The sequence below is a fragment of the Anolis sagrei genome, chromosome 1 (genome assembly GCF_037176765.1).
Source record: "Anolis sagrei isolate rAnoSag1 chromosome 1, rAnoSag1.mat, whole genome shotgun sequence".
Classification (NCBI taxonomy): Eukaryota; Metazoa; Chordata; class Lepidosauria; order Squamata; family Dactyloidae; genus Anolis; species Anolis sagrei.
Window position 1 is genome coordinate 233,655,332 of NC_090021.1, and position 113,378 is coordinate 233,768,709.

Below are 113,378 nucleotides of genomic sequence, written 5' to 3' on the forward strand. Positions count from 1 at the left end.
TACTCAACCTTAAGTGGCCACATTTGTCTACTTTAAAAACTGAAATTTTGTACATGGCACATTCTGTTTACAAGAACAGTCTGAAAGGGTTGTAACTGTCTCACAGAAATGGAGGAAGATATTTTAACCTCAAAGTTATTTTCAGAAAAACCTCAAAAACTAAAATTTGATTTCTATCAGCAACTATAATCATCTTTAAATGGAGAGTTCTTTTTAGATATTTCTAATTCTTGTGGCACAGTGGGTTAAACCACTGAACTACTGAGCTTGTTGTTCAAAAGGTTGCAGGTTCGATTCCGGGGAGCGGCGTGAACTTCCGCTGTCAACCCCAGCTTCTGTCAACCTAGCAGTTCAAAAACATGAAAATGTGATTAAATCAATAGGTACCACTCCGAGAGGAAGGTAACGGCACTCCATGTAGTCATGCCGGCCACATGGCCTTGGAGGTGTCTACAGACAATGCCGGCTCTTCAGCTTAGAAACGGAAATTAGCACCAACCCCCAGAGTCAGACATGACTGGACTTAATGTCAAAGGAAAACCAACCTATTGCAGCACCAGATCATTAACTGGACTGAACAGAAGTGCAACCCCTTTTCTTTGCATTGTAATGGAGACAGCACAGAGGACACACCACCCATGTCAGAATAGGGTTAGGGTTAAGGTGAGGGGAAAGCCTTTACCTTTACATTAATTCCTGTAACAAAACAGCTTAGCCAAATTGGTAACCCTCTTGATGTGTTGGGGTATAACTCTCACCCACAATCAGTGCGATAGAATTAATAGTCCACACATTTGGAGGGCATCGTGTTGGGAAGGCTGTAGCAGAGATTATCATTTCTCATTGTAAACAGTCAAGGCAAATGGGGTTCAGAATCTGTGCCCTCATTGGGAATGCCTTTGCTTCTTCCCTTGCTTAAATCAGGCTTGAGCTGGAGGGAAGGAACTCTCCAGTGAAAGCCAATGAAGGAATGTAATCTGTGCTCATAAAAATACAGACTTCATGTGTGAGGATTCCTTCATAGACTAATCTACATGATTGGCTAAACTGAGAGTGAATTGACTGCCAGTTTATTTTGAAATTCCTCTCCAGTTACAGTCTGGCTCCTGTGTTCTCTAAATTGTAGCATTTTGCAGAACATAAACAGGCTTTTTGAATATGGTGGTGGGTTTAATTCAAACATGATTGTGTTGTCTTTTGTAATTTCATGATGAACAGCAAGACATTTCAGCCTCAGGCTGTCTCTCTGAGCCATGGCTCTTGTGTAAGTGAAGTACATGTAGCTTACCGGGCTGTCATCCCATTTATTCTTAAGGGATCCACAGGCGACAGATCTGAATAAAGAAAAATGTATTCCTTTATTACTATATCTTTGAATATATAACTAGGCTTCACGTGGTTCGAATGTTTAGAACACTTGTTCCTGCTGTTAGCAATATATTCAGAATATTTGTTTGTATTTTCCCTGCATTTCCCCTGTTCCTTCCACTCTTGTCCTTGGGTCATGTTGAACCACAGCAACACCTCCAAACATCTAAGTCCTCCCAGATTACAGAAGGCTATTAAAACTGTGTCAAAAGCTAATTATCACCACATATATCTGCATTTGTTGCTTCCACAGCTCTCAGCCTATGTGTGAAAATGGAAGTCAGCTGGCAGAGGCATAAATGACTGTTAGAGGAGGTGTGAGTTCTTCCCTCAACAGAGTTTTGAGTAAAGGATTATTTGGGCAAGGAGGCAAATTGCCTAATCTGCCTAACTGGTGCAATGATGTGTCCCAATCTGTGCAATTTAAGAAACCCGGGAAGGGTTTTCCCCTTGAATTGCAAAACCTCCAAGTGTCCCAGTTTCTAAGGGACAATCCAGATTCATTCTCTTTAGTCCTGCTTTTCCCAGCTGTTTTTAAAATGCCCCAGTTTCTCTTTCCTCCTTCAATTTCTTCACTTCATTCTCATTTTACTCAATTGCTGCAAAATGAGTTCAAAGTACAAATGCAGTTTGACCTCAGTTATCTCATCAGGAGGTTCAGGCAAAAGTAAAGTGCTGCAGCCTCTTTTAGCTTGTATATTATTCCTCATTAGTACATTTCACCATCTTAACCGCACTCTGATGTTTTTTGGCCATTGTTTTCATCTGTGAAATGTTGGAATGTAGCAGAAGCAGAGATCAGTATGACAATGCCTTCAGATCTAAGAAAAGCCACACTGGCTTATCTATTCACTCACAGGGTTTAGGGGGTTTGTGTGTGTGTCAGGAGCTATTTGAGAAACTGCAAGTTGCTTCTGGTCTGAGAGAATTGGCTGTCTACAAGGACATTGCCCAGGAAACGCCTGGATTTTGTTTGATGTTTTACCATCCTTGTGGGAGGCTTCTCTTATGTCCCCGCATGGGGAACCAGAGCTCACCAGGTGATATTGGATGATAACCTACTGATATTCTAGCTTGTGAGAATAAAGGTCTTCCCTACCACATTCTATAACTTGAACTAATTGCAGTTAAGATGGAATGGAAATAGAGCAAATGAATATAAATTTTATATCTGTTAGCCAGGATGGGAGTTTTTCTCAGGGGGCATGTTTTTTAAAAATCCACTCCAATATGTTGGGGTGGTCTTCAAGACAATGAAGAGTTGGCACCGAGAGGTGAAAAGTCAAAGAAGAATTGACAAAAAATTCCTTTCCATTTCCACATTTCCATCAACTGGAGCATTCTGAGTGGAACCCTCTTTTGAGACATGTCGCATCTCACCCACTTGGTCGCCACCTGATTGGAAGCATTCAAAAATTGAAATTTGAAAACAAAGTATTGTCTTTTGCAATTGTGAAATACATTTGCATACTAGATGTCTTCTTATCTTGAATAAAAGCCAATAATTCAATATATTATATAGATAGCAATTATTCCTGACATTCCTGACATTATATAGATAACAATGATTCCTGACATTTTTCCAAACCAGAAAATCATTTAGCATTCCCAGATTTTTCACAAAAGGAAGAAATTGCTGACTAGCTCTGGTAATAGAAAAAATATTTTTTCTATTAAATAATAATAAAAATATATTTTAATTAGTTCTTTTCTATGCTTGCATGGCATAGAAAAAAAAAAACAGGTCCAGATCCAAATGAATGTCAAAACAGGCTCTGCCTCTCCCTGTATATCTCACAGGCATTTACAACACACGCACTCTCTCCTTGCCATGACAAGGATGTTGACATTTCTCTTATCTCCTTCTAACATTTGGCTCCATACTATTTCCTCTGTCCCTTCCCTTTCTTGAGGCAGTATACAGATTTAAAGTTATTTTGTTTTGTTTTGTTTCCGGTCATGTTTCTTAACTTCCCTCTCCTTGTGACTCCATTCAAGCCATTTCCCTCTTTGGGGGGAAATAAAAAATGAAGAACCTGGATGACAAATCGAATGGACTGAAAAGAACTCCTGTCACCTTCCCTGTCATTTCTGAAAGAAAAAAGCCAGGAAGCTTGGTTTTTGCACAATAAAACATTTTGTTCATTGGGTTGTTGTAGGTTTTTTCGGGCTATATGGCTATATTCTAGAAGCATTCTCTCCTCATTATTTGGCTCATTATTTAAAAACAGTTAGAAACCCTCCAGAAGTTTTCAGGGGTAGATAGGTTTATTTCTTTGGCACCATATTGGAGGAGGAAATATATCATTGCATAAGAATTCTTGTGTATAAAAATGTCTACTTATGAATATGCTTTTACACTTGTATTCTTTCAGCCTCTGTGCTGTACAAGTGACCCTTTTGCACAAATTGAATACAGTATCTGTCATTTGTCTTTAACCTGGTGAGATTCCTGGTTCCTGATTCCTGGTTCATGACCTCTGTGGATAGCGAAGCTTGCCAGACGTCTCTCGGCTATCCATGGAATTTAGAAAAATTCCGAATTTCCGACATCAGAATCAATTTGCACTTGACAGCTTTGTTTGTCATAGGCACAACAATGTTTGCACACAATAGTCTGTAGACATTGTTTGAATTAACATGCTCAAGAGTCCCCAAATTGGCAGAGCCATTGGAAATGTCATCTTAAAAAATAACATCTTTGAGCTCTGATTGAGTAAAAGTGGAAGGCATCTGGCATTACCAATCAAAACAAAGTGTGCAAGGCGCCCATGCTAGAAGCATTCCCAAATTTCTTTGCATTAATTATTGGGGGGGGGGGTGAGAAGAAAAAAGATGAAAAAGTGGGAAGGTTACAAGAGAAACACAGAATTTTTGACTATCCCTGATGAATTTCCCAAAAGTGGCCAACTGTGCCATAAAACCCTTATTGAGAAGCACTAGAAACTAAATACTATCTGTTGGATACATCTGTAGGTCTTAAAGTTCAGAAAAGTTACTTTTGGGGTTGCAACTGCCATAAAAGATAGGCCAATGGGAGATCATGAGAGCTAAAATAAAATAATAATAATTCCAATTTCTGGTCCTCGTATATTTACATATGTATGCTTACCTTTCTTTTGCATGTAATTGGGCTCACTGGGACACAAAAGGGGTGCGTGCATACAGGAACTGAGGCTTCTGAACAAAGTGTGAATCAGTTCTCAGATTGCTTCTGGCCTAAGTCCAAGTACAGTAACTTAAAATAAAACAACCTATTGTGTCCTTCCTTTAACTTTTTATTTTATTTTAATATGTGTTAGATCATAACTCAAATTAATCCCAGTGGAATTAAGAATCTGGCAAGGATGGCAGAAATCATTAGCTCACCATAATAAGAAAAGTTACACAAACAAGACTGAACAAAAGCAAGTTTTACAGGCGCTCAACAACCTGCATCCTTTCCAGATACGAAAAACAGTCAAACAACATAATTAGCAAATAGTCATGGAGATAAAAGATAGAATCGCACAGACACTCCCTGGCTTCTGGTTTGATCTGGAAATCTTGGTTTTATAGTGTTAAGAAGGCACAATGCTCAAAGAATATGGAATAAAGATAAAAGCTTTATTTGATGGAAGCCTGCTGGAACCTAAGGTTTTTTGTCTGATATGTTTTGGTATTCAAGACATTAATATGTACTTGTGTGTTTCCCCACAATAAGACATATGTATCAAAAAGCATGAATCTCTGTCTTGTTTTTTGCTTTTCTTTTTTTTTTGCTTTTCTCAAATAACAGCAAAAATTAACTGTGTGTGTGTGTGCGTGTACACGCACATGCACGCGCGCACACACACACACACTGTTCAGGAAGAAGAAAAAATGAAGTCAGATATAACCACTGCCCTCAACCTCTCATCACACTAGAGAATGAATCCACTTTAAATGCCGTTTCTGTCTCCTGCAGAATTCTAGGGCTTGTAGTTTAGGGAGAAGCTTTTAACAGCCTTGCTAAACTACAAACCCCAGCATTCTGCAAGAAGCAGAAATCAGATTTAAAGTGGATTCATTCTCTAGTATAATGAAGTAACAAGAATGCTATCTCCACTTTTTTGTCTTTCTGAGCTGAGTAGGAACTTCTGAAGGGCTCGTCTTTAGCGGTCCATCTTTAGCAGTTCATCTCCATTCAGGCCTTCCCTGGCATAGAACCAAAGAATCTTAAGAGTTCAAAGGGAACACAAGGCCACCTATTCCAACCCTGCTGTGCAGGAATTCACAATAAAATCATTCCTGATCCAATCTCTGTTTAAAGCAATCCATATTAGATGAATCTAACACCCTCTGAGACAATCTAATTTTAGAGTAAAGAAAGTTTTCATTATATTTAGCTAGAATTTTTTTTTCTTGCAATTGGGATCCATTGGCTCATGTTATAGTCTCGAGCAGCAGAAAACAAACTTGCTCCATCATCTGCATGCCATCCCTTCAGAAGGCTAGGAATAATCCAGGGTTGACCAGTCTACACTGTAATATTGTAAAAAGGTACAGCACATAAACAAAATTCTCTCTCTAAAATATATAATGTTATTTTTCTTGTGTCTTGACAAGATTCTAGATAGATCTTTAGTTAAGCAGGGGGTTGCTGTTGGCCATTTCAAGCTGAAATAATAAACAGGTTTCTCAAGCGCAACAGCTGTCAGCTCAGCAACCCTGTGGCTGTCGGGCACAATAACCTCCCTTGCCATTTTTGTAAGAAAGAATGAGTCTTAGTGGCAGATACTCAACCAAAAAATAACTACCCCGACACACACTTGTGGTAGCTTCCAACATGTCCCCTTATTCACAATGGTAAGGAGTGGGATTCCCCTCAAAGAGAAGCAAACTTGTAGCTACTGCACTGCTGAAACACTACCGTCCCTCCCACGAGTGCTGGTTGACTGACACGGGAGCATAGCAATGAGTCAGTGGGTGGCTCTCTAATAGCATCGGCTTATTCATTTCTGTCAGCAGAAACTCTAGACCCCCTGAGCATTGTCTGCCAACACCTAAATATATTTCACCTGAAAACAGTCTTTATTTTCTTCTCTCCATGCTGCTGGACTATTTAGATCAATTAGCCTGGCCTGAGAAATCAAGGCCTTTTTGCCTTATTTGGCTGCAGGAGGATGTGTTTTTGCTCTTTCCCAGATGCTATCTTTAGTACAATTTTCATAAGCAACTGTCGGTGTTTGCTCTTTTCCTTAATTCCTTCCCTCCTCCACTCGAAAAGGAGCAGTTTAATTAACCCAGCTGTAGTCTTCAAACGTTTCTTAAGATAAGTCACAAACAACACACAAACACTCCTACCAGCCCAGCTTTTATGTGCGTGGGCAGTAATTGCATGACTAGGTCTCACAGAGGCATGTTGAAGGTGTTTATATCAACATGAATTACAAGCAAGATTTGATGAGCCGCTTGGCTAAATTAAGACACACAGAGCCCCAACACTGTTTAGACCCCTGTAATATTAGCCCCACCATGCAAAGAATACTATTCTAACTGGATTTTGTGTTTTTATTTTATGTTGTCTTAATTATGTGCACTTTGCTTTTGATTTGTATAGATATTCCTATTAGGTTTGCCAGGTCAGGACTATTTTGGGCCCTGATATTTCATGTACAGGGTCCAGGACCTGGAACCTTTCGGCCCTCTGCATTGTGGGGTCCTAAACTAACTTAGCTTATGTATAAACCCACTATTGGCTGACATCTTTTCTTGGCCACTACAATGTCTCCTGTATGAACACTGCAGAATTAGAGCAGCTTGACACTGCATTAAGTCCCATGGCTCAGTGCTATAGAATTCCGGAATTTGTAGCTTTGTAAGATATTTATCCTCCTTTGTCAGAGAGCTCAGGTGCCATAACAAGCTACAAATAGCAGGATTCCAAAGAATGGAGCCATGGCAGCTAAAGTGATGTCAAACTGCTACAATTCTTCAATTTGGGTGATCTTTCAGACACTTGCTCCATGGCAAGAGGGGAAGATATCTAAGCACATGTCTAGAAGAGGGGACAACTCTCCACCTGTGGGTCCCCAGATATTTTGGCCTTCAACTCCAGAAATCCTAACCACTGGTGAACTGGCTGGGATTTCTGGGAGTTGTAGGCCAAAACACCTGGGGACCCACAGGATAAGAATCACTGCTCTACAAGTTTCTAGTAGGCCATAGAGCCAGTCTCTTCTGACAGATCACTTGGTCAAAGCTTTTTGTCACTTTTTCAGTTTTTTTTAAAGCCCCAGTTTTTCTATCACACTTTCCCTTTGCCCTCAGCTTACCTCAATTGTTGCAAAGTACATTCAAACTGCAAAAGTAATTCACAGGAGGGAGGGGGGAGGAGAAATCTTATCCAACCGCAGAGATTCAGGCAAAAGCAAGCAGTTACCTTTTCCTCACTTGTGTGTTCTTCTTCATTAGTAACTTTGCCATGATGCTTGCCTATAACTGTTCAGGTTTTCATCTATGAAATGTTGGAAGGTATGAGGCTAGGGTCAGGATATGGGGCAGGCATTAGATAAAATTAGGCAGCTGCTTCAGGTAGTAGTTTGGATATGCTCTGACTTGGACACCGGTTTTAGAGCAGCAGTACCAAAGGATGTAACTGAGGCACCTGTCTGTCCAGTTTTGATGGATTCGTTTCAGCTTGTTCAGCCTGATGACATGAAAAAAAATCCTTGGAGCAACGAGAGCGACCACATGTGTACTGTATCCTTGCCCTTCCTGGCATATCAAATTTTCCATTGGAGGATTAGTCAAGTGGTTTTTGAGGATTATAAATGCCTCATTGAAACAGGGACAAATACTGAGGCAATAGTGAGACCAGTTCTGAAGAAGGCATCCCTAGAGTCCTCGGTACTGAATCACTACCGGCCAATTTCTAATCTTCCTTTTTTGGGCAAGCTTCTAGAGTGAGTGGTGGCTTCTCTGATTCAGGGATTCTTGGATGAAACCAATTATCTTGATCCATCACAGTCTGGTTTTAGGCCTGGCCATGGTATGGAGATGGCTTTGGTCGCCTCGGTTTTCATCTATGGCTCGCTCACTCTTTTCACCATGCATGGGCCTCCCTCCCTCTTCTTGCCACAGTGAGATGAGGAGGGAGGGAGTTGTGCATGGTGAAAAGAGCAAGGGAGGCTCACACGCATGCTAGAAGGCAGAGGCAAAAGCAGCCTGGTGAGTGACACAGGGAGTGGGTGGGGGGCCAGTAGTTGCTGCGTTTCCCACCTTCAGCTTATACTTGAATCAATAAGTTTCCCAGTTTTTTGTTGTAGAATCAGGTACCTCAGCTTATATTCAGGTTGGCTTCTACTCAAGTATATATTAATGTGATGTATTTGGTACTTATATACCTAACTGTCAGTTTAGGTTTAGCCTTTTTTTTTCTCTGTCGTGTGTGAAGGCAAACGCTTTGGAAAGAACTTAGCCTTGATTTTGCAGTCTAAATTTGTTCCATGTTAAGGAGAAAATATTACACAACATTTTCTTGTGGTTCAGTCTCACTGCCAGTAACATTATTGTTTACAGAACTCCAAGAACAAACTGACATTTTGCAACACATGACATGACAACTAAAACAGAGCATAAGCAGAGATTTCTGAGCAACAGAGAGGTAAGTCTGCCATTATCTTTTAAAGTTGCCAATCCACTAATCAAAGTGCGAGAGTCAGCAGGTCTTGTTTAATAGACACTTTGTTGAAACTTGTACAATGAACAGGGCATCTCTCAGATCCTGTCTGCACTAAAACAGCAACAGCAGTGGCACCAATTTACCCCTAGGACTTAAAACTTTAAAGTAATCTTTTTCAGATTCAAAGCCATCCACTGGGTAGTTAGCTACTATTAGAGTTCAACTTTTAAAAAGTAGCTCTTTCCTTTCTCATTCAAAGGCAACCCAAAGAGTCATTTTTTCATTCCTGCTTTGAAGAAAGCAGCAAAATGTTTACTGGCCTCTGACTAGAATAGTAATCAGTGGTACAAAACACAACTGTCGGAACACAGACGCCTTAAAGGGCCAGACTCAGTTTTAGTTCCAAAACAAAGTTTATTAAGCAAGGCAAAAAGGACCCTGAGACACTTAACTCAGTGTCAAAACATAAAAGTAACAACCAGCCCTGGTTCAAAAATGGAACTGAAGCAATAATCCGGATTAACCGGAGAAAAGATCCAGATTAAAACAAAACGCTCTGAAAGTCACACAAAATAGCACAGCGGGTAAACGGTTAACAAACACAAGAGCCGCAGTGAAGAAAGCATAGTCAAACGAAGTCCGAGGTCATAGCAAGCCGAGTTCCAAAGTAGCAAAGTTTCAAAGTCCACGTAGGCAGCATCGTAGTCAAACCAGTCCGAAGTCAAAGTCACTCACGAGAATCCAAGCCGAGTCAAAGTACACATGAACGGAAGCAGTAACCTGTAGATCCAGGCCCAATGCCAACACGAGACAGGCAGCGGCAATAACCCAAAACACGGACGTAAACCAACACTTTGCCTTCTGCAAATATTCCCCATTTCAGAGCCTACTTTTATCTTACACATCATCATCAAAAGATGAGCTGACCTCCATCCCGTCATTATCTTTTACAGCTGATCTTGATTCCACACATGAACTCCTAGTCCCATCCCTTCAACTTTGCCATCTTCTGTCAAGACTTAGATCCCCCCAAGACTCAGATGTATTCCCCGGTTGCCAATCCTCATTACCAGAGAACCCCATAAATGCGTCACTAGACGTCAGCTCTGCACATACATCTTGTACCTCTTTTACTTTAGTCCAGTCCAATGTGTCCCCATCCCCATCCTCATCACTCCCAGACCCATCACTCCCAAAGAAACCCATAAATGATTCTTCATCTGTGGGAGCAGTAAGTATATCCCGGATCCTCTTTCTTTCTTCCTCCCGAATAACCCTCTTTGTTCCCCTATTCCAGTGGTTCTCAACCTGGGATCCCCAGATGTTTTTGGCCTACGACTCCCAGAAATCCCAGCCAGTTTACCAGCTGTTAGGATTTCTGGGAGTTGAAGGCCAAAAACATCTGGGGATCCCAGGTTGAGAACCACTGCCCTATTCCCTTCCATTGAATCTCCTTCCTCTCCCTCACTTATTGACCCTTCATCTCCAGAAAACCCTTCGAATGAGTCTTCATCGGTAAGTGCCATAAGTATATCCCAGATCCTTTTCCTTTGCTGTTCCTCATCTGACTCCTGCTCGCGAGTACCCCTTTTCCCCCTTCTGGCACCCATACTACTGCTTGCAACGTTACTTACAGGCTCTACTACAACAACAACTAAGTAATGAGATAACATACATTCTGTAACTATTATAGTAAATTTATTATTTATTTATTTACAATATTTATATTCCACCCTTCTCACTCCGCAGGCGATTCAGGGCAGACTACAATGTACATATACATGGCAAACATTCAATGCCATAGACACACAACATATATAGACAGACACACAGAGGCAATTTAACATTCCAGCTTCATGAGGGTATTCTGGCCACCAGGGGAGCTGTTGCTTCACCGTCCATTTGTGACACTGATGGAGTACTTCCTCATTCTTTGCACAATTGCTGGAGATTTTATGGCGTTGTAAATTAGTTAAAATAAAATAACTAATTACATCACAAAATGAGTTAAATTATTTTTCATCCTGAAATAATGTATGCCTTTGTTTTTTGCTGAAAAGAACTCAGTATTGTAATGATTCATCCAGGTTTCGCTTTATGTGTTCTCTTGATACCCTTGTTTGACCTTCCCTTTTCACTGTAGCAACGATGACTATAGGTCACCAATAACCTTTGCACCAGTACCCACTGAAACGTTTCTTTTCCCTTGGCCTCATTACTTTGTCTCTACATTTTCTCGTTTTAACACCAGCACTTTAGAACCTGCTCGTGTTCTGTGTTTATGCCTCTTTATCATGTTTGTCACCCCATTGAGAGAGAGTACTTTATTTTTTATGCAACTAGCTATCTATGTTTTAATCTGGAATCCTCTTTAACTTCAGCTAAACCTAAATAGAACTGGGGTATGCAGAGCCAAAACACGGATGGGAAAAGGCATTTTTAAAGTCAGTGTAGGGGTGATTCCCGGAGGTGCAACAATCTGAGTCCAGCAGTAGTAGACAACCTTGACCAGATTTGTTTGATTATATAGTCCATTTTTCTCAAAGTCTTTCACAGATGCCACACTCTGCTTTGCTTTGCTTTGCTTTGCTTTGCCTTGCCTTGAGAGCATGTGATGCTCCTGATGTTCTCTCCCTCCTCTTTATGTTGTCAGTGTCACACCTCTGACTTGAAAGTAAATATATGTGATTTGCACTTAAGTGTAATTGAAATTAAATGCAGTCAAGTAATTACCTAACAGTGAAAGGTGAAAAATGAATGGCCTCTGCTTAGATGCCTTATTGGTTCTTACTACAAGATCTGATGGTGGTCTTCCCCATTATGTGTTAAGTGTTTGAGTTCCCATGGGAACTTCAGAAGGAAGAAGCAGAAAAAGAAAAACCTCAGATTGAGAGATTGTTGGGCTATAAAACTAAGATTAGAAATATTTTCAGTGGCATCTTTGAATGCAATGAACTGACAGAGAAGAAGTGGGTTTTGTTTGACCAGCCCCACCTCAGGGAAATTAGAGATTTTCCACAATTATTGATTGGTTGGGGAGGTGTCACACCAGCAAATGTAAGAAAAATAAAGAGACAAGACATAGAATCATAGAATCAAAGAGTTGGAAGAGACCTCATGGGCCATCCAGTCCAACCCCCTGCCAAGAAGCAGGAATATTGCATTCAAATCATATAAGATCTACTACAATCTCCTACCTCTGGTCCTGTGAATTTACTTAAGCACAAAGCAGTCAGGAACTGATTTCACACATGTTCCTAGTTTAACATGGGGCCTGATTATAGTCTTCTTCCTACCTTCCTTTTTGTGCCTTCACCTGGTATCCTTTCACACAACACAGTTACAGGACTATGATTCAGCTTTAACTGCTATGACAACCTCCTATGGGATCCTAGGACTGGCAGCTGAAGAAGAGGCATTTTGGATGTTCAGCCAAGGACTCTCTGGCACCTCTGACCAAACTACAAAAGATAGGTTTCCATAGGATGAATCCATGGCAGTCATAGTGGAAGCATAGCTCTAGAATTGTGTAGTGTGAAAAAGCTCCTGTTCTGATTTTGAGTGAACACTTCCTGATGTGTGATCTCCAAACAGCCCGCAGTTCTGGGTGGATGAGCTGGGTTGGTTTGCAAATAATGACGTCATTATTATGTGGCACTACTAGGGTCCCACAGTGTCAAGTCCCCAAAACATCAGTCACCTTTAAAAATGTCTCCAGGTTGTTGTCTAGAGCTATGATTTCATTTCCTCACACATCCCTGCCACATTTAATTCCTGCCAGAACTACAACTTATCCAATATGTACAGTGGAAATAACACAAAAAGAAAAAGTGGCACATTTGACAGACAGAGGTGGGGAACCTTATTCTACTCAAATGTAACCAATCCAGTCTGCATTGTAAAGTGAGGGGGGGGGGGGCAGGCCCCTGAAAGTCTGGTGGAAAGGAAAGAAAGGGGGCTTATACAGTCCTCTTGACTACTTTATAGATGAATTCCATGTTCTCCTTTTCACTTGCTTAGCCACACACCTGCCCCACTATCAAGGTATCAGCCTAGCTCAGGGAAATTGGTGAATTTACAGAAGGAAAACAAACTGATGGAGCATCAAGGGAATTCTGAGGTCCATATGTGGTATTAGATGAGCAACAGCTAAATAGGCCAAGCTAACTGCTTCTGCAGAAAAGCTCCAGTTTCTCCAAGGGACTAAAACTTGTGCACCACCTGTGCCCGTGTATTGGGAAGTCAGACCTGACCATGGCAGGGTATAAATAGAGTAAATAATAATAATAATAATAATAATAACAACAACAACAACAACAACAACAACTTTGTTATCAGAACCTAAAAATCGAATTGCACAGGCTCTGGCATAAACCAAGTACAGATGATCCCAGTGGTCATCAGCACACTGAGTGCTGTGCCAAAAACAATAAACATTGACAAAATCAGGATCTGTCAACTGCAAAAGGCCACCTTACTTGGATCTGCACACATCATTCGAAAATCCATCACACAGTCCTAGACGCTTGGGATATGTTCTACTTGGGATTTTGTGATACAAAATCCAGTATATATATATCTCATTTGCTGTGACATACTGTGTTTTTGTGTCAGTAAAATAATAATAATAATAATAATAATAATAATAATAATAATAATAAACAACTTTATTTATATTCCACTCTGTTTCCCCAAAGGGACTCAGGGCGGATTCCAAACATAAAAGGCAAACATTCAATGCCCGAATATAACAACAATACATCAATACTAACAAAATTTATACAATCCAACATATAAATACGAATTATAACTTAACAAACCAAAATATCTGTTATAACAGATATAAGACAAAACATCAAGCATCAAATGGAAACAATAATTTCCCATTTCTTTGGGGCAAATCGATTAATCATTGCTCAAGATATCTATGGAGCTGGTGGGGTGAGCAGGGCATGGATAGCAACTATTAAACAGAAGTATAATGGTAGTATTACCAACTACTATTCCTCCTCCTAGTAAGCCAGTTAGCAAAGGTATGTCTTCAGCTATTTTTTGAAAGCAGGGAGGGAGGGGGGCATCTTTAATTACTTAGGAAGAGAGTTCCAGAGATGGGGGGCAGCCATGGGAAGGCACTTTCTCTCGTTCCCACCAGCCCAAGCCATGCTTGGGACAGCCGTGCTTGGGACAGGAGTGGAACTGAGAAGAGGACTTCCTCCGATGACTGCAGTGTCCAAGTTGGTCTGTAGAGGGAGATGCGGTTTGTCAAATAGTCTGGACCTAAGCCGTTTAGGGCTTTAAAGGTAAGAACCAGCACTTTGTATTTAGCTCGGAAGCAGACTGGCAGCCAGTGGAGCTGCCGCAACATGGGAGTGGTTCTCTTTCTGAACTGAGCTCCAGTTAGTAACCTGGCTGCTAATCTCTGGACCATTTGAAGCTTCCAAACTATCTTCAAAGGCAGCCCCACGTAGAGAGCATTGCAGTAGTCCAAACGGAATGTGACTAAGGCATGGACTACCATTGCCAAGTCAGGCATCTCAAGGTATGGGCGCAGCTGGCGCACAAGTTTTAACTGTGCAAGGGTGTTCCTGGCCACCACTGACACCTGGGGTTCAAGGGTCAGTGATGAGTCCAGGATCGCCCCCAGACTGGGGACCTGTGTCTTCAGAGGGAGTGCGACCCCATCCAACATAAATAAATAACATGGAAAAGTTTTGTCTTGGGTGATTGCCTTGCAATAGCTGTTTCATGGATGTAAGCCATCACCAATTGATGTTTCCATCAGGAATATTCTTGATTAAGTGTATACGCGCTGGGTGGAAATTTAAGTGCTGCATACTTTCTGTCCTGGACAGTAAGGGTGGGGATGCTTACACTCATCCTAAATTTCCACGCAGCTACTGCCATGGTCCATGTTTGCCACTGCACGGTAGCAGCATATGCAGCATCCATGGAAAATGTTTTGTTCTTTTCCACATGTAGATCTATGTGCTGAATATATTGTATATTCCCTGTGGATTTTTACACTTTCTTTGTCAACTATGAGGGGAGGGGAATCTGTTGTCACACTGAAACCCGCAAGGCACAGAGGATGTCAGGATAATATTCCGTGCATGACTGCAAAATATGATTGTGAAGAGCTGCTTCACAAAAGAAGGGAGCATTTCAGTGTACATGATGTTTTCTTATGTCAGTCATCTAGTCACCTCAATGCAGTAATGAGCTTGTCAAATGAAGAGGATTCTACTTCATGGGATCTACGGGTAGGCTGAGAAGTTCCAGTGAAATTATATATTTACCTCCAATTCAGAGAACATAAACTTTTTATATATATTTTTTGAAGTGACAAATACTATTTTAAATGAATTTGTTAATGACTGCATCCCTCACTCTCCAAATAAGTTAAAATATTCAATGCTTTTAGCAAAGATCTGAGAAATTGGTAAAGCTCTCCTTCTTCCCAGAAACTTTGCCATTTTCCAGAAACAGAGAACCCGCTGAATTAAACCACAAACTGAAATTTCTAGGGAGTTAGACGCAGACATGAAAATGCACATCTTTATTGCAAATATTGCCTTATAAAAGAGAAGTTCATTTGGTTGCATATTCTCCTGGGATTTTCCAAAAGGGAAGCAAACATCTTCGCACGAACTATATCTTCAGATTTATTTCTGGTGTTTATATATGCATTGCTTTGTACTCCTTGCCCATTTTTCCTTCCCAGTTTGCATCTCCCTTTCACTGAGATTTCAATCTTTTATGTAACTCCTTTAGCTTTGGCTCCTGCTCAGATGCATATGCATGTAAGGGTTGTCAGTACTACATTAACATTTTCCCAGGATAGTTTTTGAAAGTTTCCTCAAAATAATCTGGATGGCTGAGAGTGTGGTGAACAACTCTGCCATTCTATCATGTCAGCAGTATCAACAACAGAAAGTCCTGGGAACGTGAACCACTAAAAAAAATGGTATAAGCCTTTGTGAACCACAGCCCACTTCATCATCTAACAGAACATGATTAATGATGTTTTATCTGTTATGTACAAAAACAATCAATCACACCAACACAGCAGCCACTGTTCTATTCTAATGCATTGTGAGCCTGGCTTTCTGATCACCAACAGGCTGAGACTTCTGAGATTTGTTCAGATGTTGTGTTAATGACAATGTGTCAATGTCAGTTGGGCTCCTTCGCCTCTCTCATGCACACAAGAGGCTTTTTTTTTGTGCTCCCAATCACAGGCAAGCCTTGGGGCCCACAGCCTTTTCCAGCTGAAGCAAAAGTTATGTGTTCTATCTCTTAACAACCCCAGATAGTTCTAATTTCTCCATCTTCAGGGAAATGTTGGCTTGGCAAATCACATGTGTAAAAGATATCTCAAGTGGATTCAGGTCCAGGCAACTCCATTTAGGGTTTTAAAAGAACTCTGCTCCAGAAACTGGGAGAATTACTACTACTGGGATACTTAGTTCTATTTTCTCAGGTCACATCAGAGTTGATGCTATCAGAGTGGCAAAATGAGGTCATTGTCCTATCCCTGCAGAAAAATATTTCTGCCACCCCAATGAAGTTTTCCATCAGCCTCTACGTTTGTAGCACTGCAGGAAGTTGAAACATTCTAAGTGTGAATGAATTTCAGCATCTCATGGACTCATAAAAGAATAGGGTTGGAAGAGACCACATGGGCCATCTAGTCCAACCCCCTGCCTCTATGGGATGCTAGAGAGAAAAGAAAATTTCATGTTACTTTGATCTCTAAATTCATATTGGAAGAGCAATGCCTTATTCACACACCCACCCCATAGGTCCACTATAAACAATACAGTTTTACTTAAGCTGCACTTTTAAAAAATTGAATTACTGGACAATGGAAAGAGCCCTTCTTCTCTCACCGCAACTGAGCATTGGAGAAGCAGGCATTAAAATCTGTAGAGTACATTTGACTTTTTCAGCAGTGCCTCTCCTACTTTTTGTCTGACGTTAAGCACATTTGGATCTGGTCACACAATACAAGGGAAGGGCTTGCTGCTCTGCTGTGTGAGAAAATCTCTTTAAACTGCTTCCTCTCCGCCCAGTTCTTGGAACTAGTCTGACTGGAGATCAGTGTTTTCTATCTTAGATTACAGGACTGTTCCATTTCACCCACTTAGTTTATCTAGGCTGAGACCACACCCAATACTGAGTCCTATAAATTAAGTACTATTTATTTATCCTGTCAGAAACTGAGAATACAGTTATAATGTATAAAAAACTTCAAACAATGTTAAAAACCTGGCATTATACTAAATTTCCTTTGACCAGAAGCTGGCCACTTGGCGTGCCTGAAGTACTGAACAGTTAGATAATAATAGGCCCTGAATTCTCCCCCACTACAGTACGATGCCTTGAATGTTGTTCTTTAGTAAAAAGAGCAGTCCCTGCAGCATTATATGCATTCAACAGAGTCAGGTGAAAAAGCTTTTCCTCATTCATACTTGAATTGCACCTGAAAGCATATGCTACATGTATGAAACTAATCCATAGAGTACATTTGACCTTTTCAGCAGTGTCTCTCCAACTTTTTGGAGAGGCTACTGTGTGCAGGGCTGCTAGGAATTGTGAGAGTTGAAGTCCAAAACACCTGGAGGGCCAAAGTTTGCCCATGCCTGCTCTATAGGGCCACAGTAGCAAAATTGGATAAATGATGAATCCCAGGGCCTAGGTAAGTGATTCCCAACTGTTAGTTAGATGTTTTGGATTCCAGCTCCAGAATTCCAGTCAGTTGGCCAAGCTGGTTGGGGTTTCTGGAAGTGAAGTCCCCAACCTGAATGGGTCCCACTCTAGAAGTTTCCTGGACTGAAAAAAAAAATATTTTGATTGGAACAAGAGGAAAACTGAGTACTTGAGACAAAATGTTCATTCCAGCTGAAAATCAGAAAATATTGGCATTTTGCAGTCTGTTATTCTGATTAAATACAGAACATTTCATTTTTTAAATGATTTGCTCATTTGCACCATTTAAAATTTCAGCAACAGTTTTATTTAGAAGAGTTCCATTTACAATGCATTTTTAGACAAAAACTTGGTTATAAAAATATAAAAAGAAAGAAATACAGACATTTTATCAAATATTTTGCTAGGCATGTTAATAATAAGAACAAAGAATATGCAAAGAAGCATTTACATATATAATTCTTATTCCAGTAGTGAGAATCCAAAATATTACTGTCAGAAGAGCTCAGACTAATTAAGCTATCTGGCTTAATGCTTTAAATCAATGAATAGAGAAAAATAAAACATGGAAAAATAGCCATTTGAATCCTTCCAAGCCCATAAGAGGAATTTCTTATGGCCAATTAAAATGTGATAGTGTATTTCTGCTTCTTTTTCTGCTACCTGCAAAAAAGTAGGTGCTGTAGACATGCCATTACGTTCTGGGAGAAACCAGCTCCCAGCGACTTATGAGCAAAGAAACATTAAAAAGTAAGGCACATCTAAGAACAAACAAAAAGAAACAATTGTTGTGCCTTACAGTTAAGATCTCATGGTACTTAACCTAATAAAAGACAAACAGGAGGATATTTAATGAAAGGAAATGGTGATGAACTGTAGGGAAAAGAGTAAACAAGGGACAGGAGTTTTACATTGGTTCCTAATGTGTTCAGTGATGAGTCTAGTCTACAGAGAGAAATAAACTTCTACCAGGGTAAAGTCTTCTGTCCATGGTACCAGTTTGATATAGCTTTGGTATTATTTCTGCCCATAGAAATACAGGAAAATTGTTGGAGACTCCAGGTATCGACAGATAAACAAAAGATGAAGGCAAGTGTGTTGGTTGCTATATGTCATCTATTGACTTCGCACTGGGTCTGACTTGAAACACCACCAGTCATCTGTACAAAATGTTGTTGTTCATTCGTTCAGTCGTCTCCGACTCTTCGTGACCTCATGGACCAGCCCACGCCAGAGCTCCCTGTCGGCCGTTACCACCCCCAGCTCCCTCAAGGTCAGTCCAGTCACTTCAAGGATGCCATCCATCCATCTTGCCCTTGGTCGGCCCCTCTTCCTTTTGCCTTCCACTTTCCCCAGCATCATTCCCTTCTCTAGAGAAGGGAATGATGCTGTACAAAATAGTTGGAGATAAATCATTGTGGCTATACTGATGTAGAAGTTGTGCATGTGTAACTTTCTAGGTATTCAACTACACCTCCCAGAATCCATAGCCATTAGCCATTCTGGTCAAACTGATAAAACCTGTATATTTCTATAAGCACAGGTTCCTTAATCTTGACTTACAAATCTTCTATTTCAGAAGTGTCAAATGTGTAGCCCTCCAGATGTTTGGACCCCCAATTCCCAGAAGCCCTAGTCAGCTCATCCAGTAGCCAGGAAATCTGGGAGCTAAAGTTCAAAACACCTGAAGGACCACAAATTTGACGCCACTGTTCTATTTGACAGTCTGCAATACATGTCTGAATAAACATTTCAGGATTTGGCTTATAGTCTTAAACTTGAGTAAGCAAATTAATAAGTCAATGACAGTAAGCACAACAGACACTTTGTGATACAGAACACACTTGAGCTTTTCTCTACAAATCAAAAGGCATGACTCTAACTGGTTTTAAGAAGCTTATTTTATATCACAGTAGGATATTTGTTATTAAAAGAGGTCAAGTGACAAAATTAAAATTGACATCTCAGCAGAATATGCATGAGGTGCAGATACAGTGAGGGCGAAATGAGGACCTTGCCCTCATGTATGAATTTTGCCACCCCGTGGCTTTTCCCTTCAAATCTCACCTTTCCAGCACTGCAGTAACTTAAAACTTCAATTCAGAATTTAGAACATAAGAGGGTGGCCATCCAAAGGGAAGGAGAAGGCAGAGTTACCAAAGAATACAAACATAGGATATCTGGGATTTCTCAGTGTATATGGTTTCAAAGTCTCACGCTCTGCCTGTTAGAAATCTGGAGACTGGAGGTAAATGTCATTTCTGGGGCAGAATTGTCATTGGAGGATTCAATGCTCTCCTTCCCACCCTGCAGAACTACATCCCTGAAAGGTAAATAAAGGAAGAAAAGCATAATACAGTATAGGGTTTGTTTTTTTTTAAATGAAATAAATAGTGTTAGAAAACTAATGCTATAACAAATGCTATAAAAGAGTTTGAAGGTAGACAACAGGCATGTTTCTCTTTATGTCCAAAGTCCTTCATTGGTACTTGATGTTATTCAGTTTTTACCCACGAAGCAAAGTCTCCTGAGTTTTGGGGCCCGATTTCTCCCGCTGTGGTTCCAGTCCTTTCCCTGGGTGGTTCTGGCTATGTCCAGAGGAATAACTGGCTGACTTGTCCCCCGCAGTTCCTGCCAAATGCCCTGAGTTGCACCGGAGGACAGCAGCACAGGCCTGTCGAAAGCGGGGATCAAAGAAAGCGTAGAGGAAAGGGTTGAGGCAGCTGTTGACATAAGCCAAACAGCTGCAGTATGGGTGAAGGTTGCTAAGAAAGGCATGGACATCACAAGACAAAGGCATCACCTCCCAATCCATCAGCATGTAGATCGTTTTCACCAAATGGAAGGGCAGCCAACATAAAGCAAAAGTGGCCACCAGGACAATGATAATGGTCAGCAAACGCTTCCGTTTCCTCAACCCTTCACTGTGCTCTTTTCGGAAGTGACCAGCAATGGTCTGGGCGATGAAGAAGTAGCAGGTCAGCATGATGGCAAAGGGAACTACAAAGCCCATGAGGGTGGAGGACAATCCAAGCCCTGCTTCCCAGGTTGCCTCTGTCTCATTGGTTGCCACACTGGAGAAATCCATGAAACAGGTCACCTTGTCATGCTCCGCACTGAGCATGCCCACACTCCGGAAGATCATTGCTGGCAAAGCCAGAAAGGCTGCCAAGGCCCAGAGAATAGTAGTCACTAAAACTCCACTAGCTTTTGACCTCAGTTTGGCGTTTGCAATGGGGCGAACAATAGCCAAGTAGCGGTCAAAGCTAAGCCCCGTGAGGCAGAAGACACTGGCATACATGTTGACAAAGACCAGGTAGCTGCTGAGTTTGCAGGCAAAAGAGCCAAAGGACCAGTGATAATCCAGGATGGCATAGGTAGCCCAGAGTGGCAAGGTAACCACAAAAGTCAGATCAGCCATAGCCAAATTGGCAATGAATGTATCTGCAGATCGCCGTTTCTCATGGCTTCTCCAGAAAATGGTCCATAGCACCAGGCCATTGCCAGTGGTACCTAGAAAGAAAACGAGCAAGTAGATGGAAGGAATCAGGATCTTTGAAGAACTCCATTCGGTGTAGTCACATTCCTCCGTGACTGAGTGGTTGTCGGTTTCAATGCTGAACTCCATGCCTGCTCAAGGAGAAGGATGGGAAGAATGTATTTGGTATATGAAGATATTCTCTTCTGATCTGATGTAATCTGTCAGTGATCCGAAGCCACCTTATTTGAGTTCCTTCCTTGTTGTAGGGAGGAAAACTCTCCCAGTCTCTTAGCTCATTTGACTCTCTCTTGTAAGTGCTTTCTTCAAAGTTTTAGGCAGATCTGGCCAGTGGCTTCTTCCTTCTCTGTCATCTCTCTCCGTCTCTCATTCACACACGCCCCACATACAGTCTGGTGCAGCAGCTCCTTCCTTTTGAGTTGTCTTTCAAATGTGTATGTCCCAGCCCCCTTTACCATCCCTCCCCTTGCTTTCACTCAACACCCTTATGTGAATTGGATGAATTGTCCCCTGTAGTGCTGGGCAGCTCCATCTGTTAGTGGTATCCACCCACTTACAAACACACCATACATCTCTCACTCTCCATAAGCCCCTCAGAGCCAGGAAAGGAATGCTACTTCAGAGCCACCAGCCATTTGTGGTGGGGATGGGGAGATAATTGCAGTGCCACAGTCACTGGATGCCTTGCTAACCTGAGCAGTCTTATCTAGCTGGTCTGCTAGATTCATCATGAGCCCCACTTTGTTGCAAGATCACTGTGACCTGAGCAAAAAAATTCTCAAAGCACAAATGCTTCAGCCTTTAATCTGTCCTGCTGAGACAGTGTATTCATTCCTAGCAGTGTTTGCTCATGCAATCAGAGGGGGCCAATAATGACTTAAGTGTACTTAAGGGCAAGCGGTTTGCTAATATAAGGCTGAGTGGGATTTTCAATATCTTCTGCTCAGATTTTTGGGACAGGGTTCCCAAAAATGGGGAGAAGACTGGGGGCATGTTGAGCAGAACTGCACACACTGTTTGGTTTTCTTCTGGAAAGAAAAAGTCAGAAAAAAGGGGACCTATGTAATTTCTTGGTTGGTGATCAGAGTATAAGGAATTACCAGTTTCAATTACCTTCCTAAGGCTGCAACCCCTTAATGCAGTTCCTCATGCTATGGTGACCACCAACCATAAACCTATTTTCATTGCTACTTCATAGCTGTAATTTTGCTACTGTTGTGAATCATAATGTAATATCTGATATGCAGGATGTATTTTCATTCACTGGACCAAATTTGGCACAAATACCCAATATGCCCAAATCTGAAAACTGGTGGTGTTGTGGGGGGTTGATTTTGTCATTTGGGAATTGTAGTTGCTGGGATTTATAGTTCACCTACAATCAAATAGCATTCTGAACTTCACCAACGATGGAATTGAACCAATCTTGGCACACGGAACTACAATGACCAAAAGAAAATACTGGAAGGGTCTGATGGGCATTGACCTTGAGTTTTGGAGTTGTAGTTCACCTACATCCATAGAGCACTGTGGACTCAAACAATGATGGATCTGGACCAAACTTGGCACAAATACTCAATATGCCCAAATGTGAGCACTGGTGGAGTTTGGGGAAAACAGACCTTGACATTTGGTAGTTGTAGTTGCTGGGATTTATAGTTCACCTACAGTCAAAGAGCATTCTGAACCCTACTAACAATACAATTGATCCAAACTTTTCACACAGCCCTTCCATGACCAACAGAAAATACTGTGTTTTCTAATGGTCTTTGGCAACCCCTCTGACACCTCCCTCATGCTCCCCTTTTTCCAGGGGCCCTGACACCCAGGTTGAGAAACGCTGATCTACAGCTTTATTTTTAAATGGTAATCTTTGAATGAGATTTATACAAATACAGTACATATATTCTAGGAGAGCTTCAGTTGTAGGAAAACACAAAATTCTTAACACAGTGAAACATTAATATTCATTATTTGGATTGCTTCTTTTAATATGAAGAAAAATATACTCAGTATACATTTCTTCATATTAAAAGAAGCAATGCTATTCACAGATCCCTACATTTACTGGATAGGACCAGACTCTGATAGCTATCAGAACGGTTCCTTTGAAGTATATAGTATCAGCACTACTAGGCACCTATCTGTTGAAGCAGTTATCTTCTTTCCCAGGAATATCTGGCATATTGGGCTAGAAATTGGCTTCTTTGCTGCTGGCTGGCCATATAAACCTTTTGTGTTTGATCTGACTCTTTTGTTATCTCTTCTTTGTGTTTTGCTGTTCTAGCTGATAAATATGGATAGCTGTTCTGGCCATCGTCTGTGCTGGATTTGTTTTTAATCCAGGGCCTTGTATACTATGATACCATCAGTATCATAGATCAGCCACTAGTCATTCAAGTTACAGTTTACTCTCTGAAATGGGGAATTTCTCCATTAAGACATGCCTAGAACATCCTCATTGTCTTGAATGTGATATGCCTTACTCCAGAAGGGGCATACAGGCCCCATTTAACCTTATAACTACCCAGTAAGACTGGTTAGGATAACAGAATTGCTGGCCTCAGAGCCTGCAGTGAGTGTCCAAGCAGACATTCACTGCTTCTTGGCAGGGGGTTGGACGGGATGGCCCACGAGGTCTCTTCCAACTCTATGATTCTCTAACCATTAAAGCATATTGTTTTTTACGGTGTCTCTTTAGGAGAACGGAAAGTAAACCTCTAATTCAGTGGACATTGATACAGCCATATTCAGATGAGAATCATACAAAATATCACAGATTAGCGAGCAAGCTTTCAGGTTCTCCAGAACTCATAATCTAGTTAAATGTTCATTGAATCAGGAAATGGAAGTAAGGGGGACATGGTAGCTTAATGGCAATGCCATAGTCTGTCTTGTTTCTAGTCCTAAAATTGGTTATATGATTATTATAAGACGGATTTGATACTATGCAGACTTGAAGGGATATGTAGGGATGTTGGGAGGAAGACGTAGATTTCTAATGAGTTTATCAGTCTCTAACAAAACACTGTTGTTTTGTTGCTGTTGTTGTTCTTCTGCCTCAGATCAAGATAGTTAGCTCTCTGGAAGTTACTACTTCACAGAGGCTGTTCATAAAGCATATAATTCAAGCATAGTTCCCTGGTCTGTGCTGGAGCCCTGTTGCATCAGAGTATGCACTGAGCCATGCTGGAGCAAAACAATAGCTCATCCAGTGCCGAGGTGAGATAGCTTATGTTGTGGGACTGAATCTGGTCCTCCTGGGAATCAACTGTTGAAGTTTTCCCAGCTTACATCTCCTGATCTGCATTTCAAAAGGTTAGAATGCCTTCCCCACTCATCAAAGGTTTGTTACAGGAAGTAGGGGAATTCAGTGAAAATATACGGCCATTTTGGTGACCCATTTCTCTTTGGCCTTGCTATCCTAGCCTCCATTTGAAGGTGGTACCTGGGAACAGTTATGAAATGTAATTGGGCTGCTGGTCTGAATGTACCTCCCTGGCCTTTCATCTAGTCCATCATTCTCTTTTCCTTATTGGTCATCCAAGCTGCATCTTGAAAAGTCACATATAGAACATCAGGGCAGTAAGTACATTGTCGTGACAGCTCTCCTCTACCTTTTTATATCATCAAAACTAGACCCTTCCATCTGTGAATGCCATAATAGAATCATAGAATCATTAAGTTGGAAGAGACCTTGAGAGCCATCCAGTCCAACTCCCTGCCAAGAAGCAGGAAAATCGCACTTAAAGCATTCCCGACATATGGTCATCCAGCCTCTGCTTAAAAGCCTCCAAAGAAGGTGCCTCCACCACACTCCAGGGCAGAGAGTTCCACTGCTGAACAGCTCTCACAGTCAGGAAGTTCTTCCTAATGTTCAGATGGAATCTCCTTTCGAGTAGTTTGAAGCCATTGTTCCCTGTCCTAGTTTCCAGGGCAGCAGAAAACAAGCTTGCTCCCTCCTCCCCATGACTTCCCCTCACATATTTATCCACGGCTCTCATCATGTCTCCTCTTAGCCTTCTCTTCTTCAGGCTAAACATGCCCTGCTCTTTAAGCCACTCCTCATAGGGCTTGTCCTCCAGACCCTTGATCTCCTCTGGACACAATCCAGCTTGTCAACATCTCCCTTCAACTGTGGCGCCCAGAATTGGACACAGTATTCCAGATGTGGTCTGATCAAGGCCGAACAGAGGGGTAACGTGATTTTCCTGGATCTAGACAGTATACTTCTATTGATGCAGGCCAAAATCTCATTGGCTTCTTTTGCCACTGCATGACATTGTTGGCTCATGTTTAACTTGTTGTCCATTAGGACTCCATAATGTTCAAGGTGGACACTTTAACCTTGAGAATCCTGAATAGTTAGAGCTCTGCACAGAAATAACCTTCTCTCTCAAGCTCTGGTGCTCACAGTCTTGAAGCTTAACATTAAAAAGAAGCATAGAGAGATGTCATGTTTGAAACATTTTTCAGATTAACTTCATCCAGTCTACTATACGGCTCCGGTCCAGCGTACCTGTCCGAACGTATCTCCTTCTATGTCCCACCTCGGAGTTTAAGATCATCTGGGGAGGCCCTGCTCTTGGCCCCACGTTTGTCTCAAACACGCTTGGCGGGGATGAGGGACAGGGCCTTCTCGGTGGTGGCCCCCCGCCTGTGGAATTTGCTCCCCGGGGAAATTAGATCATCGTCATCCCTCTTCACCTTTAGAAAAAAGGTTAAAACGTGGCTGTGGGACCAGGCCTTCGGGCAATCAGGTTAAAGGACAATCGATGTTGATTATGGCATGGAAGAGGATTTGGATAAGTTAAGCGGAGTAATCATTAGTAGATGGCTAGCTAAACAGCCACCAGACAGGCAATAGCTAATCAGAGTGTAAGTATGCTGTTTTAATCTTTATTTATTAATGTTCATGTTTAATTGTTATATTTGTTATTCTGTATTTTATTATGCGGCATTGAATTATTGCCAATTGTAAGCCGCCCTGAGTCCCCCCAGGGGTTGAGAAGGGCGGGGTAAAAATGTTCTAAATAAATAAATAAATAAATAAATACTAGGCCATCATCTCCTCCAAACTGCAAAACCAAAGGCAGGTCTAGGCATGTCTTGGAAATTAAAGAGGCTGACAAGGAAGCTGAGCAAGTGCTAACAATCCCACCCTATTTTTAAAGAGTTTTAAAATGTGCCAGTGAATGTGTCTGACACTTGAGCAACTGATGGGACCTGACTACAATCTTTCCATCAGAAACAAATTATTTTAATGAGATTCCCACTGAGTGTCTTTCACCTCTAGGTTTTTGATGGACAAGTCCCTTGCCACAAGGTAGAACAGCAGTTTTATTAGCAAATAGCATTTTTACAAAGGTGTCAAAAATTATAGAAAATCAATTACTCACAACCATGCACAGTATGTTTCAACAGACCTTTCCTCATCCATTTATCTTTCAGTTCAACTTCCAAAACGCCAGCTTCTAGTTAATAATAAAATATTATTCAGAGGTGTTACCTTCCTCTGGATACAGCCAACTACCTGGTTTTCCCTGACAGTCTCCTTTCAAATTATTAACCAGGCCTTACTCTGCTTATCATCTAAGATTAGGCAAGATCTAAAGACTATTTTGCACTATTAACCAGAAAAGTAACTTAGTTCCACTCAATAAGCTCTCCTTCTCAACAGAATTGGAGAGAACTATTCTGTTATTGGGCAACAAATCCCATTGGAACAGAGCATTATTCACAATTCAAGTTGAATGAGGAGATGAAGCCCCTGGCTTCCTGTTGGTAAACGGTGACAGCTGGAGAATGTGCCACCAAGCAAAGAGAAGCAAGATGATTTCATGGCCACCGAGCATGGAATAAGGCAAAGTGGGGGAACCTTATTTATTTATTTATTATTTATTATTTACATTTGTTAACCGCCACTCTCAGCCCGAAGGCGACTCGTGGCGGTGTACAAAACACAGAACATTAAGACAACAGTTACAGTAAATCATGATAACACACATCTTACTAACACACACTAATTAAATTAAAAATCCGCTTCGTCTTGTTTGGGTCATAATCCATCTCATCGTCATAGTCCATTCCGGTAGTCATTCCAAACATAGCACTTAATTGAAGGCCTTTTCAAAGAGCCAGGTTTTTAGGCCCTTACGGAAGGCCATGAGAGAGGGCGCCTGTCTAATTTCAGCAGGGAGGGAGTTCCACAGCCGGGGGGCCACCACCGAGAAGGCCCGCTCTCTAGTCCCCGCCAAGCGTGCCTGTGAGGCAGGCGGGACCGAGAGAAGGGCCTCCCCGGATGATCTCAAGGTCCTCGTGGGCTGGTAGGCCGAGATGCGGTACTCAAGGTATTTTGGGCCGGAACCGTTTAGGGCTTTGTAGGTTAGCACCAGCACCTTGAATTGGGCCCGGTAGCTGATCGGCAGCCAGTGGAGCTGGGACAGCAAGGGCGTTGTGCGCTCCCTGCGTCCCGCTCCGGTTAACAACATGGCTGCCGCGCGCTGGACTAGCTGGAGCTTCCGGGCCGTTATATGACAGGCTTGCTGTTCACTTTGAAGTGTGTTGGGATCCTTCCCACTGAGGTACGCATAGAAAAGCTGTAGCATTCGTACTCTAGAGCTATGGCAGACACTTCTATATTTCTGTGACAGGAAGCAACTACAGTGCAACCCCCCACCCCCCCATCCACGTTACTGGTATCCATGGCTTTATTTCTCCACTTCTGACAAAATATATCCTCTCTAGACACTTTCTTGGTCCTCCAGCACAACTCTATAGTATTCTTGAGACAGGAGTCCCTCATTTCAATAGAGAGTCACTATTATCCATGGGTTTGTATACCCTCACAAAGTCCAGGAATGTATCTCCTGTGAATACAGGGGTTGTACTGTACAGTGGCATGAGTTACACAGAATTTGTTTCTCTCCCAATACCTAAGGCATAACATAGTTATTCCTTTTCTGGAGTATCCACAATGATAAAGTTACTTTAAACTCACAAAACTGTGATCTCACCCGGGGGAGGTAAATCATATGGTTCAAGTGCTGGCTCCTTTGCGCTTTACTGTTATGATGACGGAAAAATTGAGCTTTGTACCACAGTTCAGTAATTTATGGCAATCAGGATTTTTATAAATAAGTAAAAAGTAACTATGGTAATTATTGTTAGAAATAGAGAAGTTAAATTGATAGAGTTGCCATTAGTTGGAAGCAGCTTGAAAGTACACAACAATAACAAGCTAGCTGTATAATAGTTGGTTGTGATAATAATTAAAACAGGGAAGAAAAGTTACTAGAAATTATAAGTGTAGTAATAACTGTTTTGAAGACTTAGAATTATAACTGTAACTGATTCGTTACTTCTCCATCTCCAATTTCTGTCATTTTTCAGGGTCCTTCCACACAGCCACATAACCCAGAATATCAGGGCAGATAATCCACAATATCTGCTTTTAACTAGGTTATGTGAGTCCACACTGCCATATAATCAGGCTCAAATCAGGTAATGTGGGATTTTATACAGCTATGAGGAAGGGGCCTCAGGGCCTTTCAACACAGCCCTATATTCCAGAATTTCAAGGCAGGAAATCCCACATTATCTGAGTGTGGACTCAGATAACCCAGTTCAAAGCAGATATTGTGGGATTTTCAGCCTTGATATTCTGTGATATAGGGCAGTGTGGAAGGGGACTCAGTCAGTACTACAACTGCTTCACAGAGACTGAGGTTGAGGGAGAGGAAAGGGAATGGAGACAGGAAGGGAAGGCAGGAAAGGAAGGAATGGGTATCCAGCATACAGTAAAAGATATTTATAGCCTGTCTCCCTGTAACAATGAGGGGATGTGAATATCAGAGAATCCCTGCTTGGATATAAGATAACTCTGAGGAAAGAGAGTAAGGGAGGGGAGCTTGTATCTCCTTCCACCAGAGGTCAAGGATAGTACACAAAAGCATTTCAGTACAAGCTAGCAGATTGGGCCCCTTTAAGATATTTCCTACTAGTTATTGCAGCACCTTGAAGCCCCCGGTGGCGCAGTGAGTTAAACCGCTGAGCTGCTGAACTTGCTGATCAAAAGGTCGCAGGTTCGAATCTGGGGGTCAACATGAGCTCCCGCTGTTAGCCCCAGCTTCTGCCAACCTAGCAGTTCGAAAACATGCAAATGTGAGTAGATCAATAGGTAACATTTCAGTGGAAAGGTTTCAGCACACCATTAAATCATGCCAGCCAGATGACCTTGGAGATGTCTACAGACAACGCTGGCTCTTCAGCTTAGAAATGGAGATGAGCACCAACCCCCAGAGTTGGACACAATTGGACTTAATGTCAGGGAAAAACCAACCTATTGCAGCACCGGATCGTCTCATAGACTGAAGAAAAGTGAAACCCCTTATCTTTGCATTGTGATGGAGACAGCACACAGGACACACCGCCCATCTCAGAATAGGTGATGGTGTACGTCTTAAGCCAACAGGAAAGGGAAGACAATTGGATCTTTTTTAAAACACTCTTTCGTACTTCACAAATTTTAGCTCACCCCTCCTCCTCAGCTTCGTACCATGCAGCCTCTAAATCATATTAAAGGCTAAAAGAAAAAGGGCACAACTTAACACAGGGCAGGGGCGGACAAATATCCGCTGGCTGTCAGCACTATCTGGTGCATATAACCATTAATGCTTTGTGACATGTCACCAAAGCAGCATCATTCTACATAACAATTGTAGTAGAAATGAATGTGCTCACAGGAGTCACTGCCTTTTCATAGGACTTACATAAAATACAAAAGTATTACATGCCTGCAGCTGAAGTACAAGTTGAAGGAATAGCTCACTGCTACATTTCATTTGAACTGACCAGATCTAAAAATAACTAGTTGCCTTCTATATCAGCCCAGTTGATTTTAAAAATAGGGTTAAGAACATTAACTCTTTATACAGAGTCAAACCACTGGTCCGTTTAGTCAGTATTGTAAATTCTGACTGGCAGTCATGAATCCCCAGGGCCTCCTTCCTGCCCTACCTGGAGATCCCCATTATTCTCTGGTGGTCTCCCATGCAGGCACTGCTCGGGTCCAGTCCTGCTTACCCTTGGAAATGTGTTGTTGTTGTGTGACTTCAAATCATCTCCAACTTAAAGTAACCGTAAAGCAACCCTATTACAAGATTTGTTCAGAGGTGATTTACTATTGCCTTCTTTCAAGACTGAGAGAATGCAACTTGTCCAAGATCAGCCAGGATTTGAACCCAGTTCTTCTAGAATATTAGTTTAATACTCAGATGACTACATCACACTAGCTCTTTGACATATAGTGCGAATATGATGAAATGCATGGCTTCTCTAAGCAAAATACACTGGCTATTCACAAACCATGGTTATATAATTTCTGTAGCTTTAACTTCATTCACAGTAACAGTTTAAAAGTAGAATGTGTGTATATGTATTTCTTATGCTCTGAAGGAGCTATACATGCCCTGTGGGGAGCAGAAGAATGGGATATAAATAAAAAATGAATCTATGGCCATCTTTGTAGTAAAATTGTCAGTTCATATATATTTTCTAGTAATAAGACTTGCATTGCATATAACACCAAAGCCTAGTAGTTCTCCAGATGTTGATCAACCACAGCTCTTATCAGCCCTACTTACTTACTTAGGCGATCCCTCATTGGCCGAGTAGGATAGTCTTCCAGGATCAGAATTCTTGTGAGTCTGTAGGTGGCTGTGGAGCCCTATTCTTGGTCTGCATCTTCTTCCGCAGTGAGGGCATCGGTTTCTAGGTGGAAGGTGGTCCCGGTTTGAGTTGGCTTGACGCGCCTTCCTCTTGGCACGTTTCTCACTTTCACCCTCCATTCCTGCCTCTTCAAATTCTGCAGCACTGCTGGTCACAGCTAACCTCCAGCTGGAGCGCTCAAGGGCCAGGGCTTCCCAGTTCTCAGTGTCTATGGCAGAGTTTTTCAGGTTGGCTTTGAGCCCATCTTTAAATCTCTTTTTCTGCCCTCCAACATTCCATTTTACATTCTTGAGTTCGGAGTAGAGCAACTGCTTTGGGAGATGGTGGTTGGGCATCCGGACAACGTGGCCAGTCCAGCAGAATTGATGGCGAAGGACCATCGCTTCAATGCTAGTGGTCTTCAGCCCTAGCTGCTATAGCCAATGGTGAAGAAAACTGAGAGTTGCACTTCACCAACTTCTAGTGGCCTATTTTGCCCATCCCTGACCTCAGTATATCATGCTTTCATACAACAGGTATGAATTGTCTTGATTATCAAAACCCAGCGTATAATCAGTACTGCCTCAGAAATCATGAGTGAAATGTAGCTAAGTGGAATAAACCTGTGACACACTTTCACCCCACAACAGATAGCAGATAATTTTGTGCTGTTCAGGTGTTAATTGCTTATGAGTAATTCCAAGGAGTCTGCTCTTCTTTCTGATAGTTCTTTACCTTGAAGCCATATTAGAATTGCACAGCTGATTAAAGAGAAGGCACCTTTAAGTAGGTGTATATTCTCTAGTACAGTAGCGTCTCACTTATCTTCGCTCATCCAATGTTCTGTATTATCCAATGCAGCTTGCCACTTGCCCGGATCCACAGCTGTTTCTCTAGGAAGTCAATATTTTCAATACATTCTGGTGTTTTGGTGCTAAATTCGTAAATACAGTAATTACTACATAATTCGTAAATACAGTAATTACTACTTAATACTGTACCATGTATTGAACAACTTTTTCTGTTGATTTGTTGTAAAACATGACGTTTTGGTGCTTAAATTGTAAAATCATAACGTAATTTGACATTTCATAGTTTTTTCCTTAATCCCTCCTTATTATCCAACATTTTCGCTTATTCAACATTCTGCCGGCCCATTTATGTTGGATAAGTGAAACTCTACTGTATGGAATACATGTATTAAACCCATGAGGGTAGGAAATAGTAGCTGGAGATCCTTTAAAGCAGTTAAAAAATCTGCTACAACCGCAAAACCTTGTAGGGGTTTGAGAGCTTGCAACTACTGGGGACTTTCTAGGCTTTGGTTCAGTTGAAATTATTCCACAGCCTTTGTAGGAGGGTCAAATTCCTTTGCCAGCTCATACAATACATGCATTTCTTTGAGCTTTTTAGAATCCCTTGTGTTACTTTAGGAATCAAGAGAAAATTAATTAGCTCTTGGAAATTATACCACAGACCAGGACATCCATTGCTTGTTCAACTCTTTAAAAAATACTTCTCCCTCTTTCCTCATCTTTGATAAGTTGATTTTTGCATCCATTCAGGTATGCCACATTCACAGGACTGGTGCAATCTACAGCATTGTGAGCTTGCAGCAAACCCAAATAACAATAGGAAGTCTCAAAAGTGTGGCCGAAGGACAGAGGTAGTCCCCACACCTCTCTCTCTACCTTTACAGATCTATGCGGCTTTGTCTTGCTTAGCAGCATAATTAACTTGGGCCATCCTATTTCATGCTGCTGACCTGACTTTGGACGTGTCTGCCTAAATACTTAATCCCATTCAGCTTCATAGTCCAGCAGAACTTTTAAAAACATAGAGTTGGAGAATACTGTAAATGGCCATCTAGTCCAACCGCATGCCATCCAAGATTACACAACTAAAGCACTTCCAGAGATGGTCATCCAACCTGTTTAAAGACCTTCAAAGATGGGGAGCTCAAAACCTTCTGAGGCAAGCTATTCCACTGTAGAACTGCATGTATAATATCTTCCCGGTGTTTAGGTAGAATTGTAATTTGAATCCATTGGTTTTTGTTCTAGTCTCTGGAGAGCTAAAAAACACCCCAAGCTTTCGCCATCATTTGCATCAGATCTATCAGGTATTTAAATATGGCAATTATGTCACATCTCAGTCTCTCTAAGATGAGCATGCCCAGCTTAGTAAGCCGATCTATGTAAGGTGTGGTTTCCAGACTTAGTACTATTTAGGCCAACCCACCTCTGAACACACTCCAGCTTGTCAACATCCTTGAACTATGATGCCCAATGACAGAAGGTGAAGTCTGATCAAAGTAGAATAAAATGGTGCTTTTACTTTCATTCACCTTTCAACTGAGAAGGTGAAAACCCATCTTTCAATTACAAGATACCAATGGTTAAACATTATTTAAGGTGTTATAAGACCAGCTGTGCTTACTCCTACTCTAATAATCCTTCCCCAGTCTGGTCCCCTCCAAATCTGTTACAGTTCAACTCCCACCATAAATGATTTGATATGATGACTAGGCTGCATAAGACTTGGAGGCCAAAACATTCAAAGTGCAGATAAGAAAGGGATCTTACCTAGTTACCGTTCTTGAGAATGCATCCTCAAACTGTGGCCCTCCAGCTGTTTTTGCCTCCAACTCCCAGAATTCCAGAGCATTGTACAAGATGGAGAGGGCTTCTGGGAGTTGGAGGCCCAACAGCTGGAGGACCGCAGTTTGAGGATGCCTGGTTTTTGAGGCTGTGGCTGGAATTGCAGTTTACCAACCACACTTAGAGAATAGGACTTGGTGTTGTATATTCATCTCACAACTTTTGTGATAATGCACAGTTCCTCTGAACACAAAATTCTAAATTTTAAAGATATCTTTCCATAATTTTTTTCAGAGTTATAACCAATTTTATTACATAAAATTTAAACTCCTGCCACATTTATTTTTCTGCGGTTTGCTCTGGCATGCTTCTAATGATGTCAGAATCACCTGGATCAATGATGGCCAATGTACATACTCTGTAGTACTTTCCACAAGCTGTACCCAATTCAATATTGTTGCCAATGTAGTGGTGTACTCCGGTTTTGGCCAACATTGCATAATACTCAATTTCTGATTTCCTCAAAGCAGGACAATTGTTGGCCAAGATGACCAGCTTGGCTTTGCCCTGCCGGATCATTTTCAGAGTCTGCTTGTTATGAAAAGTGGTAAATATGTACTTGGATACAAGCAGACATTCCATAATTTTTGACCAACTCTTAAAAAGCCCTACTGTTTTATCATGCAAATATTTCAGTGAATGAACTATCACTTTCTGCTATAAATATCAAGAAACACATTTGCCTGTAACAGAGCTAAAATTATAATTGGATTTTTAAGTGATGTGCAAAAGCCAGTTCTATTTGGTTTACCCCAGATTTGTTGAAAAGATAATGGGGAAAAACCTGATATATGGTGATTTTGAAAACTAATATTTTCATTGATCCAAACATTATTTTGAGAACATTTCAAACAGCTGTGCCTAATTTAAATTTGTGTGCAATTGTGTGTGTGTGTGTGTGTGTGTGTGTGTGTGTGTGTGGAAAGGGGTCAGGAGGGCTCTTTCCTAATATTTTATTTACAATGATTTCAGACAAACCAAAGTATTAATGCTTTCAATTGCTAAATTTAAATTAAAGAGCTATTTGAAATGTTCGCCAAAATAATTTTGGACCATTTAAAAGATTGATTCTGAAATTACTTATATTCTCTTGAGCTCTCTCATTTGGTACAGAACAGTGTGGAACCTATCATCCTGCAGGTTGGATAATAACTCCCATCATCTCAGTAAACATGCTGGCTGAGATTGACAGTAATTGTTTGGAGGGTTATGAGTTTTCCACCCACTACATGATAAGCCCTTGCCAGAATTTAAACTAGAAATCATAGCAGTTTTTCATCTTGCAAAGATGGATACACAGTTGCTCAATGACAGAACACCTGCTTTGCCTGCAGAAGGTCCCATCTGTTCCTCCTATCTGAAAAAACTCCTTTTTGGAGAGTCACTGCCAGTCCTTGTCAATGACACTAGACTAGATGGATCAGTAAGAACAGTTAGAATGAGGCAAAGTTTATGGATCCTATGGCAGGACCATTAAACTTCATGTCCAGAAAAACATGGTTGGTGGAAATTCATTTTAAGACCAGAAGCATGTGGTGATAGAATTAGTCTTCCTTTGTCCTTCTTCTTCGTCTCCTTCTATGGTAGATTATGGTGTGTTTTTTTTTATTATTTGTATCCTGTTTCTTATTTTGATGTATAGTCCTTTTATGCAATTAGTTCGCTGTTGTCATTATTTGTATTTGCTGTATTGCTTTAATGTATTTACACTTCCCTGGGCATTGAATGTTTGCCTTCTTGTGTGTAAACTGCCCTGAGTCCCCTCTGGGAGATAGGGTGGTCTATAAATAATAATAATAATAATAATAATAATAATAATAATAATAATAATACTTATTATTATTATTCTCTCCATTTCCTACTAATTTTGCTTTTCCTGGTTTTTTTGCAGTCTAAATGCAGACAAGATTTATGGGATACTGTTTAGCAAGTGCCACAGTGGCCTCTGGTGGCTGCAAGGCAATGCTTCGGGCAAGCCCTCAGTCAAAGGCATGTGAAATGGCAGCCTTTGAAAACAGTAACAAGTGAGGAACACTCAGTTAAATGCAAGGATACACAAATTCTGCATCCCTGCATTGGAGAATGACTAAATCCTATGCCTAGTAATACTCATGTAAGGTGCTAGCCAGTGATTTTGTGGCCGCGGAAAACTGCTTACATCTACAATGTTCTATCCATCTAAGTTTTTGCAGAACCCACCAAAGAATCATGAAGCACAGCAACTTTGAGAAGGAAGTGCTGATGTAGAGCTCAAGGGTAGTTATATGTGGCCATGGCAGTAATACGGGAATAGGAACACTTTGAAAACATGCAGTTACATTTGAAGGTCAGTTGCTCTGTATTTCCACCCTAGGGATGTGTTTCCTTATGGTGCATTAAATCTTCAACTGTGGGGTGACTTGTACTTGCAATATACACATCCAGAAGGTGCTTGAGAAAGCTAGTCAAATAGGGGAGGAAGGATTATGCAAAGATACATTTTGAAAGAAAGAAAAAAATGGTTAACCCTCAGTCACCCAACCTGTAACTTCCTGGTGTACTTCATTCTGAACATTAGGAGAACTTCCTGACTATGAGAGCTGTTCAGCAGTGGAACTCTCTGCCCCGGAGTGTGGTGGAGGCACCTTCTTTGGAGGCTTTTAAACACAGGTTGGATGGCCATCTGTCAGGAGTGCTTTGAATGCAATTTTCCTGCTTCTTGGCAGGGGGTTGGGCTGGATGGCTCATGAGGTCTCTATACAGATCAGTGATCATAACTGGAATCAGAGGAGGGGGTTAATCTCATTGCTATCCTAGAAATCTCTTCAACCATAATTAGTCTTTCTCTTTCACGAATAGCAGTGGAAAAAACAGCTGTCTAAATGTGGATTACCTGGGGGAAAATTTCAAATTTGCCCTCCTCTTTAAGAATCCCATTTACTAATCTGAATAGTCAGAGCCTATTTGAATGGAGTGGAATGCTGGAGTGGAGATCGAATGAAGTGTACACACACATGTGCAACCCTGATGTCCCTCCTGGCATTGCACATAGCCCTGGGATCAGGAAGAATTACCCGTCTCTGCCTTAAACTCTTCAGAATTCCTATGGCCATAGAGTGCCATAAAGCAGCAGGCAATTAGGACTAGCCATTTTAGCCAATACCACATACAGCCAGCTTCTGCTTCAAATTACCAGAATCTGTTTTCTCCACCTTCAGGCCTGGAGAGGATTAGATATGTACAAGTAGGGTGTGCTCCAGAATGTTATAGGGCTGTGGCTTTCAGTTCAAGGTTTCAGCCAGCCATTCTGTTCCAGTTCTGAACATTCGGTCAGCAGTCCATCATCATCTCCCATTTGGATTCCTCCATTATCCTTTGTAAACCATTTTGATTTCATAAATCTTTGAACTTCTGTAAACCTCCTCCAAAGTCTACTGACACCTCAGCCTTGCATGGACAACATGCAATTTTGTCTACACCAGGATCTATTTCCTGAGAATGCCTTCATTAACATGATATTGAATAGATGAGAAGAAAAACAAATTGAAACTGAATCTATATAAGACAGAAATGCTTGCTTTTCAGGGTCCTCAGCTGGGAATGGAGGTGTATCAACCAGTTCTGGATGAGGTTTCAGTTCCCCTGAAAGACTGTGTTTACAGCTAGGGAGTGCTCCTGGATCCATCTCTTCCAATGTTAGTTCAAGCAGATGCAATGATTGGGAGTGCTGGCTACCAGTTCAGCTGATAGGCCAGATATGCCCCTTCCTAGAATCAGAAGACCTAAAGATGGTGGTACATGCACTGCTAATTACTTCTGTAATGTGCTATACATTGAGCTACCTCTGTACCAAGTCTGAAAACTCCAACATGGCAGCCAGACTCAACATGGGGACATCTAGGAGTGAGCATATCACACCCATATTGAAGTCTCTCCACTGCTTGCCAAACACTTTTTAGGCAAAGTGTTGGTTTGGGCCTAGCTTACCTATAGGATTGTCTTCTCCCGTACAATCCACCCCAACACTTAGTTTCCCTGGGGACACTTATCCCAACCAGCCGGAACCCAACTGACAACTGTCATCCAGAGGACATTTCCATCAGCTGCCTAGGACTCTGCTGTCAAAATTTAAGACACAATTTTAAAAAATATCTTTTCTGGTCAACTTTACATTTTGTCAACTTTTGTTAGAATGGGTGCTTTAATGTTTATTCCATTTTTAATATATGTATTTCATGAAACTTTGTTTTATTTATATATTTTAACGATGATAACCCTCACTTAAAGTTGTGGGGAGAGATTGAGTACAAGTGATGATAATGATAATATGATGAATATATGTTCTTGCACAGCAGAGCAGCTACACATCCACTTTAACATATTTACCAAGGGGCATGGTTTTCCCACCCCCAAGAATTTCTCTGTTGACTCTTGAGAGCAACTAATATTCCAATAGAAGCATTCATTCTAAAACCAGAAAGTGGAAAGAACAGGAAATCTGTCTGAAAGACAATGCTGCTTTTTCCACTTAAAAGCAAAACATGATCTTCTTTCACCAGCATTTCATTATAACCCCTACTGCCGTCTGCCCATCTCAGGAGCCTGTTGCCAAGTAACAAGGCCTGGCTCTGGATATAGATCAGAGTATCACACACAAGCATGCTACAACCACAGTGCTTCCATAACCATAAAACCTTTATTTGTTTCAAGTGACTGAGGGGGAAAATCCACTCCTCTTTTGTCTGAAATGCATTATATGGCAGCAGAGAGAAGCAGAAGCCTCACCTCTTTGTCTTCCCTCCCTACCTTGGGGTGAAAGAAAAGGGGCCAGCATAAAGCTCCTTGACTGATTACAAAAAATAGAGACTTTATAAAATTGTATGTGGTATAAGAAGGAAAAACAAAGGAGGAGGAAACAGCCAAGATAGCAGCAGAGAGAATCTGTCCGCCATATGCATGAGTGAGTGAATGTGATACAAAGTGCATAAATGTGCCTCATTCTCCCTCTCCCTCCCAATCCCTCCTGGCACCATCCCTCAAAGTTGTTGGATGAGGATTCTGGCTCCAAACCCACCAGGGTGCCTCCCACCCATGAACAGCTCACTGGAACATCTGCTGTCAAGGCCCCAGGAGCAGGAGAGCAATATCTGAAACAAAAAGAATATGAAAGGAATTACAAAGGTCAGCAAGCTTGTTGTTTGTTTTTGTCTGTTTTTTGTATTGTCAAGGAGGGGGCAGGAGTTCTGCCTATACATTTGAGGATTATAGTCCAACTTTGGCACAACATTTTGAGGATGTAGTTCCACAAACATGCCTTTTAGTCTTTAATTCTACCTGCATACCTTAAGGAGAAGCATGTTGAAATGGATATAATTCATTCAAATGCAAAACTGGACACAATGACAACTCCCCATCACATCTTCTTCATTTTAATCAGGATTCCCAAAGAGAAAAATCTCTCTCTCCATCTCCTACTTCACAATTTAATTAGATGTTTTACAAAACCAGCACCAAATTGAAGCTACCTATGAACCAAATGTATGCACTTCTTTCAAATAAATTGCAAACCATACAAAGACCAAACAACAGGAGACCGAAGGTCATTTCATTCCACATGTTTTTTCCAGTCCACAAGTGAATTGTTTCCTGCTTTCTGTAATGGGCATTCCTTTCTGACCTTGCACCTCACGTGAGAGATTACAGTTCCCTTGCCTAACTATTCACAAAAGAATCCAGATACTGGAATTGCCTTTTGGTCTTGTGTCCGTAATCACAGGTCATGTAAATTATCCCCTGGCTGTTGGCAAAAGCTGTAGAACCTCTTTATTGTGTGCTATTATGGAGATTTAAATTGTCAGACAAGAGCATTCCTCATGAACCTGAAGGATACTTCACTTTGGTAGGATGCCCAACCTGTGCATGATTTTGCAATGTAAATATAAAAGAATGTACCAGTGGAGCCTCTGCACACGGTTCTTCCTTCCATAGCAGGGTGCAACCTGTAGCCTTCATAATGTTGGGACTCCAAGCATCTCACAAAAGCCTCTAAAGAGGGGTTATAGAAGCTGAAGCCCAGCAGCACAGTGAGAGCCACAAGACCTCCCTTCTATCCTTCAAACAAGATCAGACCCTCCTGTGGTAAACTAGGTTGATACTGAGAGACCCGGAGCCTTACTAGGAGATAGTGGTGGAAAGGTTGATTCCACAAGCCTACATCCAGTTGCTGTATTTTAGCCAGTGCCCAGATTCAACAAGGAGATGTGATTAAGCAGTTGAACTTGAAGCACACTTCTGGCATACAGTGGTGACAGCGCAGAAACTAACCCTGTATACATTTCAATTAGTACTGACAAATGATCAGAGGAGATAGATTCCACAAATGTACAAAGGTCTTATTGCTTAACAGGGAAGATTTTTTTTCTTGTAGAAATACTGGTCACAATTTGCTGTACTTGAAAAATCAAAGGCCATGTTTACGGTATGCAGTGTGTACTTAGCAAGCAACAGTGATTCCAAATGTGTAAGTATCGGAACCAGCGACCTGTTGGGAAAGCTAGCCTCAAGCCCCACAGAGGAGTCACTTGCCTGAATGTTTGTATTATTATTTCTTCTTTTTCAGCTTCAGGACTTGCAGCCAATTGGGTGAGGATGTTTCAGACCTAAGGAGTAAGGAAATGGTTAAAAAGTAGTAAAAAAGAGAATTACCAATTTTCCAGCAGCAAATGTGAACCCAGAACCAAATGTGTGATTATAGTAATATCCCTTGTCCAATATATATGCATGCATATGAATATGTATGTGCACACACACATGTGGCCTTAAGCTTAGCATTTCTTTCAGAAAAGGTTTTTTTTACAAATACTGACCCAGGCAGACAAGAAGTGGTTCTAATAAAAACAGTTTATATGCTAATCACATTTAGATGCCATCATATGCCAACCTCTTCTCCCATTTTTTTGCTAGAGAGACAAAAAGACGATGCGCAAGAAAAAATATTTTAAGAGTGCTATATACGGCTAATACCATTTTCTAAGTCTGGTGCCTCTCCTAGATGGCAGGCTGGGAATCAACCCAGATCAGTAGCCTGTGGGAAACCTACAAGTCATTACACATGAGTAGCAAGCATTGCATTTGCTATTATTGTTTTATTTGTTTCAGTTAATATTGCCCCTCCTTTGGTCACCTAAACATATTAAGATGGTTCTCAGCAAAACCACAGTCACAAATATAATCCCAGTAATAAAACAGGTGAAAGCAACAAACATTGTGAAAGGCTGGTTTAAGTGAATGCTTTCCAGATTTCAGCAGTCTTCATCATACACCAAAAAGCACCCAGGTGAAGAAGCTAAGAGCATCCCCATTCTCCAGGTTGGCTCTTCCATAATCTGGGCACCACAACAGAGAAGCCAATTGGTTTATTACTAACACTACTGAAAGCCATTTGTTGTTTTAATATGAGATTTTTTTAAAGAGGGGACAGTCTTTTTCTTTTTGCATGGTCTGTTGACCCTCGGGAAGCCAAATCTGAAAATCAACAGAGTTTATAACACTGCAGAGTACTCACTCTCTCCACACAGCACCTACACAAAATTTAGACTGAGTGCTGCAAGCTCTCTATCCCAGCTTTAATAGCCTGGATATTGTCCACTCACTCATGTATTGTAACTATGTGCCATATCCAAGTTTCAGTCAGTATCCATATTAAAAAGATAAGTCACTTCACCAACTAAGAATGAGTTATGCACAGCCTGTGGTCTTCCAGAAGTTGTTGGATTTCAACTCTCATCATTCCTCAACTTTGATTATGCTTTCTAGAGCTCATAGAATCTGCAGTCCAAAAAACATTTGGAGGGCCATGGGCTATCCTTCTCTGGTTAAACTGGACAAAAGATGCCCAAGATGATCTGACAACTGTGCTGCAATGCCTTCACAATTAGATCAGAGGAATGGGCAACAGAAGGTTCCAGACTCCAGCTACTCTATTCCACTCCTCCTTCCCACATTTTTCATCTGCCTCACCCCAACCAACCACTTCACAATCTGTAGTCACTGGACACCATTAGGCTTTATGAAAGATTATCCACCTGAAGATTTCTACCATAACATTGTGTGTGTGTGTGTTCCTCAGAAATAATGTTCTCTTTTTAACAGGTGATTTATACTGGCTGCAAAAGCAATGACACCAAGAGAATACAGATGGCTATAGGTATAAATGATTTTTCTCTCATTTATCTATTTATTTTTCTCTTTATTTATCTATTAATGTTGAATCCTCCCTTTCTCTTGCAACAGTTGCTACATCACACCCCTTTTCTGTATCAATTCTGGCAATCAATTCTGTATCAATTCTGGGAACTACAAATGTATCACAACAAATAGTTTTACAATCTCTCCTCCATCACAACCACCACACACCTACCCTGAGGATTTCTCTGGCTTGGGTGGCAGCACCAGAGGCTTCCCACTGACATTGGCAATCTTGCATGATTTAGAGCGCTGTACAGGGGCCTCCTTGGCCTCAATTTGCGGATCAACTTCCTCCGCAGATCGATTTCGCCCCCGCAACTTCGCCTAGGGTCAAACATGGCATTATTAGAAGCAGTTTCCTAGCAAAACACTTCAAAAGAATAAAACTATAATCCTCACTCTTTCAGTTACTGCTTTGATTTCAGCCTAGAAATATCACCTTGGATATTCTGATTTCCAATAAATATTCTTGACACCCACCCTAATAATACTTCTCATCCCACACAATATTTCTTCACATCCCATGCAAGATTCTACCTTCAATGCTGAAGGGCTGAGGCCTGGGAAGAGGGGCACTTTTACCCCTTTGGTCAGTGGAGAATTACGTGACTTCCTGCTCCTTGGCTCCTCATGGATTTCTTCATCTGAAGCTGCAGAAGCTGTTTGAGGCTCTAAAAGAAGAGGGTGGTGATATCAACAACACAAGATACACCAACACTATGTGACTAATTCCAGTACATGCTATATTTGAGGGACAAAATTAAAACCAAATTCTAAAGCATAATGCCTAGAACACAGTAAAGACAAACAATTTGGGAAAATCCTGCCAGCTATCTTCATCATAGTCAGCCACAGACTATGTATCTGGTCCATCTGCTGAAACTTGGAGCTAAGCCTAAACACATGAACAGAAACAAACTGCATCTCTCTTTTACTCCTGACACCATTTCCTTTCCCTTCTTCTATTTTTGTTCACCATCTAGTTTCAAACTATAGGCTTGTTCAGACAGGAATCTGTCTTGTTTTACTCTGCAAAAACATAATAAACATATGTAGAACAGCAAAAATAGAAATATTACTTTATTAAAGTACATATTACTAGAAGCTGGCTAGCTGAGAATAACTAACACATAAGGTTCACAGAAAAATGCCACATACAACTGATATAACCTATAGCATATAGAAAAAAACAACCCCATGCAATACAAGAGATGTCAGTAATATAATGGAAAAAGTCACATGCAAATTATGGCCAGGCCAGCTCTCAGCAGTTCATCATACCTGTGGAATCTTTGAACATCCAGCTATTTCTGTCACTCTCTGAAAGAGCACCGCCAGACCGGGTGGCAGGTGCCCGATGACCCCGCTTACGGCCCAAATTAGCACGGTCACGGTAGGCAGTGCTGTCGAGAACCTCTGTATCCTGAAGAAGGGAAGGAAGAAATCAGAGTGACATATTTTCCCTGTCTGGGATGAAGAGCAATGCCACATACCTACAACACTTCTAATGCCCCCAGTGGTCCTCCTGCAATCAGTGGCCAAAACCCAGCATCCCGGGACAAATAAGCAATGCAAAGACATCACTGTACATGGAAAAGGATGTTGTCAAACAAATGTGCACTACAACTCTTTATCCCAAAAAGAGACAGCTAAAGGTTTAAAAGTAGCAGAAATCTTTCAACATGGCTGTACAGGGGCAAGGGCATAGCCAGAGCTTAGTTGTGAGGGTCCCAGAGTTGGAGTGCAAACTTTTCCAAGCTCTGTGACCATGCCTGGGAGAAAGAAGCAGAAGTACCACAAAAGTCAAAAGGGCATCTCAAAAATATTCAGCATAGTTTTTACCTCCAAGAAGATGAAGTCTTCTCTTGCCACTGCTACAATCTCTTCAAAAGCCTGAGCTTCCTGAGACACAGGTTCCACAGCCTGGCTTCCATTTTGCTCTAGGTGACTTTGTGACCTTGATTCCAGATGTGGAAGATTCTCATTTCTGCTCTGAAATTTGTCATCCCCGCCATCCACAATAGACAAAATGTTTTCATCTTCCACTGCTGGAAGAGGTGATACTTTCAACCTGATTTCTTCAGTTACAGGCACCTTTTCATCAGGCAAGCTGCCCAGTTTCATTCCTTCTTCTAAATGGCAGCTGGGGAAAGAAATGGGTCTCTTCTGCTGGGCTACCTCTTTGTTGGAAATCATCTCTTCCAGCAGGCAGCTGGGACTGGACTGTCGTTGAGTATAACATCTTCTGCTCAAATTTGAGATAAAAAATGTCAATGTGACTGCTTCCTGAAACTTTTTCCTCAAAGGGGTTCCCACTATCTTGCTACAATTCCTTTTCCTGCATGATTCCCCCATATACATTCATTTCCTCTTCAGATACATCTAGCATCTTACTAACAGTTCTTTTTGTCAGTGTTTCCCCATACTAGCTATTCTTCTTCCAAAATACTTTTTCTCAGTTGCACAAGAATGATAAAAGAGTGGGGAATCAAGTGAGCTATCAAAGGGGAAATTAATGCCTTCTAAATACAATGAAAAGCAAATGCACAATGCTAGATGCAACCTTATATTATTATACAAGCAGGAAAAATGCCTCCAGCTGGACTCATCATACAAACCATGAGATGTAAGAATCACATGCACTGAACTAACATAGGATGCAGTGGGTTCACATGTGCCAAAACAGCATTATGTTTACTTGTATTTACTTATAAAATAATACAATTTTATATCTTCAAACAATACTTTAATTAATAAGTATAGTAACAGAATGATTATATATTATTATATTTCTGTTTAGAAAAAAGAGGTTACTATCTGTTCTTTTGTAGAGTGACTGATGAGTGTTAAGATACAAAGGAGTGTTAACTGCTACAGCAGCAACTGACTGCATCAGAACAAACAGAAAAGGGAGGAATATTCTTAGCACCGTGAGAAATGTGAGTAAAGCTATATAATGTTCTCAAAGAGCTGGAAGATGATACTGAACAGTGTTGTATGCAGCTGTAATTGTACTAGCTGCCTCTATGGAAGGTCTGTACATCTTGTGACTCATTCGCCTGCAAGGAAAGAGCTTGACAAACTCCCCACTTTTTTATTCCCAGCAGGGTACGAAACCAGGAATATGATCCTAGGCATGTTTACTGAGAAGGAAATCCCCACTTTGTTCAATGTGACTCCCCCTTTTAACAATTCATAGCCTTAAACAACCTTGCATAACCTTAAGGATTGGGCTGCAAAACCACACTGTATCAATTTCTGTGGTTTACAAGATACACAGACCCAGCCCACATCATGATTAAGAAGCTAAGCTCAGACCCATTCTTAATGGGGAGAAGATAAAAGGACAGGAACAATAGTCAAAGATTCTAGAACAATGCACTGAACCAAAGGCAGAAATTAGTAAATCTTGATTTTGTAAAAGGAATGAAGTCTGTACTTGAGATACACTGCCACACTTAACTTTGAATGAATATGTCAATGCCAAGTTTTTGTCGGTACTGTTCCATTATCTGAGGGGAAGGGGGTTGGTTGAAGGAGTTAAACCATCTCCCTGTTTTCCTGTTATTTTCCCCAGCCATGTTACCATCTTCGAAACAACCCTTGTTTTTGATATGGGAAGAGGGAGGAATAACCAATGAAAATGGTTTCCCTCCTTCAACTCCCCCCTCCCACATAAAATGGACTATCTTTCTCTGTCTAGGCTCACTTTTGAGATGTTTGACAAGATCTCAAACATGACAACAATGACAGCCAAATGATCAGGATTCCATAATACAACCTGGGAAATTACCGGTTCAAACTCTTACTTAGCCAAAACTAACTAGATGATCCTGTACCAGATGGCATTTTTTACCTACACAACATCACAAGGCTGTTCCAAGCATAACACGGAACGACACCAAAGTGTGCACTATACTGCGCAACCTATTATTTTCTATGGCTGTTACACAAACTGAGACATTCTTTATATAGCAATAAGGCAAAATGAATAATTGGAAGATTCTTACAATGTGGGTAAGCCAAAGTAAATACATTGATCTGTCTGATTGTAGGCCTGATCGATAGCTTTAAGTTCAAAGAAATCAAGGGTACTTCATGCTTTATACACAAGTTTCCATTTTTCATTATATGTTTCTTCAACTCTAATATACAGGAGGAATACACACATGTATACATCTGCACCACCATTGAACACACCCAGCTTTTCTTCTGTATAGCATTTGATGTAGCCTTGAGGTAACTCTCAAATCTATAAACAAATGTCAACTTTCCTCCTTATACAAATAACATAAGAACCCTAATGCAGTGATTCTTTGCCTTTTATATCTTAACATACACTCATCTCCCTGCCAAAGAACCTGATTCATGGGGGGAAAGCCTCACTTTTTCTTAAAGGGAAATATATATGTTCATAAATATTCTGTCATTACATTTATCAATTAAAAGTCAAATTTAAATGCAATTGCAATAGTATTTTAGAAGCAAACACAAATAAACACTGCAATTTCATTAGTAATGGAAAGATATAATACAATTTATGACTTAAATATTACTGCAGATATTTAATGTTTCTCTATTATGATAGCTGTAAAATACAAAAAATACACATTGCAGCAGTATTCATGAGAATGTTATCGCTATGATTAATGCACTTACATCCCACTAAGATTACCAGTCTCTTAATCTATTGTTTGAGAACCACTGACCAAGACGAACATGTATCTATATTCCAAGTAGAATAAGATACTTTTAAACAAAAAGAGCTCAACTATCACTGGGGGGGGGGGGGATACTATTGCCAACAAAAAAAATGCAGATTCCCATCTTCAATGGCAATTATATCATTTGTATGCTGAAGAAAAATGCTTTAGGTATGTTGGCTGAAAAAGTCGATTGCCTCTCTTCTCCTTGTTATCCTCCCTAAGGTTGCTTTTTGAGATTGTGGTCTGTGGGGTCTATAACATATAATTAGACCCCAAGATGGTTAGACAGGTTCATGGGGGCTTGATATATCAACAGTGAGAACAGTGGAACATAAACTCTGTTCTCAGAGTAGTCTAAAATGTTCAGAAGTATCCCTTCAAAGTATTGCTCTCAGTATCAGTTGGTAGAGTTGGGAAGAATAGCTGCCTTTTTGCCCTCAAAGCTTTCCAGAGGCACCTCATCAACTCAGTGCCCAGTCCATGGAGAAAGCTTGAGCCTCAGATAGGTCATATCTACTGCCTACCTTGCTTGCCTTCCATAGCAGCAAAACCAATTTTTGTGGCTATACATACTGGTATTAAGGGGGAAGCAAGGACCACATGTCAATAACATAAAATCCTTCAAAGCCACAATATATCTAAGTTACATCTCACATTTCACCATGCGCTCCACTCTATAATGGCACCATTTCTCAGTTTCAATGTGCTCTTGTTATGGGGTCAAGGGCTTCTGGAAGAAAATCCAGCAGGACCTATCAAATTCTTCATGTCCCACCTCTCTGTAAGACAGTGCCTCTTCCACATGAGCACAGCTTTTAGCCCGCCTGCCTACTCATTTTACAAGCACCTAGATAGCAGATGGAGATTTGGATAATGCAACGCCACTAAACCTTTGGTCCTACAGTGTTTTGAACTTCAGCTGAAATACATTTTGGCAAAGGACCCATTCTCCAATCACAGAGTCCCAAGTAGTATGCCCATGCATAAACCACAATGTTCAAGAGAGCCACAGATAAAGTAGATTAAAGATAATGTTAGGTAGCATTAGTCATGTCCTGCCTTACTTTGTGCTGGCCGTTTTATGTTTCTCGCGATATGGTAACCAGTGCTTGGTGATCACAGAATGAGAGGAGAGGTTCAAGCTACTGGAGGGGAAGTGGGGAGAAATCAAGAAATGTACGAGTGAAACAAAGCTGGGATTGGCATCCTATACTGAAATTGGCCAGTTAGCGTTCTCCAAGCATCATGGGGGGCTTTCTAGCTATTTTACTATCCACTCCATATGCACATCTTTTTTAAAACCTTGTAGAAACTTTCCTTCTGTCTGTAGAGGCCTTTCCTCAGAAAAAGTAGTCTGAACACTTCCTGGTTTGACCACAAGGCCTCTGTAGCCCTAAAAAATGCAAGTGAAGCCACAAATGTCTGAAAATGTGGCTCAGGAGTATGTGTGTTGGGGAAGTGGCTAGATGTAACTGTCCCCATGAGAAGTTAGGTGAAGTCAAGGGGAAAACAACCGGGGCAGTGAAGTCATGGGGGGGTCATACAGACCCTAGTAGTTTTCCATCCCTAACATGAAGCTTAATTGACTACCAATTTATTTCAATTGCCATTATAAATGCTGTGGAAGGCTTTAGGTAATTGCTGGTAAAATAAAGAGGGAAATTGGAACTACAACAATAACAGTGATTTGCTGGACTTTTTTCAGTTTCTGACCAGGTTTTGAATTTTGAATCTCAAATGTAAAGAACCAAACAAGCTAAAAAGCTATGCCAGCCAGCAAAACAAAGATTAAACAAGAGCACCAAAATATATTCAATAATAGTGTTTGTGGAGTAAGAATGATGAAGAAAACCCTACAGAATATAATGAATTAAATGAGATAGCACTATTCATCCTGCATTCATCACAAAAAGGGACAAGAGCATGACAGGAGGCAACAGCTTCAGAGCATACTGAATAAGTTTGCTGATGATATATATAAAGAACATGGGGTCTGCTGGTACAGGATGTTGCAAACCAAGACAGCTAATTGAAAGCCCAACACTAAATGCAATTCAGAAAGAATCAGTCTCCTTGTCTTCCATCCAACTGAACTTGGCAGATATCCAAGATAAAACACTGGAATAGATGGATAACTGACCACACAAGAGCAAAATGGGTAACTCTGGCAGAACAAAGAATTGCTCTGTCATTGGGGCCTTCCAAGTTCACCTTGGGTGAACCAAAATATGCCTCTGGGTGACTACAACAGCAGGCAAGTTTATTCTAAAGCAGCTTAGTAGCCTTCTGCGTTTACATAGCCAGTAAAAAACAGTTCCAAAAAACAAACCTTCTATACTTTTAAAGCAAGAAGAAAGAAAAACTACTACTTCAATTCTGGGCTGTACTTTTACAGTGAAACATTGCAACTGCTTCTTGCTTATGCCCCATAAATGTTTTCCGACCATAAGAGGATATAGCAAGAATTCATCTGCTCTGCTCAACAGAAAAAGTACCATGCAGTGCTTCCTATAGCAACAACAGGTAACTAGCTAAAATGAAAGGGAGGGTAGCAAGCAGATTAGGGTGCAAGCTATTCAAAATGTGTGAAAATTAATTACTATTTCATTTTTTTAATGCAATTACACTTATTCAATCCCACTCTTCTCTCACCCCACCATTAGTAGAGGTCAAATACAAGTGTTTACCTCATTGCAGAGTCCTCGGTTTCTCCTTGGTGTTGAATTGTATCACACTCTAAACCAATAGCTCCATAGTGGTAACTGGTGTCTTTATGCTCCTGTTCATCTGTCCAATCCATCTGATTTGGCCCCACTTTCTCGGTCCCATCCAAAGTATTGGGCATTAAATCAGAAACGTCCATGTTTTCAGCACTAGATCTGTAGGGAATATCTGCTTGTCCCACACCCGGCTCTCTGGTATCCATTGCCTCTAATGAAACAGTCAAGGTTTCCAAGCCCAGGGAAGGAAACCAATGCAGCTCCTTCTCTGTGTTTTTTTTAAAGACGTCTGGCTTTTCAATTTTCAGGTCACTGGATAAATCCGTATCTGTGAGGCCAATTTCTTGTACCCACTTAGACTGCCCCTCTCCAATTCCTCTGAATTCAACTCCGGCCATAGTTCTCAGATTTCCACCCAAATCTATCCCATTATCCCCCATCTCCTCCACATCCACCATCACCCTTTCACCTGGTAAATCTAATTGTCCAAAGCTGCAAAGTTGGGCCTTCTCTATGGCACCAAACTCTTTTTTCTGTTCAGTTCCTGAAAGATCAGTATCTTTGTCCAAGATTCTTGTGTTGGTAGAAAAATCATCTTGTGCATCAGTTTCTTTCAACTTGTAATCATCAGCCCAGACTGAGTTCTGCACACAGAATTCCAGGTTGTCAGACTCAGATTTAGTGGTTCTATTTCCATTATCTACTTCTCTTTCCCAACCTGCTCTGCAATCAACATATTCACTAGCTCCATCTGGTTTTTCAGCATTGAAGTTACCAGTGTGGCCTTGGGAAACCCCTTTATCATATCGGTTAGGCCAGTCAGATACCTTTGCATTCAGTTCAGAGTCTTGACTACCCCTACCATCAAATCTATATGTACTGGGCCATGTGTGCTGGTGGGTGCTAACCTGAGAATCTGGTTGCTCGCTGGGTTGATCTAATTGGTGGGTACTGAAGTCTCTTTGCATTTGGTCAGCACTACCAGCAGTGGAGTCACTAAGCCAGACTGATTCACTGGCACTGAATGTGGCCCTGTGAGAGATAACATCCACATCTCTGTGATCATCAGTCCTCAGTCCAATATCCTGATGGCTATCAGCAGGTGATTTAGCGTTGATCTCCAGTTCTGGACAGCTGGTAGCTTCTATACTGCATTTCTTTGGCCAGGCTGTTTCTTCTGATTCACCAGAATCATACTCTCTGCTCCAGCCTGTCTTCTCGGTTCCAAACTCACTGCTCCCCTGATCATCCTCAGCACTGCAGAGTTTGGGCCAACCAGGCTTCCTCACATATGGCTCTCTGTCCTGACACTCTGCACTGCTCACGCTATACGAGCTGCTCCAATCCGATTCCTTAATCTGCTCCTCGGTGTGACTGCCACTATAAGTATTAAGCCAGTCTTCTTGCCTTGGATTGGAACTAACCATTAAAGGTGTCCCAGTGGTCCAGTCTTGCTGCATGGCACCAAATTCCATATCCTGCATTTTGGGATCACCAATGCTATATGAACTTGGCCAGTCCTGTACACCAGTGCCAAACTCTCGATCCTGTTCCGTCTCACTAGGCCAATCCACCTTGCTGACACCAGCAGCCCATCCCATGCCATAGGTGTCAGGCTGATTTGTTCCCACAATGCCAAATTCACTACAAAGGTCCTTCCGTGACCATCCAAGGAGATCCTGATAAAGAAAAACAAATAGGAAGGATACACTAATTTAGAAGGAATTTGATTTAGTAAAGACACTCCTTCTAGCAATATCCAATATGAAAAAACACCAAAAATTGAAAATGGAGATTTACCAGGGTTTTCCAATTAGTTTACATATATTCCCTTAATTTTTAATTTTGGTGTTGCTAGTTGTTTTGCATGCAAACAATGCCAGCCTAAATCCAACTGGTATGGACAATTAGAGCAGATTCAGTGAATCAGTAGTACTGACTGACTGACTGATAGATTATAGTATTTGTATATGAATCCCTCTAGAAGGGAGAGAGGGCGGGATACAAAACAAAGTAAATAAAATAAATTTCTAGTCTGCTTTCTCTCTTTCAAGGAAGCTCTTAAAAATTAAGAGTCTATCCCAAATACATATTTAAACTAAAAGTGTAACCCACTACATATTAAACAGTATTGAACTCAATGAACCAGGGTAATATAACTTCCTGTGTTCCAAACAAAAAATGCTACTTCTTACATTACTATTTTCCTATATGAAGAGCATTCCAGATATAAAAAAAATGAGTGTCAAACCCACTTGCAGACTACCATGCATGATGACCCTACTCATCTGTACTTAGATTACAAATGATCTTTCAAAGAAGAAAATTGTATCTACTTAAATTTCTAAATCTAGATTTGGTTCATTTTTCCTAAACAAATGCTTAAGATGATCATTGTATGAGACTGTCTGCAGAACTGTCTACTCCCATGATGGCGAACCTATGACACGTGTGTCAGAACTGACACGCGTAGCCATTTTCGATGACACACAGCCGCATGCGGCTGCATACAGAGAAGATGGGGCCGCATCCCAAAAAGGACATTTCATCCTCGGCTCCTACACCAGCATTTTTCTATAATGCCGAGATATATGGCATTATAGAAAAAGCAGGTAAGTTAAATGATTAGTTTTTGGTTTATTAAATACAGTTATATATTAAAATAATATATTTTTGTTATTAAACTATAAATATCATGAAATTATTATTTTTTCTCTCAAAGTGACACCCCACCCGAGTTATGCTCGATTTTTTTGGCGAGTATTGACACACCAAGCTCAAAAGGTTGCCCATCACTGGTCTACTCCGAGGAACTACACAGAAATTATGGAAAGGAAATTTTAGCAAGGAAAATGAAAAAGTTGTAAAACATTTATGCAATCCAACAAAGAAAGGAAAATGAAAATGAAGTTGCACATGGCATAAGAACCCCAAAACCAAGCCACCAGAACTCTAATTGGTCTATCTGATTTTCTGAACTTTCAGAAATACTACCTACTACAACCATGCTCATTATCGGTTCATTTGTGCACTCTACAGCAACCATGCCTTCCTAAATACACATCTCATTACTGTCTACAAGATGGTACAATTAACTGACATTCTTTAATAGAATGTAATGATGCTCAAGTCATAACTTCTTATGGTGAGGTGAAACCATCCAGTCAACAGCTCTGACAAATAAAGAAGGTGAAATTTGGAGAAGGAAGAGGAGTTACTCCTCCCAGGGTGACTAGAGGATTATCCCATTGGGGAGCACTTTTTGGCTCACTTTCTGTTCCTGCATGGTTTGCAGCCACCTAACCTGTTTAACCACTTTGCAGCTTACTCAAAAACCAAGACCTGCCCTTCACAAAGACTAGCTCTCTTTATCGTACTGGGCAGGAATGTGCATCCACCAAGCCATACTGAACCCCCAGCATGCCAGATTCTAGGAGGGCCAAAATTACCTAAAGGCACCATGTTCTGCCTGATTTCGGAAGTTAACTGGAGTCAAGCCCAGTTAGTCCTGGGGATATACCAGGTGTTGCAGGCTTTATTTCAGAGGAAGGCAATGACAAACCACCTCTTGAGAAAGTATTGCCTAAGAAAACCCTATGAAATTCATGGGCTTGTCATTAGATCAAAAGCAACTTGAAGGCCCATAGACAGTTAAATGTCAGGTTCTAAGGCACTAAAAAGAGAACGCCAACAAGACTTTTCACTCATGGCCTCAATTCCTTTGTCTCTGTCAACTTCCCACACTCACACAAAACAAAGCTCCTTTACCTCTGGTCCTGTGGGCTCCTCCGGCTTGGATTTGCCTCTCCTCTTTGTATCATCAGCACTGGGTGGAGGAGATGCCAGAAGTTCATCCAGCCAATGAGATCCAGGGTCAGGATCGGTCACCCTCAATACGTCAACATCCTCTACCTTGCCTCCTTGTGCTCGTGCCAGAGCACTATTGTCCTCCTGGCAGGAAGCAGCCATTTGCACCTGGGCATCTTCTGAGAAAAAGATGCAAGGCTCTGCAGATAGGGCAGCTTGCTCAACACTTGGCAATGACTCCATTACCCGTAAAGCCCCTTCCCCATGGGTAGGGGAAAGAGGCAGGAAGCCCTCATGCTTTTCTTCAGAGTCAATTTCTTCTGCTAGAATAGGGCTAATCAGTTTGTGGCTGCTACCTTCTTCCTGAGCAGAAGGACCTCCAGGTGCTGACACCCCAAGGACTGAAGGGAACTCCAGGTCATCCTTGGAGACACTGGGATAGGAAGAGGTCCTGTAAGCCTCAGCCTCTTTTCCACTCCTGCCCTGGCCTTCTAAACCTGGTTCCTCATGCATCCCTTCCAGCCTAGGGCTCTTTCTTCCCAATTCTGTCTCCAAGAGGCCAGTGTCATCAGCCTCCTGAATAGGAGACTGAGGAGGGGATCCCAGTCTCCTCCCACCCAATTCTGGAGGCCGACTAGGAAACGACCATTCAAAGGACTGAGACAGGCTCCAATTGGACTCTCCAGCGGCAGCCTGTTCTATAAGGGCCCCCCCTTTACTTGACAGGACTGATAAGGACCCTCCCAGCTCCTCCCTGACCAGCTTTTTACCCCGTGGATGCACCACTCCCTCTGAGGCACGGCGTAGGCCTAACTGAGAAATCTGTGGGCTTTCAAGGGTCTCTCTCTGTTCTTTATTATTAAGGGAATCCTGGTCCTGAGAGAGTAAGCAAGAGTCCTGCATGCGAGAGGGAGAACCAGGAGGCTGGTCAGAGCCAATGTGGAACTGAGAAGTGCTGGGGGAACCAGGGGACTCAGAGACTCCCAAGAGACAATGAGAAGTTTCCAGACTGTGAGCCACAGGAACACAGGTCAAGCTGGCAGATACCTTTGGGGGCCCTGGAGAGAGATCTGGGAGTCCCTGAAATGGGGAGCTTCCTGGGGAAGTTTTAATTATAACACTGGGGGATCCTGGGGACCAAAGATTTGGAAGAGTCACGGGGGAACCTGGAATCTGAGCAGGACCAAGGGAGACTTGAACAGGAGATCTGAAGGGTTCAGCTGCATCAGGAGAACCTGGTGGAAGCTGAGTTTGAGTGCTGGGAAGATCTGGTGGCAAGTATGGGGCACCTGGGGCAGGTTCAGCAGGGGCATCAGGAGACCCAGGTGTGACTCCAGCAGAAAGCACAGCAGTGGGTTGATAAGGCTGATGAAGAGAAAGAAGGGAAGGGCAGGTTAGAAAACAAATAACTTCTCAGTCTTTAAAACCATCTGAAGCATCCCAATTAAATCCTTAACTTTCACTCTCATTTCAAAGCTATTATTTAACATAAAAGGATTTCATTTTCATTCTGGCTCCTTCCCCATAAATGAGCCTGAAGAGAATATTTACTTGTTTATTTATTTATCCATGACATTTATATGCCGCCCTTTTCACCCCAAAGGGGACTCAGAAGGACTTACAAGATATATATATACAATATGTTATTAGCATAGTACAATGTCAGTATTAAATATTACTATATTGTACTATACCATTATATTATAATCTTATTAATAATATTACATGTAATATAAATATATAAATATATAATTATAATATATTATTAGTAGTATTATATTGGATTACATTATAATATTATATGTATATACAATATATTATATTACATTATATTATATTATATTACTAGCATAGCACAGGAGACAAGGTGGAACTGTCCCTTGGCCCCCTCTCTCTTCACTCTGGCCCAGAGCGGCAATTGGTGCTGGGGGGGGGGGTGCCCTGCTGATGACATAGTATGTACGTATTTCTGTACTGCAAAGCCTGCCCCCACCCCACACAAGCTGGAAGCTCTGATTCCACTAAAAATTCCTTGATTTCATCCTGTAAAAACCCCCTCAAACCCATAATCATTAAAGCCAGAAGGAAATGAAATGCAAAGAGTGGAGGAGGAAGGAAAAAAGAGAAGCTGAAGAAACCAATCGGCATGCTGCAGTAATACCAATGTTGTGTGCCCCACCCCAGGTCTTGCCTCCTCTCCACCTAGACCTATGAAAAAAGAGAAAGAACCAAGGTAGACAGATCACACCCCATGAGCTGCAAGCTTTTTCACCCCTCCTTCTCTGGGAGAGGCAAAGGGAGTTAATCATTACCCACCCAAACAAGCAAGAAGCGGAAGCTATGCTTTTTATGCTAGTAGATTTGGTCACAAGCCAAGCATTGGGAGCTACTTCATACATACCTGACAGGTCACTGAACTGTATGCACTGAGTCATGGCTGCTCCAATCCCTTCAGCTAAGGTGCCAAGACTCTGCATTAATTTTTCAAGTATAGGCAAATCCAGTTTATACAAGTTAGTTAGCCTAGGCCCGCTTTTATTCTTTAAAAGACTGAAGAGACAAGTGACCAATTTCTCTCACTCTCTTGCTTTGGTGGGTATAGGGGAGAAAGGAAAGAAGTAATGTGATGGGACTCTATATGCCATAGAAACTGGCTTAACTTTCCTAAGAATTCATGTCAAGTGCTAACTAACATACTCAAGAATATGGCTAAATATTTCAAATCTCAAAGGGGGTAAAGCAGTGCACAGGACATGTTTTGTTGACATATCCTGTAGCTAAAAAGAGGACACAGATTTGGACTGAGAAATCTAGAGGCGGTGCATGCGGGTGCTGGGTTTTGCTTGGGTTATCAATCTCTTCCTGAAGTGAAGCATTAGTAGAGAAAGGAGACACGCACCCTACAGAGAGGGAGCCCAGAAGGAGAGAGGTGGCAGATACCCCTGAGACAGAGGAGAGCCAGGAAGGAGAGAGCCCAGCGGAGGAATTGCCGTGCTGCAGATAACTCACACCAGGAGGAGATGGTGGACTGCTATGTCCAGCTCGGCCTCCATCGCAGCTCATGCTAGGTCGACTGGAGCTGCTGTGAGAAAAAAAAAACATCAGATCAGAAAAGAGGAACTGTTTTTTACATGTCTCAGAAAGGCTTTCTACCTGGCAAATGTATATCTACAAAATAGAGGGAAACGGTTGATCCCCAGACATATATTAATCGAAATGATTTCTCTCTCTCTTAAGTATGCAAAATGATGGTTTGGATGAGGGCGAGCAAATTGAAGTTGAATCAAGACAAAACAGAGGTCCTCCTGGTCAGTCGCAAGGCCAAGCAGGGTATAGGGTTACAGCCTGTGCTGGATGGGGTTACACTCCCCTTGAAGACACAGGTTTGCATCTTGGGAGTCCTCGTGGATTCACCATTGAGCCAGGAATCCCAGGCTGCGGTGGCGGCTATGGGGGCTTTTGCACAATTAAGACTTGTGCACCAGTTGCGCCTGTACCTTGGGAAGTCTGACTTGGCCATGGTGGTCCACGCTCTCGTTACCTCTAGGATAGACTACTGAAACGCACTCTTTGTGAGGTTGCCTTTGAAGACTGTTCAGAAGCTTCAAACAGTCCGACGAGAGACAGCCAGGTTAATAGCTGGAGTGGCATACAGGGAGCATACAACTCCCATGTTACGTCCGCTCCACTGGCTGCCAGTTTGCTACTGGGCACAATTCAAAGTGCTGGCTTTGGTCTATAAAGCCCTACATGGCCTTGGTCCAATTTACCTGTCCAAACGCATCTCCCTGTATGAAACATCGCGGAGATTAACATCCTCCGAGGAGGCCCTGCTCTCCATCCCATCACTGTCAGAGGCACAATTGGTGGGGATGAGAGAAAGGGCTTTCTCAGTTATTGCCCCTTGGTTATGGAACTCTCTTCCTGGTGAGATTATATCGGCCCCCTCCCTCCTGTCCTTCAGAAGGATGTTAAAACTTGGCTGTGGGACCAAGCTTTTGGAACAGTGCAATAAAGCAGCGATAGGAAACCTTACCATGCCAACTAGATTCGAAGTGGATGATTGAGACTGTTTTAAACAGTGTATTTTAATGTTGATACAAATGTTTTTAATGTTTATGTACGCATATTATTTATTCATGTCCCAGCATTGAATGTTTGCCATTTGTATGTTGTGCTCTGCCCTGAGTCCCCTTCGGGGTGAGAAGGGCAAAAATATAAATGTTTTAAATAAATAAATAAAATGTGCTAATTGAAAGCTCAAATAGCATCACTTTATATCTAGAGCTGTTTTAGTCCCTACCCAGTCAAATGCTCAAGTGCAAATATATATATATATTTATAAAATCTTAATTCCATATTAGGATGGAATGTAATTTGGCTTCTGCAAAGACAACTCTTGTAGGAAATGAACCCAATTCTTCCTACACTGAGTAAAGTCAGATTTGTTTGAATAAGATTTATACCCATGTATGCATGCCCAGGACTGTAGCCTTAAATTTTGATAACCCCATTCTCACCTCGCATAAATAACTTAGCTCTTCTAAAACCTAGTGTGAAAGAACAGTGAAATCATTCCAATAGATCACTCTGAAGTATATTTGGCACATTTTAACTTTCCCTAGCAGTTAAGGGGCTGCTGAGCCACATACCACCACAGTTTTTTTTATTTTGCTTTGCAAAGCCAACAATCCATAATAACCCAGAATTTCCCCTCAAAAATATCTGACTATTCAAATCATTTATTATCCCACCTGACTCTAGAGAAGACATCTGTGTTTCTCTCTACTGCTCCTGCTGGTTGCTCAGTTTCAGGCACATGCTGGCCATTTGAGCTTGTAGTTTCTTCCTTGTTCCTTGACAAACAGCTTTCCTCAACTTCATCAGAGACTCTGTAGGTAGGATCCTCTGGCTCAGTTCCTTCCCCTTCTCCACCGCTGGAGTATCTCCTGGATGCAGCATAACCTTTAGGTCCCAATTGAACAGCTGTGCTACCATCCTGGCTGAAAAATGAACGCACAAGTCGAGGCCTGTCGGGGTTATTTGGCCCCACTTTGATGGGTTTATCTAGCTTGGCTAAGATCTCCTCTACTGTGGTCCCAGGAAAACGCTCTGGTTTGGCCACTACTGGCACTGGCTTCACTTTGAAGGGGACAGCACCCTTGCATATAATAGAGGATTCTTCACATTCTTCCCCAGAAGTTCCATCTGCTGCACTGGATTTCTTTGCAGTCCCAGCTTCTTCTTCTCCAGATGTCTTGACTGGAGTAGGAAATAGATGTAGGGCCTCTTTCCCATTAGCAGCTTCTTTGGGAGGGCACTTGTTGAGACTAAAAGAAAGGCGTTTAACAGCATTGCCAGCACCACTGCTGTATGGCTTTGGCCCAGCCAGAAAATTTATCTTTTCTGCTGAGGGCACCTCAGGAAGAGACTGCCGCAGTCCAGGGGAAGGTTTTGTTGGCATGGCTGGCTTTGGCAGCACACAAGGCTTGGGTTTCACAGGTGGCTTTGGCCGGGCATCTCCTAAGGCTAGGGAAAGGTGGGTGGAGTTAAGGAACAGTTAAATCACCACACACAGTAACTAAAATACAAGATGGGAAATCACTTCCTTGTATACCCACATACATAAAACACCTGAACAATATCTATGCTCTGAATTTCAACAATATCTATGCTCTGAATTTCCAAACCATATTTCAAAGGACAGATTATAACCAATGACAAATGACAATGAAAAATGACAAAGCCATGCATCTTCTTTCCAAGTCCTTTACTCCAATTTCTTTTTACAGCTGTGGTTTCTTCTCAGGTTAGACCACCTTGTGTTAGGCACCACTAAGTATAAAAGCACCCATTGTTTCTCTCCATTAGATTATTACAACCAGCATTAAACAGAAATGGGGTAGAAGCTGATTAGAGCTGGGCATATTTTGCTATCATCCCTATTACAGCAAAATCTAAAACCTCATTTCTATTATGTTTCTCATAAAGCCACTGTGAAAGTTCTATACACTTGTTAATTCAGGGAAAGGTACAGCTATGGGGATGTTAATCACTATGATAAGGTAATGAACACTTCCTCAATGCATCAAAATTCAGATACATGGCTACCCAATGCATCAAAATTCAGATACATGGCTACCCATGATAGGCTTCAGTTATTTGTGTATAACTGGAGCATGACTAAGAATAAAATTTCACAGAGCTGGACTGGTGGGCAGTGAAACTAAGAGCACTCTTCGATAGTTCATTTGTAAGTAAAAAAAAAAACAATTAGACCTCAGAAACATTTAGTGTAGCACTGCTCCTCTGTAAATCTATAATCTCACAGTGCTATCAGCACAAAGAAAAATTAAAGATGATATGTAACGTTGGACACAAGCTAGACTGGATGAGCCTCTAAATTACTACTAATACCACCTGTGAAGTCCCTCAGGACTGCATATAAACTGTAATATCTTTAAGGTAAGAAGAATCATATGACACAGCTCTTGGAGGGGGGGGGAGCTCCACTGCAAACAGCAGTTGATGAATATACGTTTGAACCATATTAAAAAAGAAGACAAAGAAAAAAATCCTCCTCATGCATATAAAAGTAAGAGCCTACAGCACTCCAATTAAGCATGAACGATATCATGTAATCTAAAAACAAAAACAACTGGTTCTCAACTCTCAGATGACCCATCACCCCTAAACAGGAAAATCCAGAGCCTCTATAAATTTGATAAAACAATGCATGATTTAATGACAATTGACGCATCTACACTGTCAAATTAATGCAGCTTGACATCACTTTAAATTGCCATGGCTCAATGATATGGAATCTTAAGATGTGTAGTCTGGTGAGGCACCAGCCCTTTTGGGCAGAAAATGATAGATATTATTATTATTATTATTATTATTATTATTATTATTATTTCTTGAGGCTCGTGTGGGGCACAACACAGTTAAAAACACATAATTGTAAAACATTATGCAAAATATTGTCGAAGCCTTTCATGGCCAGAATCACTGGGTTGTTGTAGGGTTTTCTGGGCTATATGGCCATGTTCTAGAGGCATTCTCTCCTGACGTTTCACCTGCATCTATGGCAAGCATTCTCAGAGGTTATGAAGTCTGACCTCATAACCTCTGAGGATGCTTGCCATAGGTGCAGGCAAAACATCAGGAGAGAATGCCTCTAGAACATGGCCATATAGCCTGAAAAAACCTACAACAACCCATTATGCTAAATACATCTATTAAAATGTATTTCTATGAAATACATATATTAAAAATCACAGAACAACAATTAAAACAGCAAACACAAGACATGAGTAGAAAATTCAGTTTAGAATTGACTGGGTAGCTGTATAAGAAGAGATTGGTCTAATTTAGTTGTCGGATTTCTTCTCGCAGGTCATTCTAGAGACCTGGGGCAGCTGATGTAAAGGTCCTCTGAGTGACAGTCAAGTTCTGTCTGGTAGGAGTAGCAGCCCCCAGAGGACCTAAGTGTGCAGGGTGTATTGTATGGGAGAAGGTGATCCTGTATGTAACCTGGACCTAAGCCATGTAGGGTTTTAAAGTTCAAAACCAACAGTTTGTACTTTGCCTGGGGCAACCAGAAGCGTGACTATAGTATAGATGTAATACGTTCACTCCTGGGTGTTCCTGTAACTAGTCTGGCTGCTGTGTTTTGAACAAAGGGAAGTTTCCAAACTTGGTGCATAAGTAGCCCAATGTAAAATGCATTGCAGAAGTTCAAGCTTGAGATTACCACCTCGTACACTATCAATTTTAGGTATGACTACAACACCAATGATTCCATAGCATGGAGCCTTGGCAGTTCTAATGGTGTCAAAACTGCATTAATTCTACAGTGTAGGTGTACCCAATGATACTGCTCCTCAAGCTAAAGGCTAAAATCACAGGACATACCTGTCTCTGGGTTGCCTGATGGTTGCTTGGGCCCCCCACGTCCATTGGCAGCAGTACAGGGAAGGAGGGAGGACAGCGGCTGGGGCTTAGGATCCATCACATCACCAAGCTGGGATTCAGAACTCCACATAAATGTCAGTCCCTAAAGCAGAAAAAGATGAGTTTAGACAACCTGTGGAAAAATATAAATCTGTAAACAGGTTAACAAGGTTTCCTATCTCTTAGGACACCAAAGCCCCCCCCCCCCCCCCCCAAGTTTGGTATAACCTTTCCACCTGGTTCCTTTTCCAGCATAAGCCTCCCTTTTTCTTTTTCTTTTCTTTCTTTCTTTCTTTCTTTCTTTCTTTCTTTTGTTTTGGTTGTTCCTTCCTTTCTAATCCCAACACATTCAGGAGATATATGGATTAAAGATGTCCTTACTAACTTAACTATAGGGATCCATGGGCTCTTTTGCACAGACGCAGAGTCGGTTTCATGGCAGGCCGCTCCCAGGGCAGGCTGGAACATGGATGAAGGGAGCGAGTCTCTTGCAAGCACCCAGGCCGTGACTCATGTTGAAGGATGGGAATGTGACACTCATAAAGCTGTTAGCTTTCTCTTGCTCTGCTCCACGCAGCACTGCCCCTGCTCCACCTCTGTCACACCCTGCCAGAGACACTGCTCCTTCTCATGCCAAATCTGTGCCTTGAACTCTTGTGCTGCCTCCTTTCCCCCTTCCTTTGTCACTTTGCCACAACACTCCCCTTTGGCTGCCTTGCAAGCCCGAATCTCCCTTCTCTTTCCAAGCCCTTGCTTCTCCACCCCTTCGAGCAACAGGAAGCGTTGCTGCTCGGTCCTCCGTCTCAGCTGTGTCTGCTCCCAACCCGGATATGCAGAGCAGCGAGTAAACATCTGGAGTACTTCCCCCTCCTCCCGATTTCTCAATTGCTTGGCACCGGCCCTGGAATTCAGTGAGGTAAAGCTGGGGCCTGCTCCCGTCGCTACGGCAACAGCCTCCCACTAGATTTCTAGAGAGGGCCAAACCCTGGCCAGGAGGAGGAACAGGGTTATGGGGAGGGTGCGTGCCAGAAGCCGTTCCAACTGGCTATTGCTCTGCTAGTTCAGCACTCAAGAACAGAAGTGAACCCGAGGATGAAAAGGAAAACTCTCCCGCCGTGTGACAAAAACGGCCTGAGACTGAAACACAGCCCAGAGAGTGTAAACAGCCCTGCTCCGTAGCTTGCATCTGAACACCAGGCCGAAGGAGGTGGAACCACACAGTCTCTCCCTTTTAAGGGAAATTTGAAAGCAGGCAGAATGCCTCTGAAGGAGAGAGAGAAAAAGGCAGAACAGACATTGTTGTTCTTGCCGCTCAGATACTTCATTTTTCTACAAGCCACAATGGATCCCAATTATTTTCATACTCCTCCAGAGCTGTTTGCCAAGCCTCTACCAGGGTCGCATCTTGTGTCTATTTATACTAGTCTATATATATCAAAATACTAAGGGTTTCACAGGCAAAGACATGGTAAATTATCCAGACAAAAGAATATTATTATTATTATTGACACAAAAACACAATATGGCACAGCAAACGAGATATAAATGCTGGATTTTGTATCACATTATTATTATTATTATTATTATTATTATTATTATTATTATTATTATTTTACTGACACAAAAACACAGTATGTCACAGCAAATGAAATATATATGCTGGATTTTGTATCACATTATTATTATTATTATTATTATTTTACTGACACAAAAACACAGTATGTCACAGCAAATGAGATATATATGCTGGATTTTGTATCACATTATTATTATTATTATTTTACTGACACAAAAACACAATATGATACAGCAAATGTGATATATATGCTGGATTTCGTATCATTATTATTATTATTACTAGCTTGGGGACCCGGCGTTGCCCGGGTTATTAGAGAAAGTGGGTAATGGCGGTTCTGTATGCCAAGTTTGGTCTTTATTGGTCTTTGGATAACGGCTGCATTATTTTTAGGAAGTGAGTGAAGGTACTTGAAGTCCCATCATCCATGGCCCATCCTCCTACAAACAGCAGCAGGATATAGAATGGGTCATGGGGGCTCTGTGTGCCAAGTTTGGTCTTTATCAGTCATTAGATGAGGGTGGCAGTGGTGTCAGTAAGTGAGTGAAGGTACTGCAAGTCCCATCATCCAAAGTCCATCCCCTTTCAAACTGCAGCAGGATGTAAAGTGGATCATGGGGGCTCTGTGTGCCAAGTTTGGTCTTGATTGGTCATTAGAAGAGGGTTACAGCAATCCTTGGAAGGGAGTGGAGGTACTTGAAGTCCCATCATCCATGGTCTGTCCTCCTCCAAACTGCAGCAGGATGTAGAGTGGGTCATTGGCGCTCCATGTGGCAAGTTTAGTCTTGATGAGTCATTGGCGAGGGTCTCAATGGTCTCAGGAAGTGAGTAAAGGTACTGCAAGTCCCATCATCCATCTCCAAAGTTTTCCAAACAACACCAGGACGTAACGTGGGTCATGAGAGGTCTATGTGGCAAGTTTGGTCTTGATCCGTCATTGGATGAGGTTTGCAGAGGTCTCAGAATGTGAGTGAAGGTACTGGAAGTTCCATCATCCATGGTCCACCCTTCTCCAAAACTGCAGCAGGATGTAGAGTGGGTCATGGGGGCTCTGTGTGCCAACGTTGGTCTTGATTGGTCATTAGATGAGTTTTGCAGCAGTCTTGGGTAGTGTAGGTACTTGAAGTCCCATCATCCATGGTCTGTCGTCCTCCAGACTGCTCCAGGATGTAGAGTGGGTCATTGAAGCTCCATGTGCCAAGTTTAGTCTTGATGAGTCATTGGCGAGGGTCTCAGTGGTCTCAGGAAGTGAGTGAAGTGGCTGCAAGTCCCATCATCCATTGTCAAATTCTTCCAAACCGCACCAGGATGTAGAGTGAGTTATGCGGGCTCTCCGTGTAAATTGTGGTCCTGATCCATCATCGTTGGCAGTTGTAATGGTCTTAGGAAGGGAGTGCAGGTATTGCAAGTCCCATCGTCCATGGTGCATCCTCCTTCAAACTGCACCTGCATGTAGAGTGTGTCATGGAGACTCAGTGTGCCAAGTTTGGTATTTATCGGTAATTGGATGAGGGTTGCAGTGGTCTGAAGAATTGAGCAATGGTACTGCAAGTCCCATAATCCACGGTCCATCCCCGGCCAAACCACACCAGGACGTACAGTGGGTCATGAGAGGTCTGTGTGCGAAGTTTAGTCCTGATCAGTCATTGGATGAGGTTAACAGAGGTCTCAGAATGTGAGTGGTGGTACTGCAAGTCCCATCATCCATGGTTCATCCTCCTCCAAACTGCAGTAGGATGTAGAGTGGGTGATGGGGGCTCTGTGTGCCTATTTCGGTCTGTATTGGGAGTGTTCTGACCCAGCCCCCTTTGGCCTTTCCTTTCCTCTCTTTGTCATCTCGGAATGTTGGATTTGAGGCTGGCCAATCAGAGACCATATGCAAATTTCCTTCTGTCATGCCCCGTTTCTGCCATGAACCCTCTTCTCCACCAGGGGCTCCTATTGAAGCTGTCCAATCAGAGACCATATGCAAATAGCACCACAGTGGCAGCCAATCAGAACGCTGCCACATACACTTCCGCCCTCCACAATTCCTCTGTCCTATACAAACAAACACTCTTCTTTATTATATACTAGCTTGGGGACCCGGCGCTGCCCGGGTTATTAGAGAAAGTGGGTAATGGTGGTTCTGTATGCCAAGTTTGGTCTTTATTGGTCTTTGGATAATGGCTGCATTATTTTCAGGAAGTGAGTGAAGGTACTTGAAGTCCCATCATCCATGGGCCATCCTCCTACAAACAGCAGCAGGATATAGAGTGGGTCATGGGGCTCTGTGTGCCAAGTTTGGTCTTTATCAGTCATTAGATGAGGGTAGCAGTGGTGGCAGTAAGTGAGTGAAGGTACTGCAAGTCCCATCATCCAAAGTCCATCCCCTTTCAAACTGCAGCAGGATGTAGAGTGGATCATGGGGGCTCTGTGTGCCAAGTGTGGTCTTGATTGGTCATTAGAAGAGGGTTGCAGCAATCTTTGGAAGGAAGTGGAGGTACTTGAAGTCCCATCATCCATGGTCTGTCCTCCTCCAAACTGCACCAGGATGTAGAGTGGGTCATTGGAGCTCCATGTGCCAAGTTTAGTCTTGATGAGTCATTGGCGAGGGTCTCAGTGGTCTCAGGAAGTGAGCAAAGGTACTGCAAGTCCCATCATCCATCTCCAAATTTTTCCAAACAACACCAGGACGTAAAGTGGGTCATGAGAGGTCTATGTGCCAAGTTTGGTCTTGATCCGTCATTGGATGAGGTTTGCAGAGGTCTCAGAATGTGAGTGAAGGTACTGGAAGTTCCATCATCCATGGTCCACCCTTCTCCAAAACTGCAGCAGGATGTAGAGTGGGTCATGGGGGCTCTGTGTGCCTATTTCGGTCTGTATTGGTCATTATATGAGTTTTGCAGCAGTCTTGGGTAGTGGAGGTACTTGAAGTCCCATCATCCATGGTCTGTCGTCCTCCAAACTGCTCCAGGATGTAGAGTGGGTCATTGATGCTCCATGTGCCAAGTTTAGTCTTGATGAGTCATTGGCGAGGGTCTCAGTGGCCTCAGGAAGTGAGTGAAGTGACTGCAAGTCCCATCATCCATTGTCAAATTCTTCCAAACCGCACCAGGATGTAGAGTGAGTTATGCAGGCTCTCTGTGTAAATTGTGGTCCTGATCCATCATCGTTGGCAGTTGTAATGGTCTTAGGAAGGGAGTGCAGGTATTGCAAGTTCCATCGTCCATGGTGCATCCTCCCTCAAACTGCACCTGGATGTAGAGTGCGTCATGGAGACTCAGTGTGCCAAGTTTGGTATTTATCGGTAATTGGATGAGGGTTGCAGTGGTCTGAAGAATTGAGCAATGGTACTGCAAGTCCCATAATCCACGGTCCATCTCGGCCAAACCACACCAGGACGTAAAGTGGGTCATGAGAGGTCTCTGTGTGAAATTTGGTCCTGATCAGTCATTGGATAAGGTTAACAGCGGTCTCAGAATGTGAGTGGTGGTACTGCAAGTCCCATCATCCATGGTTCATAGTCCTCCAAACTGCAGTAGGATGTAGAGTGGGTGATGGGGGCTCTGTGTGCCTATTTCGGTCTGTATTGGTAGTGTTCTGACCCAGCCCCCGGCCTTTCCTTTCCTCTTTTTGTCATCTCGGAATGTTGGATTTGAGGCTGGCCAATCAGAGACCATATGCAAATTTCCTTCTCATGACTCCGTTTCTGTCATGAACTCTTTTCTCCACCAGGGGCTCCTCTTGAAGCTGGCCAATCAGAGACCATATGCAAATAGCACCGCTGCCCAGCCAATCGGAATCTTTGAACTTTCAGGCTGGCCAATCAGAGACCACAGTGGCAGCCAATCAGAAAGCGAGCACATACACCGCCACACTTTTGTCCTCCGCATACAAGTTTTGACTTTTATTATATATATAGACTAGCTTGGGGACCCGGCGCTGCCCGGGTTATTAGAGAAAGTGGGTAATGGTGGTTCTGTATGCCAAGTTTGGTCTTTATTGGTCTTTGGATAATGGCTGCATTATTTTCAGGAAGTGAGTGAAGGTACTTGAAGTCCCATCATCCATGGGCCATCCTCCTACAAACAGCAGCAGGATATAGAGTGGGTCATGGGGCTCTGTGTGCCAAGTTTGGTCTTTATCAGTCATTAGATGAGGGTAGCAGTGGTGGCAGTAAGTGAGTGAAGGTACTGCAAGTCCCATCATCCAAAGTCCATCCCCTTTCAAACTGCAGCAGGATGTAGAGTGGATCATGGGGGCTCTGTGTGCCAAGTGTGGTCTTGATTGGTCATTAGAAGAGGGTTGCAGCAATCTTTGGAAGGAAGTGGAGGTACTTGAAGTCCCATCATCCATGGTCTGTCCTCCTCCAAACTGCACCAGGATGTAGAGTGGGTCATTGGAGCTCCATGTGCCAAGTTTAGTCTTGATGAGTCATTGGCGAGGGTCTCAGTGGTCTCAGGAAGTGAGCAAAGGTACTGCAAGTCCCATCATCCATCTCCAAATTTTTCCAAACAACACCAGGACGTAAAGTGGGTCATGAGAGGTCTATGTGCCAAGTTTGGTCTTGATCCGTCATTGGATGAGGTTTGCAGAGGTCTCAGAATGTGAGTGAAGGTACTGGAAGTTCCATCATCCATGGTCCACCCTTCTCCAAAACTGCAGCAGGATGTAGAGTGGGTCATGGGGGCTCTGTGTGCCTATTTCGGTCTGTATTGGTCATTATATGAGTTTTGCAGCAGTCTTGGGTAGTGGAGGTACTTGAAGTCCCATCATCCATGGTCTGTCGTCCTCCAAACTGCTCCAGGATGTAGAGTGGGTCATTGATGCTCCATGTGCCAAGTTTAGTCTTGATGAGTCATTGGCGAGGGTCTCAGTGGCCTCAGGAAGTGAGTGAAGTGACTGCAAGTCCCATCATCCATTGTCAAATTCTTCCAAACCGCACCAGGATGTAGAGTGAGTTATGCAGGCTCTCTGTGTAAATTGTGGTCCTGATCCATCATCGTTGGCAGTTGTAATGGTCTTAGGAAGGGAGTGCAGGTATTGCAAGTTCCATCGTCCATGGTGCATCCTCCCTCAAACTGCACCTGGATGTAGAGTGCGTCATGGAGACTCAGTGTGCCAAGTTTGGTATTTATCGGTAATTGGATGAGGGTTGCAGTGGTCTGAAGAATTGAGCAATGGTACTGCAAGTCCCATAATCCACGGTCCATCTCGGCCAAACCACACCAGGACGTAAAGTGGGTCATGAGAGGTCTCTGTGTGAAATTTGGTCCTGATCAGTCATTGGATAAGGTTAACAGCGGTCTCAGAATGTGAGTGGTGGTACTGCAAGTCCCATCATCCATGGTTCATAGTCCTCCAAACTGCAGTAGGATGTAGAGTGGGTGATGGGGGCTCTGTGTGCCTATTTCGGTCTGTATTGGTAGTGTTCTGACCCAGCCCCCGGCCTTTCCTTTCCTCTTTTTGTCATCTCGGAATGTTGGATTTGAGGCTGGCCAATCAGAGACCATATGCAAATTTCCTTCTCATGACTCCGTTTCTGTCATGAACTCTTTTCTCCACCAGGGGCTCCTCTTGAAGCTGGCCAATCAGAGACCATATGCAAATAGCACCGCTGCCCAGCCAATCGGAATCTTTGAACTTTCAGGCTGGCCAATCAGAGACCACAGTGGCAGCCAATCAGAAAGCGAGCACATACACCGCCACACTTTTGTCCTCCGCATACAAGTTTTGACTTTTATTATATATATAGACTAGCTTGGGGACCCGGCGCTGCCCGGGTTATTTGAGAAAGGAATTGTGTATCAAGGTTGGTCTTTATCAGTTATTTATATGGCTCGCAGTGGTCTCAGGAAGTTAGTGAAGGTACTGTGAGTCCCATCGTCCTCCAAACTGCACCAGGATGGAGAAGTTTGGTCTTGATCAGTCATTGGATGAGGGTCACAGCAGTCTCAGAAAGTGAGTTAAGGTACTGCAAGTCCCATCATCCATAGTCTCCCTCAAACATCACCAGAATGTTGAGTTGGCCATGGGGGCTCTCTGTGCCAAGTTTGGTCTTTATTGGTATTTGGATGAATGTCACTGTGGTTTCAGGAAGTAAGTGAATGTACTTCAAGTCCCATCATCCATGGTCTGTCCTCCTCAAACGTGCACCAGGATGTAGAGTGGGTCATGGGGACTCTGTGTGCCAAGTTTGGTCTTGATCCGTCATTGGCAAGGGTCTCAGTGGTCTCAGGAAGTGAGTGAAGTGACTTCAAGTCCCATCATCCATTTCCATATTTTTCCAAACTGCACCAGGATGTAGAGTGGGTCATGTGGGCTCTCTGTGCGAATTGTGATCCTGATTCATCACTGTTGGCAGTTGTAATGGTCTCAGGAAGGGAGTGCAGGTATTGCAAGTCCTATCGTCCATGGTGCATCCTCCCCCAAACCGCACCAGGATGTAGAGTGTGTCATGGAGACTCAGTGTGCAAAGTTTGGTCTTTATCGGTAATTGGATGAGGGTTGCAGTGGTCTCAAGAATTGAGCAAAGGTACTGCAAGTCCCATAATCCAAGGTCTATCCCCGACCAAACCACACCAGGATGTAAAGTGGGGCATGAGAGGTCTATGTGCCAAGTTTGGTCCTGATCAGTCATTGGATGAGGTTAACAGTGGTCTCAGAATGTGAGTAATGGTACCGCAAGTCCCATCATCCATGGTTCATCCTCCTCCAAACTGCAGTAGGATGTAGAGTGGGTCATGGGGGCTCTGTGTGCCTATTTCGGTCTGTATTGGGAGTGTTCTGACCCAGCCCCCGGCCTTTCCTTTCCTCTCTTTGTCATCTCGGAATGTTGGATTTGAGGCTGGCCAATCAGAGACCATATGCAAATTTCCTTCTCATGTCCCCGTTTCTTCCATGAACTCTTTTCTCCACCAGGGGCTCCTCTTGAAGCTGGCCAATCAGAGACCATATGCAAATAGCAGCACTGCAGCAGCCAATCAAAACGCTTGCACATACTCCTCCCGCCACACTTTTGTCCTCCGCATACAAGTTTTGACTTTTATTATATACATAGATTATTATTTTACTGACACAAAAACACAGTATGTCACAGCAAACGAGATATATATGCTGGATTTTGTATCATATTATTATTATTATTATTATTATTATTATTATTATTATTATTATTTTACTGACACAAAAACACAGTATGTCACAGCAAATGAGATATATATGCTGTATTTTGTATCACAAAATCACAAGTCGGACACTTGTGTGATGTATTTTCGAATGATGCATGCAGATCCAAGTAAGGTGGCCTTTATTATTATTATTATTATTATTATTATTATTATTATTATTATTATTATTACAACCACCACTATCTAACTTTTCTCTATGGATCAAAATATAAAGTGACTACACAACACTTGGGAGGCTTAACTACAGTAACAAGAAAGACATTTCACTTAGTAGAGAGAAGATGAAGGCAGGAAGAAAGACAATGTGGCGGGAATAATAGAAAAGGACACCGAAAACCAGCCTCTAGGGCAGAGCTTTCCAAGCATTTCATGTTTGTGTTGCACTTTTTAGACATGTATCGTTTTGCGACACGATAATTCAGTTTACTAGCAAAACCAACCCTTTATAAGAGACACAGACACATAAATAAATTGTAATAACGAAATGTATGGTGACACAATATATTTCATGAAAACCTTTCAACTACATGTTTAAAAATATATGATTTATTTTTTATTTCACATAGACTCAGAGGTTTCTTATTACATTTGCACTGGAATAGTGCCTCTCAATGAAGTAGGTCTGCAAATCTGTGCCAGTTTATGAGCCATCGGCTGCTGATCCACAGCCAGTTCCAAGGAAACCATGTGAATCCAACAATAATAATATGGCACAAATATGGCATTGGCCCTGGAACATTTGGGGGGGGGGGGGGTGCCCGTTTACTGCATCAGATTGCTTGAGAACCACTTAAGAAGGAATAAAGAATAGTTTTATTAAACCAGCCGATACTGAAACAACAATTAAAAATGAAACACCATAGGAAATGTCTTCCACATTAAGAAACAGGAGTAAAATGTGAAAGGCTGAACTTGAGAGACAAAAAAATATACCGCCCAGTCTCAACTTGGCATATTTCAGATTTTGGTGGACGAAAACTCCTGTCAAGCCCATCAGGAGGGCCAATAGTCAAGGATGATGGATTTTTTCCCCAAAATATTTGAAAACACTTGGTAGAAGACTATAGCTCAACTTTGGAGCTCCCTGCTATATATCCAGCAGCAGGCTAAAACCTTTTTATTCAGACAGGCTTTTCAAGAAGGAGGTTTTTAAGAACCAGTCAGGGTGTACTGCGGTTTTAGCTATTAAAAGATTTGTAATCAGTTCTAAGGGTTTTAACTGTTTATTTTTAATACTGTTAAAATTTAATTCTATTTTAATGTTTGTATATTTTTAGGTTTTAAATTGTATTGCATTGGTTTTACTGTAAACCACTTTGAGTATTTTTTGTTGAGAGAAAAAGTGGATTATTATTATTATTATTAATAGTAATAGTAATAGTAATAATAGCAGTGAGGGACAAATTTACCCTTTCTACTCCAATGTACCAAAGGTAAGGAAATATATCAAACTCTGCTTCATGCAGTGGTTAGGACTGCTGCCCACAATTTGACACCCTAAATAAATATTACTTCTGTTGGATAAAATACAAGTATTTCCATTTTGTTATTGTCAACTGCCTTCATGTGGACTTTGACTTATGGCACTCCTGTAAATGAATTCATTACACTGGATACTACATTCTTTTTCCTGTACTTAAAAAAGTAATATCTATGCAAAGCAATGGTCATTATGAAATATATTTCTTCCCTGAAGGATACGCCTAGAGAAACACATATGGGCAACCAAAGAATGAAGAATGGGGAAGGAACAATGCACACTATACTTCATTTCTGTAAAGCATGAGAAACAAACATTAGATCATATGATGATAAAAACTGTCCCACAGCTAGAAATTATCTTAAATTGAAAAGAAACTCTGTATTGCAAGAGAACTTCAATTATGGTAAGCTTGCCCTCACATTGTGAAAGATCCCTGAAGGGAACATTCTTTCACACTTGATCAAAAATTTAATTTGCAAGGCTTATACAGTGAATTTGCATTTCCTTTATGATTGTCTTCTACATTCAAGCTACACTCCTGCTAAATGTTATCGATGTTTTCTATAAAGCTTTATTGCCCCAACAGAAAATGGCATGTACCCTATAGAAAGTTGAACAATTATGTGCTGAAGATCTATTACAGTTGCATGGGGGGGAAAGCAAACTATAAACATAATTAGTAAAAGTGAAGTAATATTTTCCCCATGTAGGCCATGGGCTACAGAGATGAAACAGGTATACAGAAAAGCACTTCTGAAATATTCAGAATGAAGCAATGGAGCCCACGGAGAACAGGGAGGTTCACACCATGATGGACAGATAGGAGCATCCAAACAGACCATCATCTTAAGCATTCTATAGAAGTGTCCATCATTACCACAACCTGATAAAATAAGAGATTTTCATTCTGAACTAAGAAAGAACAGCTTAGCAATGACCACCAAGTGAGTCCATGACTCAGATGTCTGGACCAAGAGAGGATTCTCCAAAGGGAACCAACATGGTGTAGTGATTTGAGTATTCAAGTAGCACTGTTTGAATCCTCACTCTAGCATGGAAACCCACTCTATGAACATGGGCAAGTCAGACTCTCTCAGTCATAGAGGAGGGTAATTGCAAACCTCTGAACAAATCTTCCCAACAAAATCCTAGAACAGGGCATTTTAAGTCAGAATAAATCTGAAGGCACATAACAACAAAAGGTGCACTGATATAAATATTTTTCACATACAACAGTTGGTTGTAGTATATAACTTTGTCATGTGTGCAACATGATTCATAGGAGAATCTACACCAGACATTGAGATCTTCAGGGGAGGCCCTACTGTCAGTATTTTCATCCTCACAAGAACATTTGGTGGGAATACATGAGGGGCTTGTAAGAGGCTGGTCCCAGACTCCAGATCGCCCTTCCTATTTAGCTAGACTGCTTCCCCATGTTCACCTTCTATCACCAATGAAGACTTCTTTAAAAATTCCAATAGTTTAACTCTATATGATGAAAGGTTTTTTAACACTGTTGGGATTTTTACTTAACTAAATCATTTTAATTCTACAGTTCCTTTACACTATTAACAATAAAATGTTGTATGTTTTCACTAGGTAAGGGTAAAGGTAAAGGTTTCTCCCTGACATTAAGTCCAGTCATGTCCAACTCTGGGGATTGGTGCTCATCTCCATTTCTAAGCCAAAGAGCTGCCGTTGTTCAAGGTCATGTGGCCGGCATGACTGCATGGAGCACTGTTACCTTCCCGCCAGAACAGTACCTATTGATCTACTCACATTTGCATATTTTCGAACTGCTAGGTTGGCAGAAGCTGGGTCTAACAGCGGGAGCTCATGCCACTCCCAGGATTCAAACCTGCAACATTTCAGTCAACAAGTTCAGTAGCTCAGCGCTTTAACCCACTGCTCCACCAGGGGCTCCATGTTTACACTATGTACATTTTTTAAAAAATCTGTATCACAAACCTCCTTGGGTTTTTGTAAGCCTCCTTGAGTCCTGGTTTAGCGGAAAAGTTAGGATGATGATGACAGTGATAATGAATATAATTACAATGGAACACAGAGAGCTACACCTTAGAAAGTTAGAGGAAGCAAGCAGTTCAAAACTATAATAGAGATCTGATTGTGCAAATCAGAGAATAAGTCTGAAATATCAGTCTTAAAACATGCTACAAAGTATATGGAGAAGGCAGCAAATACAAAAACTCAGCCAAAAACATAGAGCTGGGAATGCTCCAAGAACATTACTGACTATCTAACAGAGGCTTCTTCTGTGATGAGTTTGTATCTCCAAGACATTCAGCAGTGTTTTATGCAGAAAAAACAACTATAGAAAACAATGCTGCAGATCACATAGGACATATCTACCCTGTGGCTGTGCATATTATTGTTGTTGACGTTAACTGGAGCCAAGTTCACTTCAATTTATGGCAACTCTATGAATGAGAGACTTTCAAGTCACCCTGTTCGCAACAGCATTGCTCAAGTCTTGTAAACTCTAGGCTGTGGCTTCCTTAACGAAGTCCAACCACCTGTAATACAGCCTTTCTATTTCCTTCTGCCTTCTAATTTGCCAAATGTGATTGTCTTTTATACAGAGTCACGTCTTCTCATGTATGTCCACAGTACAACAGATTCGATTCAATCATCTACATTTTCAGGGACAATTCAGTCTTAATTTGCTCTGGAACCACTTACTTCTTATTTCAGGTGAGACGATTCTCTTTTTATCATTTTTTCAATGGACAGTTTGCATTCTTCCAACATGTATTCATGTATTCATAGAATCATAAGAGTTGGAAGACACCTTGTGGGCCATCCAGTCCAACCCCCAGCCAAGAAGCAGGAAATCGCATTCAAAGCACCCCTGGCAGATGGCCATCTAGCCTCTGTTTAAAAACCTCCAAAGAAGGAGCCTCCACCACACTCCGGTGCAGAGTCCCACTGCTGAACAGCTCTCACTATCACGAATTTTTTCCTAATGTTCAGGTGAAACCTCCTTTTTTGTAGTTTGATATCCATTGTGCTATCTACAAATTTAAAACTAAATTAGGATATTTATTTATATTTATTTATTCACTAACTGCTTTCATAACTGCTATAACTGCTTTCTCCTCCAACTACTCTTCCTTCTACAGCAGTGGCAAAAATCCTGGCCTCCAAATGTTTTGGATGAAAAGGGATGACAGGAATAATAGTCCAGCATCATATGGATAGGTAAGATTCCCTATTCTTCAGATATACGCATTGAAGAGGCTACCAACACAATAAAGCAAGATGCTTTCACACAACTCTCTTTCCAAGCTGTTTATTCCTGATCCCCAAGAATAAGTCAAGAATTCTCCAAAATTGTTATAGTACTAGTCCCTTCACCACTACCACCATCTGGAGTCCTACTATGGTGTGTGCTGGTTGGGTTTTTCCAAAATATTTAGGTTTGGAATGATTCTGAAAGCTGTTGACAGTTTTAGCACAATCGTCCCATATTTGGGCCAAAGTAGCACTACAGCCCAATCCAGACTGTAACTGTAGCAATGACCCCTATATCTGCGGAAAGGATATATGTTTCATTTATCCGTGGTTGCACAGAGTCATTTAGGACCTCCTGTACAGGCTACACCCTTTTCTTGGTAGCTCCATGATTAGTCCCACTGGCAGTAATGGAGTTTGCTATTATCTGTGGTTTTACATATGCACGCAAACTCCAGGAATATATTCCCAGCAGATATTGGCATTGTACTGTAAAGTGTTTACCTTTTTTTTTTTCTACTGAAAGCCCCACTTCACTAGTATTGGTTCACAATGCATTTCCTATATGTGGTGCTGTTCCTGCATTTGAAACTATAGATGGGACAATAGTTGGGTTGGGGGCAGGTGAAATGAACCAACATCTTATCAGAGTTGACATTTTGCCCTGAAACTGTAGCAGGACTTGCAGATTGATGAGGCTAAAGTTTTCAAATTGTCCCCGCAAAAAATTTATTATGCATAGCCTCAAAGTATTCAGAAACAGAACCTTTGTAAGAAAAGAGTTAAATTAACAAGGCCCATCTTCTACTTCTGCACATACTAGCTTTCAAAGGCAAAAATATGGTAAAACTTGGAAATCCCTTAAACAAGTTAAGTGAAAATTATGTTTCCACCCAATGAACATCTGCAACAATTGCAGCAGAGGATCTAATGGGGCAAGGGCTGCTGGAATCAGAATTACCTAAGCCACAGGGCCTGGCATGCTAGTCGAGAGGGGAGGGGTGGGTGACATTTTCTGAAGCACAATATCTCTTCCTGAGAAGCTGTTCCAATGTGTGAATACTGCATTTTGTTCAACCAGTGCTAAATTGGTCTCTGTGGCCTTTCACCATCTAACACTAAAGAGACGTGTCACCAAGTCCACAGTTAACGTGAGAAGAACAAGGAATGTAGAAAGATAACAGAAACATTAAACAAGGATGCAACTCAATCAAGGAGTGCAACTATGAGGTTGTCTGAGGTTTACATAAATTGAGGCAGACACCTTGCTATCTTTGGGCTGTTGTTTGCCTAGATATCTCTTAAGGTCCAGGGATGGGCAAATAAAACCCAGTTTTTTCCTCCTGCAGAATTCTGGGGTTTGTAGTTTAGGGAGGATCATTTAACAGCCTCACTAAACTACAAACCCCAGAATTCTGCAGGGGGAAGAAACCGGATTTTAAGTGAATTTTTTCTCTAGTGTGATGAAGTGGATGAAGTAGCATCCAGGCTCCAAGGCTGTTTTTGCAGTGGAACCTCACTCTCTAGCAGACAATGTTTCCAGAAAAAAAGGGGAGATGGACGGGGGGGGGGGGGGGGGGGTGAAAATGCCACTCCTAGAAGTCTTGAGAAGTAGCATTTTTATTTCAAATCCTGGTTTTAAAAGGCTGCAATCACTCCTTGGCCCAATTTAAAACAAAGAAAGAAAATCTCATTCTTCAAAACCATAAATGGATTTTGGGCTATTGCCACTTTTGTTACTACAATGCTGGCAATCTATGCAAGCCCCAGAGGGCTCCCATGGGGAGACAACCGCCCCCTGGGCCTTCCAAAGTTATCCACTGCTAATAAATACGAGGTATAAAAAGGACCTTAATTGCAGCATAAGCAATCCATCACTTTACAGCATGTGTATGTGTGTGTGTCCTCTCTCTTTTCCCCAAGACTGGGACTCTAGGTGAATTGCAGAGTAAAAGGAAATACATGCAAAACAAGAGACATGCAAAAAGTTAAGATTAAACCAGTATTAAAATTTCTATAGAATTAAAACAATTCAAAACATAACTCAAAAGTTTCTCAAGAAAGGCAGATTCGGAATTTATGCGAAGACCCACTTGTGCTAAAACATTACTCAGTCCCCTTCCACAGCTGAATCCCACATTATCTCCTTTGAATTGGAATATATGCCAGTGTAGACTCAGATTACCCAGTTCAAAGCAGATATTGTGTGGTTTTCTGCCTTGATGTTCTGGGTTATGTGGCTGTGTAGAAGGGTTTGTAGACTGTGTAGTAGGCAGGGGGGTTGGGGAATATTTCTCCCTCAAAGAGTTCAAGAACTCTGACACAGGAAGGTAGAGTCCATCAGACAAAAGAAGGGTCTTCTTAGAGAAGTGGTTCTCAATCTGAGGTCCCCAGATTTTTTAGGCCTTCAACTCCCAGAAATCCTAACAGCTAGTAAACTGGCTGGGATTTCTGGGAGTTGTAGGTTAAAAACGTCTGGGGACCCCAGGTTGAGAACCACTGCCTTAGAGAAAAAGGAGCAGCAGAAAAGTACAGCAATATGGACTGATAAACACAGAAAAGTTTACAACAGACATTGGTTGAACCCCGAAGTTCTAAATAAAGACGAATCCTCCCCCCTTTGCTTCTGGTTCAAACAGATTTCAAAGTAGGCAGATAAGGAGTGGGAACAAACACAAGATAGGGAAGACATGTAAGAAATGCTGCCATATGAATGCACAAAGAGATCCCTTTTTCAATATCAGAAAGCAGTCATAAACAAAAGACCATCAGTAAAAAAGTAAAGGTTCCCCCGGACATTATATCTAGTCGTGTCTGACTCTGGGGGTTGGTGCTCATCTCCATTTCTAAGCCCAAGAGCCGGTGTTGTCCATAGACACCTCCAAGGTCATGTGACCTGCATGACTGCATGGAGCACAGTTACCTTCCCACCAGAGCTGTACCTATTGATCTACTCACATTTGCGTGTTTTCAAACTGCTAGGTTGACAGAAGCTGGGGCTAACAACAGAAGCTCACCCCGTTTGTGGATTTGAACTGCCAAGTTAGCAGTTTAACCCTCCGCACCACCATGGCCCCTGACCAATTAGTAACCCTTTACAAAAAGCAGATTGTTGAGGAAACTACCAAGGGTGCTGTTGAATGAATGCAGTCCTGTCCCACTTTCATGACCATGGCTCAATGCTATGGGATCCTGGGAAGGGTAGTTTCTCGAGCTCTTGGGCCTTCTCTGTCAAAGAGGAATGGCGCCTCCCCGAACTACAACTCCCAGCACTGAGCCTTGGAAGTTAAGGTGGTGTCAAAGTGCATTAATCCTACAGTGTAGGTGCACCCCTGGTCATGCTGGTTCAAGCAAGACAGGAAGAAGGTTGTGAAAGGAGGCGGGTGGCCATCACTGAAGAGGGTGGCCTCACGCCTAGGCCAGGGAGGGCATTTTGTGGCCACTCAGCCCGCCTCCAGAGAAACTGGGATTGAGTCAGGGAGGCAACTCCTGCTAATCGGGGCGTGGACGGGCTCACAAACCCGAAAGCGGGGGGCATGGCTGTCGAGGAGAAGTCCACCCAGGAGGAGGAAGAGGGGGGGGAGGGAGGAGAGCGGGTCCATCACGCAGGAGCAAGGGGGGGAAGTTACAAAGGAGGGGGGAGAGGAAAGTAGGGAGGACAAACCAGAGCAAGGGGCAACCCATGGGGAGCCCAGATACCGATCTAGCCACCATCCATATGGTACTCATTGGCCTTCCAGCTCGAGCCACGCCAACGCCCCCTCCCCCTCTCCCTCCCCAACCCGTCCTCGCCGTAGCCCAGGCCCATTGCAATCCCGGAGGCAACCAGAGGGGGCTGCTGCCAAGCCCACGACTCCCCCCTCCTCCTCCTCCAACTCAAAGATTAACTCTCTCTCCCCCCCCCCCCCCCCCCAATTGCAAAGCACTGCTTTACAGAGATCAGGAAAGGGTTGCAGCCCCTCCCCTCGCCTGCCCCCTCCCCTCGGGGGTCCCTTCTTCTCCTCTTCCCCGCGCGACCCCCACTCGTCTCACCGTGGCTCCACCGCTCAGGGAGGGGGGAAAGGGGCGCAGCTCCACGCGCGGGGACTCCGGAGAAGGGGCGACCAAAGCGCGGCGGCGGCGGCGGCGACGTCAGGCCCGAGGGAGACGAGGCCGAGCCCGGGATCGTATGCATATTCATGACGTTCGATTCGAGGCCCCCGGCTCGCCACGCCCACTATTTTGCATATTCATAGGGCGCCAAATCCCCCCCCCCTCCTTTCCTATCGCCGCCCTTTTGGAAAAAGAGCTTGGCTGACCAACTCAAGTCCTCAAGGAATCTCTTGTTTCTGTATTCATAAGAGCTCCCCTCCCTTTCATGCCTGTGTCTATTGTTTTTGTAAATGTTTTGTTCTTGTTAATTACCTTCAAGCCAACTTCGAATGAGACACTTCCAAGGGTGCATCTATCTACACCAGGCATGGGCAAGCTTAGGCTCTCCAGGTGTTTGGGACTTCAACTCCCACAATTCCTAACAGTCTCAGGCCCTTTCCTTTCTGCTGAGACTGGTAAGAATTGTGGGAGTTGAAGTCCAAAACACCTGGAGAGCCTAAGTTTGCCCATTCCTGATCTATACTATAGTATACTGTAGAATGAATGAGGTTTGACACCATTTTAACTGTGGGAATCCTGGGAGGTGTAGTTTTACATGGTTTTTAGCTTTCTTCACTTCACTTCACTTTATTTCTTAATTAGTCGCTCTCCACCAAGGTGCTCCGAGCGACTTACAATTTAAAATAGCATTTCACAATATAGAATCATAGAATCAAAGAGTTGGAAGAGACCTCATGGGCCATCCAGTCCAACCCTCTGCCAAGAAGTAGGAATATTGCATTCAAATCACCCCTGACAGATGGCCATCCAGCCTCTGTTTAAAAGCTTCCAAAGAAGGAGCCTCCACCACACTCCGGAGCAGAGAGTTCCACTGCTGAACGGCTCTCACAGGAAGTTCTTCCTCGTGTTCAGATGGAATCTCCTCTCTTGTAGTTTGAAGCCACTGTTCTGCGTCCTAGTCTCCAAGGAAGCAGAAAACAAGCTTGCTCCCTTCTCCCTGTGGCTTCCTCTCACATATAAAAACATTCAACATAAAAACATTCAACAGTGAATATTTGGCATTCTGCAAGAGTGCTGGTGCTTCAGCAAACTACAGCTCCCAGGATGATGATGATGATGATGAGAAGAAAAACATGCCCTGGCAGAATATGTAAAGGAAAGCCAAGAACCTGTTTTAATTGAAGTCAATAATCGGAAACTTCTCAAAGCACAGCAGACAAAGAACCAGTACAAGAAAACTGCACTCCAAACCAGAGCTGACAGCTGGCACAACAAAGCCTTGCATGGGCAGTTCCTTGACAAAATTGAAGGAAGAGTTGACAGGGAGAAGACCTGGTTATGGCTCACAAATGGAACCCTGAAGAAGGAGACCGGAGGCCTGATTCGCGCAGCCCAGGAGCAAGCCATCAGAACAAATGCCATTAAGGCCAGGACTGAAAAATCAGCTGATGATCCCAAAATGCAGACTTCAAGGAAGCTGATGAAACCATGGACCATATCCTCAGCTGCTGCAAGAAAATCACACAGATGGACTACAAACAAAGACACAACTCTGTGGCCCAAATGATTCACTGGAACTTATGTCACAAGTACCACCCACCACCAGTAAAGAATTGGTGGGATCATAAACCTGCAAAGGTAGTGGAAAATGAACATGCAAAAATAATGTGGGACTTTCAAATCCAGACTGACAAAGTTTTGGAACACACTACACCAGACATCACGATTGTGGAAAAGAAAAAAGTTTGGATTATTGATGTCGCCATACCAGGTGACAGTCGCATTGAAGAAAAACAACAGGAAAAACTCAGCCGTTATCAGGACTTCAAAATCAAACTGCAAAGTATCTGGCATAAACCAGTACAGGTGGTCTCAGTGGTAATCGGTGCACTGGGTGCTGTGCCAAAAGATCTCAGCCGGCATTTGGAAACAACGAACATTAACAAAATCACGATCTGTCAACTGCAAAAGGCCAACTTACTTGGATCTGCATGCATCATTCGAAAATACATCACACAGTCCTGGATGCTTGTGAAGTGTTCGACTTGTGATTTTGTGATACGAAATCCAGCATAGAAATCTCGTTTCCTGTGACATACTGTGGTTTTTGTCAGTAAAATAATAATAATAATAATAATAATAATAATAATAATAATACTAGTGCTGGAGGAAAATTCTGAGAGTGCCTTGGACACCAAGAAGATCCAGCCAGTCCAGACTCCAGGAAATAATGCCTGGCTGGAGGTAAGGATATTAGAGGCCACATAATAAAAAAAAGGAAAGTTTGGAGAAGATAGTGATGCTGGGGGAAACGGAAGGAAAAGGGGAAGAGGGGCTAACCAAGGACAAGATGGATGGATGTTATCCTTGAAGTGACTGGCTTGACCTTGAAGGAGCTGAGGTGGCCACGGCCTATGGAGCTCTGGTGTAGGCTGGTCCATAAGGTTACGAAGAGTCAGAAACAACCGTTAATTACCTTCAAGTCAACTTCGAATGAGAAACGTCCAAGGGTGCATCAATACCAGGCAGAGGCAAACAGGCTTTCCAGGTGTTTTGGACTTTGACTCCCGCTTAAGCTGCTGAGGGGGAAAAGGAAGGGGCCTGAGGCTGTTAGGAATTGTGGGAGTTGAAGTCCAAAACACCTAGAGAGTTTAAGTTTGCCTATGCCTGATCTATACTAAACTGTAGAATGACCTAGAAGGGGATGGGGGTGGCCACGGCCGACAGGCAGCTCTGTTGTGGGCTAGTCCATAAGGTTACGAAGAGTCGGAAACAAATGAATGAATAAATAATAATAATAATCTCTATTTATAGCCTGCCCTATCTCCCCAGGGAGACTCAGGACGGCTTACAACTATATAAAACACAATGGCAAACATTCAATGCAAGTGGAACATATATATAACAAAAAAAACCCAAAAAAAGCCGAAATGAACATGGCATAATACATTTAACAAATTAGAGCCATTAAAAACTTAAAATCCGACTAAAATAATTGGGGTTAAGATGGTATACAGCAGATTAACAAAGACAGATATTCAGCAACAAGGATTCCATAGCTTTGTGCCATGGTAGTTAAAGTGGTGTCAAACTGCAGTAATTCCACAGTATAGATGCACCCCAATTTGCAGCATCGTCAACTGCCCTGCTCAGGACTTCTAGACTCAGGACTGTAGCTTTCTTCTTGATTGAAAACATTAATCTGTAATACTGTCTTCCTCTTTTCCTATTGGTACAATATTTATGTACACACAAACAGGCCCGTAGCCAGGATTTTGTTTCCGGGGGGGGGGGGGGGGGGCTGATTCTGAGTGAAAGAGGGTCTAGCCTAGCAAACCTTTTGTATCGTTACCCCAATACCCCCCATGCATATGGGATATATTGAGCATGGTGATCAGATCATGATATGAATAACATAACAGTTTAAATAATGTACCAGTAAGGCCTTCTCGCAGACCACCCTGAGAATTTCGGGGGGGGGGGGGGGCTACATGCCTGCACACAAATATATATGCAGTAGACTCTCAGTTAACCAGCACCCACAGGATTTGTAGATGCTGGATAAATTTAGTTTCTGGTATCTAGAGAGTTACTATTAAAAATAGGACAAACTAATGCTATACCCCATGCTATCTCATACTTAGTATAATCTGTGTATTAACATATTAATATTGAAATGCAGTAATTAAAAGCAAATTAAGGAAATAAAGACAAACTGAATGTAGCAGTTTTATTGTATTATTTAAAAACATTTTTGTGAATGCAGTATGCAATTTTAGTTTAAATTTTATGTTGGTTGCCTGAGAGTTCAGGTTAACTGAGCCCAGGAGGGAGTTTGTACTGCGAGTGCAGAGAAGAGCAAACCACAGACCACTTACTATAATGCGGCCTGAGCCCTGCCACATGTACAATGGAGGACCGTCTCACAGCGACACCAGAGGCACTCCAGGTGGCCAGCTACTGATGAAAGGTCATTTAGTACAATGCCAAGTTTTTAACTTTGTGGTTTTTTATACATTATAACTGTATTCTCAATTTGCTTCTGACATGATAAATAAATAAAGTTCCCTTCCATCATGGATTAATCTCCCCATTCCTTCATCTTTTCAGATCTGCAGTCCAAGTTGTGTTTCCCTTAGGACCAGAGGTAGATCACCATTCAAAGAAACAGTTACAGATAAACAACTTGTTCTTCCTCCAGATTTTGGAATACCAGCATAAATGTGCCTAATGAGATATCTTGGAGATGGGACTCAAGTCTAAACATGAAATCCACCTATACTTCATTATATACACTTTACATATAGCCTGAAGGCGATTTTATACAATATTTTAATTTTGTGAATGAAACAAAGTTAACGTACATTGAAACGTCAGAAAGCAAAGATGTCCCTATTTCATCTATCCATGTGGGCACTTTTGGATTTTGGACTATTTTGAATTTTGGAATTCTGGATAAAGGATGCTCAACTTATACCAGCCTATCCATCCCTTCACCCCCAACCCAACCAGCATTTTAAACCTTCTAGCTGCACAGTAGCATGTTTTCAGTTCCTACGTTGTCAGGTGCCTGCATTCAAAAGGGCCTTTTGCCACTCTACTCAGAGAGGTGAATGTTTTATTTTTCATATTTATATTTATATATATATATATATATATATATATATATATATATATATATATATATATCTAGCTGTACCCGCAATGCATTGCTGTGGCCAACCTTCCCTCCCTCTTTCCTTCCTTCCTCCCTCCCTCCCTTCCCTTTTTTCTTTCTTTCTCTCCTTCCTTCCTCCTCTTCTTTCCTTCCATCCCCTGCCCACCTTTTCTTTCCCTTCCTGTTTCTCCCCTTTCTTCCTTCTCTACCCATTCTTGTACTGCAACTCCCAGCAGTCCTCCTGATCCATCTGTCTACCTACCTACCTACCTACTTCTTTCTAATCTATCTATCTGGAGGATTGCTGGGAGTTGCAGTCCAGGAATAGAAAATTGTAAATATGCAGGGATTGGGATGCTCTCAAAGAAATCCAAGAAGAAGAAAGCTTGCAGCTTGGAAGCAGTGCATTTGGATCATCCTCCTTTCCTAAAAGACCTGGTCTAGGGGATGCTGGGAGCTGTAGTCTGGAAGAGAGTGTGGATATACTATTGTGTGTTTTGTTTGCCAAGGGGAGTTTTTTTGTGCATGTGCTGTAGTGTCTTCTTGCTTTTTTGGCTTTTTAAGTTCCTTCCACTGTGTTTTTCAGTGTTTATGAGTGATGGTCACTCATTGGCCTGATGGGTGTATTGTGTCCAAATTTGGTGTCAATTCGTCTAGTGGTTTTTGAGTTATCTTAATCCCACAAACAAACATTACATTTTTATTTATATAGCTGGTATAATATTATGGGGAATTTGTGGGTGTTCAGATGTTGTTGAACACTTCTTAACTAGAGCTTGCAAAAATTACTTGTTGGGCTAAAGGTCCAAGAATCCCCTAATGTACATGAACTACATTCCCAATGTACATTCGGCAACATCTAAAGAGCCATGCATCCCTCAGCCCTGTTCCAGATGGATCCTTGATCTGGATCAACAATGATCTTCTTTGGTGTTACGTATATGCACAGAAGCATTTCCTTCATTACTGCTGTCTGTAGAGAATGGTTTTGTCTTGGCTCAAGAAGAAGAAATAGTCGTGCAACTCGTGATGTTTATTTTTTTCCCACTTTAGCCATTTTAGACCTTTTTTTCTCAACAAAGCTACTGCTTTCTTAGACCTATACAACATTCCTGTCCAGACTTGTATTTGTAGAAATGGGTTACATGAGCAAATTTGGTGAGGAAATTTGGAACCTGATTTGGTAAAGGTTGAAAGTGGCTGTTAGGTTTATTCTCTTTTCTGGACAGTCACGAACGGCATGAATGGACATCCAGTGAAGGCTCAAGGTTCAGGGGTCCTCATACTTTTTAAGCAGAGGGCTGATTGACGGTCCCTCAAACTATTGGGGGGGGGCTATACTTTGAAAAAAGCATGAACAAATTCCTGTGCACACTGCACATATTTGTAGTGCAAAAAAAGAAGAAGAATTATAACCAACATAAACTTACCAATATTTCAATAGGAAGTGTGGGCCTGTTTTTGGCTGATGAGATAGTTAAGCTAATTAGGATTGCTGTTGTGTGCTTTCGAGTCATTTCAGACTTAGGGCAAGCCTAAGTCTAAAGTTTAGGGCAGGGGCCAAGTAAATGATGTTGATGGGCTACATCCAACCCACATGCCTTAGTTTGGGGACTCGTGCTCTAGATCATACTGGAGCAAGGCTGATTAAGAAGGCAACTGGAATAAAACAGCAACTAAATCACACTATTGGAAAGGTTCTCCCAAGCATATGAAGAACACTGGTGCTATTACCATCTGTTCAATACAGTAGCAACCTTCAGGATCCTAGTGCTAATTGGGGGGGGGGGGGGGGGGTTGATTACTTTATTCAAAGCATTGACTCACAAGGAGTTGTAAATTAGCTTGAAAATAGTACAAGGAAATGAGTGTCAAATCATATTCTCCCCAGACCCCCCCCCCCCCCCCCTCAATTATATTGCATCAGAAACACATTCTGGACTCCATAGCAGGTCATTTAACTGAACATGTTTTAAAGCTTCATTGTAGCCACTAGATGGGGACTTAGACACAGATAATAAGTATGTTTACCCATTATAATATTCAATAACCCCCATTATTCATTTCAATTTTCCACCACCATCACCCCACAACAGACAGACAGATAGATAAAGATATAGCACCTGCACAACAGTTCATGAATAGAAGAACTTCTTTGGAGCCATATGTTGTGTCAAGAGTTTAGACCATTGCTGCCATTAGTAGAAAGTGGAGAGCATACAATACAGTGTAAAAAAGAAAGAACGAAAAAGAATCTTCAGTCATATAAGTTAGTGCTTTCTAAACTTTCAGCCCCCCCCCCCCCCCCCCCCGCCGAAATTCTCATGGTGGTTCGCAAAAAGGCCTTACTGGTGCATTATTTAAACTGTTATGTTTATTCATATCATGATCTGATTACCATACTCAATATATCCCATATGCATGGGGGTATTGGGGTAATGATACAAAAGGTTTGCTAGGCTAGACCCTCTTTCACTCAGACTCAGCCCCCCCGAACCCCCCCCCCCCGAAAAAAAATTACCCCCCCCCCCCCCCGAAACGAAATCTTGGCTACGGGCCTGAATACGACCAATACCATTTACAAATAGAAAGTAACCAGTTTAAACCTCTTCAACAACAAATTTCATTCCACCAATTGCGCTTATCTGTTCCTTCTAAGCCAGTGGTTCCCAACCTGTGGTACGTGGATCACCAGTGGTCCACAAGAAATATGGTCCGTGGCCCCACCCGTTGCTACACATTGTAACAAGGGTGGCTGGTCTCGCAAAACCCTCTTATAGTGCCGAGGCTTATTAAATATGGTTTTCTGAGGGCGAGCAGATGGCAACTACTGGATGGCATATGTTCTGTATCAGAAACTAGAGCTGATGTGGTCTGTCAAATGCAATTTTCTGAATCAGCACCCCAATAACCAAACCAAACCTAAAGCTGACCAAAAACTGATTTGTAACCCTTTTGGTACTAATGTTGGAGAGTGGTCCCTGATCAAAGTGGTCCCTGATCAAAAAAGTTTGGGAACCACTGCTCTAAGCTTAACTACAGTGCCATTTATGTAACAGGCAACTTTTACAAAAGACCTGCTCATGGTGGGAGGAAACAAGTAGAATTGGCTTAATGATATCTATCATCACAGCTATTTATATTTTTGAGATCTTGGCTAGGGGGACTGTCAAGATGACTGCCTTCACTTTAAAATTTACCACATAACTGACAAACAACACCATCCCTATAAATGCAATCTCTCCCCAATCATTAACTGTTGCCCATCCAGCAAGTATTAAAAATACAGGTGCCCTGTTCTTTGTCACATTATTAGTCTTTCACATTGCACAGTTATAACACTAGGTTATATTTTAACTGCTATGACTAGATTACATCTTACGAGATACTGGAGTCTGCAGTTGGGGGAGAGGTATTTCGAATTCTCAGCCTGAGAGCAGCTCTGGCACCTCTGGCCAACAACAAAAAGGATGTTGTAGGATAAAGTCATGGCAGTGAAAGTGGCCTCATAGCACTATAACTGTGGAGTGTAAGGGCCCCTAGTCACTGTACCTTTAGTTGCGTTAAATTCGCCTCCTAAATACAAGCTTTCACAGGCTACCTTCCTGAAGTGACACCACTGCCCGTAAAAATGCAGGACAAAATATGTGAAATGGCTACCACAGTTAACAAATAAGATGCTAAACATTTTCCCTTTGCCAATCTTTGTTGTTTAGTCAAAAGAGCACCATGGATTAAGATGCTCGTAAACTCCCGTACAGGTAGATGAAGCACACACCCCTTGATTCTTGGCAAATGCTATGTACTTTTCCAGTAAATGACTTGTGTAAGCTTGGCTGAAGAAAACGCAAGAGCCTTGGGAATTTTACATTTTGTATGGCTCCTAGAGATGCAATGTGGAATTTGCTGCAGCCTTCAGTTGCAAATTTCTTCAGGTCCTCTGTGGAGCACTCTATTCCTTACCTTATCAAGCCCCATAGAAGGAAATTGACTTTTCCCTGCTAGGCCTCAGCAAAACAAATCCAGTGCTTATTAAATTATCTCAAAGCCGAAAATGCTGTCTGACTCACAGGTGATTGGAAGACAAGTCTCCAAAGATTCCCCACAGCCATTTTAATGGATGGGGAAGGAACCATAATCTGTACTAATTGGATCATGGCTGAGTCCCCTAGCTCAAATTAGCTGTCCTGGCAGGAAAAAGCTTCAAGCTGCTTTAACAGTAGTGAAGGTACAAAGAAAGCCTACCTTCATCCCAACTGCCACCCGACAGTTAAATCTAGAAAAAAAGTGATGAGCTGATAAAGACAAAGATAATGATCAGGAAGGGAAACTGAAATTTTCTGCAAGAACGGCTCAAGAACTATTCTACACAATTAAGATAAAGCAAGGGTGCATCTCCACTGTACAATGAATGCCATTTGAGACCATGTAAACTGCCATGGCTCAATGCTATGAAATCCTCTAGTTTTATGAGGTATTTCGCCTTCTCTGCCAAAAGATGCTCATGCCTTGCCAAACTACAACTCCCTGGATTCCATAGCATTGGGCCATGGAAGTTAACGTGGTGTCAAACTGCATTATTTCTACAGTGTAGATGCACTTTCTAGCAAACCTCTTTGCTGTTTCAGCTCTTCTTTAGTGCCTAACTTCTGAGTGATGTAACATCAGCAGTTAGTGAATTAAAAGTGTGTGTGACGTGTGTGGAGACAACCTACTCCATTCCCCTTGACTGATTTGATGGCTTGAAGAAAAAACAAGAATCATGTCTCAAGATGCTCAAAATCTCTTCAACTTTAAACCAAACTTTGGACATTTTTGAACTAAAAGTTCTTAAACCATTTGTTGGTTTTCTTTTGCCCAGGAAATGATTGAGGAGTTTTTGACACAGAAGTGTCCAAAGTTTGATTCTAAGTAGCTCTAGAAAAAAGACCTTGAGAGCGCACATAAGCAAAATGAGAGCATACACCTGCCTTTCTACCAGTAGACCATCTTTTCAGCATATCAAGATCTGTCTTGGTGTTTCAGTGCTGCAGATTCCATGGGATGTATCTCAACCTTTGCTTCTTTTAATGAACTGCAACTCATATTATTTTAACTCCCGGCAGTTCATGGTTTTTGCCCAACCAAAAGTGATTTCCAGTGTAACAGATGGGCTGCAACACACAGGACAGGTGACCCAGAAGAAGTTACTTTCAGGAGGGTTCTGTACATTCCAGGCCATTTCTGCTCCACAAAATCCCTTACATCCACAGAGTCCTACTTTCCTTTGCACATCACGGAATTATCTGCTTAAACAAACGGATTGCCTTACAAGGATTTAATAGCCCAACCTAATTGAAAACTGTCCCTTAAAAAAAAGAAACGACTGAAATGTACATTTTTTAAAAAACCACTTATTTTCTTACCCAGTTCCCGGGCCACTTGTTTGGAGCAGTCACCTGCCTCAGAGCAGTGGGAGGTTGCTGAATTATCATGCCAGGGATCCGATCATGATTGCTATGCTATCTATATGAGAACCACTTCTGAGCAACTATGCTTATGCTGAATTTGAAATCAGAGACATTTTCATATTCGCACAAGTAGAGCAAGTATGGACTCTCCAAATGGAATAAGCTAAGGGTAAAGAACCCATCTTCTTCGCCCTTAGCATATTCATAGAATCATAGAGTTGGAAGAGACCTTATGGGCCATCCAGTCCAACTTTCCTGCCAAGAAGCAGGAAAACTGCATTCAAAGCACTTCTGACAGATGGCTATCCAGCCTCTGTTTAAAAGCCTCCAAAGGATCCTCCACCACATTCTGGGGCAGAGAGTTCCACTGCTGAACAGCTCTTACAGTCAGGAAGTTCTTCCTAATGTTCAGGTGGAATCGCCTTTCCTGTAGTTTGAAACCATTGTTCCACACCCTAGTCTCCAGGGTATTGGAAAACAAGCTTGCTCCCTCCTCCCTATGATATTTTTATACATGGCTATCATGTCTCTTTTCAGCCTTTTCTTCAGGCTAAGCATGCCCAGCTCTTTAAGCCGCTCCTCATAGGGCTGCTAAGATTTGTAGTTCAGCATCTGGTGATCCACACAATTCCCACCGCTGAATTAGGATTTAGAACACTACTTCTTAAACTGTGGGTCCTGACCCCAAATGGGGTCCCCTTAGCACAATGCTGGGCTTCTGAAAAAATGGCAATAGTAAAAGATTTCTGAATGCCACCCATTTACACAAATCTGTTAACAAAGAGATGCAGTGTTTACAGTGGATGCTGGAGAAGACTCTTCCACTTTACTTTATAAAAAGGAAAATCAGACTGTTTAGCTAGCATTGCAAATGCTGATTTGTTATTAATAAATGTTTGGTTTTTATATCTGTCATATATGTCTGTATACCCAGGGTCATATAAAAATGTCTCAGGATGAAAGTAAACAGAAGTGGAAAAGTTTAAGAAGCTCCGAAATAGATGAGCAGTAGGGAAGTAGGGAGAAATCTGACAGAAGCCCATGATTGCTAACCTCTTCAAACCCTGCATTTTCCTTTCTGCCTTAAAGCAACAGCTTTCTAACCTACAGCTTTTGTAGCCACTGGAGAACAGCTCAAAGGCTGGGGGCAGTGGGAAGCACATGTATCAAAATGCTTTTAAGCTGTATTTCAAATCCTCAATTTTAAGGCTCTATTCTGGTTTGAGTAACAGCAGTTAATGGTCCAGGTTCCTTTCTAGCTGGGGGAAGGGGACCTATCTTATGGCTCCCTGAGTAGTGCTCTCATAAATAGTAATAGAATCAGTAAGGTCATTAGGACCTCAAAATGGTACTGCTAAAAAAGCTAATATGGATTCAACTGCTGTACATGGGATAAAGTGTCTGCCCAAGGAGAATATAAAGAGCAGGTTTTTAAACCCTGCAAGAAATATAAGGGAAAGACAACTACTGAAGGTTACTGTCAGGGAGGAAAACAGCAAACAGGAATGATCAATCATTTTAATAGGCTACCAAGAGAGAAACACAGATCATCCATCACTTGCAGCCCTTCAAAATGAGACTACACATCCTTTTTGAAGCTACTGTGCAACACACATTAAAAGGCATTCATTCAAATATTGATGATAGCAAAGTCTAGGATAGACTGGGAAAATCTCTAGGATGATCTTCAATACTGTGAGATTGGACAGGAGCATGGTAAGTGAGACTCAGTGTACTAAAGGCATGACTTAAAGATTTACAGGTTTTATTTAGGAAAAGGTTTTCAAGACTACAATATACTTTATCAAGGATAGTGACAGGCAGCAGCAGTGAATCCAGGTGCTAATTTGCTGTCCCTGGGACCCTCCAGAGGCTATTCAAACTACCTCTCCCCCTCCCCCAGCCCCAAAAACAGAAACAAATTCCTTTTTTTCAAAAAAGGAAATTTGTGGGACGAGACCAACACCTTATTTAAAGGCTGAACTTCTCTTAGATGTTTCCAGGAGAGACAATTTACTGCTTTGGAGACGGGAAAAAGGTGGTCCAGAGAATATGAATGGGTGAAAAACCAAAATTCAGGAACCAGATCCCACTCCAGGCCTGCATTTTATCCACCTATGCTGTAGAGGTTAGAAATACAAGTTATAAAGCCCTGATTCAAATCTCAGCTCAGCCACCAGGTAACTGGAAGCATGCCAATGTTTGCTTCGACACCCGTGCATACCAATTACAATATTCAAACAATGTCCTGTGTTGGAGACTGGTTCACTTTATTTGCATTTTGGGTGGTCCTGTCCTAAGATAGTACACTTTTATACTAAAATACTTGAACACATTGAACAGATGTTTGAATATGTAATCCATGAAGATCTAAATCTCTTTTCACGAGGTTGTTATGATATCCCAGCACTTCAGAAGGACTGAGTTTTATCTTTAACCCTACAGCAAATCTGTAAATAGGATTATAATCCAGATTATAAGTAATTTATTGCAAGAGACAGAATTTATAAACAAAGTGAAATATTAATGAATCGTTTTCAGGTATTTTTTAAACACAGGTAAGTAACCATGAAGTTTGTGGCATACACATAATGTAAGCAACCCTGCTTTCATATGCTAGTTTTACTGCAAACAAGTGCAGGGACCTTTTGCAGAATAATTTCTCTGAGTAGCTGATTAACATCTGGATTCATATATAATTCCTAAGCATAGTGACTTCATGTTTTAATGGTTTTTATATATGTTTTATATTGTTATGTTAACTGTTTTTTAATCGCACTTTTATGAAAGTATGGCACTGAACTGTACTAATCTGTAACCCGCCTTGAGTCGTCGTATGCTTGAGAAAGGTGGGCTATAAATGTCGTAAATAAATAAATGAATAATAGTTTAACATATCAATATGGAAGGAGGGATAAAGTATCTTCTGCTGCTGCTAGGACTGAAGGTAAAGTTTTGGATTCCTCTGCCTTTTAATGTATTTCTTTCCCCCTCTGCCATTGCGCCCAGTTTGGATAGAAAATTAACTAAACCAGCTCAAAAAGGCACCCTTTTACTTGTTTTCTGACAAAGTAGTAGCACAAACTGAAATTTTCATGCAGCTTCAAATTCATAAAAATGTTTTCAGGGAGATTGCTTACTGGGAAGACTTCTGTTCTATTCAATGGTGCAGAAGATATCCTTCCAGATACTGTAGGTTTGTGTCTTTCATTTATTTGAAATTGTGTTTGCATACCTTGAAATCCTATGACTATTACCTCTACACACAGAAACATTAAAAACTAAATCTTCCATTTGGAAATATTTTTCAAAGAATTATTGAAAAAAATATGAGCAGTAGTTCAAGCACTAGGAATGGAAGTGTTTTTTCAGGATGCACGAATACCTTTGTTACAAAATGGCTTTAAAACTGCAACAATTATTTATTTACCACTTTTTGATTCTACTCAGGAAGTTTGGGAAAGAGAAAGTTCCCTTTCAAAAGACAAAATCACCCCAAGCAACTTTGGATTGCATACATATTCAATACCTGTGCCCAGATTTGACTATTTCACAAAACATAGGAAAGCTGTAAAAAGAAGAAAAGATCATGGGAATAGAATATACAAGACGTTTTATTGTCTTCTTAAAAGGCTGAATCACTTGTGGAATTTAGATTAGGGGAGTGGGGAAAATGGGAGGCATCATGCCAAAATGGGGCAATATTGCTTCAGAGTTTGGAGTTGTAGGAGAAAGTGATTTAGAAAGCTGTCCACTACAAAAATACACACCCTCATCATCCTCCACTGGAAAATTTAGTTAGATTTATGACAAATAAAAAAGTATTTGATAAATTCAGAATTAGCACTGGGAGTCAATTGTCAGAGGTATTGTGATGGCCAAGATGAAAAAAGAATCACAAGAGCTAAGTAAAGTTATTAACTTCCATGACGAATGACAACCCAGGCGATGAATGTGATAGATTTCATTGCCACCCAGGTTCTGCATTTCCCCAACAGCTTTTCAGAACCTCAGGGGAAAAAACACAGAGGAAGTAATCTTTCCTGTTAGGCCAGTGTGCCAACCACATCCTTAATGGAAAGGCTGGCAAATCCCACAGGCACAGCCATGAGGCCCAGCTCAATTCTTATCCAACCCACTTTAGAACTATGCATAAATTTCCAGACAGCTACTTGAAGAGCGGTTCTATCCAGGAAAAGACATAAGCAGTTATCCACTCCGTCCACTATTCCTTCCTCTGTAGGCAGTCATCTACATGGTTACATGTCTGTATGGTGTCTGACACAGGGGGATCATACTGAAATGGTGTAAAGCAAGGGGTCCCCAAACTAAGGCCTGCGGGCTGGATGCAACCCTACAAGGCCATTTACTTGTCCCCACCCTAAACTTTAGACTTAAGGTCACTCTAAGTCTGAAACGATTTGAAGGCACACAATTAACTTGACTATCTCATCAAAAGCAGGCTTACACTTCCCATTGAAATACTGGTGAGTTTACGTTGGTTAAAATTGTTCATTCTAAATTTTATTACTAGCCGTTCCCTGCCACACATTGCTGTGGCCGTCTGTGTATATGTGCTTTATGTCTGAATAGGTGTGTATATGTGAGTGTACATATTTGTGTATATGTGTATATATGTATGTTTACGAATGTTTTGTGCATGCACTGTAATGTTTTTTTGGGGGGGGTTGCTTTTTAAGTCTCTTCTGCTGAGGTTTTCAGTGTTTTTATGAGTGATGGTCACTTGTTGGCCTGATATGTGGATTGTGTCTAAATTTGGTGTCAGTTCATCCAGTGGTTTTTGGGTTACTCTAATCTCACAAACAAACATTATATTTTTATTTATATAAATTTATTTATTTATTTACGATATTTCTATCCTGCCTTTCTCAAGCCCGAAGGTGACTCAAGGCGGCTTACAAATTGGCAGCAATTCGATGCCATAACAATCCACAATATACAATTAAAACATTTAAAACAGCATTATAAAATCAATATAAAACTGTCTCTTTTTTTGCACTACAAATAAGATATGTACAGTGTGCACAGGAATTCATTTGTGTTTTTTTTCAAACTATAGTCTGCCCTCAACAGTTTGAGAGACCGTGAGCCAGCCCTTGGCTTAAAACATTTGAGGACCCCTAGTATAAAGAACCATTATGTTATGTCCTGGACTTGAGACATAACAAGAGGAGGTGTCCACATTTTTTTAAGATGCCAGGAACAGATACAAGCAAACTCAGAAATCACACACACTCCTGAGTGTTACTGGTGGCGATGATCAAAGGCAGAGTTATTGCTGCTGGAGTCTTCTGCCCCACCAGACCTCATCACTATCGACCACTTGCCTGCATTAGCCAAGTCCCAGCAGCTCACAGTGGTCCTTCAAACCCAATTAGTGCAGCTGCTAATGGAAGGTAATACAGCTAAACCCCTTGGCCCAAAGCACAAGAAGAGACAGCCGCCACCCAAAGTCCAAATGAAAAAATATTGGTTCAGCTTGAGGGAATAGGGGAGAAGTACTGCATGATGGGTCTTCTCCTATTATTGCACTAGCCTTGCTTGCTTTTTCTACTTCACGTGCCCAGCACTGAAAAGATGCTTGATCATTTGTCCAGCCTTTGCTCTGGAGTACACAAAAACAAACCCCACTCAAATTCACTTGATTTTTATTAAATCAGTTAGCCACAATAAATCAGAAATACAAAGAGAATTAATAAAAGAAAAGAAAAACAGAAAAAAACACCATCTGAATCTGACTGGGGAAGCAGCACAGTGTCCTAGCTTCCAGCTGTGTGCCATGCGCCACTGAGACTGCCATCTAATAGGATACAGGGCATCTATAACAACATAGAGGCAGAAAGAAAGGGTGGTTGGCTTTCTCCTTCAGTAGCTTCCTCCCTCTCCGGATGTAATAACTCGCCCTGACTGCAACCTTCAGTACCAGGACAGGAAAAATGCCAGGTACTCTGAATGGCAGCAGCTTTCCAGCCTATTTGTCTGGGTGAAACAGCATCTAGTTGATTTCACCTCAGCAATATAGCAAGCACATTCCCTGTAAGAAGGATAGAGAAGCCAGGTGGCTTTGAAAGTGTATCTTGCTAATCTGAGCCAGAAGCAGACTCTGCTGAGCTTGGTGGAGTGCTGGCAATCTCCTCTTCATCTGAGTCCTAGAAAATAAAATGGAAATGGTTAAGAAAGAGGAAATATTCAAGGGTAAACCACAGGTGTTAAAGATCCGACGCTAATAGCATCTACTCCAGAAAGGGAGGCTGACCATCACTGGGACTAGATCTACTAGGCCTTAGTCCAGCAAGTGGCTACAAGAAAAAGAAGCAAGCTGGATGTTAAAGAGGCACGAAGAAGCAGGAGTACAGAGAAGGCTGCAAAGTGCTTAGGCACTCCAATATTTTAGTACTGTAATAGTACTGTGCATAGGTTCAGCAAGACAGTGAAGAACAGCTAAGAGATATTAAAACCAAAAGGGAATGAAAGTATCAGGTGTGTGTGTGCACACTGACAGTGTAAGATTTGATTTCCATTTCTAAAATACCTGACGACTAGCAAGGCAAATGTATGGGTACCAAGGGGACTTTAAGAAGGCATTTACAGTTTTCAGAGACAAAACCGCTATATACCTTGGAAAGTAGTGTTCCTCCCCATGGCTCACAGTATACATTCCTTGCTCCAAGATCTGTCCTGATGTATTGTCAACTCGCAATGTCCTGTAAAGCTACAACCCTTATGAAGTGTCTTCCTGTCCATGAAATTCAAAAATGTACTTTTCTTCCTCTCTCCTAATTTTACCACCAGCACAGATTACCCACCTCCTTCTTGTCGTCGCCTGAGGAACTTTCATCACTGGACACAAACTCCTTGCTCTTGAAGCTCTCGCTTAGCTGCTTAGAAGGGCTCTTGCTGGGAACTGATTTTGAAGACACCGCTGCCTTCTTCTCTGGTTTGCCTTTTCCAGGCTTCTCTGGCTTCTTTTTCTTCTTGGGCTTTTCCCTATACAAATTGGAAAGAGAACAAGACCATTCAGTGACAAAAATGCTCCGGGGCAGAAAAGACTCTTCAGCAAAGATGAGAAAAGAAGAACGTATCACTTGAGGAGAATACTACTACTTACTTCTTGGAGCTTTCAGACTTTCCTCCTTCATTGTAGTCCTTCATGGCTTTCTCATAGTCCTTCTTGGCATCTTCAGCTTTACGATCCCATTCCTATAGACAAAGATAGACAGGTTGTATTTGCCACTCAGATACGCTTTTTTGTTGCGTGGCCTGAAGTCACTTCTGATTATTCGCAACTGTAAGGTGACTCTATCATTGGGTTTTCTTGGAAAGATTTGTTCAGAGGGAGTTTGCTACTGCCTTCTTCTGCAGCTAAGAGAATGTAGCTTACCCAAGGTTACCGAGTACGTTTCTATAACTAAGCAAGGATTCAAACCCTGGTCTCTAGGGTCCTTGTTGAAACCACACCACACTGGCTCTCAAATAAGCTGAATAACTCAAAAAAAGGGAAACACATGCAACTAACAGAAATATTCAGGCCTGAATATGTCCTGTAAAGTACAAAGGTATGAGGAACTAAAATCTGGAGACAGACTGTCCTGGGATTCTGGTGAATAAAAACACACACAATTATTTTCTTTCTTATGGTCCTGTATCAAGGTTTTGAAACAGCTCACCATTAGGTAGATTTTGTGTTGCTATGGAAAAGCATAATAGGAAGCCTCATATTACTGAGACTTGAGAGCTGTTGCTCTTTAATCAGAGCTTTAATTCGAAGAGTTAGATTAAGCGCTAGATTAAACCACGGGACATCTGGCTGAGAAACCTATTTCTACTGTGATTAGTGAGAAAGAAACACGGGAAGCTCTCTAGTACCAAATGCAGCCACTGAGGCACCTATCTCAATTGTGTCTGCACTGAGTAGAATCAGCTTTTCAGGATTTTATGGAGACATCTCTCATCTTTACCTGTAATTACAGATTCCTAGAATCCTGGAATCTCAAGAGTTGGAAGGAACCATTAAACTGAAAAAATGCACATCCAATTTTGTTTAAAAACCTCCAAAAAAGAGTTCAGCACCCTCAAACGCACTCCATTCCTGTCAAATGATTCTTACAGTTAGAAGTTTTTCCTAATGCTTAGGTGAAATTTTATTTCTTGTAATTGGAATCCATTGATTCATATTCTATTTTCTGAAGCAGCAGAAAACAAGCTGTTATTACCTCTTTTCAGATCTTAAAAATGGCTATTATAGCACCTATAAGACTTTTTTCCTCCAGTATAAGCATAACCAGCTTCTCTAAGAGAAGCCAGAAAGTGAACCTTGAGATGTTGGAGGTTTTGGGAGACTATGCATGCAAAGCATATGTTCTATTTACTTTACTATGGCCCGCTCCCAAGGTATTCTAAGGGAACCATAGACAGGGCAAGAAGTCTCCACACTGTTTGACATATAGCAACTTGCACTGATGTAAAATGTCCATAAACCTTTATTGTAAACAACCTTCTTTGAATGTTTCCCTCTCTAAATCAGAAAACTCCAAAAGTCACAAACACAATGTATCACATAGATTACAAATAGTTTAAATTTAAGTGTTACACAATCTGAATCAACAATACAAGCTCCGTAGACTCAGATTAAAGCATTTTCCAGAGGGGAAAACTATAACGTTCACTCCCATCTTCATATAATAAGAGCACAACCATTGTCGCATCTTCACCCACCTCCTTCTTCTCTTTTGTCATGGCTTTCCAGAGTTCTCCAGCCTTCTTGGACACATCAGTAACACTCATGCCAGGACTCTCTGACCTGATCTTGTCACGATTAGCATTGAGCCAGAGCATGTAGGCAGATAACGGTCTCTTGGGGGCATTGGGATCTTTCATTTTCTTACCCTGTGGAGGTGGGAGGAGTACAAAACACAATAATGAACATGCAGGAAACAAATTCCTCTGATGGCACATCCTTCAGACTCTTCAGAAAATGAGCCCACTTATCCTTCCTCCTAATGTTATTTGTCCAATTTGATTTTGTGCTACAGCTAGGAAGGATAACAACACCTACCGCTAGTCGTGGTAGTTTTCACAGTAGATTTACAATGCACTACCATGAAAGTGAACCCAATTGGCTTCAATAGCAGCTCCTCCTATGGAATGTGAACTGATTCAGAGGGAAGAGTCTTTCACTTTTTCCCATCATCACTATATGAACAAAACAGACTCTTAACAGTTTTCCCTTTAAGAGAATCCAACAGTTCGGCAAACTCTGCTTAAGTTTGTTTGACTATAGTTTGCACAGTGATAGTTTGCACTTCTGACTCAATTCAAAATACAGCCATTGCCAAAAGACACGGCTATATGCTTATTAACATTGCAGTTGGATCAGGGAAGGGAAAACAGGGTTTGAGAGGATATATATGAATGTATGCACAAAATAGTCTTTCAAAGTAAAAAAAATGTGGCTAACAGATCTAAGGAGCACATTTAGCCATGTTCCAGAGTTTTCGCAAGTAGTGAATGCTCTCTTCTTCCTGCATCAGTTCTTTCCACTGTTTTGGAAGCTACCTTTATGTCTACTCCAGGTTTTGGTACAGTTTCTCTAAACACACAAAAATATGTTTCTATAAATGGTTAAGAAACAAGGCTCAGAATCCTCCTGGGTGGCATAGGGATTAAGCTGTGAACTGAGGACAATGTGAGCACCTATTTAACAATTTGTTTGCTTTACTTCAAACACTCCAATAACAGAACAAGGAAGCTCAGCAGTGGCTATGGATTCAAAAATATCTATATCCTGGTTGCTCTCACCTCAGTTTGCTTCTTTCGGGGTTTGCGTTCTTTGACAATTTTGGCTTTTTTGGCAGGTTTCTTCTTCTCATCACTGTCTCCCTCATTGCTAGATGAGCTGGCTGAGGCATTGCTGTCAAACCTGTCTCAAAGAAAAGTCCTTCAGGAGGAGGTAGATACATAGCCTTATGCCCCCCCTACAACTTTACTGGAACAGATTTACTACTCATTCCAAGTCTGAGCATTATATTATTACATTTTAAAGCCAACAAAGAGTTGTATACAACCAGGCTAGAAGAGATTAGATTGTATAAAATTACAAGCAACAGAAGTACTATCGCTACTGCTAAGCATTTCTTCCACATACTATAGAGGAATGGGACATTATTTCGGAAAGAGTGGGCAAAGCACTAGACATCAAATATCTTGAAATGATAAAGGCAGAAACTAACCGTTTTGCTTTCTGCGTCCCCACCCCTCTACTAAACAGCAGTACTATCACTAAGATATTACAAACTGAATGTGGGACAATGGCATTTTGTTTCAACAGTACATTTCTCTGGTGACAGTTTACTTACTCTTCTGCCACATCCTCTTCTTCCTCTACAGGATTGAATGATTCATCTAGAAAATAAAATATATATTCATTTCTAATCCAAAGAAAATGTAAGTGAGAGGGGGGAATAGGGAATGCCTATGGCTGCTATTGAGAGCAGCTCTCTTGCCTTAAGGGAAAGAGACCCGTCTTCATCTCCAGGCTGAAGAAATGGCTCACCTGTCTCTTCTCCAGAGTCCTCACTACTGTCATTTGCATGTTCCTCACGAATCTTTCCTTCTTCCTTCATGCGCTCCAAGTAGGCATCATGTGTGTCTTCATCCGAACCGGCATATTCATCATAGGGCATATTCTTCATGCCCTGGAAACACATACAAAAGACCCCATGGGAACTAATGCAAGATTTCTCATTCCATTCCCAGAGCAGACAAAATCTGTCAAGACTTCCCACAGCCAAAGCATGCAGAGGATCTAACGCTACAACTCCCACCATGCTCTTAGGCACACATACTGCAGAGGAGAGGTTTCGTACACACACATGATGGCTCCCCCAGCGGATTCCTCAGTTGAGAACATGCAGCCTCCCAAGTCTGCTGCAACACACCTTCCCTCCCCAGGGGAAGGAAGGAGCCATGCCAGTGACTTTACAGTGGATTAGGAAGAAGCCACTCCTGGAGCAATGCGGGCTGCTGCCCCTTCCCTGTGGTTCATGCACGGTTATACTATGGTGAGTAGGAATGTTCACCACAGCCATGCAGAGGAGACCTGACCCAAGAGGAGGAAGAGGAGGGGACAATCGCACAGACCTTTTTCTTCTACAAGGAGAGAACAGAAATTGAGAAGGGAGAAAGCTCTGGAGAGAGAGAGAAACCCCATCCCACCCCAAGCAGATCAGGAGCAGGACCAGACAGCAGCGGTCCTTCCCTGTCCTCTCGCCCACCCGCCTGTGGCAGATACCTCCTTCAGTCCTCGGTTCTTGATGTTCAGCTTCTTGGCATTCACAAAGTCAAACAGCTTGCCATATTCTTCTCTGCAAGGAAAAGAAACCATAGAAGGAACCATTTAGTACAGCTTCAGTATTTACTCAGCTGCAGAACTGGACATGAGAGTAAGAACTCTACTGCTCTCAGCTGTGGTGGGCAAGGGCATCAAAGAGGAAGGGGAGTGGGAGTGTTGTGACATCTGAACAAGAGCAAGGCAAAATGGAGACACTTAAGGGAAAGCCATCTAGAAAGTATGGGCCATGAGCAGCAAGCAGAGTTGTCTTTTGGAATGAAAAGGGCTCGAGAGCGCTTGCACGTCAGCTCTTTTCCTCCACAAAGACATTATACAGGGTGTTTCAAAAAGATGGACTCAAATTGAAATTGCTATCTTTTTGCAACCACAAACCGATCTTGAATGAAATTCTTGCCATTAGAAAGGATGGAACAGAGTTTCAAAGGATTATTGTTTGATGCCTTTCCCAATACACAAACAGCTCCTAGCCTAAGTTATTCACAAGATGGCCACCTTACATCATAAGGCCTAATGATATAATAAATAAACATAATAATATTCTCCATTTTCATAGTTAACTTTTGAAGTTGGTTTCTTGCTCAAAATGTTTACTAAAATTTGGTAAGTTAATAACTTGTTAGTGACTTTCGGTACAATTATAACATGTTGCTATTTTAAAATATTCTTCTTTGAAACTGGGTCCATCATTTTGAAACACTCTGTATATCCAGCAAAATGGTGGTTTAGATCGATGAACAGCACATGTGGAGGGATGTATATGTTCATATTGAGTTACCAACTCACCTCTCTATGCTGCTGAAAGTGTATTGTGTTCCCTGTTTCGTTTCTATCTCAAAGTCAAAGGAACGTGTGGTTGTGGTCCCACGAGCAAAGTTGACAAATGAAATCTCATCAAAGCGAATGTGAACTGGCGGCTTATGCACATAGATAAAGCCACGTTCCAAGGGATAGAGCAGCCCTGAGCTGGCCTTGTAGGAACAAGTGATACACTGTGCTCCAGAATGCCTGCAACAAGGAAAGAGACATTGTGTTAACACACATCTAGTTCAGCCACAAACATGCCCTCATACGACACAGATTACTAATCAAACATCCCACTACAACGAGACATTGTCACAACCAGCTCCAGCTCTTAGTAACTGAAATGAAAAGCTGCCTTCTGCAGATAAACTAAGAGTATTTATTATTTCAGAGCACTGTTCACAGGATGAGAATCAAAGCCTTCCAGATGATATTGGCAATGCTAGCTACAGCTGCTGAGTTCAACATCTAAAGGGTCGAATTCCCCCTTTCCATCTATGCCAACTGTAATTGGCTATGCTCTGCCACCATTTTCAAGCATAAATCCAGGAACAATTTTAATTCCACCCCATTGTTATTCATACCTCTCACAAACAAAAGCCAAAACTTAAATTTACTTGTTAGCAGATGGGAACTTGGTAAATCAATGTTTATTCCAGTAACTCAATGGTATATATAAATTTGGACAAGTTGAATAAGCCCATTAACTTATCTGTCATTGCTAAAGATCTGCTTTCAGTAAAATATAATACTAGAACATTATGGGGCAGATTAAAACAAAACTGGGCTCAGTTAATTTTTTAGAAATGGGATCAGACCAGCCTTATCCATTTCAAATGAAGGTCTACTTGGAATGTGCACTTTTAAAAATAGTTGTCCAAATTTGAGAATTGGAAAAAGGTATTAAAGCATTATTGAGCAAATTGGTTTTTTATTATTGTTAGATCAAGATTTAAATGAAGAAGATTTTAAAAATCCACCTGGAGGCAATTACAACTTTAGGAATTAATGAAAAATGGAAAGTAGTTTTGTAAAAGAGGGCTGGCCAATACCAACTGCATAAATTTAAAATAACAGTTTTAAGCTGATTACTGAAAGGACAACTGTGTTTATTAGAAAAGCAAAATGTAATCAGTTGACTACATACACATGTAGTTAATAAATTAAGACATTTGGAATTTTTTAGAGATAAGATAGGGTAAAATTTATCCTTCAGTCCAAGAACAATTTTATTAAAAATCTTTCAATCTCAGCTCCCCAAAATTCACAAATAAATGATCTTTTATTAATTCAAACAAATATTATTCTTATAAGGAACTGGAAAAAATACAGACTCATTCTTTAAAGTTTGGAAAATAACACAATTATTGTGAAACTTAAGCTTGAGAAATAGTGGACAGAGAACTTTAGTTTAAAAAGCATTGGCTGCCTTATATAAGCAATGTTTATTCCTGCATTACTTTGAAATTAAAGATGAAATGCAAAGTAGCATTTAATGCTTTGTGTATTTATCCTACTATTTTGTATTTTAATTTATTTTTTAATCTTTATAAGATTAAAAAAAACATTGAGTGACTTCTGACTCCATGTGAGTTACAGTGTATTGCAAGGGATAAAATACTTCACATTAAAAGCTGATGGTTCATGATTCCTCTGGCCTTAGACCCTTATCACTCCTTACCCTTGGAAGTTGCCGGGCACAGTGATCTTGCGGTTGACAAGGGCTTTCATGACACGACTGACCATCTCATATAGGGACCCAGACATATTCTTGGTAAGTCTTCCCTCAAAGCGCTTCTCTACCTCATCCCTAAATTACAAATAAATAAATAAAATTCAAGACAGAGGCAGGCTCAGGGGGCTGTTACGTAAAGGAATGTGAGAGGGAGGGAGGAAAAAAGCAACAGGCCACTAAGGAAATTCAAGAAATGTCAAACCAGTAAATGGTGCAAATCCTGTACTTGGACCCAGAAAACATCACTTTGTACATGCATTTTTATCTTTTCTTCTCTCTTGCTCACAAAAACTCTGAGCAAGTTTAACATAAAAACACTGCCTCAGTGAGAGTCTCCTTCTTTGGAGGTTTTTAAGCAGAGGCTGAATGACCATCTGCCAGGGGTGATTAGATTGTGTGTTCCTGAAGGGCAGAAATGGGGTTGGACTTGATGGCTCTTGTGGTCTCTTCCAATTCTATTATTCTATAATCAAACTTAGTAGTAGGGATTGGAAGTTGTCTGATATTTGTAGGTATATGCATCATAAAGGAACAGGTGACATTTATTTATATACCATATTTATACCCTGCCCTTCTCACCCCGTAGGGGATTCAGGGCAGATTACATATATAGGCAGTGATTCAATGCCATACGAACATGCATCAGTAAAATAAACATATATTCTAAAAAAAAATAATTATAAACATATCAAACATTTAAAAACCGATTATTTAAAATCATGCAATCCAATATCATAATCTGTGGCCTCACTCATTCATGTTGAGAGTCAAGGAGATGTCCTCATCCTTGGAGAAGAGTAGGATAAGAAAGTGGTAGCGAGTTTGGCCTTGCTTTATAGGGGGGTCTAAGCTGATCTGAAAAGAAGCACAACAAACAAACAATTATCTTTGTCATGAAGTTCCCTGGAGTCCAACCTTACCACACAAATAGATGCAACTTTTATTTACATGATCTTTCTCCATAGTTATCCATACATACAGAAAACTACTTTGACTATGTTTTCTCACAGCCTAATTGGAAAAGGGAACTTACATCTTTCTCCACCACTACATAGAAGTTATGGAGAGCCACAAAATTTGCTATCATGACACAGTTTAGCTTCCCTTGCAACACCAATACCAACAATGCAAACACAGGAGAAGAATAGGAGTGGCCAGGATTCAGGGCTCCCCTGAAGTATTATCTGGATGAATTACCAATTCCAAACACGAGCAGGATAGAGTAAAGGTTTTTGCCTGACGCTCATCCCACAACAACCAGACAGTCAATGCAACAGAGATAGTTTACTTTATTTCTAAAGTAGAAATTAGTAAGAGTCACTTTGGTTTCTCAGAAAGAACCAAAAGAAAACAATACTGCCCATGAATGAAGTATATTCCAAGAAGCATCCAGAATTAATACTCCCAATAGGAAACACGCTCTAAGTCTGTTCCTCCTCACCACAAAGAACATCTGGCGTTGGTCTTTATGGGGCAGCAAGAAAAGCCTGAGAACAGTAGTATAGGGGATCTTGTAGTCAAATGTCTTGCCGTGGAGGTGCAGGAAGGTGGGGTATATGCGGATATCATAGCGACCACGAGGCGTCAAGCACTGCAGTTCTCGGAATATGCAGATGGCATCGCCTGTAGCCTGGATGACATCTGCCTTGGAGAGCACATTTTGTGCAAATGCCTGCAAGAAAAGATGGAATGAGTTGGTTTTGTAAATGAATATTACTTCCCCCCACCCTCCATCAGATTTATGCATGATGCACTCACCTCCACGGGGTCCACGCCATCCTCCTGAGTAGGGGGTACGTAAAAACGCACTTCCATGAGTGACACCTCAGCATCATCATTTTGGTGGAACTCTAGTGTCACCTCATTCTTACCAGTTGTGCATTGGGACACATTACTGAGCGGGAGCTCAAAAACCGGCTGCTCTCCAATATCAAAAGAGAGGAGTTGTCCTGCAAAAAAGAATATTTGTCAAGGGAAACAGTACTTACAGCTCACTGTCATCCTCTCTCCAAGACAACCAGAAAACTCTTTCATTCCTTCCCAAAAGCTGTGACTCCTAGACTTTTTTCTATATGTTGTTTCCCATGGGACAGCATTGGCCCCATCAGAACTTACCTCCAAATTTTACTGTGCCCCAGTTCCATCCCTTCACACACAAATCTTTTTCAGCAAGCTCCAAATGAAAGTGGGTCTTGAAAAAATCTGCAAGTTTATCAAATTCCTAAAAGGGAGGAAATCGCTTAATTAGGAAGCATCCAGTTAATATTGTAGTAAGTAGATTTCATTGTAATGGAGGGCAAAAAAAATCAAGGTTACCAATGTGCCATTCGAGCAACATGAGTCTTTTGGTTCCTTCCTAATCCCTCAGGATAAAAACTAGCCCAGTAAACTGCCACCAGTCTTTGTATCTACCCATGGTACAATAAAAAATATATAGTAACAAATTATATTAACAAAGACATTTTTATACATAAGAATATGCTAGACAACATCACAGACCACATATACAAAATACAATGTTATCCACACCTATGCAGGTGCAAATTCAACCTGTCTTGTCCTTAATACTGGAAATTCCACCCCCTAATTAAGTCATGGAAACCTGTAGAGGTCTCTACTGTACAATAATTAGAAATAAACTTATATTAAACGGAAGCTTACCGTCTCCCTGAATCCATCATACTTGTAGACATGGCCACCCTTCGTAAGTAGTTTGAGACCATGGCCCAGTGCTACTCTGCGCCAGATGCCCTCTGCCAATTCTGAGGCCTGGATGTTGTCAACTTTTCCAGTTTTGCTGTTCTTAAAAATCACACCCTGGCGATTTAGCCGTAGGCGGCCATCATTCTAACACAGAAAGAGACAGAGAAGGCTAGAGACATAGAAACAGTGGCCACAGCAGCTGGGCAAAGAATATCATTCCTCCAAGTGCCTCTGAACCAGTGCTTGCAAAAACCAGTAATTACTTCCATACTGTCATATCCAATGATTGCTTTTTTGTCTTCTGATCTTTCTATTCTCTGCTACTTTAATCAACTTTTACCCTCTCCCACTAAACATCTTTCATAACTTCAGTCTCTATAGCTGTCATTAGAAAGTTCTTTCTAATCCAAGTATTCTTTACTGAATCATCAAGGTGCATGGCAACATTTTTTTTCTTCCTATGAGAGATGGAGCACTCAGATAAACACACACACAAGAATTTTGCAGCAAAATATTGGGACTAGCTTCCTTTTAAACATATAACTTCAAACAAACCCTTTGTGTTTAATGATTTTAAATATTAAACCCATAACACTCACCATAGATCCCTTCACCTCCTGGTATATTTCATTGAATTCCAATGTATCTGCCATGGTGGTTGTTCTCTCCCTACCCCGCCCCCACTACAAATGGGTTTAGAGTCACACCAAGATGTGTAGTTCTGGAAGGAAAGCTTTCTGGAGAGAATCAGGCAAGATATATTAATCCTTTCTTGAATTCGACATATTTACTGATAACGCAAGTTGTCAGAAGTCCAGAGATCTAGAGACCTGGGAAAGAAACAAAACAATTACCCAAATAACAAACCTCAAAACATGAAAATCCCCATGAAAAAGCAACCCACCCCAACCTTGGAATATACAGAGAAACTTCTGTTTCCCGGGGGGGGGGGGGGGGGGATTTTAAATTGTGTTATTTTATGTGTTGATAGTGATTGTCTCTTTTTGGGAGATGGTGGCGGGATATAAATATAGTTTTATATTAGCTGTCTAATTAATGCAGTTTGACATCACATTAATAGCCACAGCTCAGTGCTACGAAATCATGGGAGCTGGAGTTTTACAAGGCCTTGAGCCATCCGTCAAAGAGTATGCTGGTGCCTCACCAAACTACAACTCCCAGGATCCCATAGAACTGAGCCATGACAGTTAAAGTGGTGTCAAACCACATTAATGCATCTACACTCCAAGTGTGGTGTCACTGAAGAGATCCCACAAACTTTCCAGCCACCCAACCACCAAGTTAAGTGATTATGTGTTTTGTATGTGGTTATTCCCCCATCCCATAGGGAGAAATAGAAAAGAAAAAAGAAAGTTTTACAGTAAGTCAGGGGTGCTGTGCTTAATATAGATTTTTAATGATTTTAGCTATGTTGTAGTACGTTTCATTGATTACCCCATTACCCATATCAAAACATTTAACAAACACATAGAGCATGCAACCCACAGTACAACACAAGTTAAAATAAACAAGCTGTTAGCAAAGTCCCAATACAGATCAAGTATCTGCATCACCTCTGCAGTTTTCCCCAATCAACTCTAAACATGCAGTTCTTAGCTGTGTTGCTTTAAATAAAAAAGGTCAGTTTTATATGTTATTTTAGCATTCTGGCTGGCCATTAAAAATGTAGTTGTAATATACGGATCCCAGTGTGTCTTTTGTACAGTGCATGGCCCAAGATATTGGTTTCTCTCTTTATCGTACAAGTTACAACTAAGCAGTACATGTGTGATATCTAGGTTTTAATTTACACACTGTATTAGTGTCAGCTCTTTTGAGTCTCCTTTGGGGGGGGGGGGGAGAAGGGTGTAAATAGATAAATAATAATGGCGATGATGTTATGGCAGCAAGCACACATCTGCTCACTCCCACCCCATTCTGCCTCGCACACACGAACGCTGAAGGCTACTGTCTTGGCCAAAAGAAAGCAATTGCAATATTCTGTCAATATAAATCTCCATGATATTTTGGCCCAGTGGGAAGGAAACCCCACTGAGGGCCAAAGGCCCCAACCCCAGGGAAGGGTGAAGCTCAGCTTGCCCTACAAGGAAGGGAGGCAGGCAGGCAGGCAGAGGATCCTTGGCCCGTCAGTTCGATTCCCTGAGCACCCTTCTTCCCCTTTCCCCCACCAACAAGGAGCCCCATGTTATTACCAAGTCCGTCTTCACCACAGACACTTTCCCGCCTGCGCAACACGAGTTGTGCCCGCCTCCCCTTCCCATGCCCTCCGGAAGCCAAACCACACTTCCGCCTTTCGGAATGACGTCATCCCGGCCTTGGCGCGTAAAGGTTATAGAGTTGCACTGCCTCGCTGCTTTCTGCGCCTCTAAACTTCCGGTGCACATTCGAAACCGGCCACTGAGCTGCGAATCACTCGGGAGGGAGGCCAGGGCGGGATGGCGCTCCGCCCTCTGGGTCTCGAGGGTGAAAACCACAGGCTGCTTTTCAAAGAGACGCCCATAAAAGGCCTTTTCCCTGGTTTTATGGGAATTTGTTTAAAAAAATTACTCTCCAAAAAATTACTCGCCATCACGTGCATGGTGCATATTTTTTTTGCTTTGATGTTTTTATTTTGTAACTAGCCACCCCCTGCCACGCGTTGCTGTGGCCCAGTCTGTGTATATGTGCATTGTGTGTGCATATACAGGGTGAGGCAGCATAACTTCCTTTTTTCAAAACTTAATAAAACCCATTGTATGAATCAGAAATTTTAATGTTTTTTTTTATAATGTAGGCGCATACCTAAAGTTTTGTTTTATGTAGTTTTGAAGATCAAATTAGGTAGGCGACGTCCCCCATTCTCCATACACTGAATAAACCAATTTCTGGCGTTTGTCCTGACCCTTGCCAGCATAGCAGGCGTTATGTTGGCAATTTCTTCCTGGATGTTGGTCTTCAAATCTTGTAGGGTCCGTGGACGGTTCACAGAAACACAGGATTTCAAAAAACCCCATAGAAAAAAATCACAAGGGGCCAAATCTGGAGAGCGGGCCGGCCACTCCAAATCCGCTAAAAAAATAGGCCTCAACGGCAAAAGCACACTCCTCACTGTTCCAACGCATGATGGCGACTGAACTATGTCAGGACAAAACTTTATACACCCGCCTCTCAAACGAGACCACTAGCGCTCCACTACGTCTTCAACCGACTGAATGGCGCACATTTTAAAAAAGGAAGTTATGCTGCCTCACCCTGTATTTGTGGATCTTAATAAATTGTGGCAAGTTCTTGGTGGTATGGGCCTACCAAATCACCTTGTCTCTCTCCTGAGAAATCTGTTTAAGGACCAAGTAGCAACAGTAAAAATTGACCATGGAACAACAGACGGGTTCAAGATTGGGAAAGGCGTATGGCAAGGCTGCATACTCTTGCCCAACCTATTCAAGTTGTATGCAGAACACATCATGCGATGTGCGGAGCTTGACAAATGCAAGGCTGGGGTTAAAATTGCTGGAAGAAATATTAACAACCTTAGATATGCAGATGACACCACTTTGATGGCCGAAAGAGAGGAGGAGCTGAGGAGCCTTGTAATCAAGGTGAAAGAAGAAAGTGCAAAAGCTGGGTTGCAGATAAACATTTAAAAAACCAAGATTATGGCAACAAGAATGATTGACAACTGGAAAATAGAGGGAGAAAACATGGAGGCCGTGACAGACTTTGTATTTCTAGGTGCAAAGATTACTGCAGACGCAGACTGCGGCCAGGAAATCAGGAGACGCTTCTTGGCAGGAGAGCAATGACCAATCTTCATAAAATAGTGAAGAGACATCACACTGGCAACGAAGATCCGCATTGTTAAAGCAATGGTATTCCCATAGTCACCTACGGATGTGAGAGCTGGATCATAGGGAAGGCTGAGTGAAGGAAGATAGATGCTTTTGAGCTGTGGTGTTGGAGGAAAGTGCTGAGAGTGCCTTGGACCACGAGAAGATCCAACCAGTCCATTCTCCAGGAAATAAAGCCTGACTACTCTCTGGAGGGAAGGATAGTAGAGACAAAGTTGAAGTACTTTGGCCACATCATGAGAAGACAGGAAAGCTTAGAGAAGACAATTATGCTGGGGGAAATGGAAGGAAAAAGGAAGAGGGGATGGCATCTTTGAAGTGACTGGCTTGACTCTGAAGGAGCTGAGGTAGGTGACAGCTGACAGGGAGCTCTGGCATGGGTTGGTACATGAGGTCACGAAGAGTCAGAAACGACTGAACGAATGAACAACAACAAAGACTACCCGTCCCCTGCCACGCATTGCTGTGACCCAGTCTGTGTATATGTGTTTTGTATATTTATGTTATGTGTATATGTGTGTGTTATACACATATGTGTTGTGTGTATGTGTGTGTGTATATATATATTTGTATATGTGTGTGTTTGCGTATATATGTGGTTTTGTGCATGTGTTGTAATATATTTTTTGGTTTTTGGCTTTTTAAGTCCCTTCCACTGTTTTTCAGTGTTTTTATGAGTGATGATCACTCATTGACCTGATAGGTGTCTTGTGTCCAAATTTGGTGTCAATTCGTCCAGTGGTTTTTGGGTTGTGTTAATCCCACAAACGAACATTACATTTTTATTTATATAGATGCTAGCTGTCCGCTGCCACGAGTTGCTGTGGCCCAGTCTGGCAATCTGGAAAATAAAGTAATGAGAAAGTGTTGGTTTCTAATATATGTAATTTCTTTATGCTTGTGCGTAAACAGTATTTCTTCCTCTTTTCTTGTCAATATTGGTGTGGAGATTGTCTGGTTTGTGTACTCTGGAACATACAACATATTGTCCTTCTTTGATACTATATCTGTGTGTGTGAATCATGTATCTATATCTATATCTATGGCTGGATGGCTCTTTGTCAGGAGGGCTTTGATTAAGTTTCCTTGCCCTGGTGAAGGGAGTTGGACTGGATGGCTTTAAGTATTTTATGTTGCTCATGGGAGTCTGTGTGGGAAGTTTGCCCCAATTGTGTCATTGGTGGGGTTCAGAATATTCTTTGATTGTAGGTGAACTATAAATCCCAGTAACTACAACTCCTAAATGTCAAGATCTATTTCCCCCAAACTCCATCTGTGTTCATATTTGGGCATATTGAGTATTCGTATCAAGTTTGGTCCAGATCCATCATTGTTTGAGTCCATGGTGCTCTCTGGATGTAGGTGAACTACAACTCCCAAACTCAAGGTCAGTACTCACCAAATCTTTCCAGTATGCTCTGTTTGTCATTGGATCTCTGTGCACCAAGATTGGTTCAGTTCCATCATTGGTGGAGTTCAGAATGCTCTTTGATTGTAGGTGAACTATAAATCCCAGCAACTACAACTCCCAAATGACAAAATTAATTTTTTGAGTGATAGTCAATCCTTGGGTTAGTAGGTGTCTTGTGGCCAAATTTGGTGACAATTTGTCCAGTGGTTTTTGAGTTATGTTAATCCCACAAACATTTTTATTTATATAGATGTGATGGAGGATGCATCTATATCAGGCATGGGCAAACTTGGATCCTCCAGGTGTTTTGGAATTGGAATTGTGGAATTATGGGAGGTGAAGTCCAGAACACCATAACTTTCCATAATAGCAGTTATCTTTTACTGTCAGCAATTTTCTTCAGTTTTTTTCCATAAAGCAAACTGGGGAGGGACAGTGGATGGGGACAAATCTCAACTGTGTGATGGCAAATCAATGGAGGATTCCTGAGTAAAACAGATAGATTGAAAAGTGTGTGATGAAGATAGGAAAACCATACCTTCAATTTCAAAACAGAGTATGCCTAAACTGAATGGTAAGCCTACTCCCCCAAACACGTGACCTGTTCAGTGTAATGAAGTCTTTAAATACTCCCTAAGCCATCTGATAAAGGGAACCAACATTTTATTTTTTTCTGTGTATCAGGGACAAGTATATATTTGTGGTCACTGGCTATAACTGATTGTTTTCTGTAAACACTCCATGGACTGGCAGCTAATAACTCATTAACCAGTCCTGGCACCACACTAAATAGCACTATTTTAAAACTTGCTCTAATAAAAGCCCAGCAAGTGATAGGTGTTGTACCCTCTAGCACGTTGTTGTTTTGGGAAAGATACCCATAATATATTTTGAGGATTGGATAGGCTTTCATGGGAGAACATGAATTAGATCCCTAGAGGTGCTTGCATCCAAGTATTTCACTAAGCCAGGCTCCTACAATAATTCTAACTTAACATTGATGAGGCAGTCTGCTGATTTTCATTTTCTGATTAACGATGTAGCAAGGGATGCAAGTAAATAAACCATGCCTTCTGATTTAAGGTTTCTTTCTTTGTCTTGATAGCTAAACAAACAAACAACTTTAAAACTACTCCCTCACAAGCAACTTTAAATCTACTCCCAGATTTGTTCTTTGACTTGCTGAGACAAAAACACTTCAGAGCACTGACTGCTGTCCTTGGGCATCACAAGTGCTGTGGTTTATTTAATGGTTCCTCTTTCATCCAGGAGTTGCCTAGAAAGCAGGAGCTGGCTCAACTGGCTTGTGTTAAGTAATTAAAAAAAGGAAAAAAGCAGGAACAAAATAGCAGTTTCACCCATACAACAGGAACTGAGCTTGCAGGATAGCAAATTGGTTTCAGCAATCAAAACAGCAGAGTCAAGCTTTAAAAGTTACAAAATACTTTATTGAAATAATTAAATTTCTATATAGAAAAGTTAGTGCCTAACTATCTAACTATCTCTTGAGGATAGCTTGTTTCTCTCCATGCTCAAGTGGAAAGAACAAGGAAGACTCAGAGGCTGACCATGAGGCCAGGAACCTTGAAGGGGTGTGTCCCTGAGAAGGATTAGTGTAACTCTACATAGAAATAGGAGGAGAGAATATAAATGCAGGCAGACACAAAGGGCAACTGGGGAAGGACTTTCCCTACCAGTGAGGCTGAAAATTTGAAGTTTTGCATACCCATACCCAGGGAAAGCCTGGTGAGTTCTGCTAACCTTGAATGTTCCGCGACGTGAAATCAGGATCTCACCAGCGTGAAGACAAACAACAAAAGTTTTTATTCAATCTACAGAAGGGACATTTACAGAACAACTGGGGCTCAAAATGTATAGGCATACTGAATATGGAAAAGGCAGGCTTTTTTGTACATAAAGAATTCCATGCATTAATTTATTATTTATTTTATTTATTTCCTGCATTTATAACCCATTCTTCTCACCCCCAAGAGGGGACTCAGGGCAGCCACACAGCAAGCACGATCTGTGCTTTCACATAAACATACAACAAATACAATTAAAACATTAAAACAGTTAATTAAAAACAGTTAATTAAAAAGCAATTAATTAAACACACCAGTTAAAATCCAAAGCCAGGTCCGGGTCAATTCATTGTCACCAGTTGCTTAAATTTTCTTCTCGATTGCTGCTAATCAATTGTTGAATGCTTGGTCCCATAGCCAAGTCTTGAGTTTCCTTCTGAAAGACTGGAGGGAGGTGGCCAATCAGATATCCCTGAAGAGAGAATTCCACATATGGGGGCCCACTGCTGAGAAGGCCCTGTCCCTCGTCCCCACCAATCACGTTTGCGGTGGTGGTGGGATTGAGAGCAGGGCCTTTCCAGATGATCTTAGACTTCGTGATGGTTCATAGCAGGAGATACTTTCACACAGGTAAACTGGGCCAGAGCCATTTAGGGCTTTAAAGGTTAAAACCAGCACTTTGACATTAACGTTGCTGCCTCTTTGAAACTCCCTCTCAGCTGGAGTGGTCCATGGTGGAAAAGCCAGCTGGCATTTTCTAGGCCTCTGATTAGTCAGGAGGTGGGCTTTGCTGGCTCACTTTCCCATTGATTGTGGAGGTGATGACGCAGCTGGCACTCCTCACCCAGCCAGGCAGGAAAGCCCCGGGGTTTCCAATGAGCCAAAGGAGGTGGTCTCTGGGATGGAGAGGTCTCCAGGAGGTTTTGTACATCCTGGGTGTGTAGCAATGGAAGGCTGAAGACAACAAGAGTCTGAAATTATGAATGATGGGATTATGCAGATACTGGGTCTTGAC

General features: G+C 41.8%; 3 protein-coding genes across 7 annotated transcripts; all 3 read right to left on the reverse strand.

Moving 5' to 3' along the window:
- Positions 1 to 18,006: 18,006 nt before the first annotated feature.
- Positions 18,007 to 21,740, reverse strand: APLNR (apelin receptor). Its single transcript, XM_060771998.2, has one exon. It carries the CDS (start codon positions 21,348 to 21,350, stop codon positions 20,229 to 20,231), a length of 1,122 nt encoding a protein of 373 aa, XP_060627981.1. The 5' UTR covers positions 21,351 to 21,740; the 3' UTR covers positions 18,007 to 20,228.
- Positions 21,741 to 38,245: 16,505 nt separating this feature from the next.
- On the reverse strand, positions 38,246 to 78,673 carry TNKS1BP1 (tankyrase 1 binding protein 1). Of its 5 annotated transcripts, none has more exons than XM_060771977.2 (12): positions 78,523 to 78,673; positions 60,966 to 61,107; positions 57,803 to 58,577; positions 56,058 to 56,130; positions 53,010 to 54,413; positions 49,209 to 50,920; positions 43,658 to 44,060; positions 43,097 to 43,238; positions 42,353 to 42,486; positions 41,988 to 42,139; positions 40,154 to 40,227; positions 38,246 to 38,715 (listed from the first exon to the last, which is right to left on the reverse strand). In XM_060771977.2, exons 2-11 carry the CDS (start codon positions 61,093 to 61,095, stop codon positions 40,170 to 40,172), a joined length of 4,983 nt encoding a protein of 1,660 aa, XP_060627960.2. In that variant the 5' UTR covers positions 61,096 to 61,107; positions 78,523 to 78,673; the 3' UTR covers positions 38,246 to 38,715; positions 40,154 to 40,169. The 5 variants fall into 5 exon arrangements, with proteins under 5 accessions (XP_060627960.2, XP_067317627.1, XP_067317620.1 ...); XM_067461526.1 differs by lacking the exon at positions 78,523 to 78,673 and adding an exon at positions 61,386 to 61,871 and having other exon boundaries at positions 56,058 to 56,127; XM_067461519.1 differs by lacking the exon at positions 78,523 to 78,673 and adding an exon at positions 61,386 to 61,850.
- Positions 78,674 to 94,341: 15,668 nt separating this feature from the next.
- Positions 94,342 to 107,612, reverse strand: SSRP1 (structure specific recognition protein 1). The gene is made up of 17 exons (XM_060771946.2): positions 107,513 to 107,612; positions 105,899 to 106,129; positions 105,258 to 105,443; positions 104,712 to 104,817; positions 104,355 to 104,545; positions 104,038 to 104,268; positions 103,348 to 103,451; positions 102,543 to 102,671; positions 100,844 to 101,065; positions 100,001 to 100,073; positions 99,263 to 99,404; positions 99,066 to 99,111; positions 98,509 to 98,629; positions 97,426 to 97,596; positions 95,819 to 95,910; positions 95,517 to 95,697; positions 94,342 to 94,859 (listed from the first exon to the last, which is right to left on the reverse strand). The coding sequence occupies exons 2-17, from the start codon at positions 105,950 to 105,952 to the stop codon at positions 94,791 to 94,793; spliced, it is 2,118 nt and encodes a 705-aa protein (XP_060627929.1). The 5' UTR covers positions 105,953 to 106,129; positions 107,513 to 107,612; the 3' UTR covers positions 94,342 to 94,790.
- Positions 107,613 to 113,378: the final 5,766 nt, after the last annotated feature.

Excerpts from the sequence above, each read along its gene's own strand:
- APLNR (XM_060771998.2), bottom strand. The coding sequence starts at position 21,350 with ATGGAGTTCAGCATTGAAACCGACAACCACTCAGTCACGGAGGAATGT.
- TNKS1BP1 (XM_067461519.1), bottom strand. The coding sequence starts at position 61,472 with ATGTTCCAGCCTGCCCTGGGAGCGGCCTGCCATGAAACCGACTCTGCG. Across the intron at positions 50,921-53,009 it reads AGGAGCCCACAGGACCAGAG|GATCTCCTTGGATGGTCACG; the intron begins GTAAAGGAGCTT and ends TTTCTTTATCAG. Across the intron at positions 40,228-41,987 it reads AAGCCAGAGAAATCCTCAGG|GTCTGAAACATCCTCACCCA; the intron begins GTAGGTGTGTGG and ends CTTACTCCTTAG.
- SSRP1 (XM_060771946.2), bottom strand. The coding sequence starts at position 105,952 with ATGGCAGATACATTGGAATTCAATGAAATATACCAGGAGGTGAAGGGA. Across the intron at positions 104,269-104,354 it reads ATGGCGTGGACCCCGTGGAG|GCATTTGCACAAAATGTGCT; the intron begins GTGAGTGCATCA and ends CTTTTCTTGCAG. Across the intron at positions 101,066-102,542 it reads GTGCCCGGCAACTTCCAAGG|GCATTCTGGAGCACAGTGTA; the intron begins GTAAGGAGTGAT and ends TCCTTGTTGCAG.